This window comes from Hoplias malabaricus, chromosome 5, assembly GCF_029633855.1.
Source record: "Hoplias malabaricus isolate fHopMal1 chromosome 5, fHopMal1.hap1, whole genome shotgun sequence".
Taxonomy (NCBI): domain Eukaryota; kingdom Metazoa; phylum Chordata; class Actinopteri; order Characiformes; family Erythrinidae; genus Hoplias; species Hoplias malabaricus.
The window spans coordinates 40,638,238-40,762,409 of NC_089804.1; the positions used below are offsets into that span (position 1 = coordinate 40,638,238).

The 124,172-nt window shown below is 41.2% G+C and overlaps 9 protein-coding genes across 12 annotated transcripts; 1 reads left to right on the plus strand and 8 right to left on the minus strand.

Moving 5' to 3' along the window:
- Nucleotides 1-28,278: 28,278 nt before the first annotated feature.
- LOC136697384 (zinc finger and SCAN domain-containing protein 5C-like) lies at nucleotides 28,279-30,667 on the minus strand. The gene is made up of 2 exons (XM_066672440.1): nucleotides 30,313-30,667; nucleotides 28,279-29,777 (listed from the first exon to the last, which is right to left on the minus strand). The coding sequence occupies exons 1-2, from the start codon at nucleotides 30,500-30,502 to the stop codon at nucleotides 28,963-28,965; spliced, it is 1,005 nt and encodes a 334-aa protein (XP_066528537.1). The 5' UTR covers nucleotides 30,503-30,667; the 3' UTR covers nucleotides 28,279-28,962.
- A 7,182-nt stretch (nucleotides 30,668-37,849) lies between these two features.
- LOC136697680 (uncharacterized) lies at nucleotides 37,850-40,928 on the minus strand. Its single transcript, XM_066672891.1, has 3 exons — nucleotides 40,610-40,928; nucleotides 39,846-40,028; nucleotides 37,850-38,923 (listed from the first exon to the last, which is right to left on the minus strand). The coding sequence occupies exons 1-3, from the start codon at nucleotides 40,818-40,820 to the stop codon at nucleotides 38,061-38,063; spliced, it is 1,257 nt and encodes a 418-aa protein (XP_066528988.1). The 5' UTR covers nucleotides 40,821-40,928; the 3' UTR covers nucleotides 37,850-38,060.
- Nucleotides 40,929-41,443: 515 nt separating this feature from the next.
- Nucleotides 41,444-43,669, plus strand: LOC136696020 (uncharacterized). The gene is made up of 8 exons (XM_066670092.1): nucleotides 41,444-41,652; nucleotides 42,226-42,275; nucleotides 42,353-42,421; nucleotides 42,544-42,621; nucleotides 42,735-42,833; nucleotides 43,118-43,174; nucleotides 43,278-43,361; nucleotides 43,467-43,669. The coding sequence occupies exons 1-8, from the start codon at nucleotides 41,496-41,498 to the stop codon at nucleotides 43,614-43,616; spliced, it is 744 nt and encodes a 247-aa protein (XP_066526189.1). The 5' UTR covers nucleotides 41,444-41,495; the 3' UTR covers nucleotides 43,617-43,669.
- A 2,819-nt stretch (nucleotides 43,670-46,488) lies between these two features.
- LOC136696322 (uncharacterized) lies at nucleotides 46,489-51,556 on the minus strand. 4 transcript variants are annotated; one of them, XM_066670603.1, is made up of 5 exons: nucleotides 51,503-51,556; nucleotides 48,695-50,373; nucleotides 47,461-47,582; nucleotides 47,275-47,334; nucleotides 47,019-47,145 (listed from the first exon to the last, which is right to left on the minus strand). In XM_066670603.1, the coding sequence occupies exons 2-4, from the start codon at nucleotides 50,370-50,372 to the stop codon at nucleotides 47,293-47,295; spliced, it is 1,842 nt and encodes a 613-aa protein (XP_066526700.1). In that variant the 5' UTR covers nucleotide 50,373; nucleotides 51,503-51,556; the 3' UTR covers nucleotides 47,019-47,145; nucleotides 47,275-47,292. The 4 variants fall into 4 exon arrangements, with proteins under 4 accessions (XP_066526698.1, XP_066526699.1, XP_066526700.1 ...); XM_066670602.1 differs by lacking the exon at nucleotides 47,275-47,334 and having other exon boundaries at nucleotides 46,828-47,145; XM_066670601.1 differs by lacking the exons at nucleotides 47,275-47,334; nucleotides 47,461-47,582 and having other exon boundaries at nucleotides 46,489-47,145.
- A 1,891-nt stretch (nucleotides 51,557-53,447) lies between these two features.
- On the minus strand, nucleotides 53,448-68,420 carry LOC136696324 (extracellular sulfatase Sulf-2-like). The gene is made up of 12 exons (XM_066670606.1): nucleotides 68,395-68,420; nucleotides 64,190-64,385; nucleotides 63,294-63,519; nucleotides 63,009-63,105; nucleotides 62,801-62,895; nucleotides 61,754-61,813; nucleotides 59,988-60,157; nucleotides 58,608-58,750; nucleotides 58,404-58,512; nucleotides 57,349-57,382; nucleotides 56,853-56,903; nucleotides 53,448-56,505 (listed from the first exon to the last, which is right to left on the minus strand). Exons 2-12 carry the CDS (start codon nucleotides 64,350-64,352, stop codon nucleotides 56,475-56,477), a joined length of 1,179 nt encoding a protein of 392 aa, XP_066526703.1. The 5' UTR covers nucleotides 64,353-64,385; nucleotides 68,395-68,420; the 3' UTR covers nucleotides 53,448-56,474.
- A 2,006-nt stretch (nucleotides 68,421-70,426) lies between these two features.
- LOC136696323 (extracellular sulfatase Sulf-2-like) lies at nucleotides 70,427-86,810 on the minus strand. The gene is made up of 9 exons (XM_066670605.1): nucleotides 86,696-86,810; nucleotides 78,811-79,046; nucleotides 78,166-78,405; nucleotides 77,880-78,031; nucleotides 77,288-77,457; nucleotides 74,819-74,969; nucleotides 71,950-72,125; nucleotides 71,692-71,820; nucleotides 70,427-70,487 (listed from the first exon to the last, which is right to left on the minus strand). Exons 2-9 carry the CDS (start codon nucleotides 78,998-79,000, stop codon nucleotides 70,427-70,429), a joined length of 1,269 nt encoding a protein of 422 aa, XP_066526702.1. The 5' UTR covers nucleotides 79,001-79,046; nucleotides 86,696-86,810.
- Nucleotides 86,811-95,646: 8,836 nt separating this feature from the next.
- Nucleotides 95,647-104,449, minus strand: timm17a (translocase of inner mitochondrial membrane 17 homolog A (yeast)). Its single transcript, XM_066671736.1, has 6 exons — nucleotides 104,245-104,449; nucleotides 100,944-101,043; nucleotides 100,290-100,353; nucleotides 99,694-99,822; nucleotides 97,336-97,446; nucleotides 95,647-97,248 (listed from the first exon to the last, which is right to left on the minus strand). Exons 1-6 carry the CDS (start codon nucleotides 104,268-104,270, stop codon nucleotides 97,178-97,180), a joined length of 501 nt encoding a protein of 166 aa, XP_066527833.1. The 5' UTR covers nucleotides 104,271-104,449; the 3' UTR covers nucleotides 95,647-97,177.
- A 1,492-nt stretch (nucleotides 104,450-105,941) lies between these two features.
- Nucleotides 105,942-112,914, minus strand: lmod1b (leiomodin 1b (smooth muscle)). The gene is made up of 3 exons (XM_066672394.1): nucleotides 112,518-112,914; nucleotides 110,024-111,790; nucleotides 105,942-109,406 (listed from the first exon to the last, which is right to left on the minus strand). The coding sequence occupies exons 1-3, from the start codon at nucleotides 112,785-112,787 to the stop codon at nucleotides 109,380-109,382; spliced, it is 2,064 nt and encodes a 687-aa protein (XP_066528491.1). The 5' UTR covers nucleotides 112,788-112,914; the 3' UTR covers nucleotides 105,942-109,379.
- Nucleotides 112,915-113,611: 697 nt separating this feature from the next.
- shisa4 (shisa family member 4) lies at nucleotides 113,612-122,781 on the minus strand. Its single transcript, XM_066672395.1, has 5 exons — nucleotides 122,523-122,781; nucleotides 121,000-121,177; nucleotides 118,882-119,018; nucleotides 116,420-116,611; nucleotides 113,612-116,121 (listed from the first exon to the last, which is right to left on the minus strand). The coding sequence occupies exons 1-5, from the start codon at nucleotides 122,578-122,580 to the stop codon at nucleotides 116,081-116,083; spliced, it is 606 nt and encodes a 201-aa protein (XP_066528492.1). The 5' UTR covers nucleotides 122,581-122,781; the 3' UTR covers nucleotides 113,612-116,080.
- Nucleotides 122,782-124,172: the final 1,391 nt, after the last annotated feature.

Here is a 124,172-nt window from a genome sequence, read left to right on the forward strand (position 1 = left end):
ATTGTTTTAGCCAATGCGACTAGCGAAGAGAGAGAGCGGAATTGCACCATATACGGCAGTGGCTGGAATTAGGGGACGGCCGGAGTTAGGGGAAAGACTGAGAGCTGTCTCCCGAGTTTGGAGACATTTCCACCTTAAGTGAGCCAAAACAGCAAAAATATGCAAATATTACCCACGTATGGAGCAGTAATAGAGCAATATTCTCATATCATTTTGCCACGAGCAGAGAGACAGAGGATGATTAGCATACCAGTCGGAGACAGTTTATTTTTTTCATTCATTTACAGACACTGGGGCTTCGTAAACACATTAGACCAGTTTAGAGCACACAAACAGACTGGAGAGCTAGCACGCTGTGAGGAAACATCTTCTAAATTTCATAAAAAGTGTTTTTTGATTACAATCACAAACTACACCTTTAAATGTTCAACCCATTTAATAGAACCTTGTACCCCTCTCCAATTACAAGTGGGTATTTCGCACCCTCACAGGTTTTGGGGGGAGCATTTTTTCAAGAAACATATTACCAGGATCTGTATGCTTTATTGTACAATCATCCAGCTGAAATTAGGTCATCATTTTAAACATTGGGAAGGTCTCTCCACTCGTCTCACAACCCCTTAATTTTCTCAGTGAGCATCCACATACATTGAAGTGCAGACTTGGACTCTGCTATTGGTGCTAAACATGTCCAAACGATATATGTGGGGTTTGATGATTGATCAGATATTTAGGGTTGATTATCTCTGTTTGTGTTTTTTTTTTCTAGGGCCCAACAGACTCTGTCTGAGCTTTGAAATATGCTTGGTAATGAAAAAGAATTAAAAGCCTGGGGGTATGGGTCAAAAACGTGTTCTCTGGAATGCTGTATATGTATAGAATTGGACACAAGGTACCCATGAACATGTCAGTTCCTGTTGAGTAAACTGTATTAATCAATCAGCCTTAATCAACATTTAATAGGTTTCGCTCTCGTTCCTTTCCATTCTCAGGGACCAGAAGTTACTTCTATGCTTCTGAAAACAGAGAATTCTTCCTGCATTACTTTTCTCCCCTGACCTGGAAACTGAGGGCCAGCGCTAATGTCCAGTGACTGGACACTTGTTTGTATAATTACGTTTGTCATGCACCTCAAACCTGAAACTGCATTACACGCCCTGCCGCAGGGGAATAATGACAAGCTCTGGGCATGAACCCAAACCTATTACACAAACGACTACGTCCAATTCTCACTGGCATTCAGAATCCTCTAATGATGCCATCTCACTAATATTACTGACTAACTAACTGCAGAAATCAGGTGCAAACAAATAAATCTTCATATCACCTGAAATGAACCGAACATGTCAGGTCTTTTTTTTGTATCCACTATAGCAAACAGTTTTAAAAATCCCATCCAAGTCCATCAGAGCACAAGTCCCAGTCTCCATCCATAGAATGGCCCTCGCACTCCACAATTACACACGTACAATATTAGCCAACCTGGAATTCTTTTACTTGGAATAACAGAAATGAGCAGTTAACGTTCTTGTACAAACATGTTGCACTACAGCAGTTGGATAAAGAAGCAGGGCTTGGTTTCAGAGGAAGTGTGCATTGACCTTCACCCTGGGGAGAATACTGGGTAAATAAAATATCCAATTTTTTAACAGCTAAAGACATGTCACTGATGTCAATCACTATAGCTTTTGGAGAAGTCCATAAATGCGAGGGTGTGAGTGAGGGAGTATATGAGAAATTGTGCCCCTTGTGGTGAGTATGCATCTGAGTGAGTAAGTTACAAGCACGGTCCAATGAGTGGATTTGCACCTAAAAAAATCAACCTACTCAAACAGTATGCCTCAAAAGTATTACATACATACATCTTAAAGCCTATACATTTTCTAACACTCTTTTATGGTATATGTTGTGTAGTATTGAAAATTACGGTGGTGCAGTAGGTAGCGTCGCAGCCACACTGCTCCAGGGGCCTGGAGGTTGTGGGTTTGAGACCTGCTACGGGTGACTGTCTGTGAGGAGTGTGGTGTGTTCTCCCTGTGTCTGAGTGGGTTTCCTCCGGGTGACTGTCTGTGAGGAGTGTGGTGTGTTCTCCCCATGTCCGCATGGGTTTCCTCCGGGTGACTGTATGTGAGGAGTGTGGTGTGTTCTCTCTGTGTCTGTGTGGGTTTCCTCCTGGTGACTATCTGTGAGGAGTGTGGTGTGTTCTCCCTGTGTCTGGGTGGGTTTCCTCCGGGTGACTGTCTGTGAGGAGTGTGATGTGTTCTCTCTGTGTCTGCGTGGGTTTCCTCCGGGTGACTGTCTGTGAGGAGTGTGGTGTGTTCTCCCCATGTCCGCATGGGTTTCCTCCGGGTGACTGTATGTGAGGAGTGTGGTGTGTTCTCCCTGTGTCTGAGTGGGTTTCCTCCGGGTGACTGTCTGTGAGGAGTGTGGTGTGTTCTCCCCATGTCCGCGTGGGTTTCCTCCGGGTGACTGTCTGTGAGGAGTGTGGTGTGTTCTCTCTGTGTCTGTGTGGGTTTCATCCTGGTGACTATCTGTGAGGAGTGTGGTGTGTTCTCCCTGTGTCTGCGTGGGTTTCCTCCGGGTGACTGTCTGTGAGGAGTGTGGTGTGTTCTCTCTGTGTCTGAGTGGGTTTCCTCCGGGTGACTGTCTGTGAGAAGTGTGGTGTGTTCTCCCCATGTCCGCATGGGTTTCCTCTGGGTGACTGTATGTGAGGAGTGTGGTGTGTTCTCTCTGTGTCTGTGTGGGTTTCCTCCGGGTGACTGTCTGTGAGGAGTGTGGTGTGTTCTCCCTGTGTCTGAGTGGGTTTCCTCTGGGTGACTGTCTGTGAGGAGTGTGGTGTGTTCTCCCCATGTCCGCATGGGTTTCCTCCGGGTGACTGTCTGTGAGGAGTGTGGTGTGTTCTCCCTGTGTCTGGGTGGGTTTCCTCCGGGTGACTGTCTGTGAGGAGTGTGGTCTGTTCTCTCTGTGTCTGAGTGGGTTTCCTCCGGGTGACTGTCTGTGAGGAGTGTGGTGTGTTCTCCTCATGTCCGCATGGGTTTCCTCCGGGTGACTGTCTGTGAGGAGTGTGGTGTGTTCTCTCTGTGTCTGTGTGGGTTTCCTCCTGGTGACTATCTGTGAGGAGTGTGGTGTGTTCTCCCTGTGTCTGCGTGGGCTTCCTCCGGGTGACTGTCTGTGAGGAGTGTGGTGTGTTCTCTCTGTGCCTGTGTGGGTTTCCTCCGGGTGACTGTCTGTGAGGAGTGTGGTGTGTTCTCTCTGTGTCTGAGTAGGTTTCCTCCGGGTGACTGTCTGTGAGGAGTGTGGTGTGTTCTCCCTGTGTCTGGGTGGGTTTCCTCCGGGTGACTGTCTGTGAGGAGTGTGGTCTGTTCTCTCTGTGTCTGAGTGGGTTTCCTCCGGGTGACTGTCTGTGAGGAGTGTGGTGTGTTCTCCTCATGTCCGCATGGGTTTCCTCCGGGTGACTGTCTGTGAGGAGTGTGGTGTGTTCTCTCTGTGTCTGTGTGGGTTTCCTCCTGGTGACTATCTGTGAGGAGTGTGGTGTGTTCTCCCTGTGTCTGCGTGGGCTTCCTCCTGGTGACTATCTGTGAGGAGTGTGGTGTGTTCTCTCTGTGCCTGTGTGGGTTTCCTCCGGGTGACTGTCTGTGAGGAGTGTGGTGTGTTCTCTCTGTGTCTGAGTAGGTTTCCTCCGGGTGACTGTCTGTGAGGAGTGTGGTGTGTTCTCTCTGTGTCTGTGTGGGTTTCCTCCGGGTGACTGTCTGTGAGGAGTGTGGTGTGTTCTCCCTGTGTCTGCGTGGGTTTCCTCTGGGTGACTGTCTGTGAGGAGTGTGGTGTGTTCTCTCTGTGTCTGCGTGGGTTTCCTCCGGGTGCTCCAGTTTCCTCCCACAGTCCAAAAACACACAGTGGTAGGTGGATTGGTGACTCAAAAGTGTCCATAGGTGTGAGTGAATGTGTGAGTGTGTGCCACCTCCAGGGTGTTCCCACCTTGCTCCGAATGATTCCGGGTAGGTTTCAGACCCACAGCAACCCTGAACTAGAAAAGCTCTTACAGACAATAAATGAATTAATTAATAATATACTTCCTTCAAGGGCAAAATCTTTAAATCGTCTAAACAAAAACATGTACCTTTGGATACTATATTATTTCCAAGAAAAGAAAAAAGCACTTTTTCCTTGATGGGACTCAACAAATGCAGTGACTAGGCCAGAAGAACAAGGAAGTTGTGTGTGCTCCGTTGTTAGTGTTTCAATGTTGCTGGACTGACCTGGAAGCACATTGACCTAAATAAAACAACATTGGATTCCATTCATGGGAACCATCCATTATTTTTGTCCCCCTCATGTCCCGTCCAGGGCGCCATACAAATGTGTGCCATTATTCGCTTCATCAGGATTTTTGTGACTGTTCTATAAAACTAATAGCCTTGCGTCTGACCTCCTTGTGAGTGGAGCATGGATTGGTCAGTTATTATATATGAGTTTCTACAAAATACGATGCAAATAGATTCTGTGAATTCCAAGCTTTAATAAAATTGATGCCTCCGTTTCTGTAACAAACCAAACCCAAGGCGGTTTCTCTCCCACTGCATCTTGCAGTTTGCAGTGAGCAAATATTGGACCATTCTGAAGACAAATAGGTCTTTTTGCCATTCAATTTGGTGTAAAGTGGTCGGTTGCCTTGATCTCCACACACCGGGGAGGGTTTATCGGGGTGGCTGAGGGGCTGGCTGGAGTCCTGTTTGTTCTGGGGATCCAAAAAAAAAAAAAAAAAAAGCAGTAAATCAAAGTAGATCAACAAGAAAAGCAGTAAATCAAAGCGCCTCTTATGAAGCCCTGTGATCTCAACCTGTCACTGGCTGTGTGTGCTTTGATTAACATTTACAAAGCAAACATGTGTGAAACATTTATTATAATACTGAGCCATTTTATTCTCCTGTGACATACTTGATCATCATCAAGGATGGGCGGAACGCCTCTGAGAATCCTCAGCTGGTTTCAGGTTATTAATCCAGCCTGCCATATTTCTAAATGTTCAATGTTCTCAGTGGCAACTGCTTGAATTCAACCACTTATTAAAGGAACACTAGGTAGTATTTTTGCCTTAAATTTACAGCTTCAAAATGAATGTGAAGCCCGGTAATAGGAAGAGCAGGGCCCCTGTCATTGCTGCTTCGGGCTCAGCACTGAAGAAAGTGCACTATGTATCTTTTGGAGGAGGGTTGGAAACCACAAGTTCGTTAAAGGTATTATAAAGACACAGTAAAAAAATTCTTGTAAATTTTACAGTAAAATAGTGGCAGCAGAGTTCCCAGACATTAACTGTATTTTTACAGGAACACTACTGTATTTCAAATTTACAGCATATCACTGTAATTGAATAATACAATAATTTACTGTAAATACTGCAATTTACAGTAAAATACTGGCAGCAGAGTTCCCAGCCATTTACCGTATTTTTACAGGAACACTACTGTATTTCAAATTTACAGCATATTACTGTAATTGAGTATTACAATAAAATAAACTCTTTTAATACCCGTAATTTCTGAAGAATCTTTCTCTGATTTCTCTTATCAGTCAGCCACTCTTCCTCTGGCAGCACACTTTAGCCAGGAACGAGCCAATGACCTGTAATTCTACGTCCGAAAACAAAGAATGTCATGCTCTTTTTTGCAAAAAGAAGTGGACACAGTGTGGCTTTTTTCCTGTAAATATCAAAAAGTGTTTACACTGACATATTAGAATCAAAAGAGGTCAGCAAGTGTCATTTAGGCCAGACAGGCTCAACTGGGCACACTGTGTCCTGCAACAATAACTGCAGTAACATCATCAAAACTCTCTGAACCACTCCGTACTTTGGCTTAATTGGGGTTATGAGGTTTATGTGTTGTGTGTTTGTCTAAATATATCTTTCTGATATTCTGCTACAGCAATAGCACAGCAAGGTGAAATTCTCCAGGGGAATTGTACACCCCTCACACCAACACTTGGCATTGAACATGGTGATCTTCCACCCAAGAGCAGCTTCTCCATGTGTGTCATGTTGTGAGAAAACCACAGCAACACAGAGACTCTTTTAATTCCCAGTATCTGTCTTCAGATGTATACCATGAAATGTGCTCAGTCTGTTGTATCTTTATATCCATATGACTTTAGATTTAAAAAATGTACTGAATATACAGTACCCATCAAATAGCGCTGTTTTCTGTATAGAACTGTGTACCAGCCCCTACCTCTGCACAACCCAAGTTATGGTCTCAGACACAGTAAGAAAGCGAGAGTAATTCTACAAATTGACTCTCGATGAGGCCACAGCTGTTCACTGAAAACCGTTCCAGGTGACGACCTCATGAAGCCGACTGGGAGAACGGCGAGAGCAAAGCTGTCATCAAAGAAAAAGGGGGGCTACTTTGAAGAATGTAAAGTATAAAACATATTCTGGTTTAACACTTTTTGTTTACTACATAATTTCATGTGTCCCTTCATAGTTTCAATGTCTTTCACATTCATTTACGATGTAGAAAAAAAAAAAGAAAAAAGAAAAGTCATTGAATAAAAGGATGCCCAAACTTCTGACTGGTACTGTGTATTCACAACATGTGGAAAGTGACCCAAAACAAAAGCAAAGTTTGGAGTGGGTGTGTCCAAACTTTTGATGGGTACTGTAACGTAATCAAACCCTCATAGCACTATTTCTGATTTTTCTATTCATCCATCCATTATCTGTAACCCTTATCCAATTCAGGGTCACGGTGTGTCCAGAGCCTACCTGGAATCATTGGGTGCAAGGTGGGAATACACCCTGGCGGGGGCGCCAGTCCTTCACAGGGCAACACACACACTCACACACATTCACACACACACTGTCACTTTTGAGTCGCCAATCCACCTACCAACGTGTGTTTTTGGACTGTGGGAGGAAAAGGGAGCACCCGGAGGAAACCCACACAGACACAGAGAGAACACACCAACTCCTCACAGACAGTCACCCGGAGGAAACCCACACAGACACAGAGAGAACAGACCAACTCCTCACAGACAGCAGACAGTCACCTGGAGGAAACCCACGCAGACACAGGGAGAACACACCACACTTCTCACAGACAGTCACCCAGAGGAAATCCACACAGACACAGAGAGAACACACCAACTCCTCACAGACAGTCACCCGGAGGAAACCCACGCAGACACAGGGAGAACACACCACACTCCTCACAGACAGGCACCCGGAGCAGGAATCGAACCCACAACCTCCAGGTCCCTGGAGCTGTGTGACTGCGACACCGTGCCGCCTGATTTTTTTACTCCGTTACAAATAGCAGCTTCACTTTACATGGTGCGTTTCTTTTATTTTTTCTTTTCTGTTTTTAACTTGCTTTTTATTAAAGATTTCAAATTAAACATACAACCGTTGTATGGGAAAAGATGGAAGAAAAAAGAAATAAAAATAAGCAGGAAAAAAATTCAAAGTTACAGTCCTTGTTACATATTCCAGGATTTACACTTCAACACCGATGTCTCTAATAGTGTCTCTATCGTGGAAGCTCTCCTCTTACAGAGTTTATTGAGAATATGAAAATCCCACAGATTAAAAACCTTTAAGAACCACCTCCTGGTCTTTCAGCTCCTTAAAGAGTATAAGCTTTAAAAACGATTGAATACAGTAAAGCTGAGCTCATTTCAGAAAGGTACAGGGTAATACAAGTGTGTGCAGACTGATAGGGCGCAGCTATCAGGGAGTGGTTGCTATGCTAGGTATGAACTCCTCCTGGAAGACTGATCTGACAGCTTGAGGTGAAATCTCTGGAACGAATGCAAACCATATGGTACTGCTCTCTCCGTGCTTCCACTGAGCATTACAGATGTTTATTAACTCTGAAGCTGAACAGACTGGTTTCTGATTGGTGGGAATGTTCACTATAAAAGAGATGCTTCATTGAACTCTCAATAACATCATCCAGGACAACTGCTCGTGGATGCCACCCACTGTGCATCATTGTGAGGTTTGGAAAAGGACTGTGCCAGGAAAGGGATGCCAAATCTTTGGCATGGTGGGGTATTCAGGTGCTACATCTGTTTACTACACCAAAAAAAAACACATTATTGCACTGAGCTGTGTAACAGGAACAGGAACCGTTCCCACTTTGTGTTAGAACAACTCTCCCATATTAAAGTCTGAAAGGGTCCTCCTCTACTCTCAGCCAGTGAATGCTATTGTCAGATGGAGCACCATGTATTATCATAAACAATTTGAAAGCATCGGCAAAGCTAAGCCAATTATGGCATCCATTTCGAGGACTGTGCTGTTGGGCAGCGAGCAATGGAGAAACGAGAATGACTGATTTATCATGTCATTAATGAAGGTCCGGATGCCACACCATCTGCCGCCTGCCTCTGGCAAACGCCAGGAGCGAACAGGCACCACTGACATGGTAGAGGATGACAGAGACAAAGTGTCATATCAAAAGTTACTGAGATAATCAATGAGCAGCGCTTGAAACTGCCATGAATAATATCTAACATCTTTAGAGGGTTTGTTTCAACGTCGGAGCGCATACAGCAATAAAAATGAAACGTGTCTTTGTAAATACAGAGTCTGGCCGAATGTAGAATTGTAGCCGACATGTGGGATTTCTGCTACTTTACTGTCAATCCATTGTGGACACACACACACATTGGAGCAGCTGCACATGAGGCTATGGCCACCATTTCTAACCATACGCTAGGAATTCATGAAGTGGATTTCAAATCAGTTTCAAATGGACTATCTTTGAGTAAACATCTCTCATAGCCTTGGTTCTTAAAAGCTTTTCTGAATTAAACACCACGTTAAGTGTGAGGGTGGTTCAAATGTTTCTTGCTAATTTGTATTCATTTTTTTCTTTTTACAGTGGCATTCTGTGACATTCAGTTCCCACTCAAAGTTACTTTTTTTTTAAACAGTACTCACATATAATTATGGAGATTTACTGCTGTGAATAAAATACACCATGCACTGGTGAAAAAAGAGGGCCATACAGAATGGGGGAACCCAGCCACAAAAGTTATTAACATTTCACCCTTACACTGGTTGTGCAGATTGCTTTCGCCTGATTGGTCAGCGTGGAATGGCGGCCACATGTAATTTGCATGAATTTTAAATCAGATCCCACCATGGGGCAAAATTCTCTGTGGAGAGGTATAAAGCTTGCAGGGCATCACACACTCACCCAATCACATACACAATCATAACTGCGGATGCATAGCAACCTCAGTGACCCAAGGCCAGGATCAAATCCAGAACCCCAAGATCCTGGAGCATATCTGGAATCTGGACACAATCACCCATTCAAATGTCACTAACTTTGTATTTCTACAAATATAAGCTTTTGCAGTGCTTACCGTGCATTAACACACCACAGCGACTGAATTTTCAGCTTATTCCCCACCCACCATACGCTCAAGACCATTTTCGATAATACAAGTGCCTGAATGTGTAAAATGCCTCACCCACACTGCATAATTCAGTGAATGTGATGTGGGGAATGCAGCTCTCTAGATGTGTTCATTCTCATTCCTGTCATGGCCGTCCAGGACCAATGCAAGCGGAGAAACTTGTGCTTCGCTGCTTCTCTGTGGCCTTCCCTCAGAGAAATGAGCGAGGCGGGGGAAACGTGTCCAATTCATGCAACACTAATTTCAACAGTTCTATTTACCAGACTTCTGTTTATTCATTTAATCAGCCAGAGCTTCGCATACCCCCCGGGTCGAATTTAAACCCATTAAGCTATACCGTAGCCATTTAACTACCAAACAGATTAGTGCAACTTTTGTTTTTTCAACAAATGGAACGGTTGAGCGATAATGTGGAGGCAATGACAGCCCAGCATTTCCTATGTGTAGGACTGGGACCGTGGCACAGAATTACCTATGAGTGCATAATGGTTATTTATGGACTTCACTGTAGTGGAATATGTTTGATCGCTCTGCCATTAAATACACCCTCGAGTGGTTTTATTTTTTTTACCTTGTTGACAAGTCTGTGTGGGGTCATTGTACACATCAATATATAATCACAAGCCATCTGCGCCATGGCTGAGCATTTCTGCTTTGAAAATGCAGTGTTCCAAAGACCATCTCCAATGAGCAAATTCAAACAGCATGGGTTTCTGAGGTCATAAACCTAAGGAACCAATCCTGTCAACTTGTGGAGTGAGGCTTATGAGCTGCAGGCGAGTGGCTGTGTGAGTGCAAGCCGAGGCATTGACTAATTGCATATTCACTGATAAGATCATACTGGAAGATGCCAAGATGGTGTTGAAACAAACTTGGTCTTGTACTTTTCAGAAACTAAAGTATTATTTTAGACACATGTCATTTCAGTTCAGATTTATATATTGAATGGATGTGGAATTTCTGAAAGGCAGAGGGGAAACCTCAGGGCCTTCTAAGACTCCTGAAAATGCTTCATGATTTTAATGCCTGCAATTTTTAGGTTCTTTTTACCAAAAAAGTCTGTGTTTATACTTCACTACTCTTGTTTCACAGATAAGCTATGGTCATAAATAAAAAGTTAAAACAACACTAGGAAATGGTATTTGGTATTTTTCCTCCTGGCCTCCTCCTGCAGAGTATAATTCACTTTTACAGCACTGTCCTAAAATCAAAGGGAGGGAAGTTGTTTCTAGACCTCCTCCAAACCTACACAGGGCAGTTGTGTAACTTCAGTGCTAAGCACAGAGCAGCAATGAGAGTCTCTATTCTCTATATTACAGGTCACCAAAGAATCAGAGTAAGTTTGAAGCTTTAATTTTAAGGTAAAAATCCTACGTAGTGTTCCTTTAAAATCCTAAACTGCCCAAGAACTACAGCAGTTGGACACTGAAACTGAAACACCTGTCATTTTAGTGTGGGAGGTTTCATGGCTAAATTGGAGCAGTCTGGTGGCCGATCTTCATTAACTGTACATTGCACCAGTAAGAGCAGAGTGTGAAGGGTTAATTAGCAGAGGGTAAGAGCACAGTTTTGCTCAAAATATTGCAACGCACACAACATTATGGGTGACACACCAGAGTTCAAAAGATTGTTGGTGCACGTCTTGCTGGCGCATCTGTGACCAAGACAGCAAGTCTTTGTGATGTATCAAGAGCCAGGGTATCCAGGGTAACATCAGCATACCACCAAGAAGGACTTGGTGGAAACACATCCAACAGGATTCACTGTGGACGCAAGAGGACGCTGTCTGAAAGGGATGTTCGGGTGTTGACAAAGATTGTATCCAAAAAACATAAAACCACGACTTCCCAAATTTGCACCAATACACACAGCAAGACTGGTGAAAGATTGGTTTGATGAACATGAAAGTGAAGTTGAACATCTCCCATGCACAGTCACCAGATCTAAATATTATTGAGCCACTTTGGGGTGTTTTGGAGGAGCTAGTCAGGAAACGTTTTCCTCCACCAGCATCACGTAGTGACCTGGCCACTATCCTGCAAGAAGAATGGCTTAAAATCCCTCTGACCACTGTGCAGGACTTGTATATGTCATTCCCAAGACGAACTGACGCTGTATTGGCCGCAAAAGGAGGCCCTACACCATACTAATAAATTATTGTGGTCTAAAACCAGGTGTTTCATTTTCATTGTCCAACCCCTGTACAGTATTTTGTTCTATAATTGCTCTGCATCTTTAGGGTGAGTTGGAGTTGTGTTTGAGATCCAGAACTCAGCCAGCATCAGCACCTGACCTCTAGTGACCTCAACACCAACTGTAAAGCCTTCTCAGAGGCCAGACTCCTGATTTTTATTTGCACCAACACTGCCCACTATCCAAAAGGATAGCACCATAGTGTGCATATCATTGTAGATACTGGAGAGGTCGATGGATTGATGCATGGTCTCCTACTTTACAAGAATCTTTGTTGTACAAGGCCTTTGGGGAAAGTCACTGCCAGATCAGTAATTCAAGCTGCCTTAGGGTTCTTGATTTGTCAGAGCCACAGTGCATCATAACATGGCCCTGTCTGCTCCACTTCACCTGAGAGCCCTATTCAGTAAATCTGAGGCAGGAGCAGGCAGCAAAGATTAGCCGACATGCAAGCCATCCCACTGAGATCCCATAAATCCACATTAATTGAAGGAGGTGGAAGTCAAGTCCAACTCCTGTAGAGAGATTACAGTGTTATCTGCACAACAAATCATTTCAGTGATTTCAATAGCCTTGCCATACACCAGCTGATTCCCACTTTGGCACTGATTACTCACTGTGAAGGCAGTCTCACTGCTCTGAGGCCCAGTACAGTCAGTTACAGGCAATGTAAGGGTTCAGCAGCAAGGTTTACTTGATCAGAATGTAGTTGATCAGAATGTATTAAATGTTACCCAATGCCAACAGTGGCCTAGAGGGGTATAAACAACCACTGCACTCTGTTTCTTGGAGTAAGGGAACTCCATGCATTTGGGATGAGCTGGAGTGGTGTTTGTAATACAGAAGTACCTGACCTCGTTAATATCTCCATTCAATCAGATCTTCACAGCAATCTTTCAATATATAGTGTTAATCTAGAAAACAACTATTTATAACCTAAAACCTCTTTGAACATTAACATTTACACTTGCATTTGTGGCCTTTGGAAAATGCACTCATAGCAAGTGACTTATAATTATTATCATGTTGGCTTATGTAAGGTTAGGAATGTACATTCCAACGCCAGATACCTACAATACTTGGCTCTGCTCGACTCTACTCACTGTTTGGTGCTGGGTACCTGGTTCAAAGCTCTTTGGAAATAGCAGAGGTAGTGTTAAGTGTTGTTCACTCATCACGGACTCGTGTGTTGTTTTTGTTTTTGTGACTGAACACAACATAGCCATGCATTCATTCACACAGATCAATAGAGATTTCTCATTCCTTGTTGCACTGTCCAGCTATCACTGGATGTTTTCATCGGCCACCGATCCAATGAAGGTTTGTATCTCTTGAAAAGGCCACAGCGTAATTTTACCAGCTGCTGTTGTGAGTCGGATAAAACGATTGTGATCACTACTGTAGTTTGGAGATTGTACAAACTGCTAGTCTGTGCTGGATGTCTGTATTGAGTCACATATCAGGAACCAAGTTTGCTTAAGGGAAAAGTAAAAGAAGCCAAACACAGTCCAGTGTAGCTACCATGCAGTGGATTAGTAATTAGTTTAGCATGGCGTTCCTGTCTGAGCTTGAGAATCAAACCCGGGTTTACTGTGTGGAAAGCAGTGGTGATACCTACTACACTACACCAACCGATTGAGTGAAACATGTCCAGTTTGTAGGGTGGCACGGTGGCGCAGCAGGTAGGTGTCACACAGGTCCAGGAATCTGGAAGTTGTGGGTTCGATTCCCGCTCTGGGTGACTGTCTGTGAGGAGTATGGTGTGTTCTCCCTGTGTCTGTGTGGGTTTCCTCCGGGTGACTGTCTGTGAGGAGTGTGGTGTGTTCTCCCTGTGTCTGTGTGGGTTTCCTCCGGGTTCTCCTGTTTCCTCCCACAGTCCAAAAACACATGTTGGTAGGTGGATTGGCGACTCAAAAGTGTCCGTAGGTGTGAGTGTGTGAGTGAATGTGTGAGTGTGTGTGTTGCCCTGTGAAGGACTGGCGCCCCCTCCACGGTGTATACCCACCTTGTGCCCAGTGATTCCAGGTAGGCTCTCGACCCACCGCGACCCTGAACTGGATAATGAACAGATAATGAATGTATGTCCAGTTTGTAGCTATCATTGCCCTCAGTTTCAGAACGTTTCATTCAGTGCTATTTCTGACTTGTCCTTGTCCAGTTGTCCACTTAAATGAAGGGAATCCCCTACACCACCTTAAGAGCTGTGTCATTACTTTACTAGCTCTGCCCTCAGTAGAACAAGGGACCAAGTGAACACAAGTATCAACATAAGCAGCAGAACTTACAACTTACCTAGCAATTACAACCCATTCCTGGTGTGCTGGAGCAATATTTCATACCTTGAGGATGGGTTGGAGTGGAGTTTCTGATCCAGACTTGTGTCTGACCCCACTCCTGCATGGCTAGATACACCCATTGAGTGTAAAGTCTATCCAGAACACAACAATCAATTTAATTTAACCAAACGTCTGTTGGCTCTTTTTCATATTCAGTAATAAACTGAAACAGAGCTAGTATTAATGATTATATGCTGTGGGCTGGGGAGTGAAGTAATAAAGCAGATCTTTCCTAGGACCCTGACATTACTTCACAGCGCTATTCCACAAACTGGTCCAGCAGCTGGGAGAATGTACTGTACGTTCATCCTCCCCCTCCCAGAGGACGCCCAGCCTATCAGACCATAATCCTGGAAACAGCACTGGAATAGCAGTGTTGTCTTTACGTGACATCACACAGAGCTGCAGCATTATGATGGTTTAGGCTTTAAATTCTTTTGGGTACGAATACTGTGTAATTTAAAAATAACAACAATACTCTTTTATTTTACTTCATTTTTCTACATCACTTGGAACGCCAGGGACATTGCTGCCACACAGCTCCACAGCCTGAGGGTCTCGGTTTCAACCCACATCTAGAGTCAATTTCTGTGTGGAGTTTGGTGTGTTATCTCGTCTCTGTCTCTCCACCTGCAGGGGGTTGCACAGGGGTCAGTTTGTCCCAGTGCCATTCCTAAGCCTGGGCTGAAATGGGAGGGTTGTGCCAGGAAGGGCATCTGACATAAGAACCTACGCCAGTTTGACTGTGAGGATCAACTGGTCCAATGTAGGGAAGCCTCATGGGACCAGGCGATAATTGATCGAGCAACCACAACTTGAAACACACACAGCAGCTGTTTTTAATAATGCATGGAAACTGTCTGATAAATGGACCACGAGGAATTCACCAAAATTATAATTCATCTGAAATTATTGGAATAAATATGGAGTTTGTGCTCCAGTCTCCGGATTTGATGACATTAATGAGGTCAATTACTGACAACAAAAGCCACTCCGAAGCATCTCTATGGATGTCATTTCAAATATTACATGAACAACTGGTTGTTGGTGTCCACAGTGGGTAAACATTTCTTAATTCATACAACACAACAACTGTAAAATGCACCATACACTATATGAAGGCTAAAAAGACAAGACAAAATGAAACCTTTATTTGGGTTCCCAGGCAATATCTTTAACAGCAGTGTGGCTGAGGTTTACTTCATCTGCCTGAGTATTCAGTAGCCCTCAGCTGGGGACTCATCAGAGAGCGCGAGGCTCTAAAATGCTGCCAACTGCCTGCATGGTCAAGGTCAGTGGTTAAATGAACAGAGCAAGTCTCCCACAGCATGGATGTTCTAAGAGAAAGTCAAATAATCTTTAGACCTCAATCAGGAAGAAAGCCACTACAGTGTCAAGGCTTTTATAGATTATTTTTCAATTTCAAAATGGTATGTTATGAAAAGATTCCTCTTGGGAAAGTGAATGAAACAAACATTTATTGTGTATCCCATTTTTATGGATTATTTTTTTAAAGCCATACCTTATTTTCTTGTGTCATCTTTCCCCTTTGAAGGTGTAGTAGTAAAATCTTCCTCTATGACAACCGTTTAAGAGCCTCGTATATCATCAGAACACAACTAAAAAAGAACAGTGCTTCATTCGCAGGCGATTAGCAGGGCTCTGTAGGCAGCTCTGCCAGTCCGCAGTGATATCAGAGGAGCACTGTTGGATTTTACTTAAATTTAGAGCATTTTGTCTTCAGAAGTGTTCCACAGTCATATATTATCACCAAATCCTACCTTTTCTGTCATATGAAACTGAATTCATCTTCTAATTCAGAGGCTTCTTGTTTGAACCTTCCAGTTCCACCTTAAATTTTGGAGCAGAGCCAGACACCAGAATGTACTGGCTTTAGCATTTAAGGTGGACACAGAGAGAACACACCACACTCCTCACAGACAGTCACCCGGAGGAAACCCACGCAGACACAGGGAGAACACACCACACTCCTCACAGACAGTCACCCGGAGGAAACCCACGGGGACACAGGGAGAACACACCCCACTCCTCACAGACAGTCACCTGGAGGAAACCCACGCAGACACAGGGAGAACACACCACACTCCTCACAGACAGTCACCCGGAGGAAACCCACACCGACACAGGGAGAACACACCACACTCCTCACAGACAGTCTCCCGGAGCGAGAATCAAACCCACAACCTCCAGGTCCCTGGAGCTGTGTGACTGCGACACTACTTGCTGCACCACCCTGCCGCCCCCAAACAAGAATTGAGACACGTTAGCCGTAGGGAAAACAGAGGAGTGGGGCTAAGTGGTAGAGGCAAGGAATTAAATTTGATTCACCTTTAATGTCCACAAATTGTCCTTGACTTTTGCTGAGGAAACTGCTTACACACTTCTCAGAGGGCTTTAAAATAGATATTGGAGTGTAGCTGGATCACAAATCGTCACTTCAAATGTATTAGATGCACTCCAGAGTATGCAGATGTGCTGTTGTAAGTCCAGTGCTGTGGTACTTTATGGGTATAAAGCACATTCTACTACATTGGCATTGAGCATTGTGTCCCTAAGGCCAGGTGTGTGGCTGTTCTAAACATTTGATTGGGCTCTTATTTATTTATTTTTTAATTTTAGTAATATTATATCCAGCATTTCATTCACTTTATTTCACATATTTTCCAACGTTGAATATTGATTTAGCAGTTCCAGCAGGCAAACTTGTGAAGTGGTAATGGCACAAAGTTCTTGTTTCTACAGCAATAGCACCTAGGCATTTTTCATTATGGCCATCAACACTGAGTAATATCTCACCACAGACATAATACATTTCTGTCTATGTTTCCAACAACTACTAGAACAGCAGAATCCCACATTAAATAAATCCCAGTTCTCTGAAGGAAGCAGCCCAGACATAATACTGACACTGTCTCAGCAGGAAGAGGATTGGAACTGGGTTATAGATGTTGTCTTGTTTGACAGCCCACATTCCTTCAGGGTGGATGATAACATCCTCCTGCCTGTTTTTCTGACCACAGGTGACCCAGCAGCCCCTTCAAACTGAATTACTTAACATCACAACCACCGCATGAAGAGAGTGATGCAATGAAAATGTAATTATTTAAGGCGGTGGTGCCTGTTGAACAAAGATGAGTCTGCTTTGATTTACTCTGCAGCACCAGCCCTGTCAATAACAACACGATTACATCTCAGCCTGTTGTCAAGGAGAAATACACGCAAAACAGCAAATATAGCACTCTTTACCTTTACATATGATGCCTACATTGGTAAAGACTTCTTTATCTGTATGATTTTTGCCTAAGGTCAATGCCAAATGTCAGCTGGATGTGTCAAATTCAGTTTTAATTGTTTTCCCATTGTCATTCAATGAAACAAACGAAGAAGTAAATATTTAGTCTAGGTCATGTGTGCATTGTCAGAAACATATGTGTGGAAAACTACTACTCAAAATGGTTAATTTTTTATTGTAGACGTAAATCTGAATTTTTTGGAAGCATTGCAAAGATTCCAGTATTTTATTTATTTATTTATTATTTTTAATGAAGGCTAATGTAACTGCCCGTGAGGAAGCTGCAGAATGTAATAATGCTCTGCTGCCTGTGAGGCAGATTCGTAAGATGTACTTTGCTGCACATTTGAGTTACGACTACTGCCTCACAAGAAGCTTGTTATGAAAGTTATACAATAAAGTTCTGCTGCCTCTGCTGCTTCTTAAGAAGTGCATAGCTCCTTCAGAGGCAGCAATCGTAACTCAAATGTGTAGAAAATTACTTCTTCACAATCTGTCTCAGAGGCAGCAGAGCATCAAACATTTCTGTAGTTTCCTTAGAGGCAGTGAGTTACATTAACCTTCATTAAAGTAAAACAAAATGCTGAGATGGGCGGCACAGTGGCGTAGCAGGTGGTGTCGCAGTCACACAGCTCCAGGGGCCTGGAGGTTGTGGATTTGATTCCCGATCCAGGTGACTGTCTGTGAGGCGTGTAGTGTGTTCTCCCTGTGCTGCGTGGGTTTCCTCCGAGTGACTGTCTGTGAGGAGTCTGGTGTGTTCTCCCTGTGTCTGTGTGGGTTTCCTCCGGGTGACTGCCTGTGAGGAGTGTGGTGTGTTCTCCCTGTGTCTGTGTGGGTTTCCTCCGGGTGACTGTCTGTGAGGAGTGTGGTGTGTTCTCCCTGTGTCTGTGTGGGTTTCCTCCGGGTGACTGTCTGTGAGGAGTGTGGTGTGTTCTCCCTGTGTCTGCGTAGGTTTCCTCCGGGTGACTGTCTGTGAGGAGTGTGATGTGTTCTCTCTGTGTCTGTGTGGGTTTCCTCCGGGTGCTCTGGTTTCCTCCCACAGTCCAAAAACACACGTTGGTGGGTGGACTGGAGACTCAAAAAGTGAGTGAAGTGAGATGGGCAGCACAGTGGCGCAGCAGGTGATATCGCAGTCACACAGCTCCAGGGTCCTGGAGGTTGTGGGTTTGATTCCCGATCCAGGTGACTGTCTGTGAGGAGTGTGGTGTGTTCTCCCTGTGTTTGCGTGGGTTTCCTCCGGGTGAATGTCTGTGAGGAGTGTGATGTGTTCTCTTTGTGTCCGTTTGGGTTTCCTCCGGGTGATTGTCTGTGAGGAGTGTGATATGTTCTCTCTGTGTCCGTTTGGGTTTCCTCCGGGTGACTGTCTGTGAGGAGTGTGATGTGTTCTCTCTGTGTCTGCGTGGGTTTCCTCCGGGTGACTGTCTGTGAGGAGTGTGATGTGTTCTCTCTGTGTCTGTGTGGGTTTCCTCCGGGTGACTGTCTGTGAGGAGTGTGATGTGTTCTCTCTGTGTCTGTGTGGGTTTCCTTCGGGTGACTGTCTGTGAGGAGTGTGGTGTGTTCTCTCTGTGTCTGTGTGGGTTTCCTCCGGGTGCTCTGGTTTCCTCCCACAGTCCAAAAACACACGTTGGTGGGTGGACTGGTGACTCAAAAAGTGAGTGAATGTGTGTGTTGCCCTGTGAAGGACTGGCGCCCCCTCCAGGGTGTGTTCCCGCCTTCCGCCCAATGATTCCAGGTAGGCTCTGGACCCACCGCGACCCTGAACTGGATAAGGGTTACAGATAATGAATGAATAAATGAAAATGCTGAGATTTTTGAAAAGCTACATTTCCGATTTCTCCCTTATTTCTATGAGTGGAAAACATTTCACATCAAATTGCACAGCGAAGGGTTAAATGTGCACTAGGATACGAAGGACATGTCTTGCCCGAGCGGAGGCTTGGTGTCAGCATTTTAAGAGTGTGACAGTGTCACCGTGCCTTTCAGTGACATCGTTAGAGTGCCTCCGCTCCCAGAAGACACTGCAGGCTCAGTGCCCAGAATCCTCCAGGCTTGTGGAGGGACGGCACGTCCGATCCTGAGCGATCACACCCTGCTGTCAATGAGCCTTGTTTCACTGACCGCACTGAACAGAGTGTCTTTGCAAAGAAAACCTCCACAATGCAATACACTAGATTTTGGAACATCGCTGTGAGGGTTTGATGGTATTCAGCCATGAGAACATTAGAGTGAATGAGTAGTACTGAATTACAAACACCACTCCGACTTCTCAGTGGTGCAGTGCTCTTTCGCTCCGGAGATTCAAAGACATTGTTTTTATTATATTTAATAACCTCATCATCAACCAAAATCACATTCTCATAACCCCGTCTACCTCTCAAGTCTATGTCTACAGACTTTACAGGGTCTTCAGGATAAACAGAGCCAGGAATTTATTTATATTCATATCCCAAAAAATAACAACAATGCTAGGGTTATTCATATTCATATTCAGTGTCATAACACTCACTGTGAGAACTGACCAGATTCATATCAAATGTACACTGCTCAGCCACAACATTCATTCCAAATTCTTGTTTCTACATTGTCTATTTTATCAGCTCCACTGAGCATAAACATGCACTTTGACTGGGGTCCATCTGTTGCTCTGCATACCTTGTTGACTCCTTTCACCCTGTTCTTGAATTCTCAGGAGCCCCACAGGTCAGGTGTGATGTGGGTGGTGGTTCACTCTCAGAGCTGTACTGACACTGACGTGGTGGTGGTGTGTTAGCGTGTGTTGCGCTTCTATGCGTGGATCAGACACAGCAGTGCTGCTGGATTTTTGTTTTAGGACCTTGCTCAGTTATTTACACCCAAAGTATCACTTCACAGTTACAGAAGAAGTGTAGCTTTGCATAAAACCTGATATGTTCAATGTTTTGATTAAAACAAAGCAGAGCAGAAATGCAGCAACTGGGAATAAAAGCAATGTTCTTCACCGAGCTAATCCCCCTCAAGCACTTCAAGTCAACCTTGTTTACAGCATGTACCTTAATGGCCGCCTCAGAGGGACAGGCGTGGACATTCAGTTGCTGTTCTTGGTCACGTTCCCTTTGTGTTAGGTGGCTTCTTTTGTATCAAAGCCATATGCTGTTTGTGCCCTTGTCCCCAGCCCCTGTTCTAATGAGGCTCGGTCAGTCAACCATTTGTTCTGACCTACTGTTCCCCTTCACCTCCTTTTCCCACACACTCTCTCTCACTCTCTTTCCTCTATAGATAATTCTTGCCCTGTGCTTCAGTTACAATCAGCCTCCACTCTTCCTCCTGTTTCTTTGTTGTCTTTCCAGCTTAAGGGAGCAGGCGTGGAGTGCTTGTGTGGATCTGATGAAAATACCATCTGTGCACATTTGGCACATCTTACTGGTGTTCACAGCTGTACAGGCTTGAGTGATTCACACTTGGTGTTTTATTTACATTAATGTTTTAAAAGATATATAGGAGAGGCACGGTGGTGCAGCAGGTAGTGTCTCTGTCACACAGCTCCAGGGACCTGGAGGTTGTGGGTTTGAGTCCCGCTCCGGGTGACTGTGAGGAGTGTGGTGTGTTCTCCCTGTGTCTGCGTGGGTTTCCTCCGGGTGACTGTCTGTGACGAGTGTAGTGTGTTCTCCCTGTGTCTGCGTGGGTTACCTCCGGGTGACTGTCTGTGAGGAGTGTGGTGTGTTCTCCCTGTGTCTGTGTGGGTTTCCTCCGGGTGACTGTCTGTGAGGAGTGTGGTGTGTTCTCCCTGTGTCTACGTGGGTTTCCTCCAGGTGACTGTCTGTGAGCAGTGTGGTGTGTTCTCCCTGTGTCTGGGTGGGTTTCCTCCGGGTGACTGTCTGTGAGGAGTGTGGTGTGTTCTCCCTGTGTCTGTGTGGGTTTCCTCCGGGTGACTGTCTGTGAGCAGTGTGGTGTGTTCTCCCTGTGTCTGTGTGGGTTTCATCCTGGTGACTATCTGTGAGGAGTGTGGTGTGTTCTCCCTGTGTCTGGGTGGGTTTCCTCCAGGTGACTGTCTGTGAGGAGTGTGGTGTGTTCTCTCTGTGTCTGAGTGGGTTTCCTCCGGGTGACTGTCTGTGAGACCGTCTGTGGGACGGTGTGGGTTCTAGTACCCCTGGGTGACTGTCTGTGAGGAGTGTGGTGTGTTCTCCCTGTTTCTACGTGGGTTTCCTCCGGGTGACTGTCTGTGAGCAGTGTGGTGTGTTCTCCCTGTGTCTGCGTGGGTTTCCTCCGGGTGTTCCGGTTTCCTCCCATGGTCCAAAAGCACACGTTGGTAGGTGGATTGGTCATTCCAGGTAGGCTTTTGGATGGTGGGAGGAAACCGGAACACCTGGAGGAAACCCACGCAGACACAGGGAGAACACACCACACTGCTCACAGACAGTCACCCGGAGGAAACCCACGTAGAAACAGGGAGAACACACCACACTCCTCACAGACAGTCACCCAGGGGTACTAGAACCCACACCGTCCAGGTCCCTGGAGCTGTGACAGAGACACTACCTGCTGTAATAAATGTGAAACCATTCATTTGTTTTCCGCTTATAATTGATCATGGGTTGAAGTGTCCAACACAGAATCATTGGATAGGAACAGAACTGCCTCAGTGTGTGGCTCTGGTTTAAGATCCAAACTTTATCTCCTGGGTTCTGGCTTCTTTTAAGACAAGTCATGTGGCAAAGCTTTAGCAGGCCTCCTAAATCTGGCCTCTGGGGCCCAGGGCCACATAAAGCATTGTCATTGTCAATCATGTATCATTTTTTGGAATGGTACAACTGGGAAATAGACCTGAATCTACTGACGCCACAATCATATTGAAGTAATTATGTAAATATTATGTAAATGTTAACAGTAAAAGACTTTTAAATCGGTGAATGAATTAACATTATTATCAACCTTGAATTACTGTCTGTGATTGAGTGTGTTCACCTCTGGGTTTGTACTGGGATCATTTTTAGAATTAGAACACAGCCTTTATTTTATGCCAGTTCTGTTCACCAGCTGTGTAGTGTTTAAAGGCTGAGGCCCTGACCTTCACACTGACCTCTGTGTCTGTGTGGAGTGTTTGGTCTCTGCAGGCTCAGTATGGAGCCAGCTGCAGGGTCGTATTTTCCAAGAAAGCATTTCCCTTCTCCCTGAGCTTAGTCTCCTTTTAGACGCATGAATGATCTTCACATTTCCTCTGAATATTTCGCTGCACTGGGAGGTGCTGATAATATAGGCACTATTCCTTTTCAGCATCAGGGCATGAGGTATAAGGTTTAATTACGTAAAAAAACATATCCAGACACCTCTTCTAATCAGTGACATCAAATACTTGTCAACAAAGCCACACAAACAGCTGGCACATCTCTACAGAAAAGCACTGGCAACAGAATGGGACTCTCAAGACCCCCCCAGCATTTGGTTTTAACTTTGGAAGTGTAGAGTGGCGGAGCATCATCTGTGCTCTTGGGATGAGTTTAATTGGCATTAAGGATCCAGAACTAAGCATCCAACATCAGTACCTGCCCTCACTAATGTTCTCGAATGCAATCAGGGTGAAAAGCCTTCTGTCCTTGCAGCAAAGGAGAGGCAAATCTGACCAACTCTGTTAATCTGGCAACCCTCATAATCATTTTTGCAAGATTGCAAGCTGTTCCAAGGTGATTGAGCACATCCGTACAAGAAAAATGTGTGAAATTAAAGGCTCTCGGGGGCCCACACTGCAGTGAGAATTGCTTGCAAAGTTCTATCCCTGCATACACTGTCTTGCTACCTGAATTCAGACTGAAAGCCAGCTCCACAGTAAATAAGACTCCTTAATGCTACACTGAATTAGATGAGGCATGGTGGTGCAGCAGGTAGTGTCGCAGTCACACAGCTCCAGGGGCCTGGAGGTTGTGGGTTTGATTCCCGCTCCGGGTGACTGTCTGTGAGGAGTGTGGTGTGTTCTCCCTGTGTCTGCGTGGGTTTCCTCCAGGTGACTGTCTGTGAGGAGTGTGGTGCTCCGGTTTCCTCCCACAGTCCAAAAACACATGTTGGTAGGTGGATTGGCGACTCGAAAGTGTCCATAGGTGTGAGTGAATGTGTGTGTCTGTGTTGCCCTGTGAAGGACTGGTGCCCCCTCCAGGGTGTATTCCCGCCTTGCGCCCAAAGATTCCAGGTAGGCTCTGGACCCACCGCGACCCTGAACTGAATAAGGGTTACAGATAAAGAATGAATGAATGAATTAGATGAGGAGTATGTCATATGGATGTAGAAGTACAGGTCCAAAATGAATGCTGGTGGGTCAAAAGGGAAGCATTATTTTTGGTGTCAAATTGGGAAAGACTGAACCCAAAGGTTATGAAGTCAGTTACTTATGGAGGAGGAAGTTTCATGGTTTGAGAATGTTTTCTTCATATGGCTTTGGGTTTTTTACACAGATGGATGTCAAGGGGAATGCTGATGTGTATCAGAAACTCCTTTGGCAAGTCACAGTTCCTTCCCTGTATAAATTTATAACAGGATTCTAACCCTGACAGGACAACAAACAGCATTACAGAGTCCGTACGGTTTTAAATCTGCAGCTGAGGCCTTGTGGAGCCATTTACTGATTCCATTATTCACTAACCAGACAAATAAATTAAGACACGTAGTGCCTGGCTTAAAGTGGAGCCTGAAGGTGGAGATTGACTCTTAGAATCTAATGCTGTGGTGCTTTAATCTCAATTGGTGACAGCAAGAGCACCTTTACTTTCTTCCTCTTTGGCGTTAGGGACGTCTGATGTGTGGCTCTGCAAACTCTGGCGGCCATTTGTAAGAGTTATACCGGAAATGATTTGGGGTGAAAAATAATTTTCTATTAAAAGACAATTACACTGTGGCGAGGGGGGCTTTAGAAGGAATGCCCAAGGCTTGCCAGAGCCTGATTGAACAGGATTCATAAAACAATCTCATACTATTTGGTTGGTGGAGGATGCATGGTGTTCTAGAGTCTACACCATCAATAAAGGCTAATTGTCAATTAATAAGGCTGACCCAGCCTTAGCATGACCCCAGGCCTAGACACAGCTTCATTACACTTTTATCAATGATACAAGTGGTGTCCAGCTCTTTATGTTTGTCCTACTCTTACACACATACATTTGGGTGGTGGACCATTCCCAACACTCCAGTGACACTGACTTTGTGTTAATATGTGAGATAGCAGCTAACTTTTTTGCTGCACCGTTTGTCATCATCCTGTCCTTTGGTCACAGATCACTGCCCACAGGAAGCTTTTAGCTGGATATATTTGGTTGCTGGACCAGCACAACACACTAATACACCACCAGCATATACACCACATACAGGTCTATGTCGTTTTGTCAGTATAAACACTTGTATGGTCAGTGGTCAAATCCCAACACTGAACTGACTGAACTGGACTGATTGGAGGAATATTGTTTCGTTTCAGTGTGTACTGCACACACTATATATGGCTAAAATAACAATTAAAAAGACAATTAACTAGACTTGAACACAAATAATCCCTGTGGGAAAAGCCTTGGAAAACATGCAGATAAGATATAGAATCAACATGCCAAGACAGTCTACACAAAGGAAAAAACAGCTTGCCAAATACTTTCATGACTCCTACAGTTACGTCTCAAAGTGAGTTACAGTTTTCCCAGAAATACGTAATGTTTGTCTTCAGAATGTAAACAGTTGTTTTTTTTAAGGGTGACATATAATGTGTACAGTCACTTTTCATTGGAAACCAATGGATGAAATAACTTATCTTGATCTAGCTGCATTTCCACATGTTCTCTGAGAACGTTCAGTGCTGCATTTCAGTCCCATTGTGGAAACATTAGACTGAGTGGGTAAAGGGTGATGAACTGGTGGGGAATGTTTTTTTTTTTTGGTTTTTAAATAATTGGGATGTCCATTCTCTTGCCAAAGAAAACGGTCATTGCAGTATATTTGGTGTAGACCTCCTCTGTATTCAATGTTGTGCACTGGCTGTGTAGATCAGGCCTGGTTCTACCAGTGGAAAAGACAAACATTATCGTGGCCAATCTGGACATCAGTGCAATCACTGAGGAGCACCTACTGTATATATGAGGAAGGTACTCTGGAAACCAGTGTAAATTTAATGAACCTATTTTTCTCAAATAGACATTTAGATTAGACTTAATCTAATTCCAAACATTTGCCTAGTGGACCAGACAGTTTAATACAAGGCATTAAGGGGGGGGGGGGGGTATTGAGTTTGCCTGACGTAAACAAGAACTACCTACGTGCAGACTGACGAATTAAATGTTTACAGAGAAGGTTATCGACCAATAATGATAGCTCTACAGTCAGACCGTCCAATCAGAAGATTTTAGGCTACTTCACCACGCCCCCTTCTCACTCAAGCGAACCAATCGGAGTAGGGGAGGGCGGGACTAGTTTGTGAACGAAACTTCTCGAAGTTCTATGTAAGCGCTAGAAAAACAAAATCCCGGACATTTTTTTAAGTCAAAAAACGAGGACATGTCCGGGTAAAAGAGGACATCTGGTCACCCTAGTTAATGTTAACAACTGCCTTTCTAGCTTCAACAGCCAGACGTAGCTAAAAGAGCTAAGCTAAAATCAGAGAGGCAGGAAAATAAATGGTTTTCTCAAATACAAACCTCACACAAACATTATACTTTACCTAGTGGAACTATTCAAATCTTGCACAACCCAAATTGCTAAGCTAACTTTGAAATCAATAATAAAAAAAAAACGGCTTAGCAGACTAACATTAAAACAGACTCCTTCTGCCATACAAGGCTTCGTTTCCATGGCCTGATGCCACTCAATTAATGGTGACGTTATGAAAGACCATTCCCATTAATATAACAGCGCGTCATGAGTCTGTCAGGGGCAGGGGGGATAAATTACAAATTACAAGAAAGCCTTCATTTGAAAAAAAAAAAAAACAAACACGGCCCTAGCCACCTCATATTCCCTCGTTGCTGTCCACCAGGAATTAGAGTTGATTTATGTGATATTCATAAGGAAGGGAAAGCATTTCAAGCAGTGATTTGTTTTCTGCCTGAGTGAAGGACATTTTTATGAGGACACAGATATGAAATTCAAAGTTGATTAATCTTACGAACCACCAAAATTAAGGGTCATGGAGATGCTTCTCAAGAGATGGTGTTGTGGGGAATAGAAAACATGCCAACATTAATGAAGCATTAAGTCATTTTTACCTCTAGAAAGTGGCAAATACTATTTATAAAAGTGATTATTTATTTTTATTTTATTTTTTTAACATGGGAACATATGTCTGATTGCTCCTTTAAGGTGATATTCAGTGAAATGCAGGGGCTTTCTTTTTTTTTATTTTATTTTATTTTATTTTATTGCTATGGAAAGGTGCTTATATTTCCTTATTTCCTCAATCTTAGAACATGGCTGGTGCCTCTCAAGATAAACTGCTTGAACATCATCTTTATCACTCAGTGGATTCCTTGGAAATGATAAACACCAGAGAGAATTCACACATCCCACAAGTTACTGAACTCTATTATATTGTGGGCATGAGGAGATAAGGTTGTCCAGAAGAGTTTACAACCACACACTTTGTTCATATCTGGCATGGTTTATGGAACCCACGCAGCCTTTTACACAGTCTGCCCCTCAACCCCCACACAGCCACTGAATATACTTTACTTTTTCATATATATGACACATAAAAGGCATCTGAAGTTGAATAATGAGTTTACACAGTACATTTTCCTTTTTAAAGTTTCTCAAGGCACTTTCACCCGAGTGCCTGTCTGTGTTGTTGTAGTTCTCCCTATTCGCCTGAGCTCACACACCCTGAATCCTGGCCAATGCATTAGACCTCCAGCTTCCAACCAGGGAAACCACAACACAGACAGGCAGTCGGGGGCAGAGTGCAGTTATTCAGACTGATTCTGTAACGCACAGGCTGCACTTCTCCTGATGTGTTTGCTAAAATAAATATACTATACTTTTATTCATATTTTACACCTATGTATTAGTTAGAAAATAAAATAAAATTGCAAAGTGCACTATTAAAGGAACACTATGCAATATTTTACTTTAAAATTACAGCTTCAAAATCATTGTAATGGTACAATGACCTATAGTAGGGAGAACGGGGCCTCTGTTTTTGCTAGTCTTGGCTCAGAACTGCAGAATCTGCACTGTGTAACTTTTGAAGGAGGGTAGGAAGCCAGCCCTTCACTCCCCATTGATGTCAGTACAATGCTGTAAAAATTAATTACATTAGGGGTAGTCCCAGGAGAGAGAGAGAGAGAGAGAGAGAGAGAGAGAGATATGGTGGATTGGTGACTCGAAAGTGTCCGTAGGTGTGAGTGAATGTGTGTGTGTGTCTTTGTTGCCCTGTGAAGGACTGGCGTCCCCTCCAGGGTGTATTCCCGCCTTGCGCCCGATGATTCCAGGTAGGCTCTGGACCCCCCGCGACCCTAAATTGGATAAGCGGTTACATATATATATATATATATATATATATATATATATATATATATATATATATATTTTTTTTTTTTTTTTTTTTTTTTTTTTTTTTAACTAATTAAAAAAACTTACCTAGTGTTCCTTTAAAACCATGGAAACGTTTCAGGCATCTCATAACAGAGGCTCATCTGAGGTAGTTGTACCAAACTTCCCATTAGCATAGCTGATGCTATTTACAATTAGCTGTGTGGCACATTACATTTATTAATCATCTTGATTGCAATCTTGAGGATCACAAATGGCACAACACGGCAGAACCGTCTCTGAGCTAGAGCTGCATCTTAATCACCTGAGTCATTATTTTACCTGCCAGTTAATGAGATCCTACGAGTAAGGAATGGGGGATTTTAATGCTGTTATTATTCCTTTCTTAAGCAAATTACACATGCACAACACAACACGAGAGAGAGAGAGAGAGAGATTGAAAACTCTGCTGCCCTCTAGTGTTTCATATAGGAACTTTCGGAGATTAGTGCCTAACGTCTCAAATAAAAGTATAAAAGTTTAAGAAAAAACTACAGGTTTCTTTCTTTGTTTAATATATATATAAATTAAATTAAATCAACACATCATATACAGTGAACACACAAACACTGGCTTTCTAGTGCACAACTTCCATGTATGGGGTGAGTTTAACGTGGCGAAACAATAATAAAACATTAATCATAAATGAACCATACATTTTCCAATGTCAATAAAGTATATAAATGTAACTAATGCACTGTTCAAAAGTCAGAGGCCACCCTTCAATGAACTGACAAAACAGCTATTAACTACAGCAGACATTAACATTTCTTCATTGTTTCCACACTTATTTATCTTGCTAATTTCTTAATGCTAATCATTTTTTATTTATTTATTTATTTAATTTAAAGAGACCATTGATTCGTTTTTAATGGCCCTCCTTGACTGGAAATTAAATAAATCGATTCTCTGACTTTTCAAATCTGGATATTTACGACCCCTAACTCATCAGATCTTTCAGATACACTTCTTCTCCCAATATTTTTTCATCAACATATCAGCTGCTGCACAATTGCCTCATGTGAGTTTTACAGCAGGAGTTCAGAAATAGGAAAAACTACATTAAGCCATAAATAAAAAGGTAAAATTCCCACAGGATATATTTTCCTTCTCGAATGCAGTTAAATCAAAGTGAATTTCAAAGAAATAAAAGTTGAAACTAAACGTCTTTTATGTCGGTCGTTTCCGTTGATTTATCTCGGACAAATCTTTGATCATGTAAGAATGAGTGTGAATGTGAGACATTAACTGACTCCTTTGCACAAAACACTTCTGGCATATCGGGCAGGGGAATGGCCTTTCTCCCGTGTGAATTCTCTCGTGGTCTTTCACGTGGCTTCTCTGACCGAAGCCCTTTCCGCAGTACTGGCAGCAGTACGGTCTTTCTCTCGTGTGATTGTTTATGTGACTCTCCAGCGTCTGGGCGAGTCTGAATCGCTTGCCGCAGACGTTGCAGACGTGCCGCTCCTCGTTGGTGTGGTTCGCCATGTGTTTCTCCAGCCATAAGTAGGTTTTGAAAGGTTTGTTGCAAATCTTACAGTAAAACAGACCGTCCGTGAGCTCGTTTTGTGAAGGCAGCTCAGGCAAGGCATTAAAAAGTATGTGACATGAACGTGAGCCTGGGTCATCCTCGTCTATTTCAAAGTAATCAGAGCTTTCCTGTTCCCTCTGGGCTGCAGATGAATCAGAGCTCTCTGAGCAGGCTCGGCGGGAGTCACAAAGCTCAGCTTTAACTGGGACTGGATCCACCCCCACACTGCTGTCTTTCTCCTCTGTATCCATAGCTTTATCTTGGACACAGGAAAGTGGATCCTGGGTGAGGTCTGTGTCCATATGAGCAGTTGTGCATTGTCCAACAGTTGATGGCTGTTGTGGCTCCGTTTCTTGCTGGACAGTGCAAACCTCCAGCTTCACTTGAATCATAGGTTCGGAGGGTGGTGGCTCCTGATTGGTCTCTCGATCCTCTGCAGGACTTGGCAGTACATCTGTAGAAATAAATGAAGAGGTCAAAAGTAGCACAAATAAATGTAAGGTTTTCAACCAGAACAGCATTATGTTCTGTTATATTTTACTGTGTTAATTCCAAGTATCAACGCTGCTGTGAAGGTACAGCTTGTAAAATCTCCATGGAAATGTGTGAAATAAAATGGGACATGTGCATATGAGCTTAATGTCTCACTTTAAAACTCATCTCCATTCATCAAAATGACATACTACGACAAAATACTCAAATGCCTAATGCCTTAAAGTGACTTTGAAGAAATCCCAGCCATAGCATTGACTGCTTATTTGGAGCGTTATATGTCTGTAAAGCTCCTGCTGCTCTTTCTGGAGTAATGAAGTAATCATCCAGAACCTTTGGGATTAGTGATACTTGTGATCAAGGTCTATACCACATCAGTGCCATCAAATCTTTACAGAAACGTTCAGACATCTAGTGTAAACCTTTCTCGGGATAGTAGCAGCTGGTACTCCAGCAAAAGGAGGACAAGCAGGTGTCCAAATGGTCAAGAGTGTTACCTCGGAGTTGTCCTCCTGTGTGGCTGATGCTCACCAGCAGCATGTCCCTAAGGCGGCGGTTCTCTTTGTTTGCTCGATCTATTTCTTCTTCATATTCTGAAATGGTGTCTTTCACGACCTGGAAAATCTCCCCAGCTGCTGCTATTAAGCGCTCAGTGAAAAAGCTGTTCAGAAACTCCAGTTTAGCCATAGCGATACCGTTCAGTTCACCTGTAAATAACGTTAATTCTTTGGACTAAAATAGGCATCTACAACATTTATTCAAAACCACAAATTAATTCGTGACGCAAATGTTTCTTTAGAAAGAAATAAACTCCACCAAAAGCAATGTCAACAAGCCAGTCCAACAGGGTGAAGGACTTCCGTTTGTGCACTTCAAAATAAAAGTCCACCCTTAATGTTATCCGCCGATCACGACTTCAAAAAGCTGTTATTTGGAATTTGAAAAATAAAATGTATGTATTCCTGTGACGTGGGGAATTTAAATAATAATTATATATTATCATTTTAATTTATTGTAATTAAATAATATTTGAATATATCAATTTATGAAAAGAAAAACAAATTACTAGAGGAAAGTATCAAATCCAGGTAGTTTTCCACATCTTTTACAAAATTTCGAGGCACCTCATACCTTTACATAATACTGGTCTGGTCAAGTTACTTTAGGTGTATTCAAGATTATTTCTTTAATAATGAATTTACAATAAAGTTTAACTTAACTGAAAGATGTGATATGTGGTATGTAAACAGAACTATCACAAATATCACCCTTCAAATTTACATAACTTGTGCATCTCAACATTCCCTCAGGGGAGGCCATGTCAGAACATACCTTTGGGGGTCAATATAAATTTACATTCATTCATTATCTGTAACCCTTATCCAGTTCAGTGTCGCGGTGGGTCCAGAGCCTACCTGGAATCATTGGGCGCAAGGCGGGAATACACCCTGGAGGGGGCGCCAGTCCTTCACAGGGCAACACACACTCACATCTACGGACACTTTTGAGTCGCCAATCCACCTAGCAACATGTGTTTTTGGACTCTGGGAGGAAACCCACACAGACACAGGGAGAACATACCAACTCCTCACAGACAGTCACCCAGAGGAAATCTACGCAGACACAGGGAGAACACACCACACTCCTCTCAGACACCCGGAGCGGGAATCGAACCAACAACCTCCAAGTCCCTGGAGCTGTGTGACTACGACACTATAATTTTGACTCCCCTATAAATTTACAGTTGTTTTATTTCTTAAATTTACAGATTACATGTAACCCAGTTAAAAAATATGTTGTTTCAGAACATTGATCTTCTCACATTTTGTTGTATTTTCATTTTAATTTGTGTGCTTTTAGCTCTATATTAAGGTAAATAATAACAATATAATAATGATAATGTGTTCAATTTATATAAGCACCTTTCACAAACCAAAGGATTCTGAAGATATGAAATATGCAGAGTTCAGTAAATATTTTAAGGGCTGGACTGAGTCTGAATGCGCTGTACTATAGGATCAGAAGTTAAATACAATGGTGATAAACTAAATATGAATTAAGCCAAGCCCTGGACTAAACCCATGTAAGAATTATTCGAGGAAATTGTAATAAAATATAATACATAAAATATTTTTTTATTGTTTTCTATACTCCTAGTCCTTTTGGGCCTCAATCCAACCAAACCACTGTGCCTTGGCTGCACAAGAGCCACTTTTAGTTACCAATCAAAATGTTTAGGTTAAGCAATCAGAACACATTTTACACAACCAAAAAATAAACATATAATAATAATAACAATAATAGTAAACAAGAGAAATCACTAATAAAAAAGGCAATCTTAACAACAGTGAAAAACAGGTCTCTTTAATTAAATGTGTACAACGAACATGTTCGTGTCCAAATGAGAGCAAAAAAACAAAAAGAGATGTAAAAAATAACTTGCTCATGACCTGAATCAGTGGCAGTTTCATTTGTCACACCCTGTTACCAATTTCACAGTGAAAACATATTATACTTTATATTATATTTTATTATTATAAAACATTATATAAACATAGTGCTTTACAGGAGTTCACCGGACTTCATTTGAATGATGGTTGCGAACATGTACCTTGACGTGATTGTACTGAGTGAAGCGTTTCCCACATATTGAGCAGCTGAACGGCTTTTCACCAGTATGGATCCTTTCATGCTCTTTCAGGTGACCTTTTTGATTGAACCCCTTATTGCAAAAATTGCAACGGAAGGGCCTTAATTTCTGGTGCACAATCATATGGTTCTTCCAGGTTACACGATGTTTAAAATTCTTGCCACAGATCTCACAATGGAAAGGGTCCTTCACCGTACTGTGGCTTTCCAAGTGTGTTGCTAGCTCAAGGAAGTCATTGAAAGATGAGTTACAGTAAGGACAGGTATTGAGATCTTCCTCTTTGAAATCTTCTACACTATCAGCACTTACAGCCTGATTTCTTACTACACCCGAGTTCAGACTCCCAGAGCGGAGCTGGGCGTCACAATGCACCAGATCCACTGAGATATAGGAATTCATCTTTATAACTTCATTCTCTTTTATTTGTGAAGGCAAGCTCTGAGTACTCTTTCGGACATTAGTTGCCTGCGTGGAGGAAGAGCTGCTGTTCTGTAACTGTGGCTCCTCATCATTCTGAACAGCACAGACCTCCAGTTTCACTTGAATTACTGAAGGCTCTGGGTTCAGAGGTTGCTTTTGGGATTTCTGCTGTTCAAGAGAAGGTCTTTCTGGATGACTGCTCTGAGCATCTGAACAAAAGGAAAAAGAAAGACAAAATAGCAAAAAAAATTAGAACCACCATGGACAAGCATCAAAAACACCAAACATCTTCTAGCCATATTTTTTGGCCAAACTTGGCTGCAACCTGGTGGTGTTTATTTGATATTGTTTACTCAATTCATAAGACGCATATGACGTTGTTCCAACCGGACCTGGTTATCCACTAGAATTAATTATATATAAATTAGCAATAATTCGTTTGTTTGTTTTTTTAATTGGGGGATAATTTATGCCTTTATTCCAAACAGGTTAAGCTTATTTAATTATGTGGAAACATGGAATATTCCGTGAAATTCCAATGTAAGCAAATGGTATGTGCAGGAATACTCCTGTCAATGGCTTGGCCAACAAAGTAGTCTACAAAAGAACTCCCTACACCGTATTTTCAAATCTGCACTTTTCTGTTTTCAAAAAGAGCAATAAACTTAACATATATTAAAAATAATGGTGTAGTTGTGATTTAATAATATCACAAAGTTTCCAATAAAATAAAAGATGTATTTTTCAAATGCAGGTACTTCCTAATGTCCTGTTGCTTCTTGAATATGACTGTCCTTTAAAGCAACACTATGTAAGAATTGGTATTTTTGCCCCTGGGCTCCCCCTACACCTTCCATCCATCCATTATCTGTAACCGCTTATCCAATTCAGGGTCACGGTGGGTCCAGAGCCTACCTGGAATCATTGGGTGCAAGGTGGGAATACACCCTGGAGGGGGTGCCAGTTCTTTGCAGGGCAACACGCACTCACACCTACGGTCACTTTTGAGTTGCCAATCCACCTACCAACGCGTGTTTTTGGACTGTGGGAGGAAACCCACACGGACACGCCAACTCCTCACAGACAGTCACCCGGGAAGCAAACCCACAACCTCCAGGTCCCTGGAGCTGTGTGACTGCAACACTACCTGTAAATACACCTGCAGAGTGTTATTTACTTTTCCAGCACGGTCTTGAAAGCTTAGAGTAGCAATGACATAGATGTTGATCTCCCTATTACAATTCACTACATGATCGCAATGATTTGAAGCTGTCATTTTGAGATAAAGATGTTACATAGTGGGCGGCACGGTGGCGCAGCAGGTAGTGTCACACAGCTCCAGGGGCCTGGAGGTTGTGGGTTCGATTCCCGCTGCAGGTGACTGTCTGTGAGGAGTTGGTGTGTTCTCAAGGTGTCCGCGTGGGTTTCCTCCCACAGTCCAAAAACACATGTTGCAGGTGGATTGGCGACTTGAAAGTGTCTGTAGGTGTGAATGTGTGTGTGTCTGTGTTGCCCTGTAAAGGACTGGCGTCCCCTCCAGGGTGTATTCCCGCCTTGCGCCCGATGATTCCAGGTAGGCTCTGGACCCCCCGCGACCCTAAATTGGATAAGCGGTTACAGATAATGAATGGATGGATGTTACATAGTATAGCTTTAAACGGTTTTTTTTTTTTTTTTTTTCATTTTAAAGGCTGTATTCAACAGCAAGGCATTTATTGTTCACGTATACAGTGAAATACACAAAAAAGCGTACAATGACTTTACCGCAATATGTTACTAACATATCACAAGTAAATAAAAGTGTACCCTACAATGTGACGTCATAATTGTTTCCGCAAAGCAGAACCGCAGCACCGACAGCTTCAAACAAACAAACAAAAAGCATGTTTCGTATTTTATAGTTTAATTGTACTATAAGAAAATAAATAAAATAATTCGCGTAGCGTACGTTTAATATTTAATGAATTTAACCCACTGTTTTTTCCGGTTGGTGTAACATTACAATTACTAAAGAGCACTGCCGCTATTCTGAGGTAAATATGTAAAATAAGACAAAAACAACACTCTAACCGTAGTCTCCAAAACACTACATTTCACCTGTTCCATTTTCGAGCCTGGTTTCTTCCAGAACTCTCCTTAGGACGTAAATTTCCTCTTTGGCCCGTTTTATTTCTTCCTGTTGTTCTAAAACGATATCCTGGACAGCGTGAAATATTTCTTCAGCCACGACGATGAAGCGCTCCCTCAGAAATAAATTAAACGCGTCTAATTTGGTCATTTTTCACCGTGTGTGCTTTAACTCTCAGGCAGACTCCGCCTTCCCTTCTCTCTACTCTCGTTTGTAAACATGGCGCTGTCATTCTGAGGACATTCACAGGAGAACGAGTGCCTCCCAGCGGCGGGAGTGTGTTTCCCGCCTCAAAAAGGATACTACACCCACGTCCCTATGTTTCTGCTTTGTTTTAGCTCTTGTGTAGGGTGACCAGATCTGAGATGGTGAAAAAGAAGACACGACTCCAGGGTGAGGGGGGCCGGTGTTGTGCCGAAAACAGACTCCCCGCCAGAATCCGACTCCCCTTTGCGTGCACGCGCCTGGCGCAGCAGTATATGGGCGTAAAGCGCAAATTAGAGTCGATTTTTTTCTGTTTATGCTTGATTTTTTTCCATTCATTGGGATATTTCATTGAACAATCTGACGTCCTTATTTTAAATAGTTTTTATATCTTTTAAGATCTTACCAAACGAATTGGCACAATTGGTACCGCACGGTGGTGCAGCAGGTAGTGTCGCAGTCACACAGCTACAGGGACCTTGAGTTTGTGGGTTCGATTCCCGCTCCGGGTGACTGTCTGTGAGGAGTGTGGTGTGCTGTCCGCGTGGGTTTCCTCCGGGTACTCCGGTTTCCTCCCACAGTCCAAAAACACACGTTGGTAGGTGGATTGGCGACTCAAAAGTGTCCATAGGACCCACCGTGACCCCGAATTGGATAAGCAGTTACAGATCAATGGATGGACTCCGGGGGGTGAAGACTGACCAATTAAATGTTTACAGAGAAGGTTGGTTGTCGACCAATAACGGTAGCGCTACAGTCAGACCGTCCAATCAGAAGATTTTAGGCTACTTTACCACGCCCCCTTCTCACTCAAGCGAACCAATCGGAGTACGGGAGGGCGGGACTAGTTTGTGAACGAAACGCTTCTCAAAATTCTGAGCTCTCTAGAAAAACAAAATCCCGGACGTTTGTGAAATTCCGCCCAGACTTTTTTTTAAGTCTAAAAAAGAGGACATGTAAAAGAGGACGTCTGGTCACCCTACCCTTGTGTTATATTCTGAAATTCACTAATACGCAAGACTTTTTTTTAAATTTGCAATGTCTTGCTTAAATTTCATTACTATTTTTAAGCAGATTTTTAGAGCATTTTTATTGTTCGTCATAACACAACAAACAATACTGAAACAGGTGTCAATCAGCCATAACAAAACATTTATTCATTCATTGTCTGTAACCGCTTACCTAGTTCAGGGTCTTGGTGTGTCCAGAACCTACCTGGAATCACTGGGTGCAAGGCAGGATCATACCCTGGAGGGGGCACCAGTCCATCACAGGGCAACACACACACACACACACACACCTATGGACATTCTGAGTCATCAATCCACGTACTAATGCATGTTTTTTGGCCGTGGGAGGAAACCAGAACACCCAGAGGAAAGCAGACACAGAGAGAACACACCACACTCCTCACAGACAGTCACCCGGAGGAAACCCACACAGACACAGGGAGAACACACCACACTCCTCATAGACAGTCACCCGGAGCGGGAAGCGAGGTTGTGGGTTTGATTCCCGCTCCGGGTGACTGTCTGTGAGGAGTTGGTGTGTTCTCCCTGTGTCTGTGTGGGTTTCCTCCGGTTTCCACCCACAGTCCAAAAACACACGTTGGTAGGTGGATCGGCGACTCGAAAGTGTCCGTAGGTGTGAATGTGTGTGTGTGTCTGTGTTGCCCTGTGAAGGACTCAGGGTGTATTCCCGCCTTGCGCCCAATGATTCCAGGAAGGCTCTGGAACCACCACGACCCTGAACTGGATAAGGGTTACAGATAATGAATGAATGTCTATTTTGTTCAACTCCACATACCAAATATGTTCACTGTTTAGTTTTATGTCCACTGAACTGATTCAAGTGGATGAGACACAGCAGCGCTGCTTGATTATTTAAACCCTGTCCACTCTATCAGAAACAGCTACGTTGTTCATCTTCATCCAACTGATCTGTGTATATACCAATCAACCAAAACATTAAGATGACTTCTGTGTTTCTGCATTTATTAGAAACAAACTGAAACATGGACTCCAAACCAACTACCAATCCCATGTAGTTATATTTATCACTGTAGCATGTTACTTTCGTGCCATCTGAAGGACAGAAGGACACAATTTTAAAACTGATGTCAAGCCTTAACCTAAATGGACTGGTATTCCTCTGGATCTCCTGAATCATTTCACAATATTAAGACCAAACTCCTTTGCAATTTTACACTGAAAAATATTGTTTGAACTCTTATTCTGTCCATTCCAACATTTCTGGAGTGTGCTGCAGGTATAAAATTCTGTGATTATATGAACATAAACACAATGAAGATGGGATCTTTGTACACGTGTCAGCTAAATGAAGTTTCAGGATAATTAAAAATCACAGATTCTTGTTCTTGTTGCATTTTACAAATTGTTTCAGCTTTTTTCTAAAGAGCAGCAAAAGTATAGGACCCCGTCACATCAAACCACTGAATAATTTACATCTCAATGGAAGGGCAACAACTGAGATGATAAATCATCTACAAAAATGTGACATAAGGTAGTAAATTAGGATGAATCAGTGCTTAAATATATTTATTTAGGAATGATTTTACAAGGCTTTCTTGGAAATCTATAAAAACTATTTATATTAATTTATGATTAGCTCATATATAAAAAAAGAAAACGATAAATAAAATATTTTACACACATTCAGAATTATTTTCAGAACTGTAGATGATACAGCAACTTATAAATATAAAGTAATAAGCTTTTTAAGTCCCAATTTTGAGAAGAAAGTTTTCCAAAGGAAAATGTTCCAAAGAAATTTCTTGAGAAACTGAGACTACACCATCTTTGTCAACTGCAGATTTATATTATTCATTTCTTAATGACGGAAGCCAGCTGACCACGGTGGTGATTTTGAATATGCACTTTGACTTGATTTGTCCAAATGAAACACATTCCACACGCGGAGCAGCTGTAGCGCTTATCTCCTGTGTGTATTCTCTCGTGGTCTTTCAAATGGCTCTTCTTCTTGTACCTTTTTCTACAGTAACTGCACTGAAAGGGTCTGTCTGGGTTATGAGTTCTGAGGTGGAGGCTGAGCTTGTGTGAACCACTGTAGTTTTTTCCACACAGGTTACAGCAATACAGCTTTTCTAATTGACATGTGACCATGTGTCTCCTCAATACCAAGGAATTTCTAAAAGGCTTACCACATTGGTCACAGTTAAACACTTTCTCAGTTAAGTGGCCTGGGGAGTGTGCTGCAGCGTTGGGTAGGTCTTCACACACTTGATTAAAATTAGGACTGGGCCAGAGGCCAGAATCATATTCAATGGGACCGAGGTGATTTCCAATTTGGATTAGAGCTGTGGATGAGTGTTGCACTTCAGAGGGCTCTGACTTGATCGGGGTAAATTTCCCATGTTCAGCAATCCCACTTTTTCTCTCCGTGTCCACAGCATTAAACAAAATGTACTGTGTGGGCTTAAGAACTGGAGCCTGTTTTTCAGTGTCCAACTGTTCTTTTTTCCCCTCTATGTCCAAAGCATTACCCAGAATGTTCCGAGTTGCCCTCTGGGCATGGGCATGTTTTTCTGTGCTCATCTGACTTTGAGGCCCTTTTTCTTCATTTATGGTTGCAAGCTCAAGCTTCACTTTTACTAGTGAAATTTCTGGGTCTTGAGCTTCATGGCTGATGCTTTGCTGTGTTCCGTCTCTTTGGCTTGTCAATGTGTCTGAAGGGAACATGTGGATAGACAAAATAATAGAAACATGAAATTAAAAACAATGCTGTAGTCTGTAGAAAGCAATAAGCAAAACAAATTATTTAAACAGAATTTAAAACTAGTTTTCATAGTGTGAATAAACATATGCTCAAATACACCATTCATTATCTGTAACCCTTATCCAGTTCAGGGTTGCAGTGGGTCCAGAGCCTACCTGGAATCATTGGGCGCAAGGTGGGAATACACCCTGGAGGGGGTGCCAGTCCTTCACAGGGCAACACAGACACACACATTCACTCACACCTACCAACGTGTTTTTGGACTGTAGGAGGAAACCCACACAGACACAGGGAAAACACACCACACTCCTCACAGACAGTCACCAGAAGGAAACCCACACAGACACAGGGAGAAAACACCACAGACAGTCACCCGGAGCGGGAATCGAACCCACAACCCCTGTAGCTGTGTGACTGCGACACTACCTGCTGCGCCACTGTTACCCCATTACACCAACAGCTTCTAAGAAGATAATCTTAAACATTTTCACTTTCTGAAAACTGCTTTCTTCTCATTTCAAATCACAGGATTTTTTTTATTTAATCGGCTCTGCTTATTTATTTTGTGTGTATATATATATATATATATCTTTAAGCCACAATATAAATTTCCTCACAATAGCACATTATTTAGTTTGTCAACTAAAACTGTATATTTTTTGGGCCCGTTTTTCCAAGACCTACAACAAGCAATACTTACAATTAAACACACAAGTCCTGTGTGATTCTGTCTATGCTGTGTAAGATATGACACGTCACCACATGTTTCTCGACAAAGAGGACACACATAGGGGACTTGTATTTTCATTTGCCATAAGATACCTACTTGGGCCACAAACAATGAAACTGACAAACACCTATAACTTACTCACCACAGGCACTCTTTGCACAAGAAGAAATGCTTGAAGATGCATCTTTCATCTGAAATTGTAGGTCTGTTTCTTGCTGTACAGTAGCAAGCTCCAATTTGAGCTGGAACACTGAGGGATCTGAGTCTGGTGGTCTGTTGGAGTCTTGTTTAACTGGAGCAGCTTCAGCAGGACTGGGTGGAGCATCTTAAGATGAACATAAAATAAGGTATGAGTAAGGATTTAAAAAAAAAAAAAAAAAAAAAAAGGTACACCAATATTTCGACCAATCAATTCAGAAATTAATACTAATGACAATCTGGTCCTGATGTGCTAGAGGACTGATTATTTATTCCTGAAATCTATACCATAATATGACTTTAGCAATACATTGCATTCCTCAACTACACTGCGGTTGTGTCCGCCATATTTTACACGCAGCACAATATTCTGACTTTATTCTCGGAATTATTCTGACTTTTTTCTCAGAAACATTCCGACTTAATTCTCAGAATTCTGACTTCATTCTCAGATTTTTTTTTAAACGCCGTCGTCCTAAAACTCAGTCTTAGAACTCATATAACAACAGTTTGCTAGTTTTTTTTCCTTAGGGTTAACATTATCCTGTAAACCTCAAGTCAAAATCTCAAGTCAAGGATCTTCTTAGGCTTCGCGCAAAAAGCTTTCACAAAGTTGCGAAGAGTCCTAAAGCATTCAGTTAAAAATTAAAGTCAGCATTTATATTCAATCTATACGTTCATGAAACTTTCAGGTTTGCAGTTAACCACCGTTAATTGTAGTTGTTGTTGTTTGTCTGTCGCCGTCAGCACAAAGGCGAATCTCGCTTAGGAGTCCTTTCAAGCGGCGGTTCTCTTGCTTAGTTTGCTCCATCTCCTCCTGATACTCGGAAACTGTGTCTTTAACCACTTCAAATATCTCTCCAGCGAACGACATGAACCGCTCAATAAGGAACGAGTTGAAGGACTCCATTTTAGCCATTTTAGGAGACGGGAAGATGTAAATAGTAGCGAATAAAGTTAGTCAGTGTTCATAAAGCGGTTCTCTTCCTCAGTGAGTTTTAAACGGAGGTGGGGCAAGTTTCAGACACATACTGCCATCTACTGGTATTGTACAGCGGCGCTGTAGGTCCACTGCGTTGGTAAAAACACCCAGATACATAAAAAAAATACCTAAAAATAGATTCGGAGAATAACAAAAACAACAAAGTTGGACTATTTCACAGCTTACATTAAAAATAATTCAGAATAGTTCGGTAAATACAGTCCAAAAAAATCAGAAAAAAATCTGAATCATCCAGAGAACGTCAGAATATTTAATTGCAAGTAGATTAATACAGACACATTTTAATAAGACATATTCCGAATTTATTCTCGGAATTCTTCTGTATTCTTATTCGATATTTAGGCTTCAATTTCTGAATCTATTTTGATCAAAGCAGTGGCCTAAAACACGGCCGTATCGGACACATTTTGAGTGTAAACAGGTTGGGACTCAGACTTCATCTCTCAGGCCGAAGGAAGCTGTAGTAGAACCTTGGTGTGTTCCATTTGGTGTGTACTTTTAAAGTTAATATTATTTAAATTTCAGTCGTTCACCGACTTTCTCAGAGACAGACGCACACTGTTCTACTCTCGAGACTCTGCGCTTTCTAAGATGGACTTTCCACTTTTTCCTCGTGGGCTCAGTCTGCGTCCAGTGCTGTACTTCACTGGATTCACCACTGCAGCTGTAACTGCCTGTGCTTTTCTTCACAGGAGGCTCAGATCGAAGCGGCTAGCTGAAGTTGTTCTGAAAACGGACCACTTGGAGGGTAAGTATATTTTCTCCCAAAACTAAGTAATTATACTTAGCAAAATACTTTTAAAATGACAGCTCCCTGTGGGCTTGTGTCTTGTTTAACCATTTGATAGCGTTAGTGTGATTACGGAGCTGTAATGGCGCGCATCGACCAGTTAGCGGCACTGCTAACCTCTTGAATGCAATTTTCCGAGGGTTTGTTGGACTTCTAAAGTCAAAAGTAGATGCGGCTGTGGACTAAATAATTTATCATATTTTGTTTAGTGTTTTATTGCTTCAAAATGTCAAAACATTATGTGTTTTAGCATTTTAGTTATTTGTTGTCATGGCAACGCGACGCCCTGTGATTGGAGTACGTGTCGATACCCAGATATCCAGTGTCGACTCTTCGAATCAGTTCAAATGCTTTGGCAATGGTGTAGTCTTCTTAGTCTTCTCTCTCTCTCTCTCTCTCTCTCTCTCTCTCTCTCGGTATATATATATAGATAGATAGATTACACAGAACCTGAAATGCTACAATTTACATGTTGCTAGTTCATGTTGTAATGATGAACGTGTTTATTCTGTTGTTTTAATCTGACCACAGAACTACAGGAGCTGGCTGTTACTTTGCCAGTGGCTGAACAAAGCTATGAGGTAAAATCACATTACAAACCATTCATAGATTTCAGACAACATAGTACTAGTTGCTCTGAATATATTTTCGTATTCAGGACCTCATTGCACCAGATGCCCAGGGGCCCTCCAGCCGGCTGTGGATCATACCACGATTGACACTGAAGGTGAGAAATACAGCCTGTCCGCTGTTAAGACAAAATTATTATTCTTTAGTTTCTCAAGCTTTTAATCAGAAGTCTTCTGGTTGTCCATAAAGTTTTGATTTTTCTTTGTTCTGGTCCAACAGGAGAGCTGTGGGTATGTTCTGCGTGTCCACAGGATGCAGGCCACAACTATCTCTCAGAGGTTTACTAATGGTGAAAAGGTTTGTACTTATTTATGGATTAAGAGTGGACATCTAAGAACAGAGTGATAATACCATAGTTATTATTCTTTCTCCATGGGTCATTACTGTTCATTACCTCTCAATGTTCACAGCAAGTGGAGGTGACAATGCAGCACAAGTCTGTGTATAGAGGCCTGGAAAGTGAACATTGGTGGGTGCTCACCAATGACTTCTACCACCTGTTTCCAGAGGTAATGTTATAGAAATGAATGGAAAGTGTTTTTACGATGTTCATCAGTTTGTCAATGCTTTTATAGTTTAAAGATAATAACTCATGACTTGATAAACTTTCTTTAATGGCTTTACATCTGCTTAATAAATAAAGCATTGTTTTCTAGGTCTGTGTGCTAGTGCTAGCTTTGTGCTAATCAAACAGCTGAATGGAAAATTAGCTGTCTGCTAACCTCAGCAGCACTGAGGAAAATCTGTCTATTGTTTGTGCAGTGTGAAAATAGAAGGTCTATCTCTTTTTCAGGACTCACAGCTCCCTCCCCTGTACTTTGCCACTGTGAAGGCTGTGGCCTACATCAAGGTAAAGCTAGTACCAGTTTCAATAGTGGAGCTTTTCACCAAACTGATCAGTGGCAAAATGATTGTGGAGTAATTGTGATGAAACACTTCTTCTGCTCTTTCAGTGCGTTGGACGCCAGATTTCTGTGCTGACTGCCAACCTCAGCACAGAGTCGAGCATCACCTCTGTGACCCGCTCACAGTTTCTTGTAAGAGTTTCCTGATGATGTACTCTCACTAAATAAGCAATTACTCTTGACATTCTGACTTCCTGTACCTTATTTATTCATTGTTTTTCTGTGTGTTTTTTCCAGCAAACCAAAGTGTCCAAGACGTACAGAGGAGTCACTACTGAGGATGGGTGCTTTCATTCTTCTGAGTCCAGCAGCACCCATATCCTTGAGACTCCAGTGGTTCCACAGCTAGCTTCCAGACCTCTTGGACCACCACCTGGGTTCCACTGAACCACATTTTTACTATATCCTTTAATGCATCTTTCATTATACTTACTTTTTAGTTAGTGTATAGTGTAGCATACAGTTTACTCTGTGACAGCTGTTCTTATTCTGCTTTAGTCATTTTACTTGTAAACAACTGTTATTTTACATGTTTATTAAAATGTGTTTTTTTTTTACAGGTGTCACAGACATTCCACCATCATCTCTCTCTCTCTCTCTCTCTCTCTCTCTCTCTCTCTCTCTCTCTCTCTTTCCCTCTCTGTCTCTCTCTCTCTCTCTCTCTTTCCCTCTCTGTCTCTCTCTCTCTCTCTCACTCCCTCTCTCTTTCTCTCACTCCCTCTCTCTCTCTCTACTCTCTACTCTCTACTCTCTACTCTCTACTCTCTACTCTCTAACTCTGCTTTTAAAATACTATTTGGTTAGTCTTCAGGATTCTGAAAAAGTAATAAGTAAAAAACCTAAATTACATTAGAAATTAAATTACATAAGCTACATTAGACTCTGATAAACTAGACCTACCAAATAGGAAGTGATTTTATTGTACTGCTTTAAAGTAATTAAAAGCCAAATATAATTTAATAATTAACAGGTTTTTAGCACATTATAAAATTGTAGTTTCTAGTAAGTAGTTCACAAAACTCGTAGAAACCATTGTTCATTTGTTTTCTCCATTGACTATTGGTGGATTTAGTAGATTTACAATTAAAGACTTTTGCTTTGCACACTGTTAGCCCCCTTTTACCCTGTACTTCAATGGGCAGGACCCCACAGGATGACCACATTATCAGGTATTATTCTCAGAGCTGCGAGGACATTGATGTGGTGGTGGTGTGTTAGTGTGTGTTTCACTGGTATGAGTGGATCAGACATAGCAGTGCTGCTGGAGTTTTCAAAACGTACCCAGGCATTGTTCACAGTTTGTGTTAGTGATCCTCTGGTCTTTTGGTCACGGGAGGCTGTTGGTTAATAAACTGTTCCCAGTCCAGCAGTGACACTGAGGGGTTTAAAATCTCAAGAAGCACGGCTGTGTCTGAGCCACTCACCACTACCATGACCACACACACTGTCCTGGGGGGATCCTGACCTTTGACCAACAGGTTGAAAAATGGCTAGGTATGCAGGACAACATCCTGTGGGGTTTAAAAACTACAGTGGCACTGCTATGTCCACTCATACCAGCACATCACATACTATCAGACCACCACCAAGTCAGTGAGAACGACCCATCACATGTAATATCTGGTGTGGGGTTTTACACTGGGAAGTCCCAGACACTAAAGAACATGGAGTGGAGCAACACGACTGCAGTCTGTGTGTGTAGAACTACAGAATGCACATATACAGCCAGTGAAAGTGGGCAAACAAAGTATGCAGAGCAACAAGTGGATTATATTCTGTAGTTGTAGAACTACAACGGGCACCCATGTGGTCAGTGGAGCTGCTCAAATGGACAATGAGTGTAAACCTAGAGATAATTTTAATGTAAAAGCTGATTGTAGTATATTAGTTTGCAAAAAGTATGTTGAAGTGATTAAATTTCTGTGTTTTAAGTAATTGACAGCCAATAGAAATAAACAATAATAATAATAATAATAATAATTAAGCACTTTTGATATCACAAGCAGATTAACAGCACTTATTAGGTTATATATTGCTATGCATAAATTATTCAAAAACATGTTTAACTTTAACAGTAGCTTCATTAATTAGGTTAGTAGATGAATCCTCTATATAATCCAATGTGCAGTAACAAAAATAAATCTCCTGGTTAAAGTATTAAATAAAACCTTTATAAACTCAGTATCTTGTCTGTCTTTCATTTACCAGTGTGCTCTTTACTTGTTAGCGTTATGATCATGTTATATTAGTTAAATACAGATCAAGAGAATGAACAAATCACATATTTAATTTACAAGAAGTACCACCTTTTCTGGAAATGAGGTTTATTTCATTCATTACAGAAGTTTTTTGCGAGACACACTACATGTCAGTTACGATTGTATGTTGTGTGAAATTGTGTTTATTTCTTTGACCACGTAGAAGACATTAGATGTAGAAGTGCAGACAAAAGAGGAACCTGTGATTTGTTCACTGTCTTGAACTTTTATTTAACTGACAGATTTCCAGTGTTTTCAAATATCAACTTGACTGTATTTTATAAACATTAACAAATTTCATATCTGCAACACACTCAAAAAATAAGTAAATACATTGGGACAGGGTAAAATAAGAGCGAAAATCTTTAAAGTTTTCAAGAGGTTCTGCGTTGTTAGATCTTTGTGGCGTTTTGACAAGAGCATATAACATTTCATTAAGACCCCAGAACTGTGTTAAAGAAACAGTATGTATGATCTGGGTTTTTGGCTTCTTAGTCTCCCCTTAGTACTATTTTATTCCAGCACTGTACTGGGGAAGGAGTAAGTACATAGTGTACTCTCTGCAGTGCTGAACACAGAAAAAGCAAAAACAGAGGCTCTGTTCTCCATTTTACAGCTCTGAGGAGCATTACAATGAATTTGAAGCTGTAATTGTGAGGTAAAAATATTACGTAGTGTTCCTTTAACTTATAGAAAAGGTGTAGAATATGTCTCTTATCAGCTAAAACATCCTTGTAGGGAGTGCTTCTGCTCTGTGTTTTCTTTTCCCCCCCGTCTGTGAGAGTTACTCAACACAACTAGCCACTGTGGTCTACTATTAGATCCACTATTGCTGTAAAATATATATATACTATAAAATATACGCGTAAATTAGATTTTTTGAACCTGTTAAAAAAAATTTACCTCAAAGTTTTTAAATGTCAACTTTACTATAATTAAAGACTGTACATTAGATTAAAATGAAAAATAAAAATAATTTATAAACAAGAAAAATAAACAACAAATTTAATATTCAAACTAGTTATACAAATTATTCATTCATCCTTTCATTCATTATCTGTAACCCTTATCCAGTTCAGGGTCGCGGTGGGTCCAGAGCCTACCTGGAATCATTGGGCGCAAGGTGGGAATACACCCTGGAGGGGGCGCCAGTCCTTCACAGGGCAACACACACACACACACACATTCACTCACACCTACGGACACTTTGGAGTCGCCAATCCACCTACCAGCGTGTGTTTTTGGACTGTGGGAGGAAACCAGAGCACCCGGAGAACACACTACACTCCTCACAGAAAGTCACCTGGAGGAAACCCACGCGGACACAGAGAGAACACACCATACTCCTCACAGACAGTCACCCGGAGCGGGAATCGAACCCACAACCTCCAGGCCCCTGGGGCTGTGTGACTGCGACACTACCTGCTGCGCCACCGTGCCGCCTTTACATAAATTATATTGGGATTTATAACCTAAAGAGGACATGATGCGGGCACGGATCTTCCGACACCGAAGACACTCAAATTCTTCCTCTTCGGAGTGGTTCCACTGTTCACAGCTGCAGTGGAACCACCCCTCACACAAGGGACAGTACACCCATGACACAACGTTGGAGTCATCCCCTGGTGGATTAGCAGCTCCACACCTGCCACAAAGACCTGACACAAAAGAAACATTGTCTTACCCTCACACTTGTAAATTAAGATAATTTGTTCACTGTAAACACATTTAATTTGCAATCAATCTTTAAATGACTTTAAGAGCTCTTCTATTTACTGGCTATCTACCTTGGGTTTGTGCATCTCTCATCTCGTCTGGCTGCCTAGCCTTTCTAGCCTTCTTTCTGCCTGTAAGAAATAACCTTTAGATCCTGAAAACCTCTAGATCATAGAAAAAAATCTACCTAATTAAAAAGGTAAGATACAAACTTAATGCCCTTAACAATTGAATCTCTAACTGAATGTTTAAGTCACCTGTCTGAGCGTTTTTTCTCTCTTGCTCTCGTGGGACGCGGTCGCATTTTCTCCCTCTCCGCTCCTTATCTCTCCTGCTTGCTTCTCTGGTCTTGTCCTGTCTACCCCGGGTCTCTCTAATGCTGCTCTTCGAATTACAAATCAGAAATGGAATTGATCAGCTGGTCTCTCAACGCTATTGACACCATCTTCTCAAGGAGAAGTTTGGGCACGGGGAGCCCTCCTGTCCTGATGGAACGACGCTGGCTGAATATGCCATGGATGGATGGGGGAAGTGGCGCGGGGTGTGTCTGGCGCCTCTTTCCATTGAGGACATCGAAGATGTATACCTATTTGGATTTATGATCGCGGGGGTTTCTGCTGATTGGATTTGGCAGTGCCCTGATTTATCGGAAAATTAGAAGAGTTGAGTCAGTTGTAAACAGCCCAAAGAAACTGACCAACATGATTGATGGGATGGGCAGAGCCGTTGGCGCACAGACTGGGACTGTGAGTAGAAGCTTGGATTCCATCAAGGAGCAACTAACGGCTTTGAACACCAAGATTGAACGTCTGGATGACCAGTGCAAAATTGGAACTTTGAATCAGAGGGACTATTAGCTCAAATTTCAGCTCAGGTCTCTGATTCTAACAAGCTGAACTTTATCTGTTTTGGCTGCCCCTGCTATCGGTGGCCTTGGCTGCTGATAGTTTCAACTCCTCCAGAAGGAACGGTCATCATGGAGATCTGCTGCACCTCCCATGTCTGAGCTGGGGCTCAAGGACATGTGACCTCTACTACATCTGGACATTTTCACGAACTGAACCTCCTACTGCTTTTTGTCTACGTCACTGAAACTATTTGTATGTATTGCTTTGTGTGCTAAAGGTGTTGTTTTTTCAAGATCACACACTGTGCTTCTTGGGCACAGTCTGGGACCTTCATTTTTTTACCACCACTTCCCCGATGTTAATCTAGCTGTTTCTTCTAACTGTACAATGGCGCGGGTAACCTGCTGCGGTTGCATCTGTTGCACACACCTAACCCCTGTTTATGTGAGTGTACAGACGGAAGCTAATTTCGCTGCAATGTTGTACTTTTATAACTTTGTATGTGACAATAAAGATCTATCTATCTATCTATCTCTTTTCACCTGTAGATTAATAACATTTAAATAATCATTAATTTCACATTTTATTCAATTCACCTTTGAATTTTTTTGGAACGCAGATGAATTTATAGTTAGCTCATTACCTCTTGTTTCTGCTGCTAGGCGTGAGGAGGAAGAGGACGATGAGGGGGAGGCACTGGCAGAGGTGGAGGGAGTACTGTCACAGTTTGTGCAGCTGGGGGTTGTCCCGGAGGCCGTGGCGGGGTCAGAGCATGTGTTTGCTGCTCCAGCAGTGGGGCCCTTGGTGGCCTGGGTGCTCTTCCATTGTGCCCCCTGCTCCTTTGCCTCTTCAGCCACCCAGGGTGAGTCCTCCTTCTGTCGCAGGAGTCTCTCATACTCCTCTCCAGTGATGACCTGGGCCTCAACAGGGTTGCGTTGAATAATTTTTTTCCTGTAGTCGACCCGGGTCAGGACCTCTGCAAGGTCAGGCTGGATCAATCCTGCTGCCACCAGGGGATGATCCAGAGGAGCTGAAGGTTGCGGTGTGGGTGGTTGGGTGGATGGTAAGGCGGATGGGTGGCTTGCAGAGGCCATCACCGGAGAAGAGGCTGATGGTGTTGCTGGCTCTTGTGTGGTGGTGCTGCTCCTGGGTCCGGTGGACGGCATGAGACGGCTTGAATCCACAGCATGTGGATTCAGAGGAAAGATTCCGCACTTTCTGAATCCCTCCACCACAATGTCCCGGTCTTTCAGCTGCTGGTATGGGTGGCAGAAAACTTTGGCAAACACTGTTTTATTAACAATATATGAATTTTTAAAATGGCAGAGGTTGCTAGCCATCTTGGCAAATTCTGCCTTCAAAGGGCCAAAGAATCCCACGTCCAGTGGTTGTAAGACATGGGAACAATGTGGTGGAAGGCACAAAAGCACAACATCTTCCCTCTTAGCAGCCTCGATGACTTCTGGCGCAAGGTGTGATTTGTGGCCGTCGAAGATCAGGAGCAGAGGGCGCTCCTTCCGGGCGTGTCTGAGGAAGTGCTCAAACCACCGCTGGAACAAGTCCCTGTCGATGTGCCCCGCCGGAGATTTGCCATAGAGAGCATTGGGGGGTCCTCCTTGAGTATACGGGCCTCCGGGAAAATGCTTGGCAAAGATAATAAAAGGTGGAATGTCCTCCCCAGCTGCGTTGAAGCAGGCCAGTACAGAAACGTGGTCTTGGGTACCGGGGGCCTGTTGGTAAATATGTTTGGCCCCCCGGGGGGACAGTACTTTAAACCTGGTTCCATCCATCTGGAAACTGGTTTCATCACAGGTATAAATTTGGGATGGCTTCTCCATTAGACCATACGTTTCCAGATTGGATGTCAGCAGGTTAAAGTACTGACCCACCATCCTCTGCCTGGCACACGCTGCCCTCCCACGGTCGATGGTATCCGGGGTCCTCATGCTGAGTTCTGCCGCATGCCTCCTCCTGAAACAGTGCCACCACTTTTTCCCAAGTGGTGGCACATCTTCCCTGGGGCTCCTCTTCCTCCTCACAGCATTGGCGTACGCCATCAGCCGTTCCTTGGTGAGTGGGAACCCATGCCGCGCGCAGTAGATGCAGTACTGCACCAGAGCCCACTCATCCTCTGGTGCCAATAACTGCTTTGGGCCTGCGCGACAGCCATGAGTTACTCGCCCACTAACTCGGTTCCCCAAGGTGTTACGGGGGACATTGAATGTTCTGGCTGCATGCCGTACCGCCATGCCTGCAGAAACCTCTTCAAGTGCCCGCACCATGTCCTCATCTTTCCAAGTTTTTTTTGTTCTCATTGCCATTCTGTGAAAATAAAATTTGCATTTCTATCGTGTGATTTAATTTTTTTTTAGCTTTATATTCTTCTTTTTATTAACCAGCACTATCATTTTCAGTATTATTTCATTATTAATAAAAACAAACAAGTATTTATTATTATACTAGCAGTAGTAGTAGTATTAAAAATAATAAAATGCTATAATTATGCTGATAGTACTACTACACTAATAATAATGATATGTATAATAGTTATTGTTCGTAATTGTGTGTGAATATGCAAACTGTTTTTGAATGTTTGACTTGGTTTATTAACCCTGGTCTTCAATGTCCACTGCCCTGCGGTTTTTGGTGTTATCTTTGCTCCCAACACATCTGATCTATCTAATTAGCTGATTAACAGTCCATTGTTGAGTTAAATTTAATGTATTAAACAGAAAAACACCAAAATGTGAATGGCAGTGTGCATCCAGGACCAGAGTTGAAAAACGTGTTCCAAGATCTCCTGAGAAAAACGAATTTCCGCGAAGATATTTTTTATGTATTTAACGAGTATTTGCACTTTTAAAACCCTCCCTGTGCTGTTAACAACCCACCCTTTGCATTAAACAGTTGTTCTATAATGTTTTTCAGCTGGAACTGCATGTGATATCCTACCAGTTTCTTTAATAGAGTCATTCCTAAACTGTGTTATGAACAATACATGTACATGTACCTACATATTCCCTCAATATCCGCGATAAAGCGGCCATAAGCCCCCTTGAAAAATCCCGCTAAGTATCGAATCCGCGAAAGATGAACCGCGAAGTAGCGAGGGATTACTGTACACTGTTTGCTGGTGACAGTCAAACAACACTGTGCATACCACATTCAGTGGTTTACAATGAGATTACAGAATTTGTCCTGTGTTGTCATCCGTACTATCTACACCCAAGGATACAAGGACGGTAGATTTTCCCCTCAGAGAGAAGGGAGCTAACTGGAAAACTAACTTTTACACAGAGAGATACTCGTCGCGAAATGGAAATGTGGTATGTTCTACATGCAGTTTTTCACACGCAAAATTACAACGTTGTTAGAGATACTTAAATATAGTTTAGATATGTGATTTTTTGCAAGAATGATGTTTAAATGCCCTTCTGAGGCGGGAACTTACGTTGTGTTGCTTTACCTACTGCGATTGGCGAAGAAAGAGAGCGGAAGTGCACCATATACGACAGTGGCCGGAAATAGGGGGAGGACTGATATGTGTTTTAGCATTTTTGTTATTTGTTTCCATGGCAACGGATACCTGGATATCCAATGTCGATTCTTTGAATCAGTTCAAATGCTCTGACGCCACATAAAATAATGCAGTATCTCTCTCTCACACACACACCATATATATATATATATATATATATATATATATATGAATTGTTTCCTCCGGGTGACTGTCTGTGAGGAGTGTGGTGTGTTCTCCCCGTGTCTGCGTGGGTTTCCTCTGGGTGCTCTGGTTTCCTCCCACAGTCCAAAAACACACGTTGATAGGTGGATTGTGAGTGAATGTGTGTGTGTGTGTCTGTGTTGCCCTGTGAAGGACTGGCGCCCCCTCCAGGGTGTATTCCCGCCTTGCGCCCAATGATTCCAGGTAGGCTCCGGACCTACCGCGACCCTGAACTGGATAAGCGCTTACAGATAATGAGGAATGAGGAGTCTTCAGGATATTTAGGAAGACTTAGCAAACATAGTGGGAAGATAGGAGAATTAGAGGGATAATTTGAGATACAGGATTTTTTTTTAGGACATGTAGGAAAACCTAGCAGACACAGTGGGAAGATAGGAGATGTAAAGGCAAGATAAAAGAAGTTAGGTTTTAGGGTTAGTTGGTGTCATCTGTGGTCTCTCACAGATGGATAAATATCTGTGGATTAGTTCCTGATTTACAAGAGTTCCTTTAAATGTGTTTGTTTTGTATGAAACAAGTTATAAAATGTGCACAAACGCGTGTAACAACAGGGCGCTGAGTAAACACACGAGACTACACTGTGATTGTGTAAAGTTACAGTGCGTAAAGTATAACACAGCTTAAAACTCCTTGGATGATGACTGGATGATTTAGAGCTAAAATGTATTCAAAATTGACGTTTTTAATGTTCCAAATGCGGACAGTTTTTTTTTTTTTTACAAAGAATGGATCTCTGTAGTTAACTGACCACCGAGACATCAGTCAGCTAATAATCCATAAACCTGTATCATATCCAAAGACGTTAAAGTTCTCTGCACAAAGCTGTTTGTTATATCCAGCATCAGCCATTTACACAGGTTACATACTTTAAACCCTTATATATTGCAGTTATCTACAGGGGTTGGACAATGAAACTGAAACACCTGTCATTGTAGTGTGGGAGGAGTCATGGCTAAATTGGAGCAGCCTGGTGGCCAATCTTCATTAACTGCACATTGCACCAGTAAGACCATGTGCATCCAATGGTTCAAACATTGTGTCCTGAAGGCGGTGGCATGTATCAGGACGACAATGCACCAATACACACAGCAAGACTGGTGAAAGACTGGTTTGATGAACATGAACGTGAAGTTGAACATCTCCCATGGCCTGCACAGTCACCAGATCTAAATATTATTGAGCCACTTTGGGGTGTTTTGGAGGAGCGAGTCAGGAAACGTTTTCCTCCAACAGCATCACATAGAGACCTTGCCACTATCCTGCAAGAAGAATGGCTTCAAATCCCTCCGACCACTGTGCAGGACTTGTATATGTCATTCCCAAGACGAACTGACGCTGTATTGGCCGCAAAAGGAGGCCCTACACCATACTAATAAATTACTGTGGTCTAAAACCAGGTGTTTCACTTTCATTGTCCAACCCCTGTACATTAAGTAGCTGTCTGAGTAACAAAATGATTTAGCAAACTTTATTTGTAGCTATGGGACATTGCTCTGAATCACAGGTTGTATTAGAAAGTGAACTGTTTTGTGATATTTTGTTTGATTTATTTATTAATCATTTCTTTACTACGTGCAGTTTAATTATTTTAAATAACTTTTATTTTAAGTTCAGTCATGTCAGACGATACTTTCAGCATCATTCGGACACTACGCACACTTTATGCATTTTCAGGAGCAGGTGTAAATTTCATTCGTACAGAACCCGGATATTTACAAAAAAAAGTGATTTACAAAAGATTTACATGCAAATTTATACTGCTCACATTTCATAAATGAGGCCCAGCATGTCAAAGTTTGGAGACATCATTTACATTCAGAAACCTTATTTTGCAGCTATTGCTAAAAGAGTATTCTACAGCACACATAAAATCTATTTAGTTTACATTGAAAACATTGTGTAAATAAATATACACTCCATATCAACTGCAAAGGATGAACATGTTCAATATGCTGTGTCGACTAGAGGGGAAATAACCCACACTAAGCAAGGGATTGTGGCTTTCTGCATTGAGCAAACACCATCCAGTACAACTGAAATTGACATGAGTTGGATTGGTAGTGTCGCAGTCACACAGCTCCAGGGACCTTGAGGTTGTGGGTTCGATTCCCGCTCCGGGTGACTGTCTGTGAGGAGTGTGGTGTGTTATCCCTGTGTCTGCGTGGGTTTCCTCCGGGTGACTGTCTGTGAGGAGTGTGGTGTGTTCTCCCTGTATCCGTGTGGGTTTCCTCCCACAGTCCAAAAACACACGTTGGTAGGTGGATTGGCGACTCAAAAGTGTCCGTAGGTGTGAATGTGTGTGTGTCTGTGTTGCCCTGTGAAGAACTGGCGCCCCCTCCAGGGTGTATTCCCACCTTGCGCCCAATGATTCCAGGTAGGCTCTGGACCCACCTCTCATCAATGTTTGGCCATGTTGCCATAGAGACAGTAGGAAATACACAAGTACCCTATAAGTACTCTTGTTTTCAGATGAATCATTGGATGAGCAAGTCTCCATAAACCTCTCGACAAACAGTATAATAGTAAAATAATCAGAGTGTCTGACTGAGTTTTATAATAAATCTCTGAAATTATTCATGTTCCACCATGTGAAACAGCAACATTGTAAGAATTAAGAATGAAAACAAATTAATGTGTACAACACATGCTGAATAGGCTTTTGTATTAAAGAAATAAGTGATAATTAACTGGTAGCTTGGGGAGTGGGTAAACCTGGAGAATTTTAGAACCCAATATAGTATAATATAGGGCAGCATGGTGGCTTAGTGGTTAGCATGTTCACCTCTCAGCGCTGGGATCTTGGATGATACCATCCTCGTGTCTGTGTGGTTTTCCTCCGGGGTCTCCCTTGTTCATCACGGAGGTTGGGTGAATTCGCTTCTCTAATAACTGTCCTGGTGCGTGAGTGAATGATATGCCCAAATATGGATTGGCGCTCCATCCTGGGGGAAACCCTAGTGCCGATGCAGTCCTCCAGGTGGACGGTCATTCCTAGTCGAGAGTACGCTGTGTGCGTTTGGCTGACACTTCTCTCCAGTGTGTGTGTGGACTGAATGTTGAGCATTGATTTTAAAGCGTACTTAGGTTTCAAAAAGTGTAACATATAATAGGGATCAAAATTTGATAACAACTTACATTACATTTTCCTAAATTATGATGTCACAGTTCATTCCACTTTAAAGCATACATATTTTATATCATGATTTAAATAAAACTGCAAGGGAATGTTTGAAAAAGGAGATCTCAGTCAAGGAAAAAGGAACAGAGAATAGAGCTTACCATTATTTTTTACAGTTTTCAAAAGTTAGTTGTAGTGTTGTAAACTAAATCATACCTGCTCTTTGGTGGTCCTGTATATACAGGAGGTCCTCGGGTTACGTCAGTCCCGAGTTACGATGTTTCGTGGTTACGACACATCTCCCATTTACTGTATAAAGATTGTTTCGACTTAAGTGGTTTTGCGTCGTAAACGTCGTAATGTGAACTTCGTGTTTGGTGTGTGCGGCGCGACGGAAGAATACATGGTTACGCTGCTCGGGACCGAGGAGGATAGGTGTGAGGATAGGATAAGTGCTTACAGTATGTTATTTACGTACAGTATATACGTATGTTCCGACTTACACCGAAATTCGGTTTACGACGCGACGTAGGAACGGATCAACGTCGTAAGTCGAGGACGCCTTGTGTACATTTATAGAATGGTAAATATAAAATAATACCCTAACCTCAGCGTAGACAAAGTTCTTCTCTTTGTGGAGGAAACTCCAGGTGCTTGAAATACTGGTCCAGAGCTGAATAACGGAGGTAGACGCAGCTGAGCTCCAACAACTGCGATACTTTCTGCTTATATTCATCTCTCTGATGGTAGCGCTGTAGTTAGTAGGTAGTTCATGAGTAAAATCAACCTTCCTGAAAACGTTACAAGTTTACAGATTGAAGTATGTTGCATTAAAATAATTAAAAAAATTAAAACATTTTTAATAACATTTAATGACTTTTCTCATAATTAATTACTTTTTAAAATGGAGTCATGTCAGATGATACTTTCATCATCTTTTGGACATTGTGCAAATTTTACACGTTTATTACAGCAGGTGTCAGTTTAGTTCTTAAGCACAAACACCGAGATTACAAACATTATGATGTATCTGAATATTTACCAAAATAAAAGGGTTTTAATAATTATTAATTATAATCAGATATATTTTATTCAGGTTAAAATTTAGGAGAAATGAGTAAGTTGTTCTCAAGTTAGAATTAGAATAATTTTATTTGGCCATTAGGATTTTTTTCTCTGCCTTTAACCCAATCCGTGCAGTGAAACACACATTTACACACACACTAGTGAACACATGTGCCCCAAGCAGTGAGCAGCCCTAGCCACGACACCCTGGCAGCAGTTGGTAGTTAGGTGCCTTGCTCAAGGATACTTCAGTCATGACTTGCCAGCTCTGGGGTTCAAACCAACAACTTTCTGCTTACAAGCACCAGGCCACAGCTGACCCAACAATGTGGATCTCTACTCTGTTTACATCAGTGTCACTGTGATATGGCTTCCATGTCTTCTACATTTTTGTTGAAATAGTGTTTGGGGTTGAAAGCATGTATTTTTCACCAGGTTCCCAGGTTTTTACATTGTTTTCATTAGTTTTTCCTTCCTGGGCTGCAGCCTGGGGCAAAATTAGCCCACCCAGCCTTCCCAGATCTGTCCCCTGATTAAAGAAGAGAAATAAAACAGAAGAGTAATCAAAATTACCTTTGAAATTTGGTTTAATAATATCTTTATCCATGAATCAATTAAGTTAACCTAAATGGCATTTGAATGTAGTGGCAGTAAAAGATAATGAAAGAAAAATGACATGACAATGAAAGAAATATTATGACAATGACCCTACACTCTTCAGTACGGTACTAACACTGCTGAATGTTGACGAGTGCAGCTAAAAGGAGGCCATGAAAATGACACTGCAGGTGCTCCCATTAAAATCATGTGACACAAAGCAGGACACTAAATGAAAAAAATGGGATTTGGAACAGATGCAATATATAGAAAACTCACACTGATTTGGAGGAAGATTTCTTCACTTTTGGACTCTTTCGATGAAGGATCCTAAAGCAGGCAGAATATACATACACACACACACAATGCAGCCAGAAACATATATTTGAGGCATACACATGTAACTGTCCCTTACCCATTAAAATGCAAAGCAAGGGTCTGAAATTTTTAAAAACTTCAACTAGCAGACTCAAGCCTCAGTAAGTGCTCATTCTGAGCTCTGCAGCATTCTGTCACATTTATCTTAAGTATACAATCCTTTCGAACCACCATTTTACTGTATATAGAAAAAGAAATAGCATTCAAATATGTATATAGAAGTGGCTAAAGTATCCACCTATTATCTTCTACCATTTATGTGTTTTCAATGAACAAATTTTGTGATATTTCAAGAGAAATGCATCAAAAGCTTCTGTACAACATTTCATTATTTTGTTTCAATTCTTGCCAAGTTGATGCAGAAAAGAACATGAGGACGTGCAAAATAATGTCATACCTGAAATCACTGGCAAGGTTTCGTACTTTTGGACCTGCAGAATATGAAGAATATTGGTTATCGCAAATAAGAGTTATTAAAAAACTAGTCACATGCCTTTGGCACAAGACTGTACCCTCGGACAAATGAGAATAATAATAATAATAAGGCGGCCTGGAGGTTGTGGGTTCGATTCCTGCTCCAGGTGACTGTCTGTGAGGAGTGTGGTTTGTTCTCCCTGTGTCTGCGTGGGTTTCCTCCAGGTGACTGTCTGTGAGGAGTGTGGTGTGTTCTCCCTGTGTCTGCGTGGGTTTCCTCCAGGTGCTCTGGTTTCCTCACACAGTCCAAAAACACATGTTGGTAGGTGGATTGGCGACTCAAAAGTGTCCATAAGTGTGAGTGTGTGTGTGTGTGTGTGTGTGTGTGTTGCCCTGTGAAGGACTGGTGCCCCCTCCAGGGTGTATTCCCGCCTTGCGCCCAATGATTCCAGGTAGGCTCTGGACCCACCGTGAATTGGATAAGCGCTTACAGATAATAAATGAATGAATGATGAATTATTGTTATTGTTGCAATATTGAACTTTTAGCTGATATTTCAACTGATAACTGTGCAGAAACAGAGAGAACACACCACACTCCTCACAGACAGTCACCCGGAGGAAACCCACAGACACAGGGAGAACACACCACACTCCTCACAGCAGTCACCCGGAGGAAACCCATGCAGACACGGAGAATACACACCACACTCCTCACAGACAGTCACCAGGAGCGGGAATTGAACCCACAACCTCCAGGTCCCTGGAGCTGTGCAACACTACCTGCTGCACCACCATGCCGCCCCAATACATAATTCATTACTCATCTACATACTCTCTCTTTAATATGGACACTTATTCTTTTTAAAAATGGAAAATTTTATTTCCCTTTTTTATTTGTTTTCCTGTATTATAATTATTTATTAGTGTGTTAAAAAGTTGCAGTCAGCTGTGAATGTAGGTAGTACACTGGCACCATAAGCATGTGCATTTTGCATATTATTTTTGAAACACATGTTCAGGAACGATGAAGTCTAACCTGTCTCAGGGCTACACTGCTTGTGACCTTTGCAGCTGCGCATCTTCATGAGTTGCAGGTGCAAGTGGTTGCGTGCATTGCGATCCAGTCTACTAACTGTATTTGTCAGCTGCACAAAGTACACAAAAACATAAAAGATTACATCATTTGTGTTAAAAGAATAAAACATCATGGACTGGATCTGGTTAATCATGTTATATTTACCTGATAAGGGTCTGTGTTTAGGTCAAAATACTCCAAGAATCCAGTGGCAAACTCACAAAACAGGAAGTTGTGTGTGTCATTGATAGTCCTCAAACACCAGTAGGTGTTGTTGTTGGCACTGGTACAAGCACAGAATGGCCCCACTTGTAACATAACAAAACAGATGTAATATTCCAATAAATAAAAAATATATATATTCACACCATTGCCTGACATGTGATGTCCTGTCTTGTTCTAATCAATCATCCTGCATCTTTGTTACTAATGTTAATATTCAAAAAATAATTATTTAGTTGCACTTTATACACATGACGATAAAGAGTTTTGATTTTTGATTCTGACTGGTAACCTAAAATAAACAAGTTCAGGGTTCTCCTTAAATGATCCTTAAATACAATTCTGAAATAAATGATAAATAGTAGAGACTTTTTAAAACACTTGAGGGCTATGTTGTTTTGCTATGTATGTATATTTATTGTAATTGGGTTTTTTTTTAAAGTTTAGGGCTTTTTTTGTAAATAATAGTATGTACAAACCCCATTTCAAAAAAGTTGGGACACTGCAAAATGAAATAAAAATGCTGTGCAAGCCCTTTATTAAAGACAACAATTCTGTAACTGAGAAAGTTTTTTTTTTTTTTTTATTTCATCATTTTGAATTTGAAAGTGTCGTGTTTGCTACTGTGTTGCACCTACGCATCTTTTAAAAATGTTGTTAGAAGGCACTGTAAACTGTAAGACACACTAAACATTTGGGATCTGAGCAGAACAAGTTCACAAGTGGTAAAGGGTCTGGAATATTTTAGCTCCTAGGTACCTTCCTACTAAGGAGCAACACTGTTATAAGCTATGAAAAATGTGGATTGGCCTTGTTACAGAAATAAAATGAAAACGTCTGTCTGGATGAATGTTTGTTTCTCCAAAACCTGTATATATCATTCAGCATTAACAGTGCCTTTACTGATATGCCATGTGCAATAATGCACCCCCATAGCATCATGAATGGTCATGGTCCCTTGCTATTTAACCCACAGAACATGGCATCTATGATTTCCAAAAATAATTTGGAAATGAAGAACGATGATAATCTTCATTTGTCAGATCAAAGGATGCTTTTTCAGATACAGGGTATATATGATTTGTTATTTTCATGATAGTTTTAACCTACATTTGTATATGCAGTGATGAACCATGTTCACAGACATTGGTTTTGGGAATTGTTTCTAAGCCTATGCAGTGATTTCCATTTCCTTTTGCAGAATTTGTAATGTGCTGAAGAGCTATCATACTGATATTCATATTATTGTGGAAGCAGAGGTATAAAGAGAATAAACACTCTCATTTAGCTCATTTCTAACAGATCAAGATTGTGGTTCCTTACTTGTCCAGAAGGGCGCTGTCTGCCAGTGTCTGTTGTCATGAGTGAAACATGTAAGCCCAGGCATGCTGCAGGTGTTATTGTTTTGAAGACGTTTCAGTAGCTTCCGCAGCTTCTTCCTGCGTTTCTGTTTCTTCAGAAGCCATTGCTTCTTATTTTTAGACGCCACTAAACTGACAAAACAAAGTCAATAAAAGAAGTGCTTAGTTGACATTAAAATTTATGTTTGGAATGAATTGATGGTGAACCCTTGGCCATTTATATGATGATAATGTACAATTAAACTCAAATGGACAATGTGTTCTTATGTACATTGATAATTGGTCTACACTGCATTCCACATCTTTAAATTCTAAATTAAAACATAACACAAAATTTGAATTTCAATTTTTAATAACATTCTCCGAAGAAGGTAGATAACTTGCTGATAACTTTCAGATTTTTCAGGTTTTTTACTTCCAACTGAACACTATAACAGAGCACTTGCAAACATTTTTCCTTCATTGTTAGACAATAAGGCACTAGATGTGGGTCTGGAGCCTACTCAGGATCACTGGGTGCAAGTTGGGACATCGGTCCCAACCCTTCCATTTTACAGCCGAGCCATACTCAGCCTCTATCCTTACAGTTCAGTCTTTTTTTTTTCAGGTGTCCCAGCCCCATCCTCCTGCTGCTGCAGTGCTCCCACTTTCCAGCTTTCCACCTTGTGCTCTCTCTCTCTCTTCAGGTGGTGCTGTGAACCTTCAAACCCTCACCCACTTCACTTTTGGCTGCTGCACTATTCCCAGTCTTGGACTTTCCAGCTTATCCTCTTTTCAGCCCGTACCCTGCCACTTCTTTTAGAGCCCATCCACTTTCATGCTATAGACCATTGTTCTTATCCCCTCCAATTTGCTGTCTTGCCAAATCATGCCCGTTCCTTTACAGCCCACCCTCCCTTGTGCTGTGGACCCTCAGCCCGACTCCTAGCTTTGTGGCTCATGTTTTCAAATTTGCAGCTTGTGCCCTCTCCTCAGAAGCTGTTGTGGACCTTTTTCCTTATGCGCTTCCCTTCACAAACACACAGAGCCCTGCATCTACTGTACAGCTCATGCTTTCTCCTGCTGTGGATCTTGTTCCTACCTCTCTGCTTCACAACTACATTGCTTCCAACCCTAGCTTTGCAGCTCACGCTTTCTCCTACCACAGACATTCAACCAAACTGCTGTCCATTGCTGCTACTCTGCTCCCAGGCTCTAATTTTACAGCCCTCACTCTGCTCTCAGCTCCATTTGGATTCTGTCTCTTTTAGGGTTTCCACCAACCAAAACCATCCAGCCAAGAGTATCCTATGGACCAGCATCCAAGGACCACTTATGAAGGACTACAGGACAAGCAAAACAAAGGGGCACCCAGCATGGACTAGTGTGAAAACCAGCAATTCCACCCTCCTCCCACCGCAGTACCCATCCAAAGTTGTTTAACAATAATATGATTTTAAAAAATTATTATTATAATAAATTCCAAATCTAATGGCAAGAAAACACATCAGTGTTCCAAAATGAAGTCGCAAGGGTGCTGTGAGCAGGAGTTAAGGGGACAATTTACCCCTCTCTTAAGTCTGAACCACCTGCCCCACCCATCCCCAAAAAAACCTACGGCTATGGTTGAGTAAAGATTGTGTAAAAACAAAACAAAAAAACACAAAAAAACCAAAAAAAAAAAAACTTAATACACAGTGATTAGAACTACCTATGTTTCATTTCTCCAATTTTATACTTTTGACTTACCTTGGAGAATACATTTGACCCAACTTGAGCCTGAGGTGTTCTCGGTTCTTGTTCTGGAAACTTAAACACAGAGGAATGCACCGTATTAAAAAAAATCAGATCAAAACTGAAAAATGTGGGATTACTGTATGAAGAACAATTGTTCAGTGAGATTTATGGCCCCTCCCATAAATGTACTTTATCTTTTTTCTTTGGTAAAATTGAGCACTAGGTAGAATTTTACCTTAAAATTACAGCTTTCAAATTATTGTCAATATTCACTGACTAGTAATAACGAGAATAGAGTCTCTGCTTATGCTGTTCTGAGCTCAGCACTGAAGAAAAGGCAATGTTTGAAGGATGGTAGGAACACACAAGGAAATCACAAGCATGCTGTGAGCAGGGAGACATTTAACCCTCCACCCCATTGATTACAGGACAGTGTTAACAATTATTTACACCCTACAAATGTAGGGGAGCCTAGCAGCAAAAATACCAAATCTAACCCTAGTGTTATATTAAAAAAATATTATAGAACATTTCACAATTCTGTAAAATGTGTTTTTTAAAAATATATTTTGCATTGTGTGTTTTAACCTAGAAAGGTATCTTATGTGAAGGAAGGTTAAGTTTCTGAGCAGTGATTACATCACTCAAGAGAGCACTCGGAGAACGATATTAAGAGCGTAAAGTCCATGTTCATAGGTGCTGAGGTATTTGTTTTTCTGCAATACCCTAAAACACATTGTAGTCGCAATATGATACATTAGCTCCAATTAGGTGAGAATGCAATCTGACATCTCACAATGCTGGCTTGGGCAAATGTATATAATAAATTTAATCACATTCTGCTGTGATGCAGAAATTTTATAAAAATCTGAACATTTGCATGTTTTTAAGACAAAACAGCAGAGACTATATTTTACAGTATCACAAATTAAACATAAATGTGTAGCAATGTAAAAGAAGATATATGCAGATTTGTTTACATCTCCTCGAATTTGTTACACAGAGACATTTTGCTTTAGCAGAAGCTACATTATCTTTGCAAATAAACTGTATACTCACATACTGTGGTTGCATTCACACTCTCTGGGCCGAACCTTTTTCAAGTGACTTTTAACCTCTCTCAGGTTCTTTACCTTGGTTTGTAGTGTCTCAATCTATTTATGGAGAAAGCGTGGTTAAACAAGTACAGACGTTGTATTTCTTATGAAAATAAATGTAATGTTTAGTATTTTGTGAGGTAAATTTAAGGGGTGGGGTGGAACTTAACCTCATGCTCAATATGTAGTTTATGGTCTTTCCAGGCCTGCAGAGATTTATACAGTCCACCATCGCATTTCACAGTGTCATTCGTTAATATCAAACACCTGAAATGAGTCTTTATGTTGAAATTCTAAACACACTGATCTACAATATTGCATTGTTTCCTTCTATCTGAGCTGTAGCAACAAGATAACACAATACAGTATAAATAATAAAAGCACTTATATAGAAAATGCAGTTATGCACTCCAACTAGTTTTCAATTCATCAATAAATAAAGATATGTGTCTAACCTGTAGGTAACTTTAAGGGCTGCTGATGGTATGAAGTCTGTAGGTTCCATTCCACTGAACTCTTCATTTCCTCGATAAATCATTTTGCCCAGTGTCTGATGAAAATTTTTTGGGGTGATGGGCTGGTAGCCCTCCTCTAGATCCAATGTGTAAACATTAGTGTCCAGATGAGGTGGGAGTGATCGAGCCCAGCGATTCTGGGACATACCTTTCTTTGGTTTTAGCTCTGAGAATTTAGGAACAATGAAATGCAGACCCAAAGTCACAACAAAATCAGAAGGAAAGTTTCTGAGATCTAGCAGCTTGTGCGGTGGGAGTCTTGACTTCAAGAGAATTGAACACTGGTCAATTTAACATAACATTTACAGAAATTAGTTGATATAGTAAAGGTACAAAGAAACATGAAATAGCTAAATATATATATATATATGTGTGGTCAAAAAAAGACAAATTAGAGAGACATGCTTAAAATTAATGCATTAACACACAATAAATATCCTGATCTTGGCTTGTGCTTTTAAATGTTTAGTGATCTCCCCACTGTCTAAAGAACTCCAGATACCTTTTCTCTGCCACAGAGACAGTGAGCAGAGAGAGGAAACTTAGCATTTAATAGCTTAGCATATATATATATATATATATATAGCTCAGAATAAAGACACTTTGGTTTTTTTTTTAGCCATTTACTGACATGTGGGCTTTGTAAACACATTAGAACTCAATCGATATTTCCTCCCCAAAAAATCTTATTTTTGGTTAATTACTACAAATAAACCTTGCAATTGCTGATCACATTGCTCACTTGGTGCTAGGGCCCTGAATTGTCTGCTACTTTGTGACAATAGTTGAGAAAAACATAACTTTAAATAAAACTACAATATTAAATTTAAACATACTTCTCTTCATGGGCGTCTTCATCCTCCTGAATGGCACAACTGGCTCACAGTTACAATGCTGCAGAGCTGATCCAGACTTGTACAGCTGAGTGTTACTGGCTATTACGCCCTCAGCATGGGAGGCATACAGACCTGCCATGCCCTTACATTTATACAGCCTCATCGTGCCTGAGGGATTCTCAACACATTGCCATTTCTGCAGAGAGACCGAATGAAAGAGAGAAAGAGGGCATGAAAAAGTTCACTTGTTATAAACAAACAAAAAAAAAAAAAACGTTTGCCTGTGTAATATATATACATATATACTTGCAAGAAACAGTAATTCAAATGTTGTGGTTAGTAGTTGTCCAATGATTCATGTAACAGGACAGATGTGAATTGGCTTTGTAGTTTGTAAAACTCTTAATGTATGAGGATTATTGTGAATTTTTGAAATATGTGGAACTACTTGTTTTTGTAATGTGGCAGCTCACCCAGGGGTGAATTGAAACAGGGCAAGCCACCAACAGAACACTAGAGAAATAGGCCTCAAGGTCAAAGACACACAAACAACCCCTCTGGAAGTTAGGAACACCGAGACAAAATGAAACACGTGAGGAAAAATTAAGATGTCAGGGGAAAACTGATCAGCTCAGAATTGAGCAAAAGAAAACAAAGGCAAGAGAGCTTCCCAAAACAAAAGGGAGGGACAAGATGAGACAAAAAGAAATTAAAGCGAACACAACTTATTTCTAATTAAATTTAATTAAATTTATTTATATTAAAAAATGGTAAAGAAAAGAAAACATTGAATCCCAAGAGAAAAACCAGAGGGAAAGCTCTGGTGGAAACCCAGGAGAAAACTCAAGAGCCTTTACCAAATTACCGGCTAGACTTGCATGGCACTCTGAAAAGAGAAACCCAAGACTGAGCACTGAGGTGTGTGTTGGCTTCCCTTAAGTAGGAGTAGCCCAGGTGGAACCAATTGCCCCAAATTAAGAGTGCCTCTGTCTCCCTCTAGTGACTGGGGGTGGCTTAGAAGGCAGCCTCACCCCAGCCCCAGGCAGACCTCTTACAAGACCCCCTCTCCTAGGAACGGCACCTGACGTTCCCAAACCTGCAGCACGATCACGTCTGAAGTCAAGACAAGGCACCGGAGGGTACGTTCTAGGTCTTGATTGACCCTTTCTGTTTGGCCGTTAGACTGCGGATGAAAACCCGATGATAGACTCACCGAGGCTCCTAGTAGCTGGCAAAAGGCCTTCCAGAACTTGCTAGCAAACTGGGGGCCCCAATCAGAGGGGAACCCATGGACCCTGACCACGTGCTGTAGAAGAAGTTTGGCAGTTTCCTTGGCTGATGGGAGCTTGGGGAGTGCCACAAATTTACAGGCCTTAGAGAACCTGTCGACTATGACTAACATCACAGTGTTGCCCCGGGATTTGGGCAAACCTGTGATAAAGTCCAAGGAGAGGTGGGACCATGGACGTGAAGGTATAGAAGTGGGTGGAGTAAGCCTGTCTGTCATGTTCTGGGCTCTTTATTTCGGGCACACGACTGACAGGCGGCCACATAGGACTGGACATCTCGTTCCATGTTAGGCCACCAAAATCGTCTCTGCAAAAACTTCAGGGTACGGATAACCCCTGGATGTGCAGTAAAAGGAGACGTATGTCCCCATTGTAGAACCTCCGGCCGGACTGAAGTGGAGACATAGAGCCGCTCTGCCCCCCCCCCCCCCCCCCCACACCTGGATCTGGTTCATTCTGGAGGGCAATTTTGTATAGCTGTCTCCAGTCCCTAGCATAGGGGAGCAATGATGCGAGTCTCAGGGATCATTGGTTCAGTTGGTGGGACAGTGGATGGAGGAGCCCACTGGTGAGAGAGAGCATCAGGCTTAGTGTTTTTAGAACCTGGTCGAAATGACAAAACAAAATCAAATCTGGCAAAAAAAACAATGTCCATCTGGCCTGACAGGAATTCAGATGCTTGGCTTGTTGGATGTAGGCCAAGTTTTTGTGATCTGTCCAGACTAGAAATTGATGCTTTGCTCCCTCCAGCCAATGCCTCCATTCCTCCAAGGCCAACTTCACAGCCAAGAGTTCCCTGTCACCCACAGCATAATTCTGCTCAGCAGGCATAAGGCGATGAGAAAAGAATGTGCAAGGGTGCAGTTTTTGGTCAGCTCCAGAATGCTGTGATAACACTGCCCCAACTCCTATATCCGAAGCATCTACTTTAACCAAAAAAGGGAGATCAGGATCTGGTAGTTGTAATACTGGAGCAGTGACCAGGTGATGTTTAAGCTCCTCAAAAGCCTTCTGTGCTGCTTCAGTCCATAGATACCTCCCTATGTCTTTTCTTGTTAGGGAGGTTAATGGAGCAGCCACAGTGCTAAAATTTCTGATGAAGCGGCGAAAGAAATTAGTGAAGGCCAGAAAGCACTGAACTTGTTTTAGAGAAGTGGGGCGTGGCCATTCAGCAATTGCTTTGATCTTAGCTGGATCCATGCGTAGTTGGCCCTTGGATACAACAAATCCAAGGAAGGACACAGATGAAGCATGGAACAGAGACTTCGAGTTTTACATAGAGATGGTTCTCTGGGAGTAGCTGAAGGACTCTTCTCACATGAAGTATGTGTTCTTCCATAGATTGGCTATAGATGAGAATGTCATCCAGATACACAAAAGCATAGTGGTCTAATGCCTCCCTCAAGACCTCATTGATATAGTGTTGGAAGACAGCCTGAGCATTCATCAATCCAAACGGCATAACAAGGTACTTGTAGTGGCCTGATGGAGTGATGAAAGCCGTTTTCCACTCATCACCTTCTCTAATGCGGATGAGGTTGTAGGCACTGCGCGAATCCAGTTTAGTAAAACTGAGGCTTGTTGGAGTGCTTCAAAAGCAGAGGTCATGAGGGGCAAGGGGTAGCGGTCTTTCACCATAATTTTGTTGAGACCCCAGTAGTCTATACAGGGATGAAGACCCCCATCTTTTATTTGCCACAAAGAAGAACCCAGCCCCTGCTGGGGAGGTGGAAGGCCGGATGAAGCCTAAAGCTAGCCCCGTTGAAGAGGAACCCAGGTTTCTCGTCTCCGCCGATGCTCTCACAACCGGTTATCTAATTTGAGGGCTACCTCAATGAGACTCTCCAGAGAGGTATGGAGATCTCTTGGTGCCAACTCATCTTTGAGTTGCTCACTCAGCCCCTGCAAAAAGGCCGCTGTTAATGCTGAAGTATTCCAGCCATTTTCAGCAGCAAGAGTACGGAACTCAATTGCATAAATCGGCCACGGATCTCTTTCCCTGACTTAAGCGTAGAAGACGGGGACCAGCTTCACCCCCACAGACAGGGTGATCAAAAACGTTACACATAGTTGTTGTGAACTCCTTTATGGAGGCACACACAGTAGGACAATTCTCCCATATGGGAGTGGCCCAAGCAAGAGCCCCATCTGTTAACAGTGAAATGATAAATGCCACCTTAGACTTCTCTGTGGGGAAGAGAGAGGGTTGCTGCTCAAAGGCAAGAGAACACTGAAGCAGAAAACCTCTGCAACGGCCTGGATCCCCATTATACCTTTCAGGTGGTGGCAGGTGGGGCTCACTCTGTGAAATGGGTGTTGGGTTTGGGACTGGAGGGGGGCAGGTGCAGCCCTTGTGGCCACAGATGGTTCAGCCTGAAGGACTGCAATAAGACCCTGCAGCTAAGACAGAATTTGTTGAAGGGTCTGTTCATGTCTACCAATGGCAACACCCTGACTCATCAAAGCAGTTTTGAGCTGCTCTATGTCGGGTGACTCGGATGGTTATGGCTCAGTCTTGCTGTAATGTGGCAGCTCACCCAGGGGTGGATTGAAACAGGGCAAGCCACCAACAAAGCACTAGAGAAATAGGCCTCAAGTGCAGAGAAACACAAACAACCCCTCTGGAAGTTAGGAACACCGAGACAAAATGAAACACGTGACGAAAACTTAAGATGTCAGGGGAAAACTGATCAGCTCAGAATTGAGCAAAAGAAAACAAAGGCAAGAGAGCTTCCCAAAACAAAAGGGAGGGACAAGAACAGACAAAAGAAATTAAAGAGAACATAACTTATTTCTAATTATTTATTTATACTACAAAATGGTAAAGAAAAGAAAATATTGAATCCCAAGAGAAAAACCAGAGGGAACGCTCTGGTGGAAACCCAGGAGAAAACTCAAGAGCCTTTACCAAATTACCGGCCAGACTTGCACGGCAGTGCAAGAGAAACCCAAGACTGAGCACTGAAATGTGTGTTGGCTTCCCTTAAGTAGGAGTAGCCCAGGTGGAACCAATTGCCCCAAATTAAGAGTGCCTCTGTCTCCCTCTAGTGACTGGGGGTGGCTTAGCAGGCAGCCTCGCCCCAGCCCCAGGCAGACCTCTTGCATGTTTTCATGTTTGTTTGTTTGTTTTTGTTTACTTAGTACTTTTAGTTTTCATGCAAGGAGGGAGACTGTTATCCTCCGGCATTTATCTTGTGATAAATGTGATAAATCTTGTGTTTTTTCTTTAAAAGGTTACTTCAGATCATTCTGGAAAAATACTGTTACAGCAACCCCTCTTTGGCCCTCTAATAGTGGTGACCTCCCTCAAAAGACACTGTGACCTCCGACAAAGCTCTGAGTATGCGAAATGGCAGATTCCAGTACTACGCTTTCAGGACAACACAATGATCCACATGTTCCTAAACAGAGAAAAACATCAAAAACAATCTCTAACAAAGAATGAGACAGGACGAGAATCACCACTGATCTGAGCTTTCCAACATGACGAACGCTAAGTGTGGCTGAAAGTCTCCAACCAGTTTGAGTTCTGAGTTCCTCCTCCACTGCTGATGTGAGGGCAGATAGTGAAATGGTCTGTGTACATTTTATTAGTTTGATTTTTAGACTGAATGTAGAATGGAAGAAATGAAAAACCGGCTCACTCATTTGTTTTCCATTTGAACACATGGACACGGAAATGAGAATTCAGTCTGTGGTTTTTGTTTTTGTTTCTGTTTCTAAAACAAATATATGGTTAATTATTTTGATTGGGAATGTGAGTGGGATTAAAGCAATACTTCCACTTCAATGGTCACTCTGAACAATCACCTGTTTTTTTAGCAGCTCCCCACAGTTAAAATAAAAGACCCAGACCCTTAGATATCACTGTGTGCTGTGTTGAGCAACTCTCCACTTTTAAAATAAAAGTCTCAAACCCTTAGACATCAGTGTCGCAGTCACACAGCTCCAGGGGCCTGGAGGTTGTGGGTTCGATTCCAGCTCCGGGTGACTGTCTGTGAGTAGTTGGTGTGTTCTCCCCGTGTCCGCGTGGGTTTCCTCCGGGTGCTCCGGTTTCCTCCCACAGTCCAAAAACACACGTTGCAGGTGGATTGGCGACTCGAAAGTGTCCGTAGGTGTGTGTGTGTCTGTGTTGCCCTGTGAAGGACTGGCGTCCCCTCCAGGGTGTATTCCCGCCTTGCGCCCGATGATTCCAGGTAGGCTCTGGACCACCCACGACCCTAAATTGGACACTTTTGAGTCGCCAATCCACCTACCAACGTGTGTCTTTGGACTGTGGGAGGAAACCGGAGCACCCGGAGGAAACCCACGCAGACACAGGGAGAACACACCACACTCCTCACAGACAGTCACTCGGAGTGGGAATCGAACCCACAACCTCCAGGCCCCTGGAGCTGTGTGACTGCGACACTAACCTGCTGCGCCACTGTGCCACCCACAAGGGGAATCATAAGCTTTCATTTGACACCTCAAATTATTTGTGGGGCAAATACTGGCGGAAGTTGTCTGAACAATGAAAACGTGTGGATAAACGTGGTTACAAGGGACCTGTATAGGCAAATGTGGGCTCAGTTGCTGACCTTGAATCAGGTAACACTAGGCAAGCCATAAATCCACAAATTTGGACATCATAGCATTCAATAATCAAGCCAGATGGGTCCATCATGGGCAGCTCAAATGGGGCCATTTTTTAAGCCATGTTAGCTTGTTAGCTGGGTATAGTCATATACCTGTCCTGGCTGCTTGCACGGGGTCTGATACTCTGCTTTCTGGCAGAGATGTTTAACTTGCTGGTACTTTGGCAGAGAGTTCTCCCTCGTCTCCTTTTTTCTATCTGTTTGCTTTTGCAGAGGTTTCCTAGGATGTTACAAGGGGGAAAGGTTAAACCAAACCCACAGTTACCATACTAAGAAAATAGAGCATAGGCCTGGAGCCCAATTCTAAATACTCACCCTCTCTCTACCAAGAAAGAATCTCTCCAAGCTTTGGCTTTCTTGTTAAAATGAAACCTTGAAACATACAAAAAGAACACCATTTGAAACAAATCTACTTATAGAGCATGTTTGGATATATATATATTTTTATTTGCAGTTCCAGTTTCCCTTTACCACTCATATTCAGACAGAATATTATTAACTTTCTGTTAATAAGTTAATGGAACATTCATAATTTAGAAATGTTATTCTTATATCTGAGTTAAGCACTGCTTAAATACTGTGTACATATATATGAAATTAATATTGAAAACATGAATACAGAATAATTGCTATCCATTCAATAATGTATTATGATATTAAATAATGTATGTGTAGAGCAGAACTACTTTTATGTCTTTTGCATAAGAATTTAACAGAATTCAACACATTTCAATAAGGGTACATAATTTATGATAGTTTAGACAGTAATACATCTTAATAAACGGTTAAGTAATGTTACGATGGAATGATAATTAATACGAACTTGAATTAAGTAGTATTCATTCATTCATTCATTATCTGTAACCATTATCCAGTTCAGGGTCGCGATGGGTCCAGAGCCTACCTGGAATCATTGGGCACAAGGTGGGAATACACCCTGGAGGAGGTGCCAGTCCTTCACAGGGAAACACAGACACACACACACATACATTCACTCACACCTACGGACACTTTTTGAGTCTCCAATCCACCTACCAACGCGTGTTTTTGGGCTGTGGGAGGAAACCGGAGCACCCGGAGGAAACCCACACAGACACAGGGAGAACACACCACAATTCTTCACAGACAGTCACCCGGAGGAAACCCACGCAGACACAGGGAGAACACACCAAATTCCTCACAGACAGTCACCCGGAGAAAACCCACGCAGACACAGGGAGAACACACCACACTCCTCACAGACAGTCACATGGAGGAAACCCACGCAGACACAGGGAGAACACACCACACTCCTCACAGACAGTCACCCGGAGGAAACCCACGCAGACACAGGGAGAATACACCACACTCCTCACAGACAGTCACCCGGAGCGGGAATCGAACCCACAACCTCCAAGTCCCTGGAGCTGTGTGACTGCGACACCGACCTGCTGTTATTGTGACTATTAAATTGTGACTTACCCATATTGTAGTGTTTCAGAACTTACTATATAATTTACTGACAACACTAGAACAAATACACTGCATTTTAATTAAAATATATAAATAAACAAACATTTTTAAGCATAAGCTTTACCTGTTCATTGGTCTATAAGTGTCCAACAGTTTCAGAATGGATTTTCCATCCATGTCTACTGGAATGTCTACTCCAGCAATATCAAGTAGTGTGGGTGCTATGTCAATATTGAGAACTATATGAGGGTTACTGAAAAAGAAAACAGACAATTACCAACCCGAGTGAGAAAGAAAATATCTATTTGCATCTTGCAAACATTTCAAATTTAATTATTAAATAGCATCTTATTTTCATGAACTATCTTTGATCAGTACTCACATGGCACCTGCCTCCACATTGGGGCCTCGAATATAAAAAGGCACACGAATGTCAAACTCATAAGGCATGGACTTCCCCTTAACAAGGCCAAACTGGCCAATATGGTAGCCATGATCAGACATGTAAATGAGGTAGGTGTTGTCCAGTTCTGCCATCTCCACCAGCATATTGTACACCTTTGGATTAAAGTGAAACATAAAGCATGTATAAAAGTATATGAAATAAAGACAATACCTTTCTTGTAGAGTAACATCACTGCTAGGTTTATTTATGCTCTACAAACAGATGCATACTGTTGTGTGGTTAAACAAATTGTACAAAATGATGTCCAACCTGACGAATTTTGTTTTGCAATCAAATTCACACCATTTGTTTCCAGACAAAAGCAACACAATCCACCACAGTAGCATCACTATTAAATGTCATATAGTTGTTAATGGGCGTTTTTGGTTTGTTTCTGATTTTTTTTTTTTTTTTTTTTCATTTTGGGGAATTATTGAGTAAAAAACACAGCTTCTAATATTTTCAGCAAATCCTTAACTTCATTTAAATTTCAGAGCTTCAAAATATTTTATATTAAATGTATTATACAAATACCAACATATCTTAGTATTGTACAGTGCCAGCACATATATTATTTTCATAGACGTGTCATAAGTTGGAAAGTTACCAGTGAATATTGTTACTGGACTATTTGGAGACATACTAAAGCTTTCTAAAGGCCCCCATAGTCCCCTGACCTAAACTGTATAGACCTTAAACAAGTCATGCATGTTAGATGACTGAAGAATATCTTAGAACAGGGGTCGGCAACCTTTACCACTCAAAGAGCCATTTGGACCCGTTTCACACAGTAAAGAAAACACTGGAAGCCACAAAATCCTTTTGAAATTTTACATGAAATAACACTGCGCATAACAGGGTTTTTTTTTTTTTTGCCTTTGTGCTATGTATAAACAAACTATACTGTGTTACATTTATGAAATTAATGAACGACTGCAGAAAAATGAAATAAAATTTCTGCATGCAACAAAATATTTTTAACTCCGAAAAAAAGACGTTGTGTTGACGGTTAAGTAAAATACTCAATGTCTATTTGAGTCCTTGTAGTAATGGGGAAAAAAACGCCGAACTTAAATTTTCCACTGGCAGCAAACAAAAATGCTGTCCTCTCTCTGCGTGCCGTCATTATTTCACTGGCGCCGTGCAGTCAGCGGTCAAAAAGTTCAAGAAACCTCACACTGCCGGGTGTCGCACATTGGAAGTTGTGACGTGTATTAAGAGCGACAAAAATATTTTAAATATTAAATATTCAAATATTTTAGATGTTACAAGATCACCATAATCTTCATAGAATTACATTTTGAAAATGAACGAACTAAAATAAAATACATTTTAATTAAATACTCATTAATTATTTTCAAAAGCTGAGCGGCATCAGAGGGATCAAAGAGCCGCGGGTTGCCGACCCCTGTCCTAGAACAAGAGGCATTCTGCAAAGATGAGTGGAAAAACAAATCCAACTACAAGACTTGACTATATATTTGTCTGGCTACATCAAGTTATGAATTATGTAAAAGTGAGTGTTACTAACTCCATAAAATGTTCAAAGTTTGGTACAGGCCAATCAATCAATCAATCAATCAACCAATCAACCAATGATCAGTCAAGCCCTTTTTTTGTTGGGTTACTCAAAATTGTATGAGTATTGCATTGGTTCACTGTATGAAGGAACCTGTGAATAATAAAATACAATATAAAGTAATAAGCATGATAATACATCATAAAAGGCCACAGCAACACTAGTGAGTAAATGTTGCTAGTTGTAGCTGCTGCTGATCGGATCATAAATAGCCACAGCAACCTTAGTGTTGAGGTGTAGGAGTCAACAGAAATTTGGTGGCTGCAGGTAGAAAGAGAGAGTGGTGGGCCTTATATGAAGCTGTAATGGGTTGGCTCAGGATAGTTGACATATTGTGTATGATTATAATTAAAAATTAATGCTAATTTAAACAAAAAATCAAAAGCAAATATTTTATAAGCAAATGCCCCCAATATCATTTAATATAGAGGGGTTGGACAATGAAAGTGAAACACCTGGTTTTAGACCACAATAATTTCAGTATGGTGTAGGGCCTCCTTTTGCGGCCGATACAGCGTCAATTCGTCTTGGGAATGACATATACAAGTCCTGCACAGTGGTCAGAGGGATTTGAAGCCATTCTTCTTGCAGGATAGTGGCCAGGTCACTATGTGATGCTGGTGGAGGAAAACGTTTCCTGACTCGCTCCTCCAAAACACCCCAAAGTGGCTCAATAATATTTAGATCTGGTGACTGTGCAGGCCATGGGAGATGTTCAACTTCACTTTCATGTTCATCAAACCAATCTTTCACCAGCCTTGCTGTGTGTATTGGTGCATTGCCGTCCTGATACATGGCACCGCCTTCAGGACACAATGTTTGAACCATTGGATGCACATGGTCTTACTGGTGCAATGTGCAATTAATGAAGATTGGCCACCAGGCTGCTCCAATTTAGCCATGACTCCTCCCACACTAAAGTGACATGTGTTTCAGTTTCATTGTCCAAACCCTGTACATAATTATTTTGTATAATATCTGTCTGTGATGCATCTTTAGGAGCTCTTAAGATCCCTTGTCAGGCCTCACACATCTGTTTTTTAATCACTGTGAATAATTCTGACTCAAATAATTCTCATCAAATCTGAATGTTTGCTTACATATTAATGAGGCATTAATCCAACTTTGACATGTTACACTTCAGTGCTATGGACTCATTAATAATGGACTGTAATAAATATTACAATTATCATATGTAGAATGTAATAAAGGTGGAAGATTTCATACCTTTTCTACGCTGTCATCAACTGACAGCAGCGTCTGTAGCCTTCTCCTTTGAAGCAAGTTGGTGAACTGCATGTGAACAGGCTTCATAGGGCCAGTGTAACGCAAAATCCAGTGCTTGTCTGGGTTGGGGGCATAATTATAGCTTGGGGTGCTGGAGGCACAATTAGCAAATACAATGAGTTATTAAAGCACAATCTTGTGAAAAGCTGATCATATTTACCATTAAATTTCCATGAGTTTATTTCATAATTTAAACCCCTAGTGCAGAATCTGCCTCTTGTTTTTAATTAAAATTAATTAGTTGAATAGCTTCAAATGTTCTTATCACACAGTAAACACCAAACACCAAAGATATTTAACAAGTAATCTAATCCATCTACATTTACACAGATTTTTAGCCATCAACACTCAACCATTCTCCAGAAACCCCAAACCCACCCTGCCAGGTGTTTTGAGTTTTTATTCATGGTGCACGACACCCTTTAAATCACAGCATTTTAAATTATTATGAACATGAAAGATTACGTCTTTTAAAAAAATCACTGACAGTTATAGGACAGATACAGCACTGGTGAAAAATAAATGTCCGTATCCATTTGCTCACCACGACACAATAAACATGGCTTTATATTCTACATAATGTTAACACAGAATTCCAGAGTTCCAGGCAATGGAAAGTTTTTACGTAAAGTCTTTGTGAATTCAACACTTTTGGTTTTCCAGTGTTACTTTGACATGTGAGCTGTAGTGGGCTTTGATTGGTGATCTGAGGTCCTTTTAGACAGGGAATAGTGCACTGCAAGATGCCACTCCTCAGGGATTCACTTACAGCCCTTAGCTGGCAGATCAGAAGTGATTGACATCAGACAGACAAGGATAAACTCATTGGGCCTGGATAGGGGAGGGAACACCTGTAAACATGCAGAAATGCTCCAGGTAAGTCCCAATAGTGCACCCTAGCATCCTTCATTTGCATGCGCCCACCTAAGCGTGCAAGGCTTTAGGACGTCTCAGTTATTGTATCTTATTCATCAAAGATGCTCATAAGCACCCCAATGCACATGTTATGCATCCCTCCCTTAAGTCTGCAGCAGATGACTATGTTCAAAATGGCATGATGTAGTGTGCTAGGGTTAACCCTAACCCTAGTTTCACATGGTTTAAATGGTGTAAAAATAATTCCAAGTGGACAATTAGAAATGAATTATAATTATATGTTTAAAATGGCAATTTAATCATTAATCCCCAGCATCTCAGCTCTCATATATTGTGTGTGTGCCATTTGGTTAGGAATTGTGTAAAGCATTATGTTAAGTCTGAAAGACATTGTTTTGTTTTAACATATGATCTTTTATATTGCATATTAATTATTCATTCATTCATTCATTATCTGTAACCCTTATCCAGTTCAGGGTCGCAGTGGGTCCAGAGCCTACCTGAAATCATTGGGCACAAGGCGGGAATACACCCTGGAGGGGACGCCAGTCCTTCACAGGGCAACACAGACACACACACATTCATTCACACACACACACCTACGAACACTTTTGAGTCACCAATCCACCTACCAACCTGTGTTTTTGGACTGTGGGAGGAAACCGGAGCACCCAGAGGAAACCAACGCAGACACAGGGAGAACACACCACACTCCTCACAGACAGTCACCCGGAGAAAATCCACACAGACACAGGGAGAACACACCACACTCCTCACAGACAGTCACCCAGAGGAAACCCACGCAGACACAGGGAGAACACACCACACTCCTCACAGACAGTCACCCGGAGGAAACCCACACAGACACAGGGAGAACACACCACACTCCTCACAGACAGTCACCCGGAGGAAACCCACGCAGACACAGGGAGAACACACCACACTCCTCACAGACAGTCACCCGGAGGAAACCCACGCAGACAAAGGGAGAACACACCACACTCCTCACAGACAGTCACCCGGAGGAAACCCACGCAGACACAGGCCAATCAATGTTTTGCATAACTGTTTTAACAGTACAGTATGATTAATAGATTAATATGCCATCTATGATTTTAAACAAAGTTAAATTATATTAGCACTTCAAAATAAGAATAAAAAAATAACAAAATATGAACATATACCTTTTAAAGGTAAAAATACCAGAGGAGCACTATCAGATGCAAAAAATGTATATTATAATAAACAGCCATTAATAATTTTGCACAGGTTATTCTGGCAACATGAAGTATGTCATTACTGACTCATGTGTAATTACATATTTGCCAGTAATAATTAAGTGCACAACATAATATTTTTCACTCCACTATGCTAAAAATAGAAACTCAAATTCTAAAAGCATGTGTATTATATATATATTATCACTCTATTATGCGGTAACTCAAAGTATTTATTTTAAATAAAAAAGCACCTTGTAAATTGTTTCCTAAACTCTGAATTGACATATCAAGAGATCATATGGTGTATGCTCACATGTGCTGGGAGGAATTTGAGAAAGCTGTGCTGTATTGAGGAGCTGCGTCTTCTGGTCCATGAGGAGCAACATGGCTCAGAACCATCATCACAGGCCGGTGGGGGTAGAGTCTCTTTGACATCCGAAAGTAGTTAATGCTGTCATTTGTGATAATGTCAGTGAGGTAGTCCTGTAATTTGAGATTAGACATGGATATTAGACCTTGGTGTTTTGGTTTATACAAAATTGGCAATTTTTTTCAAAAAACAAAAAACCTTCAACATTTAAATATTGTTGTTGTATAATCTTAAATTAAATATATAGCTTAAATTATTTGCACATCATTGCAACCCGTTCTTATTTACATTTACACAGAGTATCAACATTTTTTTTTAAATGGGGATTGTAGTTAAACATTTGTTTTTATTTTCTCTGGAAGTATTTCAGCTTTGTGGGGACAACCTCAAAAGAGAGGCACAGCAGTGATAGCATAAAAGAAACTAATGGTTAGGTCTCTGTTCACTCATTTTAAGAAATTATTGAGTGTTTTATCCATAAACGTAAATGCTTTAATTATATTCTGTAGAATATTTAAAGGACTTAGTGTAGAACCTTGGGGTACTCCATGCCATGCTTCTCCCGAACCCCATTCCTGCATAAAGTATAGTTGTAGAAGCGTGAGTTCTTCACAAGTGCTACCCATTCTTTCCAGCCAGGTGGCACATAAGAGCCATTGTACTCATTCAGATATTTTCCAAAGAAAGCTGTAAAAAAGAGTAATAATATTTGGGAGTAATTATCAAGGAAATGACAGGAAGCTAAGCACTGTGGGATTTAATTTAAATTATTTGTTTTGTGACTACATAATCTGTTAGTGTATAAAATACTGAAAACTGACCAGTTCTGTAGCCTGAATTGTTGAGGTGTACAGCAAAGCTGTGAGGCTCGTGGTGGGCCTGCCATGAAGGAGATGAACAGTTCTCATTGTTGGTGTAGGTGTGGTGGTTGTGCACATATTTTCCAGTCAGAATGGAGGACCGAGATGGGCAACACATAGGTGTTGTTGAAAATGCATTGGAGAAGTGAGTACCCTCCTGCATCATTATACGTTTAGTTTTGTTCATGGCTAGCATGGAGCCTGAAAGAGTTGGATACAGAGAAAGTGAGTGAGAGAGGGTAGAGTAAAATACAGGGAGACAGAGACAGAAATAGGTTTACAAAAAACAAGAGAACTATTTAAATTATTCCCTGAGTCTTGTCAGATTTCCCCATATGTAGGGGATGCTTGACAATAAATATCAACCCCAAAGAGTCTGAAAGAGTGAAAGAAGCTGGACAAAAACAAGAAGCATAGCCCTTACTTTGCAAGTCCAGTAATGTAAATGACCAAGGGTCTAACACTGAAGAAATACAACGAATTTTGGACATTAAACAAAGTCCACTGGATGTCTTACATCACTGAATGTAATTGGTATGGTGCAGTTTCCAAACTGGGCCAATTTTAGTGAATTTCATAATCTATCAAACCCCTTATATAGCTCACCAAGCTCTATGTCCTGGTCATCTGTAAGAAATAGAATGATGTTTGGGCGAATATCACGCCGGCTCTTCTGCAAACGTGATCTTTCTCGCTGGCCAGAAAGGTACATGGACCCATCAGAAACTAACAGAAAAAGGAGGAGGGTGACTGGTCTCCAACGTGACATTATTCTGCTAAAATGGCACCTCCACATTCCTTAACTTCAATACAGTGAAGGGATTGTTTTGTTGGCAGTGTATCTGTAAATAAAACATAGAATATCAGAAATTAATGATAGGGTATCTTTTGTTTTCAATTTGCCAATTTAAAAGCATCAGGTCACAGATAAAACATACTCATCTCAAATACATATTTACTGATCAAACAAACATCAAAATTTTGTGAAGCACTTTGATAGCTATATATAAAATATAAGAAGCTCTATATATTAAATATATGAATATACAAAATATGTGAATAAAGGACAAATATGCAATTAAAACTGCCAAATTTGGTTCATTCAGACTATTACACTGCCCTAAACAGAAAATAAATATATATATAACAAATGAATTTATAAATAAAGAAAATAAAAACAACCAAAACACTCAATCTTAAGCATGAATAAGGTAAAAGGGGGCTACCAAATATGCAGAACAATAGGTGGACTGTGTGACCTATGTGTACTTTTATGTAACTGGAGCTGGTAAAATGAACAATGAGTATAGAAACATTCATTCATTCATTGTCTGTAACCTCTTATCCAGCTCAGGGTGATGGTGGGTCCAGAGTATACCCAGAATCATTGGGCACAAGGCAGGAACAAACCCTGAAGGGGGCTGTCATTCACACCTATGGGCACTTTTGAGTCACCAGTCCACCTACCAACATGTGATTTTGAACTATGGGAGGAAACAGGAGCGGGAGAGGAAACCAATGCAGACACAGGGAGAACACACCAAACTCCTCACAGACAGTCACCCGGAGGAAACCCACGCAGACACAGGGAGAACACACCACACTCCTCACAGACAGTCACCCGGAGGAAACCCACGCAAACACAGGGAGTAAACACCACACTCCTCACAGACAGTCACCCGGAGGAAACCCACACAGACACAGGGAGAACACACCACACTTCTCACAGACAGTCACCCGGAGGAAACCCACGCAAACACAGGGAGTAAACACACTCCTCACAGACAGTCACCCGGAGGAAACCCACGCAGACACAGGGGGAACACACCAAACTCCTCACAGACAGTCACCCGGAGGAAACCCACGCAGACACAGGGAGAACACACCACACTCCTCACAGACAGTCACCCGGAGGAAACCCACGCAGACACAGGGAAAACACACCACACTCCTCACAGACAGTCACCTGGAGGAAACCCACGCAGACACAGGGAGAACACACCACACTTCTCACAGACAGTCACCAGGAGGAAACCCACGCAGACACAGGGAGAACACACCACACTCCTCACAGACAGTCACCCAGAGAAAACCCACGCAGACACAGGGAGAAAACACCACACTCCTCACAGACAGTCACCCGGAGGAAACCCACGCAGACACAGGGAGAACACACCACACTCCTCACAGACAGTCACCCAGAGAAAACCCACGCAGACACAGGGAGAAAACACCACACTCCTCACAGACAGTCACCCAGAGGAAACCCACGCAGACACAGGGAGAACACACCACACTCCTCACAGACAGTCACCCGGAGGAAATCCACACAGACACAGAGAGAACACACAACACTCCTCACAGACAGTCACCCGGAGGAAACCCATGCAGACACAGGGAGAACACACCACATTTCTCACAGACAGTCACCCGGAGGAAACCCACGCAGACACAGGGAGAACACACCATACTCCTCACAGACAGTCACCCGGAGGAAACCCACGCAGACACAGGGAGAACACACCACACTTCTCACAGACTGTCACCAGGAGGAAACCCATGCAGACACAGGGAGAAAACACACCACACTCCTCACAGACAGTCACCCGGAGAAAATCCACGCAGACACAGGGAGAACACACCAAACTCCTCACAGACAGTCACCTGGAGGAAACCCACGCAGACACAGAGAGAACACACCTCACAGACAGTCACCCGGAGCATGAATTGATCCCACAACACCAGGACCATGGAGCTGTGCAACTATGACATTACCTACTATGTCATCGTGCCCTGCATTATCTTGAGTAATGTTATATTTACTTATTCTTGCAACACTAAACAAAAAGAATAATTTAACTTGTTTACCTAATATTAACTTATACAAACAATGCAACTAATGCAAAGTCATAAAATATGCAAAGAAACAAAAACAAAAATCTATGAGTTTATAAATCTCTTAAATATTTAATTGAGAAAAAAGCTAAAGAAATTATTTGACCATGTGAGTAACTATGGGAAGAGTGTGTGTGAAAATATAGTTTTATACAAGGAGAAATCCAAAATCCAGAGCATGATACAAGTGAAAATACAGCAACACAGGAATACATGTTTAAACAAAGACTAAACTAAGGTTCAGAAAACTGGTCAAATACCAAGCAAAACCATAGAAACCATAGCAAAATGCAATACATGAAAGTAGCATTACTATGTAATGTGATCAAGGAAGAATGGGATTTAAATAGTGTCTCCAACAGGTGTAACACATTAGTGTAAACGTACCTTTACAATTACAACTGTGGTTTTAAATTCCAGTTTTTTGTTCACTAAAGGTACATTACATTCACTTCTCCAGAAGGAGAGGTTAATATATGTTATCTTCTCTTACAGATCTGTGTAATATAAAAGTAAATTATAAGTGCAGCAGAGAAAAGTGATATATAAAATCAACAAAACTTTAAAATGTACAATTATAACAGAATAAGTTACAGTTGTGTTCCCTAATTAAAGGTACAAAATATGCACCGTTGAGGGTGCCACCACAGTGAAGGTTTTTCTAAAAATGTATGTAAGGAGCACTTGCCAAAAGCTCAGATTTTATAACTTATTGCTTATCACTTCATGCCAAACTTTATAATAGAATTGTTGCATAGCTGAAGTTCAAAATTTTTAATTCAAGATTGAAAGAATTTATTATCTAATTTACATTATAATAAGAAATTATATCCACCATCCACGTACAGAAACAGGCTTTACCTCTCAGAATATTTACACCCCTACTGTCCTGCAAGAACCCTAATAGTCCTGCAAGTGTCCTCTAATAGTAGTTCCCAATTAATAGTAGTAGACTAATAGTAGTCAGTACCCAATTTCCAGCTACTGTTTTTGTAGATCACTGTCTCAGTCTCAACCTCTCTTTCTCTCTCTCTCTGTCTGTCTTCACAGGTAAAGCTATCTTGGGTATTAGAAATGTGCTATAAATGCAAATTATTATTATTATTATTATTATTATTATTATTATTATTACTATTATTGTTATGCCTTGCAAAAGACTGGCGCCTGGTACAGGGTGTGTTCCTGCCATGCACCCAGTGATTCCGGGTAGGCTTCAGACCCACCACCACCGAATAGCCTTTAATTATATCATTATCTGAGTACTCAACTATTACTTTGCAATTTATCTTCAAGTGTGCCTGGAGTTTATCATTTTTGAGGAAATCTAATCAATATTCAAGGAGGAGTTCAAATGAGTTTGCAAAAAACATGAAAAATGAACAAAATTCAATATGATTTGCTGTTGGGCAGAGATAATACACGCATGTGTGACATGTTCATAGCAATGTTCTGACAAAAATGTATGAAGATTTGATGAAGGTTTTGGCAACAGCTAAATAAACTGTTTAGGATAAAAACTCATTTAGCCACAAACCAGAAAAACATAAAAATATCTTTAATAGGTTGTAAGTCATTAATGTGTGTGGCACTCTGCAGTCCAGTGTTGTCCGGCATTCCAGAGTCAAACATGCATTAAAAGGTGACATTCATGATTATAATTAAAAAAAAACTTTTTTATAAAATGCAAATGTTGTTTCCTCGCCATTTGCTAGCTCTCCAGTGTCTTTGTGTGCTGGAAACTGGTGTAATGTGTTTACGAAACCCCAGTGCCTGTAAATTAGTGAAAAAAAAAAAACAGTCTCAGTCCAGTATGCTAGGCTTTCTCTCTCTCTGCTCATGAGATAGAAAGGGTATCTGTCAATTTTTAGACAACTGAGAGAACGCTAAACCTTCAATGAACCGAGGTGAGGATTTTGTGCTATTCCTGCTCCATAGGTGGCTAATCTCATACAAATCCATAACATAATTGATTGAGAAAACCATTATGCCTTCACAGTTTATCAGCAGCGTCTTAGAGTCTGTGGTTAGTGGTTAAACGTTTTTGGAGGGGTAATATTAATATGTATTCAACTACAGAATACAAGACATATGCCCTAAAACGTATTTTGTAACTCTTCCAAATACACCAGAATACTTCAACATTCTTGTTCTTCAATATTCAATATTCTTGCAAGGAATATTTAATTAAACTAAACTAATAACAAACAAGCATGGAGTCAAGAATAAAAACTAGAACTTAGTAGAACATAACTAGGAAAGGAACATAACGGTGAACTGGTGGCAATGTGTAAGAAAACGGACAAAGAAACACATTTACACACACAAGAACCGACCAGGGAACACTGAAACTAAGGGACTATATATACACAGAGCACTGACAAGGAACACCTGGGGACAATAACGAGAGGGCAGGACTACAAAGGAGACTCTGATGAGAAGGCGGAGTTAAGGCGGGACTAGGGCGGAGACAGGAAGAATAAACAGAGCCATGTGCTAAATGAACACATGGTGAGGAAAACAAAAACAGGACGTGACAATTCTCTTTTAAAACAATGCGCCATTAACACAGCATATTAAAAAGATGATCCTGTTTATTTCTTATACTGTAGCAACTTCCTGAATCTATATATTTACTCTAAATGAGTGAAGAATGTAAGAGCATTTACACACTCATTTTCAATTGGTTTGCCTGGTTAAATCAAAACACACACAAATACCCCATGACTATTTCCACAGTCAAAACTGTTTTATTTTTCAATTTTGCATAGTATTTACGGTTACTACACCAAATATTATTAGCACTTAATTTAGTTAAGTGCATATTGTGTGGCAACAAATCCTATAAATGCAGCACCAACCCGCATTTTCATTTCTATACATTATAAGAACCATGTTTATTTTCAATAGCCCCTAAAGCCCAAAGGATATGTGTTTGAACATAAAATATAGTTAAGTCCCTCTCTTATTCCCAGACATACAAATAGCTCCAGCACAGAAACCCCAAATAGCTCCAACACAGAAATCAGGAAATTGAGATCAAATCCCTGTATTTCTGTCACAGAGAAATCCCAGATGATATTGTTCGTGCTGCTCCACACTATGTAATGAACTACTTCTGCAAATCTTTGGAAAAACTTTGGGAAAATGGTGAAACTTTTTGTTGGGTAGGTTGATGAGGGGGGAGTGATGACGAATTGGTGGATTTTTGAAAGAATTAATATGCAAAGTAATTATTACTGAACCTTCCCACTTTGTGTGTGTGTGTGTTTTTGTCTGTCTCTGTAATGGGCTCTGTAATACTTCAGGCAAACATTGTCAATTAATACAGTCTCTTGCTACATCAAGAAACTCTGTAATACTAGGAGAAAGTCATACAGCAAAAACACTGCCAAAACCTCTTGGTTCAGTTTCATATCTGATGTTCTGACAGACAGTGGAAACATGATGTAGTCAGATTCAGAGAAAATAACAGCCCACTGATGAAAGATTGTCGGCTGGGTTCTCCTACGGTTCACAACAGACCAGCTGCTCACCTCCATCTAATTCTGCCAGCCTTGGACCCCTTGCCATTAACCACCACCATCTACACCATTACCCACCTCCATCTACTTCTGCCAACCTCTGGCCCCTCACCATTACCCACCACGCTCAATTACACAATTACAACACACTGACTGATGCTTCCAGCACTTTTATTGTGATCACAGATTGATGCCACTATAACCATTATTAACATTGTTATTAACTTTATTATTATTGTATTAATCCCCGTTACTTCCATCACACTTACATCAGTACTCTAATAACCACACTATAGCATAATGACAGACTGAACTGCTGATACTGTTCATTTCTATCAATAGTTTGATCAGAGGAGGATGGGTCACCCTTGTGCATCTTGATTCCTCCCAAGGTTTCTTCCTCCATCCTTGAGGGAAGCCACTTCGCCTTTGACCTGCTCGCATGGGGCTTTCTGATTTGCATTGATACCTGTTCTGATACTAATCCTGTAAAGCTGCTTTGTGACAATGTCATTTGTAAAAAAAAAAGCGCTATATAAATAAATTTTGATTTGATTTTATATGTCCATATATCAGACTGTTCTCACAAACATAGATGGTCACATCTGTCATGGCATGGGGTGTATGCCATGTGTACCCTGTTGTATAAGTGTACAACCGATATAGGGATTCTAGAGAATTATATGCTGCCACCAAGGTAACACCTGTTTCTGGGAAGTCCAAGGTTATTCTAGCAAGACTATTCCAGCCCTGATTGATGGTTTGAAGATACAAAGTGTGTGTGAATGATTGGCCTACACACAGCCTTTGAAACATCATGAGGAGAAGAATCAGACAATGCTGTTCATGGACTGTTGAGCAGCTGAAGTCTTATATCAAACAAGAATAGACAAAAATTCACTTGAAAAATCCTGAGTACCAATACAATTATCAAGCGTATGTAGAAAGATATATGATGTAACATAGTGGTAAATGTGCCTTGAAACTTGTCAGTTACAAAGGAATGTTTTTTCTTTGAACTTCCTCAAGAGAATTAACAAAGAAAATTCTTGTTTATATTCCAGTCTGTTCCTGTGATTCCGATTATGCTCCAGCCCCACTCTGACTCTGATCAGAAAAAATTAATGAACAAACCCTATTAAATCTATAAAACAAACTATTTCATTACATATTACAAAATACCAGTGTTTTTCACAAAATGGGTTTATAAATGATGTTCTGGATGTAAATACACTGCAGGATCCATCAGAGTGTAAAGAGATCAGGTGAAATGTGACTGAGAGGAGGCAGAGTGCAGAGTAAATAATGAACGAAACAGGCACAAATCTTACAATATTCACTACCTCTGCAATTACACAATGATAAACATTTCACACTCATTACATATTCACTTTTAGTGACCTACTTTACCCTTAAGATAATGCTGACCTCATGGGATTAAACACACACACACACACACACCCTGCTCTGAGTTCCGAATGACATGATGAACCTACGGTAAATAATTTCAACATGTTTTAAACTCTGACATCCAAGCACCACTAGCTACATATTAAAATAATGAGTAAATATAACTCTATTCAATCATGTGACCCATACTTTAAAGGGTATGCCCACAAAACAAACATATATATATATATATGACATGACATATGATACGACATATAAAATCTAAATAATATCTACATGATGTACAGTTACTACATTTTCAAAAGATTTAATTTTTAAATGTAGCAAATGAAATATATCAATGTTAATATTTTGAATGTATAAATAGTCTGCAAATTCTATATATTATAGAAATAAACATTCTTTATGGAATTGTTTTTATTAAGATATTTTATCCAATGAAATAAGATGTATCTAAATTGACCAGAGCAATGTTACAGGTTAATAGCTGTCAGACATAAATAGTCCAAAATTTATATTGTTTTGCAATGGTCACTGATTTGTTGCATCAGATATATTCAGTACAACATTCTAACACCACACCACATAATGATAAAGGAGTATGACATCAGTCCTTTGTGCTACTCACAAAACCATGTAGCGTAAAGTAGGGCAGATTTACCTACCACATATCTGGCATCCCTGGAACCTGAAGATCCTTTCTTAGAATCACAGCTGTAGTGGAGCCTGTCTCAGGCCTTGGTGTTCTCTCTGCTTGCCATGTGAGAGGGAACTCTTGCACAGCTCACTGATATAGACATAGGAGGCGTGGTTGCATAGAAGATAAATTAAATAGGCAGATAAAAAGGGAGGGTGGAAGAAGTCTCAATTTTTCACACCCTTTTCAGCTCTCTCTCTCTCTCTCTCTCTCTCTCTCTCTCTGAATCACACACACACACACACAGGTGACACACTTCCATACATATTAATTGAACATATTTTAATTTTTTGAATCCAATCCTAATCTGCTATGTTTAAAGGATATAGATCTGATGCTTTTCATTTTTAAAAAATACAGCAGAAGCTCATGTATAAATGCTTTAACATGAGCACTTCCCCTTTGTTTTCTGTTGTGTACGTCTAAAGACAATGGATTTACTGTTTCTTTCTAGTTCGACAGAAACTAAGAAATGACTGTATTAGCTGCAGTAATACCCCAAAACTGTAGTAAATACCTGCAACTATATTCATTTTATTCTTAGTGTTTCTTTAACATTAACTCACTCAAATTCCTTTTGCACTTTCTCAGATGTGCCCCCCACCCCCCCACCCCCAACGCTTTCTGGGCTATCTCTGTGCCTGCATTCATGTAGTGGCAATGTGACTGAATCAGGCCAGTTTTTGGCCATCTGTTGAAGCCTCTGTGCTTCACCCCATTCAAGAGGCTTCTAAAGCTCCTGGGCCAGGCAAAGAGGAAAGAAAGGAAGGGGTGGAGATGAGGGATCAATCTTAGAGCAGAAGGGTGGGAGAGCCTGAGCATTGGGCATAGAGGCTGTATTTATTGGGTTGGCACTTACCACACATTCTGGGAGCACAGGGCTGTTAACGGGAGATGTGACAACTACAAAGTTGAAACACTTCACAAAAAAAAGGAACGCTCAAATTTGTCAAGTAGCTACAAAATACAAACTACCCCCCCACCCCACCCCACTCAACCACCCACAAACACACACACACACACACATTGACAGATACACTTAAAGGGTATGTCTATCCTTGTTGGGAAACCCTGTTAGTTTTTGTGTCTTTTAAAGGTCTTCCTGTTGTCTAAAAAACTCCAGTTGCCTTTTCTTTGCCAGAGAGAGAAGGCCTAGTACATGTGAGCAAGATATTTTTTTGCCATTTACATTTAAACAGAGCTTGTTAAATGCTTCTTAAATGTTTATATTAAAATATATATTTTTTTAAAATGACATTCATTCATTATCTGTAACCCTTATCCAGTTCAGGGTCACTGTGGGTCCAGAGTCTACCTGGAATCATTGGGCGCAAGGCGGGAATACACTCTGGAGGGGGCGCCAGTCCTTCACAGGTCAAGACAGACACACACACACACATTCACTCACACACTCACACCTACGGACACTTTTGAGTCGCCAATCCTCCTACCAATGTGTGTTTTTGGACTGTGGGAGGAAACCGGAGCACAGGGAGAGCACACCACACTCCTCACAGACAGTCACTCAGAGGAAACCCATGCAGACACAGGGAGAACACACCACACTCCTCACAGACAGTCACCCGGAGGAAACCCACACAGACACAGGGAGAACACACCACACTCCTCACAGACAGTCACCCAGAGGAAACCCACACAGACACAGGGAGAACACACCACACTCCTCACAGACAGTCACCCGGAGGAAACCCACGCAGACACGGGGAGAACACACCACACTCCTCACAGACAGTCACCCGGAGGAAACCCACGCAGACACAGGGAGAACACACCACACTCCTCACAGACAGTCACCCGGAGGAAACCCACGCAGACACGGGGAGAACACACCACACTCCTCACAGACAGTCACCTGGAGGAAACCCACGCAGACACGGGGAGAACACACCACACTCCTCACAGACAGTCACCCGGAGGAAACCCACGCAGACACGGGGAGAACACACCACATTCCTCACAGACAGTCCCCCGGAGGAAACCCACGCAGACACAGGGAGAACACACCACACTCCTCACAGACAGTCACCCGGAGGAAACCCATACAGACACAGGGAGAACACACCACACTCCTCACAGACAGTCACCCGGAGGAAACCCACGCAGACACAGGGAGAACACACCACACTCCTCACAGACAGTCACCTGGAGGAAACCCACGCAGTCACAGGGAGAACACACCACACTCCTCACAGACAGTCACCCGAAGGAAACCCACGCAGACACAGGGAGAACACACCACACTCCTCACAGACAGTCACGCGGGGGAAAACCACGCAGACACAGGGAGAACACACCACACTCCTCACCGACAGTCACCCGGAGCGGGAATAGAACCCACAACCTCCAGGTCCCTGGAGCTGTGTGACTGTGACAACTACCTGCTGCTCCACCATGCCGGCCTTTTTAAATTGACAGAGAAATAAAATAATAATGTTTATTTAATTTAAAATAACATTTATTTTAAGTCTCTGTTCAGGGCTATGGAACAGGCAACAGTTGCACAGCCCTTTAACCCTTTGTCACCTTTTCTCTTGTTAATGTTTCGTTTGAAAACCTCAGCTCTTGCAACAGAAACACTTATGTTTATTTGTGTTAATATTTTAAACCTATAACATCATGTGGTGTCCTCTAGAATGAAGCTGTGACAAAATAATTTCTTCCTTTTTATGCAGTGATTTTTTTTACAATTGAGCAGCTGCATGGTCTACCATCTTTATATCTATATTTATTTCTTCAGCAGCCATCAAAAATGTAACCCAATATAGAAATAGAAAGATAGAAGATCTCTCTTTGTCTATCTCTGCTACTGAGGCACTGATTAGTTTGTGCCTTCTGATTGGATGACTGCTAAAAAACAATCTGATGTGAAAAAGTCTTCTGAGTGGGTGCAAGGTAATGAGCTATCTGACAGGAGGAAATAGAAGGGGGGGGGGGTACTCCACAAGCCTTGTGCACACAATTTGTCCAGTTTACTGTCTTGATTGAAAAGATAGCACACCTGAAAACATGTTCTCACTTATTGTCTCATTATTGAAGTTATGTGATAACATGGTTCTGGGAGTAGGACCGTGCCCAACCTCCTCCACTCACACCATTTCCATGTTGGACAAACTTTCCACTGGACAGACCTCGACTGCATCCCAATATTCATTTCTGATGATCCTCTTTTCAGGTGCTGCTGTGGACCTTCATCCCTTATTTCCTGCCTCTCTGTTGTCCTCCTTTTGGCAGCCAGTTTCTAACTTTCCAGCTAATGCCACTGTTCATATCTCTCATCTAGCCACCCAACCACATCCTGCCTCCTATGATATAGTTTGCACAGTCTCCTCCGGGTTCTATGGGCCTTTTGCAGCCACACTGCTCCCAGCCCCTAATTTCCAGCATTGCCTTGGATTAGCCCCCCTGCCTGTCACTTCCGGCACCCGACGCCACCTCTTTCATGGATGTCTTCCTCTAAATTGATTGGTGCCTCTTATCTGGCACCTAATTTTCGCCATCTAGACATCTCTGACATCTCCCTGTCTCACTGTTCCTGCGGTGCTGATCATCAGTTACAATTTTCAGGCTTCATGTTTTGCCTCACCTGTCATGCCTCTAGATTACCCATCCATTTCTCACTTTCTCTTTGTTTCCCTCTGTGACAGTGGAACGGCAACATCACAACATACCTGTCAACTAAGAACATCTCAGTTCATTAATGCTGCCCCTTTGTAGTATTCCATGACTTTCAGGGCAGCTACTAATCCACTAATCCACCGATGATCTTAGCTGTTTTATCAACTCTGATGACTATCGCATTGCACAAAACATGTATTAGGTTTTCATAGAATAACATATTATTACGTGAAAATGAATATATTTGTTTAAATTTACATAGTATATTTTTGTAAATCTGAATTTTATTAAAAAGGTATTAAAAAAATGTTGAAACGCCATTTGTGGATCAAGTTAATCGCCTGTTTTCATTCATTCATTATCTGTAAGCGCTAATCCAGTTCAGGGTCGCGGTGGGTCCAGAGCCTACCTGGAATCATTGGGCGCAAGGCGGGAACACACCCTGGAGGGGGCGCCAGTCCTTCGCAAGGCAACACAGACACACACACATTCACTCACACACACACTCAAGGACACTTTTGAGTTGCCAATCCACCTACCAACGTGTTTTTGGACTGTGGGAGGAAACCGGAGTACCCGGAGGAAACCCACGCAGACACAGGGAGAACACACCACACTCCTCACAGACAGTCACCCGGAGGAAACCCACACAGACACAGGGAGAACACACCACACTCCTCACAGACAGTCACCCGGAGGAAACCCACACAGACACAGGGAGAACACACCACACTCTTCACAGACAGTCACCCAGAGGAAACCCACACAGACACAGGGAGAACACACCACACTCCTCACAGACAGTCACCCGGAGGAAACCCACACAGACACAGGGAGAACACACCACACTCTTCACAGACAGTCACCCTGAGGAAACCCACACAGACACAGGGAGAACACACCACACTCCTCACAGACAGTCACCCAGAGGAAACACACACAGACACAGGGAGAACACACCACACTCCTCACAGACAGTCACCCAGAGGAAACCCACGCAGACACAGGGAGAACACACCACACTCCTCACAGACAGTCACCCAGAGGAAACCCACGCAGACACAGGGAGAACACACCACACTCCTCACAGACAGTCACCCAGAGGAAACCCACGCAGACACAGGGAGAACACACCACACTCTTCACAGACAGTCACCCTGAGGAAACCCACACAGACACAGGGAGAACACACCACACTCCTCACAGACAGTCACCCAGAGGAAACACACACAGACACAGGGAGAACACACCACACTCCTCACAGACAGTCACCCAGAGGAAACCCACGCAGACACAGGGAGAACACACCACACTCCTCACAGACAGTCACCCAGAGGAAACCCACGCAGACACAGGGAGAACACACCACACTCCTCACAGACAGTCACCCAGAGGAAACCCACGCAGACACAGGGAGAACACACCACACTCTTCACAGACAGTCACCCGGAGGAAACCCACACAGACACAGAGAGAACACACCACACTCCTCACAGACAGTCATCCAGAGGAAACCCACGCAGACACAGGGAGAACACACAACACTCCTCACAGACAGTCACCCGGAGGAAACCCACGCAGACACAGGGAGAACACACCACACTCTTCACAGACAGTCACCCAGAGGAAACCCACACAGACACAGAGAGAACACACCACATTCCTCACAGACAGTCACCCGGAGGAAACCCACGCAGACACAGGCAGAACACACCACACTCCTCACAGATAGTCACCCGGAGCGAGAATTGAACCCACAACCTCCAGGGCCCTGGAGCTGTGTGACTGCGCCACCGTGCTGCCCCACTTGCCTGTTATCCATGATGTATTTTTGTTTATTCCCTTTTGTGACTTTATGTCCGCATTTCACCCAATCCACATACAAATATATCCAATCACATCCATATCCTCATCAAATGTTACCAGCAGGTGAACAAGCTACCTCAGAGGGCACTGTTTTGAGACACTTGTTTCTGTGATAAGACACATAGGTGGTACTTTTGGTTTGGTAATGGGTGGTACTTGGTCTATAACGTTTGGGAATCACTGCTATACAGCTTAAAGATGCAAGAAAACCAGCAGCACTTGTTGACTGGATATATATATATATATATATATATATATATATATATATATATATATATATATATATATATATATATATATATAATAATTTTGTTATGTATTACATCAACACGTTTCAACATCTGGACATTCATCTGTGTTAAAAAGTCAAAAATAACACCATCCCATTTTATATACATGATGAAGCAGGAAAACAAACAATGATGCTGAAAGACTTTTGATGGAAAACTGCATGAAAGTAAACACTCAAGTTACAAAAATAACAGCTAGTTACAGATGGGTTTCTGTGGTAGTTCAGTGAATAAAAACTTACAGACAAGTTAACCTTCAGTCATATACAAAATAGTCAAACACACCAATCCAGCTTAAAAGATGTGGAGCTTCTTAATGCAAAGAAACCAGACAGAAAAGCGTTTCCCCACAATTTTTTCCTTAAAATCATTTCCAGTTTTCCAGAATTTTGCATGAGCTGTAGCTTTGGCAAAGGCCGCATTCCCTCCATGTCTGTTTTAGTAACGCTAACATCTTTATTAGCATCAGAATTAGCTGCTGTATGACATTATTTTTCTTTTACAACTTCTGCTAAAAAAATACTGATTAAAGGTCATAGCTTTATTTTATATATGGATCCCATACTGCTGCTTAGGTGACACATTCCTCTTTTGGAGAAATAATTGCAGAATGTAATTCAATTTTACAGCACAGTCCTGAAATTAAGGGGGAGGGCGGAACACGGAGGGATGGTTTCCTGCCTTATTCTCCCTATTACAGGTCAGGGGAACATAACAATCATTTAGAAGTTGTAATTTTATGGTAAAAATATTATCTCGTGTTCCTTTAACTGGCTGTGTGCTAGTTTTTTATGCTGTTTTTAATCAAACTTGTCAAATTCCTGCCTGCCATTTGCTTATTTTATAATAAAAAAATAATAATAATAATAAAAACATTGATTTGCAAAATCCTAACATGGAACCGGCATAATCCGTAAACATGGCATTGGCAAAATAGATAAGTGATAAATCGACTAGGTCCAGCGTAGGTTGGGCCTGGCTGAAGACGAAGTTGTTGTCTGAGTATTGCTCTTGTTGCTTGGCCTGCTTCAGAAGCTCAATATTTAGAATTCCGCCATTCACTTCCTTTGTGATGGGCTTTTCAAAGGTAGCCATGGTGACTGGATGGAGGTGGGGTTGGGGGTTGGTGGGAGCTGGGACACATCAACCAATACAGAAACACACTTTGAACAGTTTGGAAGAAAAAGAAAGACAGTGGGGGTGCAGTTTTGAGGAGGCAGTTCAGGATGATGGAGGGGGGATTCAAGTCTTGAACAAAATAAACCCAAGCAGGGAGAAAAGAGTGCTTTCAGAGATAGAGAGGGGTCAGTCTAATTTGCACAAAAGCCCTCTGCCTCTCAAACTGTGTCTGACAGCAGACGTATTTATAAGTGGAGAACACATTTTGGGCTGTGTGTGTTTGTGTGTGTGTGGGGGGGGGGGTTACGTTTTCATTTGAAATGCAAAATCCAAGCTAAGAACAATGGCGCAGCAGGATGGAACACAGGCGTCTTTTTGTCAATTCAGAATAAACATTGCTCTTCCTTATTTATTTGCAGAGTGAACAGTGCCCAAAGGAACTAAACACGAATCTGAGATGAACACCAGCAGAGATGCTTAATATAGGCACGACCAATTCTTCACAAGGTTCTTGACCTACTGTCTCTCAGTCACTTAAACAATTGAAACACCCTTGTTTTTCTATTGTTCTTATCTTTCCACCCATTAATTTTTTTTGCTGTGACACACATAAAAGTGATAAACTGATAAAAGTGGTAAGAGTTATTATTATTAATTAACATTATTTTTGACAGCTTTCTCAATCAGAACATTTATTTACAAATTTACATGAACGGCATAATAGGTGTCAGTCAGTCTTTAATATAGATATTGTAATATAACTCAAGCAGTGTTGTGGGTCGTGATATCAAGATTACAGCATACGTTACGCTACACTTTCATTTAACCAGTTGAGAGTTGTGTTACTGTATAAAAAACGTCTGTTTCTACATCATGAAGGGCCAGGAGCAGAGTACAAAAGAATAACTGCATAGTGAGTGTCCACTAATCTTGCAAATGTACAGGATGAACAGCATTCAAAGTGCAAGGTGCTAGTGTATTAGGAGGTGGGGTGTGGGGAGCGATGTGGTTAAGGGTGTAAGGGGCATGGAATGGGAATCAATGGGGTGTTATGGAGACCACAAACCTTTGGAAAGAGGCTGTTTCTCAGTCTGCAGATAGCCCTGTACCGCTTTCCAGATGGCAGCACATTGAAGAGGTAGTGACCAGGCTTCTACATCACGAGCTTCATTACTCAGGAATGAATTGTTCATTATTGTGTTATAATTGAAGCAAAAATGATCCAAAAACACACAGTGGTAGGTGAATTGGTTACTTCAAATTGTCCATAGGCGAGAGAGTGTGAGTGAATGTGTGGCACTCAGGGATTCCAATTTATAACGTGTATATAGTAATGTATATATATAAGTATATGGGAATACAATTGTAATACACTATGTATTGATACTGATTGTTTGCTAAAGCGTGTAATTGGCTACTTTCATGTGATTGTATGACATGTGAAGAACGCTTTTACTGTGGGTTGTGCCTATTTATATAATCATTATAAATACGTTCCATATCCCACAGCCATGAACGGAGAACAGGGGGCTGAACTGGATCAGATCAAACTTCTCCAGGGGTAGTCCCTCATTTAAAATATAGTATTCCTAAATTATTTCAACATAAGTGTATTCAAAATATAAAAAACACAAACCGCTGCAGGATACAGCGAATACAATTTACTGCAGATACTTCAATCTCTCTTAAAATCTCCGGTTCTCACTGTCAAACTTTTTTTTCTTGCAGCCATCACCAAACGTCATTCTGTGGTCCAGAGAAATGAATGGTGTTCATTAACACAGTGGTGCGATATCCTATACATTAGTGCACCAAGTGCCAGCGGGCCCCTAATGATGTATTCTTAAAAGTGAGGTCGTGAGCCAATTAAAATCTTACAGCGGGCCACAATTGGCCTGGGAGCCGGACTTTGGACACCACAAGTTTTAGAAACAGAACAGAGCAGGCAACTAAGCAGGCAACAGCTCTATGTCTTAGTGATTGAGAAATTTAATCCCTTAGCCTGAGACTGTGAGCTGCCAACATTCATTACTACAGTAATAATTACTGTTGCCAGAGAAAGCATCTCTCTCTTTCTCTCTTCTCCTCTTCACCCCTTACTTATTTCTGAAAAGCATATTTCCTGTTCATTGTAGCCAGGTTTGCACCGCTAATGAATCCCAAGTAAAATTCTGCAATAGATTTTCATGCATGACGATCAAACCCCTTGTTTTTTGCAGATAAAAAAAACCTTGTCACAAAACACACAGCCTGATATAATTTCTATTACAACAGAGCATCAACATTAGAAACAAATGTAAGTTTATTTCTGAGGCTGATGGAGGGCCCCCTGGTGGGGAGGCAGGTCCACCATTATCCATAGTCTTACACTCCAGCTGTGAATCCGACTGTGTGTTCGTGTGGAAGAGTTAGAAAGGAGTGTGCACTACGCGGGGCTGCGTGGGCAGGAAAGACGTGGATGATTTTGGTGGGAGTATTTGTGCCAAAATTGAAAGGCAATCACTGTCTAATCACAGTTCTCTACAGAATGTGGGGTGTGGTTCTTCAAGGGTTCTAGACTGTGGTTCATGGACGCCAGGGGCATATCTAATGTGATTTTATGTATAAAACATTACTTTGATTTTTAAAGTCAGCGAGCTTTATTGTCATCCCAGATGTGTTTAGGGAGAACGGAATTCTCCAGGACACGGTGCTAACATTAGTTCTGTTTCAAAGCATCCCTGGGTGGGGCTAGGCTATAACACACACAAATTCATGCAACAATTTTGGTCATGTTCTTAGGGTTTTGTTTGTTTGTAGGGTCTGACCTTTTTGTTTCTACCTCACACTGGGTACGAGACAAAGGGCTTTGTGTTTTGCAATGTCACCAATTAGACCAATCAGTGTCATTTTTGTTGCCCACCAAGATTCACCCAAACTACATCTACCCTCCAATTCTGGTGTCTACACACTCTACGGGCTCTTTCACATGACAAGTTTTCCATGAATCAAAACCATAAAAAAAGAAGGAAAAAAAGCCCTTACACACGCAATAGATGCACTGAATACTTTGTTTCCCTTGTTCTAAATGGAGCTCAGCTTACCAAATAATAACTAGAACTCATGTGCTTAAAGAATAAAAAAAAAGTGGACTGCTAGTCAAGAATACAACTGGGAAACACTGGTCTGTCTAATATATACAGTAAATAAAATAATTTGTGTTTACTTGATGCCAGCAGAAATAAAGCAACCATACTGACATTTCAAAGACACACTACTTCATTTACCTCTTTAGTAAAGGATATATTTTTTTTTAAATAAGTTGATTTACAAACAGAACATGAGGCTGAATACAACAATAAGGCATACTGCAGATGACCAGTGAAAAAAGTCAAGGGGTTTGAGCCTTTCTTTCTCTGTCAAAAGTCCACACTCGTGTTGCATTGGTGTATGCTCATTCACTCATTCAATGAGAGACCGTTTCACAGATGCTGAAGTGTAATTCTGGCACCCCTGGTGAGTTAATGGAATATTGAAAGGCCTCAAGGGTGATAGACCTCTCACTGGTATTGTCTGTAGTCCCCGAAGGAAGGAGCGGGCATGGGGGCAGGTTCCTCTGCAAACTGTGGACCTGAGGATAACAGTAGCATTCGTTAGAAAAATGACAGGTCATAGTTTTGGGAAGAAAAAAAAAAGTATTATTATTCTGCACACTCACCCGTGGGGAACTGTGAGGAAGCAAACCTTGTGAGAAGTATTCCAGCACCTTCTATTAAGGCTAAAAGTATGCCTCCCATAGCAGCAGAACCAACCATGGCTACAGGGCCATCTATAGACAGAAAATATGAATCAACACTGAACAGGCACCAATAAAAAATGTGGTCAACACATGAGAGCATTCTGTCTCAATCACACGTTACCACTAGATGGTATAGGATACAACTATAATGGAGAATGTAGGCAAGGTTGTGAAATGTGTTTGTAGTAAAAACTAAGATTATAACATAATTATCATATAGCTTTTTACCATGACTAAAATATACAATAATGACTACTAAACATAATGACAGTTAAAAAGTCACTCTTGGTGCAGTTCATTTGGGCAAGTGTGAAACAAACAATCACACAGAGATGCAGACAAAAAAAAAAAAAAAAGAATCAAGACAGCCGAGAAGTGGTGGTCTCGGTCTGGTCCTAAATGAACTCTGGTGCGGTTCATTTCTGTTGAGAATGGCTCTCGTAGCCAGGGCTGTTTTGTGTATTGCACAGAGCAGAGCAGGTAAACAGAGAACTGGTTTAGCTGCTTATCAGACAAACAGAACAGAAATGTGCATTAGTCCTGAACACAGGACCTACTTTCTTGCTCCCACTAGTGTTGCACACTATACCGATACTAGAAGATTATCTCAATACTTTGTCATTAAAAACGGTGCAATACCCCCCATATAATAAGTACCAGTACTTTAAAGGCTAAGCACCAGCTCTATGAAAGTGTCAAACAAATAAATACAGTGGAATTTGAGTTCCTAACTTGTGTTTATTGATAGTCAGAAAACATGTTATTTACTAATTCAAGGAATAAGGTTTAAAAGACTGTTGGTCCCCCCTGTGACGTAGATGGTGGACAACAACTCTAGAAGCTGCACTTAATTTAATGCAAAATGACGAAAAGGTATGTTGTTTTTGGCTGCAATCATTCAATGTACAGTGGGACATCTGTGCACAAATGGCCCAAAGATCCGAAAAAATACAGAAAATGGACTAAATTTGTCAACTTTAAACGGGCACTTTGGAAAGGACCATCCGCTCACTCCGTTATCTGTAGCTCATTTCACTGGCGCTTTTCCAACAATATGGGCATGTAAGGACACCAACGAAAGGTGTTCAAGAGCCTCTGTAACATGGAGGTAAACAGGGTAAGGACACTTACTTCGCCTGTTTTAGTTGGGTTTTAGTTAACGTTAGCTTGACTTGCTAAACTCGGTGGCTCAGATTATACTCGGCTACGTAGCTGCATTACGGAGGTTTATAGTGTCGGATGAATTTGAGTTCGACTTCGATCACATTTACAAGAATAACGGTACCTCTAAATATGAGTTTAGCTTATTGTTTTACTGCGGCGTTGTTCAGCTGTTGTCCACCAGTGACGTCACAGTTGCGTTCAAGAATTTCCGTAGCGAGCTCGGGTTTTTCCGTCAATTTAATAAAATTGTCAGTTTTAAAGCAAATTAAGCTGCTATTTTCATTTTAATTCATACTTATATATGTCAGTAACTAAAGTAATGTGAAATATTCATGGAGGTCCATTAAGTGGTGCTTAGCCTTTAAGAATAATATGATAAGAGCGTCAGGGGGGCAGTGTGTGCCCGTTGATCTTTGCCTCCTCTCCCTCTCTTCATGATTTTGCCACTAGTTTTAGCGACTTTTCAGACCTTCTATCGAGTTATTTATCTCCTAGCGATCTATTTAAGCAGCACATACAGTCCGTACAGCAGCTCACACAGATCAGAATGAGTTGCGAATGTGCAAAAAATGCTGCCAAAGACACGTTTGCTTCCTTCAATGTAGAAGTTATTCCTTTTTCTGAACTCCTGAACCGAGATCCCATAATTAATTGAGGCATTCAGTAAACAAGTCTTATTAATGTATGACACAGGGCCAAAGACACGATTGGACCCAGAAATGGCAAAACGTCACGTGTGGCATCACATTTAACAAAAAGCTACCAGCGATTTTGAGGAATGCACTGAGCTTGTACAGAAAGTACATTACTTTTCCTGATGCTTTAGGTTTTTGCGATGGTATCTGTATCGAAATATTTAGGCAGGTATTGTATCGAAAGTCGTAATTTTGGTATCGTGACAACAATAGCTCCCACCTGTCAGGTCTGACGAATCGACTGTAAGATTATTCTCAAATAGTTTTTGGTGACATGTTTTGGTGTGCTCAGATTTTTCCATGTGTGAAGTCCAACCAAACCAAGGGGAACATTCTCAAGATTGTGAACTCCATAAACAACAAACTACAGGTGTGAAGATGCCCCAAGTCTGAAACACTGATGCAACTCTTAACTCACTTCTCGCAGCAAGAATTGCGCCCGTCATGGCTCCGCTTGTTATTGAGTTCCAGGGATCCTCTTTACCCCGCAATTTCACTAGCCCACAGTCAATCATTGAGAAGAGTCCACCCCATACAGCAAAACTTCCTATAACATACAGAAATCTCTGTTAAGAAATTGAGTGGTGACTTCAAAAAATGTGCTTAAAAAGGATATATTCTAAACACAATGTGACATTGAATATTACTGTAAATATACACAATGCTTAAGGCAAGTAGAATATGTTCCACTCAATTTCATGTTTGTTGTCACTGTGGATAAAGCCTGTATGATGATACTAAAACTGTTAAATAGTTACCATTACAAATATGAATCATTATTACAATGATACATCTTGATAAAGCAGATTTATTAGCACATAGATAGACACATCCAATAGGATTTATGTGCATTTGTTGCTATGTAATTTTTTTAATCTTTCTTTTATTTTCCTCTGTATTTAAAAATTCAATTCAATTTCTAATAAATAAATAAAATAATTAAATGACGCAGACAGCCATATGATTCATAAATGCCATAATACTGCTCTGTGAAGCAATTTATGAAACACTTACCCCCCAACTGTGGGGCTCTGGTCCTAATAGCTGTCATACTCCCCCTCAGTCTGTGGTTCATTCCCTGAAGAGAAAAATGTGAATGTAAAACAAAATCATTATATAGTTTAATCAGCAAATAGAGAGCTTGATGAACAACAGCAAATACCAATATCATTTAATTCAGACGAATCACAAACTGTTCTCCAAACAAACACATTGGCATTCATGTTCACCTTAACTTAAAAGTACCTTCTGGAATTACTGAACCCTTGGTGAAAATGAGCTTTTATTGTCTGCCTTTGTTCTGTGTAACTTGAAAATATTAAAGAAATATGAATTCTAATTAAAGTCCATTTGTTCCAAATATAAAACAAATAATTACTGGCAGTGAACATTTAAGAAAATCGTATTGACATTTTAAAATTGTTATTGTAGTCTTGTAATTTATCTCTAATCACACTAGGAAATCTGATCCTGAAAAAGTAGTCTTCATTTTTAAAGAGTTGGTGTCTCACAAGAAGAGGTGAGAAATATGTCACACATCAGGGGAATCTATATTTACCGTCTTCATTCACACAACAAGTTACAATAATTTGAATTATTAAAGAATATGTCAGTAAGTATATTAATTACAGTAATGAAACTTCTACCAAAAAAAGCAGATGAACTTACAACAGGTGAATTTCTAAAGCCTTTGACAGCCTGGAATATCCCTCCACCTATTGCTCCCATTGTAAATGCACCGCCACAGTCGTCCACTATCCTCCATGGGCTGAAATAGAACAGTGAAGGTAAATTCAGGCAAAATAACCACAACCATCCATCCACCATTTATTTTACAATAGACAGGGAAGAAAAGAGTAGCCCAAACCCACGGGTATTTTATACACAACCACACAACAACATAACATACATTTAAAACCCATCTAAAACAACACAACTGTCCAGTCAGAAATTGTGCTGAGGAACGTATATAACTACAGTGTCTTAAATAATCTAGCATTCATGAACATAGAAGTGACAATGTTCAGGCTGTTTTCTTATCGAAACACATTTGGTCTATAATTAAACGTTCAAAGGTGTGATCAATAACAAATCTCAAAGTGTAGAAATGCTGCCACAATACAGTAACCATATGTTAATCAAATTTGAACACTTCAGGAAGCTTTCAGCTGAAACAGCAGTTTGTACTTGATTTATATGATTTGAGATCTCACCACAATAAATTACATTCTAATAACTGCACCTTTTACAAAAGGGTTCTGTGTGGCACCAAAAAGGGTTCTTGAATTATTAATATATCAAAATTGTTACAATAGAAGAACCCTTCTCTAAAAGGTGCTATATAGAACCATCTAAAATAGAGAATGCCTTCATGATGCAAAGAACTATTTAATCATGGAAAAGTCTCTTAGAGTCTTCAGGGTTCTATAGAGAAACTTTATTATTATTATTTTTACTAAATAACCATTGAAAATTATAATTTTTTAATATGTAGATTTGCATTTCCTGAAAGAAATACACAGTGCTTCAAAGAGCATGTGTGTGTGCATGTGTGTGAAGAGGTGTGTACGTGTGGTACGCATGTTTAAAAACCTTTTGGAAAGCCATAAAAAGATGAAGTTAAGAGAACATTTTGTGGAAAAAATCTAATTGCGATTTTTCTGACAGAAACTGTGAATGCGATTTATGTCAAGCTTCAGTTCACTATTTACTGTATAACAGATCATTCATTCACCATCTGTAAGTCTTATCCAGTTTAGGGTCGCGGTTGGTCCAGAGCCTACCTGGAATCATTGGGCGCAAGGGGAGAATACACCCTGGAGGGGGCGCCAGTCCTTCACAGGGTGACACACACTCACACATTCGCTCACACTCTCACACCTACGGACATTTTGAGTCGCCAATCCACCTACCAACATGTGTTTTTGGTGCGTGGGAGGATACCGAAGCACCCAGAAGAAACCCACGCAGACACAGGGAGAACACACCACACTCCTCACAGACAGTCACCCAGAGGAAACCCACACATACACAGGGAGAACACGCCACACTCCTCACAGACAGTCACCCAGAGGAAACCCACGCAGACACAGAGAGAACATACCACACTCCTCACAGACAGTCACCCGGAGCAGGACTCGAACCCACAACCTCAAGGACCCTGAAGCTGTGACAGAGACACTACCTGCTGCGTATACCAGATCATTGCTGTCCAATTAAAACGCATCTCCCACTTTTTTAATTTCAATGGAAGTGAGTGTAAAAATATTTTTTCCATGTTATTTTGGAGCATTTATATTGGTTCATTCATCGTGAAAACTTACATGATATAAAGCTAAGATGTTCACCATAACTTATTTTGTTGTATAACTGTTGTCTCAAACCCGTAGTATTTGCATATTACCAAGATGATTTTTTTTTTATTGTTTTGTTCTGTTTTTTTGGGACCTAACTGCCCAGTGTTCATATGGCTTAGTGGATGACACCAGCCACTCTGTTTGTGCAAGTTTGGGACTTTTATTTTAACTGTTTAAGTACTCTAATGAATATGTTATCACTTAGATTGACCAATAAGGGCCAAAGCTTTGAGACTGATCACACTTCTCCAGCAAAAGGACAAATTATATATATATATATATATATATATATATATATATATATATATATATATATATATATTCATGATCCATTCATTCAAATATCAAAACTACTAAAATGTACACGAGCTATTGTGTAACTGGTGCTACTCTTGGCATCTCTGGCCATTCCTGTAAAGAGGCCAATTCCTTTAACTTCCAGCCGCCAAAAAAAGGTTTTGGCCATATTCCTGAATCATGCTGTCAGTCATATATTTTTACTACTTAAATAAAATCACTGTAAATGAAACAATAATGAACAATGACAAAAATAAAAATGACCAACACAGTCACTGTTTTACTCAGAAGACAGACCCTAGTGAAAGGCATTGGTAAGTGTCACACAATAGGTTATCTATCGATGGCAAGTGCCTCCACATGTAATTCCTAGGTGTCATAGCTGCCACTTCCTGCTGCCAGTTGCCAAAAGGAATAAAAGCCTTCACTATATATTTCTGAAGTGTTTACATTTTCTACCACGTGAAACAGCAGATTAATTACATTCACATACTTCAATATCAATTGCATCTAAGTAATTAGAATTAGAAGTGTGGAAAAGACAATAAGCTTTCCAATAATACTTTATATATACTGTCAGAAAAGTAGTGGTACCTTCAACGGTTCATATTCTGTACTTTTAATTAGGAAACACAATTGTAATTCTGTCTTTACAATTTTTGAATTCTGTCTTTGACATTTTTGACTTTATTAATAACGTCCTTCCCGAATTATATTGCATGTTTTTATTTTACACAGTTATGGAAGACTACATACACGCGCGCGCACGCGCACGCGCACACACACACACACACACACACACATACATACATACATACATACATATATATATACACACACCTCTCCTTGTCGAGAAGAGAATATGATGTGCTTCTACGGAACAAACTGGCCTTTACTCCACAATTTACATTGTTTGAACCTTTAGTGACAATAATGTACCTGTCCAATACCTTTCTGTTCTAGCTGAGAGTGTACAGCGCAAACTGGCTACATGAGGTTTAGTCGGCATTTTAGACTAAACGAAATAAATTACACAAGTTTCATACATCTAAAACTGTCCCTAGGTATAAACATTACACACATAATTAGTCACAACAGACAAAACAGAGAAAACAGACCAAGGTCACCCAGCTTGTGTTAGTTAACGTTAGCAGCGCATCGTGGTAGAAATAACAAGCGTAATTCCACATGATACTGGTGTAAGATTAATTCACAAAACACCTCGTACTATCATCTATATTTCAGAGTGTGTGTGCTGTTGGTTAAAACGGAATTCTAAATTAAAAGACGTTATTTTATAGTTTAAACCGGCTTACCACGGCTCCCTCGCGTACTCCTCCATTTTGTTCTTTTCCTGCTCCGTGGGACGCAATCTGGACTGGAGGACTCAGCTGACCCGTTGCTGACTTTAGGATCAGTCTGTTTAATAATGCCATCTAGTGTACAAAGTGTAGAACTGCTGGACAAAGCGAAACTGCTACTGAAACGTTTTTGACTCTCTGGATCAGTCACTGAGCACACCCAAGCAATAATATGCCACGTAAATATGTAATATCTTAGTCATATTTATTCATTCAGAACTGATGAATTTAGTGTAACCAATTAAATGTTTACAGAGAAGGTTATCGACCAATAACGGTAGCTCTACAGTCAGACCGTCCAATCCGAAGATTTTAGGCTACTTCACCACTCCCCCTTCTCACTCAAGCGAACCAATCGGAGTAGAGGAGAGCAATTTTCTCGAAAATTCTATGTAAGCTCTAGAAAAACAAAATCCCGGACGTTTGTGAAATTCCGCCGGGACATTTATTTGTCTAAAAATGGGGACATGTCCGGGTAAAAGAGGACGTCTGGTCACCCTATGTCAATTATATGTAATAAGGTTACATATGTTGAACAAATGGTTATATTCCTCCTGTTTTTCTCTTATCCCACCAATACATATTTCAGGAGCTTCATTTCCATTTTTGAGGACTGAGGAGTGAATGTTTTAGTTTAGGCTATATCAACTCTGCACTGAATACAGTATAATACAGTTTATTGTAATTAGGTGTAGGATTATGTTGTTTTCAAGAATAAAATGGCAGCTGGAAACTATACTGTATATATCAAGAGGAATCTCCTCAAGAAGTAGACAATGCTCTCTCTCTCTCTCTCTCTTCCGTAAGTGAATGTATTTTTAACCAGCTAGGCAAGCACAATGATTCTAGCTTTCTCTCTCTCTCTCTCTCTCTCTCTCTCTCTCTCTCTCTCTCTCTCTCTCCCCCCCTCTCTCTCTCAGCTTAGATACTGGCAATCTTCCCTTTATTAGAAAGGAGAAAGGAATGAGTCTCCATTAAGAATAACCAAATATAGGCATTTCATGGATGCAGAGGGTGAGGCAAGGGCAAATGAAATACAAGCTGGTCTGCTGTTGTTAAAACTCCCACTTAAATTTCCAGCAGGTCTTTACTGATGAATAAAGTACTGATCACAACAAAGGGGATGTTACTTTCATGTTAGACCTGGCGTTGGTTTCCACAAGAATGGACCACCACTGGTTTGAGGGGCCCAGAGTTTATCTGGATGTGTGCTTTCGCTAATCAGAAGTTGGTAGACATTGTTTAAACTCAATAACTTGTGGGGGCCATATAATAATGAATGTGTTTTTTCTGTGGACCACTATGGATCATATGAGCAGACCAGCTGAGTATAGTTTTATCCACAGGCCGGAACAATGTATGGATGTCCTCCGTTGTGATGGGTTGGGATATTAAGCACAGCCCACATGAAAACAAAACATCTAAATTATGACAACCCACTTGCACTCATGGAGACATTACATTTATCCAAAATTGGCAGCCAACCTGGTTCTCACTAATAAAATATTTATCAGCTAATGAGCATTAAGTTCATAAGATGTTAAGTAATGGATTCCAGATTTTATCAGCGGTTAATTTTATAGATGTAAATATCTCATGGCATGTAAAAAAAAACAAAAACTATTCAGTGGATTTTCATTTGAGAAGTCTTTTAATATTAATTTGATTAGTTACACGTTTTCTGCCAGTAGCAGATCAAATCAATTGAAATATGAATTTGTATTCACACATCAGGATGAGCAAAGCACACCATTAAGGTGAAAGTTATGTGTGTGTAACCTGAAGCAAATATTGTCTGCACTGAGCATCCCAGCAAAGTGATTCATGAGCACATGGGATATTTTAGGCTTTATAGATTTAATATCCTATCAAAAGCTCATTTGTCTTTACAAAACTAGCATATACCTGTTCATTGTCATGTTATGACCAACCAAAGAGCATTTATATTTGTTTTGCTGGAATTTCCCCTGAATATCCTTTCTGTAAAAGACATGTGTATGTTAAGAGAATATTGCGTGATAACCAAGACATATAATGGAAATTTATATTTACTGTATATATCAATTAATCAAACCAATTATCATTATCGCGCCCCAGATAGCAGACACATTTGTGCATAATCTGTGCCACTTTTGGCACATGTGGGCCAGAGCTGAGCCAGATGTTGCTGTGGTCTACAACACATCTGACATACGGCTCTATAATATGGAACTGTGCCTAAGATGAAGTAGCCAGAATTACCCTGAGTCAGCATTGCCGTTTGGACCGTACATTTGGACCGAACATTCTGTGCTATCTTTGGAAAGCATTGCTACTCAAAAAACATTCATTCATTCATTATCTGTAACCCTTATCCAGTTCAGGATCGCGGTGGGTCCAGAGCCTACCTGGAATCATTGGGCGCAAAGCGGGAATACACCCTGGAGTAGTCCTTCACAGGGCAACACACACACACACACACACACACACACCCCTACAGACACTTTTTTTTGAGTCGCCAATCCACCTACCAACGTGTGTATTTGGACTGTAGGAGGAAACCGGAGCACCCGGAGGAAACCCACGCAGACACAGGGAGAACACCCCACACTCCTCACAGACAGTCACCCGGAGGAAACGCACGCATACACAGGGAGAACACACCACACTCCTCACAGACAGTCACCCGGAGGAAACCCACGCAGACACTGGGAGAACACACCACACTCCTCACAGACAGTCACCTGGAGGAAACCCACGCAGACACAGGGAGAACACACCAACTCCTCACAGACAGTCACCTGGAGGAAACCCACGCAGACACAGGGAGAACACACCAACTCCTCACAGACAGTCACCTGAAGGAAACCCACGCAGACACAGGGAGAACACACCAACTAGTCACAGAAAGTCACTCAGAGGAAACCCACGTAGACACAGGGAGAACACTCCAAGTCCTCACAGACAGTCACCCGGAGGAAACCCACGCAGACACAGGGAGAACAAACCCACACTCCTGGAGCTGTGTGACTGCGACACTACCTGCTGCGCCACCGTGCCGCCCACTCAAAAAACAGACTTAAGGAAAGTTTTAGTGAATTCTCCCAGTTAAGAAGCAACATTTCCTTAATATTCACTGACAGAGAACTTCTTTTGCAAAAATGACATATTGAACATAACATGAAACAAAAAGAAAAGACAGCTCTTGAATTGGTTCTGGGACCATACAAAGTAATGACTCTAAAATCTCAAAAAATGGAGTAACTTAAATATAAATATTTAACTCTTTTACTCACAAAAATGCGTAGACGTTTTAAGATTCATTCATTCATTCATTCATTATCTGTAAGTGCTTATGCAGTTCAAGGTCACGGTGGATCCGGAGCCTACCCAGAATCACTGGGTGCAAGGCAAAACTTTATAGACAAACATTATTATGATTTGGAAATGCTCAGGTAGGTATAAATTAATAAATGCTTTACTGAAGTAGATTTACTTCTCTAAATGTAACTAAAAATAATCTTCATATTTAAATAAAATGAAAAATTCAGGGTCTTATTCTTTGGTCTGTTAACAAAAGACAAATGACTGTGGTAATTTATGACAAACAAAAAGATAAGATCATTTGTTTTGCCTCAGCCAAGGAATGTATTCAATGTATATAATTTGTTTATGAGTGAACAAAAAAAAAAAACTAAAATTCAGCCCTTTTAATACAACAACTTACATGGGCCTAGGTCTGATCCTCAATTCGGTCACTGTCTGTGTGGAGTTCAGTGTGTTCTTACTGCATCTGCTACAAAGCCAATGGGTTTGCACTATTATGCTTTTAATGGCATTTTCAAACCTGTGTATAATGTTACGGTTGCATCCGGAAGGACATCTGATGTAAAAATTGCAACCAAATTGTATGTGTCAGTCATCAAAGTGACGGTGGGTGACCTGTACAGCAACATCTTGTGGTACCAGTCAAATGTGTCACAGAGAAATTTTAATGAGACCACTTGTGCCTTCATCAGAGATATTAATTAAATGACATGCTAACATTTTTCATATAATTATATGTCCACCTGCAAAGCTGATAACTAATGTGTAAGAATTGTGGCACACAAAAATGTGGCAGTACACAGTGTTGTTAATATTGGAAAGCATTCAGTTCTGCATAAAGTCTCATCTGGAAAGACTGTCATTCTCTAATTAACCCAAGGCAATGTGATTTTTGAGTTATGTAATATTATACATTTGTTGTCGTCACAAGGTCACACATTTGTAAAGAAATAATTTTCATCCTGAGTCATGTAAAAAGATTTGTCTTATGATTCTACAATGAAATATTGTACTATCCAAGCTACCATTGTCTTTATTTTACAGAAACGTTTGGACTCTAACATCAAAGAGATTCATTTTATTGTAGTTTCTTAAAATTAAAGGTCCTTAGTTTTAGAAGAAATCCTAAACTGGCATAAATTCTTAGTTTAGGTGGACTTTAAATATATATATTTCACTTTAAAATCTCATTTACTTTAAAGAACCATCTACTGAAAAGTTTATTAGAAAAAAAAAGTGGTTGTTTTAAGTCAATTCTCTGTTTAAAGTGTGAAAACTATAGCATAAACCAGACTTGTAATATTTCATTAAATTCCCCTTTCATTCCCTGATTATTTAGAAATGCATTAAACTGATAACAATTCCAAACAAATACAATTTCCTGTTTATCATCAGCAAAGTCAAATGTTGGGATATCATTCAAATGTACCTCCACTTTTCCAGGCGTCCATACAGACTCATACACACACACACACAAATACCACCACACACATTCGCCAACACACCAAATAAATTGTGCCCCTTAGTGCAAACAACAAGCAAGGCATCAATGAAGGCTTCAGCTTCTAAGTACTATAGCTTCACTAGGCTTCCATTCCTCTCCATTGTCCAATGTACTGAGAGCAATTAATACAATATTCAAACCCTTGTCTGCCTTTCACAGTACGGGGCAGTAGTACACTCTGTACACCGACGCCAAGTGCTGATCTCCTCATGGTCTTTGAGATGTCTGGTCTCTTTCTCTTTTCCTTCATTTTCATCTGTTTTCACTCTTTTATCTCTACTTACTGCAGTAGTTTCGGTAATGCAACCTTTGTGGGGAAAAGGAAAAACAAAACACAATGTCATTGATGCAAAGCTTTACCTCACATCTGCAAAAATCTATATTGAGATGTTTGTTTAAGCTAAAATGGAAGTCACCTGTACATAGTGTGAAGGTTCAAGGAAGATACTGGTTCCCCAAAGTTATGTTAATGTTCTCTCATTAGCTTTAATGACCCATTAGCCACATTAGCATTATATGGGTTCTTTTAGGCTTTAAATACCATTGCTCTCCAAAGACAATCACAAATCTGATTTGTCAAATTGTAATATACATTCATTCAAACACAGTCCTTCACATTGTGAATGGACCAATAGACATGCTCCTTAATTACTCAGGATGATTTCCTTTTCATTGATTTCCTTTGACAGTTTAGAAGATCTTTTCTCTTCTATTATAAAGTTACTATTTTGAGAAACATGTTTTTCTTTGGTGTAGATGTTTACTATTTTTACATCTATAACATCTGAGCAGAGCAGGAGGAGTATTAAGAGTTTTGGATGGATTGGTTTTACTTCCAAAGCAAGAATGAAACCCTAGCCATGTGGGTGTCATCAGTGTTGACCATGCTGTACTAGTGAAATGGTAGGATATATACTTCCTTGCCTTTTTGAGCTGTTTCTTGTTGGCATCCCTTATAGAAGCCAGAAGCTGGTCCCTAGAATTTAAACTTGAACCTCTGCCTCTGCTTTTGTCTTCAAGCTTTCTCTTAGACACGGGTGTCAGGGAGTTCTTCAGGAAGTCACCATCCAAATTTGGGGGTGGTGGTGGTGGTGGCGGTAAGCACCCAGGTGGTGGGGGTGGAGGCACTGAACCAACAATCCCCTTCCTGGGAGTGAGCTTTGGGGATGGTACAGGAGATGGAGTGGGAGATGGCTTTGGTGAGCTCCTTGGAGAACTTTTGCTGAAGCCAGGCTTTGGGACCTCGAGCGAGTCTTTCTTGTCTCGATTTCCTTGGGCTTGAGCCTGCTTCTGCTCTTGCAGCCGCTTCTGCCGCTGTCGGTCCATGTTGCGGCTGAGAATGTTGGTCATGGTCATACGTGGTCCAGCTAACTCAAAGTGGTAGCCCAGTTTTAGCAGGGTTGTGTTCTCTTTCAAAATCTTTGTCATTTCCATCTCTGTCTTGCCTCCACATATGTGCCGCTGATTGTGGAAACGGAGTTCTGTGAGGGTGGAGTTGTGCTGGAGGGCTTGGATCAGTGCCATGATGCCTTTGCTGGTGAGAAGGTTTGAATCCAGGTTGATGCTAGTGATGGATTTGTTGTTGCGTAAGGTTTCTGCTATAGCGAAAGCCACATGGTCATCTGCTCTGCAGTTAGCAAGGGCAAAGGTCTTAATCTGAGTGTTATTTTTAAGAGCTTCAGCAAACTGAATGAGGGTTTTGACTTTGATGACCTCAGAGTTGTTGACGTTGATTTCACTCATGCCAGGATCATTCCGACGAACCTTTTCCAGGTCTTCAGCAAACATGCTAGCAGATTCCTCATCGTCCTCCTCTTCTTTGCTCTTCATTTTCACATTTGTTTCTGCAACACAGTTTCCAGCTTCCTCAGTGGGCTCAGGAACTTCATTTTGCCTTTTAGCCTCCTTTTTTTCCTTGTCGACAGAACTTGTCTTTAGCTCCTCGTATGCATTAAGCAATTCTTTACCTTTCCTCTCTTTCTCTTTCTCTTTATTGGTAATTTCAGTGTCTTTTCGAACATCCTTTTCTGCTGACTCTTTATCATTTTCACTGGACTTCACAAACTCTGGCTGTTTGTTTATCTTCTCTTTCTCTCCTTTCTCTCCTTTCCTTCTTTCATTGCTTTTGCTTTCTGCAACCTGATTTTGTTTTTCTTCTAACTTGCCAAAAATGCCTTTTTTCTTACTCTCTTCCCTTTTCCTCACTTCTTCTCTTCTCTCTTGTTCCTTCCTGTCCTCCTTCTCTTGCAATTTGGAGATGAGGTTTTTCATCTTGCCATCCACCGATTCCTTCTTCCTGCTCTCCTCTCTTCTATCTTTCTCTTTAGTATCCTCCTTTCTTTCTTGAAGCTTTGATATCAACTCTTTCGTCTTGCTGCTGCCTTCTTTTGTGTCTCGTCTCTCTTTGAGTTTACAATCGTTGTTCATTTCTATCTCTTTAACCTCAGTTTTATTTGTGCTCTGTTCCTCCCTTCTGAATTGTCCCGCTCTGATATACTGGGATTCCTCTGAGGGCCTTGTGGTCATACTGTCTCTTTTCTTTTCTTGCATACAAGGTACACTGGGTGTGGAAACACTTGTTTGTCTCTGAAGTCCTCTGTCCCTGGTGTCAGTCCTGGGGTCATTCTTCTCCTGACTCAGTCCCATTTTCCTCAGATACTCCTGTTTCCGGCTTTCCCTTCTGTGTTCGCCCTGAAAGAGAACATAACAGCAGGCAATATTACAGATATGCAGCTGATCTTTGAGTGGAACTCTGTGGTCTATCAGGAAAAGTCCTAATAACTTTTGAGCTTTTCGTACTGGCCTAAATCATGCTCAAAATAAAACCTCCACACACTGTTATTCTCTGTGCTTAAACAGCCCTATACGCCGTTAATTACCTAACGTTACTTCATGTTTACATTATGCATGGCCTGCTATTTACAGAGAAGACATAAATCTACACAGTGGCTGAGTGTTTGATTTGTGAGCCACAGTGTTTGGCTGTGCAAAGCCTCCAGCCTTGGCAGACATATCCTTAAAAGGCAGTGCGCAAAGGAGTAATCAACCAAGAAATCCCATCAGGCCTGGCCTTCACAACCAGCACATACTTGAAAGACTTCACATATCCCATAAAGTTTATTCCACCATCTGCTGTAAATTCAGCTTGTTCTCTGTCAGAATTATTTGTGAATTTCTTATTAAAGATCACATGCATCAGTTTGGAAAAAGCGTACATAGTGTCTTTACAAAGTCAACACACAAAAGTGACCAAAATGAAGAACAAACCAAGCTGTGTTTCCCTTAAATGACTTAGGAATAGTACATGAAGGTGCACCGTCTTCAAACGTTTACATGACACTTGAAAAGACGGTTGTTTTCAAGAGGTTAGTAGTTGTTTAGAGGTTGTAGTTATTGAACATTGATATTATTTTCATACCTCAGTTGACAGGTTCCTTTGAAGACGCGCAGTGGTCTCATCATCACGACTGCTCAAACTGGACTCCTTTCTTTTAGCCGTGCCTTGTTTTAAGTCCGTTTGGTCCACGATAATTATTTCGCTCGGATCGGGGTCTGGTACAGTGGAAACCTCCTTCTGCAGCTCCTCCATCTCTTCAGGTGACAGGTTTGACAGCAGGTTGTCAAGATCCGGGTCCTCGCTTACCTGCCGCCCAGTTCGTGTCAGTCCTCTTACCTTTCTCCTGGACATGACTGCACACCTGTGTACAAGATGAACTAACAAAAACAACTGTGTGTGTATGACAGTGGTTATTTCAGTCCCTTGTATACTCCCATAAAGCAAAAGTGAGATGTTTAAGAGAGGCTGTAAAGTCCGTTCAGAGGTGCACTACCAGCGGCTTCATGACTGCTCTGGTCTGCTTGGACATTCCTTGAAATCCATCGCAACTACAAGCCCATATTTAGCCGGTGGTGCAAACTCCTTTAAAGGCAATAGGGGCTGTGGTTTACTAAATCTCCAAAGTATCCTAGATACTAACTTCCTATTGGTTATGCTGATGTCTGAATATATCCCTTATGTACACTCTTCATGTTAATTCTATAGATTTTTACAGTGTTACAACCACCCCAATACAGTTTAAAACACTTCAAATCTCTGTAAACATCAGTCATATCTCATTGTTATTCAGAACAGATCAGCAGACTAATAGTTATTGAAATGATAATAAAATTACTGCTCAGACCTTTTCAGAAACAGATGCAGATATATTAGCAAAACACTAATAAGGAATTTCTCACATGCCATACGTTGCTTGACTGATCATACGACTAAACTGGGTTCTGTGTATGTGTGTGTGTGTCTGGACTGACTGGACAGAGCTATTTGAACTGTTGTATCTTCACCAAAGAGAAGTGAGAGATCTTGTTGAATCTGGAGGCAACAGGAATCCTGTGCCCTGAACAATGTCCAATAACTCTCAGGTATTTGTCTAACTCTGAGCTTCTTCACTGACCTAGTCTTATACATTCTTGTACACAACAAAATTAAGGAGGCATGTAAGTACAAGACCATTTTATTGTAAAAAGTGAATTATACAATATAGTACTTCCAGTTAATATTTAGATTACAACTCTTTTATAATGCGTAGGGTTTAATTTCTAACTCAAGTTTTGCATTCTGTCGTGAAAACATTATGTTATGTAAAAAGTACACAGTTTTTTTCTATTGTAGCTATATAGAATCAGTTTTCACTTCACATTCCAACGGGATAAATAAACATTAACTTAACAATTAGACAAAAAAACACTGTTGACATTGTGCCATGTAATATTTGCATTTAAGTGTAATTAATTTAAAATCTCAAACCCACACAAATAAATCCCATTGTTATACACTGTTTGACAGAAGCTAAATCCAATGGAACACTACAAATGAGCTCCAGTTTAGTTGGTATTTATGGCATTAATGTGTGGAGGTAGAAACCTTTACTTAAACCACAGCTGATATAAATGCTTTTTAAAATATTTCTGGTGAAGTTTCCGCTTTCCGCAAACTCTCAGTGATCTCAGTAAACACTTCCTCCAATATATTACTATGTTTTTACTAGAAATCGTATCCCCAGCCTCTATCTATCGTTTTATAATGGACAATGGAAAGTTGTATTTATCGTAAGATGAACTCACTGGTCACGTTATTATTTACACCAACACTACATGGCCAAATGTATTTGGACACCATTTATTTATTTAAATTCAGGTGTTTCAGGCTGCTATTAGCTTTAAAAAACCAAGCACAAAGCCATACAACCTTCACAGACAACATTTCTGAAGAATGCTAAAGCTCAGAGACTATACTGTGGCACTGCCATAGACGGCTGCTTTTGCCACAAGTCAGTTTTTCACAGTTCCTAGTTGATGGTTCTAGAATGGAAGGTCCAATGGCTGTATGTTAGATGGCTGTATTGGTCAAATCCACACACCATTTGCCATCAATTGTAGTTCCTATTTAAACTTATGGTCTAGTCTGAGCTTTAAAAAAACTGCTATATGTGATTCAGGGTATACAATGTGTGCCCACACATCCACAAACGAATCTAACTGTCGAGTGGACCTGTTAAAATGGACCTGTTAAATGTGTAAAAACAAGATTGTGCCTTATAAAGTGAGTATGTATAAAGATCTGTGGTTAAAACCAACAAACAAATGTAATATGGGCTTTGGTGAGCTGCATGGTAACACTATTATGATGAAATTGAAAATCTGTGAGTTTTACATAACATATTTTTATATTTATATTTGATTTGTATATGATATATATATTTGAAGAGGTTGATATTATTACTACCTGTGTAAGTCAAAACAGCTTGATAAGGAAGCACAAACTACAACTTAACCAAAGGTTTGAAGCCTGGACAGAATTTATATTTCAAAACTGACATTAATAAATATGACTCAAACATGAATAAACAAAACCAATGTAAAAAAATAATAATAATAATAACTGGGTGGTAAAATGGTACACAAATGTAAATGCTGTCTGACGTATGTAACGTAGACTACAGTGTAATAATGTATAATAAATACATAGATGAGACACTGATTAAGGATTCGAAACAAATATCCCAGCAGCATATGAAACAGACGCTGTCCATCAAACTTCCGCACTGATCGATCACTGGATTAGGAAAATCTACCTTGTAACAACACGCATTGTCCATTTTATCAGCTACAATTACAGACTGTAGTCCACATGTTTATTATTTTTATGCCCATTTCACTCTGCTTTTCACTGTGTTCACCAGTGTGTTTGTGGACTGAATGTTGTACAGTGTTGATTGTAAAGTGTCCTTGAAAGGTGCTGTATAAGTGTAACATTAAATGGTTAGGATCCCCACAGGACCCCCACAGAGCAGATGTGATGTGGTGGTGGATCATTCTCAATGCTGCAGTGACACTGACGTGGTGGTGGTGTGGATCAGACACAGCAGTGCTGCTCGAGTTTTAAAGTTTGTGTCCACTCACTGACCACTCTGTCAGGCGCACCTACCTCATTGGTCCACCTTGTAGAAGTCAGAGACCGGTGCTGATTTGTTCCTGCACAGTGTGTGTCAATAGTCCTCTAGCCCTTCTTTAGTGGACACAAGACGCCGCCATAATTGTAGAACTACAAATCAGTGGAGCTGATAATATGGACAATGAGTGTAGCCATAAATATAACACTGGAACTATGAATGTCCTTTCGGTGAAGGTTTAGTAGAAATTAATGTGCCAGGATTATAGCCAGGAAATAAAAGAAAAGTTCTGCATGATTAGATGTCAGAGCATCTGTCAATTGGTGGGTGAATTATGTGCTTCAGGGAAAGCAGTCAGTGAAATGGGATTCACTCCAGTACCAGACAAAATCAGGCCATTCATGCTGCACTCCCAAAGACGTTTCAGAAAGGACAAAAAATTATTTTTTCAAAAAGTGCCACAGTCTAATCAAAGAACTCCCTAAGAGCAGAGTCTGTGTTGTGCTGTCTTCAGTGGAGGATTCCCAGTTTCTCAGTGGCCAGGATACTGTGGAGGGGTGTAAGGAGGAGGAGCTGAAAAACAGAACCACAAAAGATAAGTTCACCAAATTGTAGAGTTACCAAATTTTTACAATGCATACAAAGCATTTTCCAATTAAAAAATGTCTTTATAACAGTTAAAAAGGTACACTTTCACTCTGGATGCTTAAAATTATGAATAGGAGGTCTAATTTACACAGATACTATAAAGTAATTGGATATAATTCCTTATTTTCCATCTCTGAATTTTGTGACCCATAATGAAAATACAAATAAAAATTCTAAAAATTACTAACAAACTTGCTCTGTGGATTTTTAAAATGTTACTTGCCTCCTTGAGAGTACCCTGGATCAACAGGGGGATATGGTGGGTAAGGCCCCTGTGGCATCATGGGATAATGAGGAGGCATACCAGGGTAATGTGGAGCCAAAGGATAGCCAGGATTCTCTGGGTTTCCAATGGGTTTGCCATAAGCATCATACATGGGTTCAACAGGATAGCTGGACATTGGAATCTGCTGAGCTGAAAGTTAAGATTCATGTAACTAATGCACACAAGTATCCACACTGACAGCAGGTCAAAACGATATAATTTTGTGACCTTAACTTTAACATTTTAACCCATAAGAGCCCAGGCTCAGTTCACCAGGAAGCCAAATTATGAGTAAAATAAAACGAACCAAAAAACAACATGGAACACTTTTTTAACATTTCGTGCTGCATTCTGTAATTTTTTTATTTTTTGCTAATATCCCAATGTAACACAAACATCACAATAATTTTGTAACTTGGATTTCAATATTTTTTTAATATTCTTTAAATGTAATATGCAACACAGGACGGTTTACTACTGCATTGGAATGGTTAAAAAAGTTGGAACACACCTTTTAGAAACAAAAATTTGGTTTTAAAATAAACATTTTTATGGCCACTATGTCCACACCATCATCCTGTAACTGAGGTCACACACACATTCACACGTTGTCATCTGACTGCATCCAGGACGTTCAGTAAATGTCACTTAGGGACGTCATGATTGAAAATGAAAAATAAAAGTGTGTGTGGAACTTTCCAGACCTTACGGGTCACCATGTCCACCATGGGTTCTTAAGGGGTAATAAAGAATAACAGTTATGTAAATAGCCCTTAGTAACCAGCCCTTTTAAGGAGTTGAACGAGGTGGAGTCTCTGAAAATACTGTTGAAATAGCATTAGAAAATATAAATAAAAAAACAACAACACAAGAAGTGTGGTTGGCACTTTCTCTGTGCAGATCATCATATACACTATATTGCCAAAAGTAGTTACTAACCCATACAAATCATTAAATTCAGGTGTTCCGGTCACTTCCATGGCCACAGGTGAATAAAACCCAGCCCAGGCATGCAGACTTGTGAAAGAATGGGTCCCTCTCAGGAGCTCAGTGAAGTGGGATTGTAAAAGTCCAGTTTTGACATTTCCATGCAACTAAATGTTCCACAGTTAACTGTCAGTGGTGTCATAACAAAGTGGAGGTGATAGCGACTCTGCCACGAAGTGGTAGGCCTCATAAAATATCAGAGCGGTGTCAGTGGATGCTAAGGTGCATAGTTCACAGAGGTCACTAAATTTTCTGCATCGCTACAGACCTCCAACCAACAGTGCATAGAGAGCTTCCATGTCCGAGCAGCTGCACCCAAGCTTTACATCACCAAGCAATACAAAGTGTTGGATGCAAAGAACGGTACTTGTCTGATGGTATAAAGTTTGGTGGAGGGGGGGTTATGATGTTGGGTTGTTTTTCAGGAGTTGGGCTTGGCCCCTTAGTTCCAGTGAAAGAAACTCTTAATGCTTCAGCACATCAAGAGATTTCGGACAATTTCATGCTCCCAACTTTGTGGGAACAGTTTGGGGACGGCCCCTTCCTGTTCCACCACGACTGTGCACCTGTGCACAAAGCAAGGTCCGTAAATGGATGAGCAAGTTTGGTGTGGAAGGACTTGACTGACATGCAAGAAAAGTCCAAAATTCCCGTAAACACACACTCCTAAACCTTGTGGAAAGCCTTCCCAGAAGAGTCATAGCTGCAAAGGGTGGGCAGACATTATATTAAACCCTATGGATTAGGAATGGGATGTCACTCAATTCATATGTGTGTGAATACAGATGAGCAAAACTTTTGACGATATAGTGTACAATAATGACACTGTTCCAGGGCCTCTGCAATACCAAGACATTAAAATTCAGGTATGTACACTGAAATAAATGACTGGATACTTTGCATCTAGACTCATTGTCCACCATTATATCAGCTCCACTGACCATACAGGACCTCTTTGGAGTTTTAGACTATAGTCCATCTGTTTCTGTGCATACTTTCCTGACCATTGAAGAGTAGTGTGAAATAGGGATAAGAAAGTATGCAGAGAAACAGATGGACTACATTCTTTGAATTACAAAGTGCTCCTGTGTGGTCAGTGGAGCTGATAAAATGGAAACTCGTCTCATTTGCCTCATATACATTTTTATTTGCTCTTCATTTTCCAGAGGAGGTCTAGTAATTAGTAATTAAGTGATAGGACATACAAACTGAAGTCTTTACGCTAACTTACCCAGCAGAGCATGAGTTAAAACCTCGTAGCCTTGAGATTAATTTCAGTTTAAAGAGTTAAATTGGCAGATTGTAAATACTTTGCTACAAAATTAAAATCACAAAACCTGTTAATGACCAATCAGATTACAGCACCTTCCCAGGTAAAATTAATCAGACTCTAAAACAAGATTTAGAATGTCTCTGTGTATAGTGGGTTGTACCTTCATAACTTGTCCTCCCTCGTTGTTGGTGGCGCTGGTAAAGATAGCAGCAAGAGCACATGAAGCAACAGACCATGGTGGCAATGGCAGCCACGAAAAGCAGAATAGATGAAGCAATGCCTGCTATGGTGGAAGGACTGAAATAAAAAACATTGATCATTCAAATTTCCAGTACATTCCTGAACCATGTAGGTTACAAAGAAAAAAACACAACCCTCTGCCCCATATGTGAAACATTAAGATGTTGGCTAATTTACATTATACCAGGTCACAGCTCAAGAATTTAATTAAAAGAAACGTTAATGTAACACAGTAGTCAACATGCCACTGTGTAAAATATTTGAATTGTGAAGCAGGCGTCACATTCTTAATGTGTGTTTATTTACATAGTACAATCAGTGAAAACATTGGAATATTTTTTCTTTTCTTTGTGTTTTTGTCAGTTACATAAACCTGCAAAAGAAATGAGCAAATCATAATGTTTTTACTGCATTTTACAAAATTTATCAACTTTTCCATAAATATTGTTTGTAGATCATCGTTGTAAACCATTTCAAGCGGAAATGAGTATGAATGACTAAGATGAATCTAGGTTTTTCACAATCTACAGTCCACAATATCATGAAAAGATTTATGGCGTCATGAGAGATGTCTGTGCAAAAAGGTCAAGTTGCTCAATACAGTCCGCTGTTGCATCAAGAAATGCAACCTGAATTATCCAATACACTTTAGAAAGGTGTTCTGAGTCAACATTTCAGAATTTTTTTTTTTTTTACAGCATTTATAAAATGTAAAATACTATTTTAAGGCAATACTTGCGAATTTCTTAAGATATTTGGAGAACATTCCTATGAACCTCTTAGCGTTTATCTTAAGATACTTCATTGGCTTTTTCTTAGGAAAGCTTTAGTGAATCAGACTTGCTTCCTATTGAAAACGTATGGCGCATCTTTGAGAGAAGAATCAGAAAATGGCCACCACAGATGGTTGAGTCTTGTATACAGCAAGAACCGACAAAAATTAGTTTTGCAAATATGCAACAATTACTACCTTTAATTCTCCAACAAGTTAGAGGTACAAATAAATGAAAATGTAATGTGACCCACTGGTAAACATCACTGTCACAAATATATTTATTTTAGTGTTTTCAGACATCAATTTCAAAATTTGTTAATGCTTAAAATAATTATGAAGACGAATTATGGTCATCACTGAAAACAATTTTCAAAAACATTTTTTTATATTTTTTTTTGGTTAAATATGTGTTCCATTTTTATTTCATTTTTAAAAAGTAGCCACTTTCCTAGAAATGGGGTTTTTACATTCATGCCTTTAAACTGTGTTCTAGATATTCTTTAAAAAAAACACTCCTCTCAAAACCTTATGACACTAGGTGATTGTCTGTGAGGAGTGTGGTGTGTTCTCCCTGTGTCTGCGTGGGTTTCCGCCGGGTGACTGTCTGTGAGGAGTGTGGTGTGTTCTCCCTGTGTCTGCATGGGTTTCCTCCGGGTGACTGTCTGTGAGGAGTGTGGTGTGTTCTCCCTGTGTCTGCATGGGTTTCCTCCGGGTGACTGTCTGTGAGGAGTGTGGTGTGTTCTCTCTGTGTCTGCGTGGGTTTCCTCTGGGTGACTGTCTGTGAGGAGTGTGGTGTGTTCTCTCTGTGTCTGCGTGGGTTTCCTCTGGGTGACTGTCTGTGAGGAGTGTGGTGTGTTCTCCCTGAGTCTGCGTGGGTTTTCTCCGGGTGCTCTGGTTTCCTCCTACAGTCCAAAAACACACGTTGGTAGGTGGATTGGCGACTCAAAAGTGTCCGTAGGTGTGAGTGTGTGAGTGAATGTGTGTGTGTGTGTGTGTGTGTATGTGTCTGTGTTGCCCTGTGAAGGACTGGCGCCCCCTCCAGGGTGTATTCCCACCTTGCGCCCACCACGACCCTGAAATGGATAAGCGGTTACAGATAATGATAATGAAAAAAGTTAATTTAATTTTTAAAAAGTGGCCAGACGTTTCTGGAAATGGGGTTTTTACATTCCTGCCTTTAAACAGTGTTCTAGATATTCTTTAAAAAAAAAAACACTCCTCTCAAAACCTTATGACACTATATTAGTGATACATGTGCTGTACCTGAGATGAAAGACCATACAGCGTTTCTGGCCCCCCTCTGTGATCATCTTGAAGCCATCCAAGCAGCAGTAACGTCGGTGGCAGTTCCCACAGCAGAAGGAGAGGAGTGGGCAGTCAAAGCCATTGTGCCAGGTGCCATTCTTGTCCACATACCACAGACAGTCCTCATTTGCACTCACTGTATGCAACAAAGCAATACACAGCTAATTTCAAAAATTCAAAAAAAGTGTGAAGAAAAATGTTTTATCTTATATTTATTTTACATTTTCTTACAGGTTGAGTAGGAACTCTTCTGCCATGGAGCCATCTCTATGTAATTTTCAATGTTAACTTACACCACTATACTTTCTTTACATGGGTTCTAACTAACTCTTATAACATGTCATGATATAAATTCAAACAGTGGTCATAGGCTATCAGTGACTCTGTTCATATTCTGACTCTGACAGGTTTCGTATCGTTGGGTGATGTCTACAGTTCTGCACTTTTTAAGCTTTATTTCATTCTATGTTTACTACTTATGTTCTGACCCGTTTCTCTGCATACTTTCTCATCCCCATTTCACTGCTCTTCAAAGGTCAGGACCTCAGACAGCAGGTGTGGTTTGGGGGGGTGGATCTTGGTGCTACTGTGACTCTGAAGTGGATGTGCTGGATCAGACACAGCAGTGCTGCTGGAGATTTTAAACACCTCAGGGTCTGGACTGAGAACAGTCCACCGACCAAAAACATCCAGCCGACAGAGTCCTGTGTCACTGATGGAGGACTAGAGGACGACCGACACACACTGTGCAGCGACAGATGAGCTACTGTCTCTGACTCTACATCTACAAGGTGGACCAACGAGGGAGGAGTGTCTCACAGAGTGGACAGAGAGTGGACACAGGGTTTAAAAACTCCAGCAGCACTGCTGTGTCTGATCCACTCTACACCAGCACAACACACTAACACATTCATGATGAAGGACTAGAGGACGACCGACACACACTGTGCAGCGACAGATGAGCTACTGTTTCTGAGATAAATTGAGTGATATCTCCCTCTATTTCAGCTGGAAAAATATGCAGTTAATTGAAATAAAAGAATCTGAGGTATTTCTCACAAATGAGAATCAGAATGTTCCGTATTTAATGTGAATGTTTGGGTCACACCTGTGATCAGTTTATTTACAAATAATAAATCTCGAGCGGTTCCGTTGTTTGTCGGTGTAGGAGAGAGATGTAGCCCAGATTAACGCAGAGGGATAGAAACAGTACTACAGGACTAGCATTGACAGATGAAAAGACTCTACAGGCAAAATATTTATAGAGACTTAATATTTATATTATATTTACGAGATTTAATCTGTTATAAAAATGAATACATTCCCTCTGAACATATACAATCACCGAGAACCACCACATTATTTTAAGACGGTAGTAACGGGCGTGGCCATGATGTAGCCTTATTTATCACATTCACGTGATGAGTGTTGTCTCGTGCCTCACGGTGAGGCCTGTGCAGAGAGAGCCGTCAGCGCCTTACCGTCACACGCAGACAACACAGCACACATCACCGCTACAGCCAACGCGGACAGCGCCATCTCCACTCCGGCGAGGTAACGGGGTCCTTTAAGCTGAAACAGTGAGGAAACGTGGAAGAGCTCACATTAACACAGAATGGAGTGCCGCTTTAAACGCAGAAAAGCAGCATCGCCAGCGCCGTCGCGAGAGCACCATCAGCAGCCCGCACTTGTGTAGTTTCACACACAGCGCGTGACGCTGCGGCGGACAGCAACGTCGCCGAGAACTCAACACCTCCACCCTCCGTTCGAGGCTGATCTTTCCGCTAGAGCTACGACAAATAACCACAAATGTCGCATATGGAGCCCGTTGTAGCATTTAAGCCACCATTTTGGTGTATTAAAAATATATAAATTAATTAAAATATGAAAATAGGACACCGAGTCAAAATTCAGTTATGGCAGAAAATTTTAAAGACATTTATTTTCCATCTTACTGATTTATCCCAAAGACCCTAAAACATTCATGTGTGTGTTATGTGGTTGAATTGACAATAGAGGAATTTTAAACAGAAGTCCTTTAAAGGCCAATCACCACTTACTGACATATATGAGTATGAATTAAAATGAAAATAGCAGCTTAATTTACTTTAAAACTGACAATTTTATTAAATTGACGGAAAAACCCGAGCTCGCTACGGAAATTCTTGAACGCAACCGTGACGTCACTGGTGGACAACAGCTGAACAACGCCGCGGTAAAACACCGTTATGACTGACTGTTATGACAGTATCTAGCTAAATAACCAACATTATTCATGACAATAGCCTAGCAATAAGCTAAACTCAAATTTAGAGGTACCGTTATTCTGTAAATGTGATCGAAGTCGAACTCGAAGGGGGGACGGTCTTTTAAACCTTATTCCTTGAATTAGTAAGAAATAACATGTTTTCTGACTATCAATAAACACAAGTTAGGAACTCATATTCCACTGTATTTATCTGTTTGACACTTTCATAGAGCTGCTGCTTAGCCTTTAAAGTGTGCAGGAAGATGCTGGTGATCTACCAGTCTGTTGTTGGACGTGTGGAATTGCTGCAGTCTGCTGAGGAAGCAGCCTCCAAATATGGGATGCAAACAAGCTCAACAAACTGATTCAGAAAACGGTCCGAGTCTTGAGCTACTCTCTGGAAGGCTTTGAGGTGGTGGAGGAAAAGAAAACTCTGAAACGTTGAAAACAGCAGTGAGGTTATTCACTCCCTCTATGAGCTACTGGTCAGTCAGACAAAAAAGAGGTTCTTTTAGACCCTTTATACACCTTTATAAGTGTTGTCTTACACCAGTCCAGGAGGCAGATACTCAACATGTCATTGACGCTGTAAACAGATTGGTTATTGCTTTGTGACCTTCACTGTAACACAGTTACACTAAGTTACATTAACTACATCATAGTGTGTGTGCTCCCAACACTGTCTCAGTTCTTAGACCCCATAAATATACTGCCTACTGAGGTACCTTAATCTGCCCAGATATTGGGAGCAAATTGTTCCTTAGACATCAAGGCAATCCCATGATGTGACAAAAGCACAACTCCCGTCTATTTCTCAAACGGGAAGAACAGAAGGCACCATGCTGACATGCCAAGGTGACACTAGCAGCTTAGGAAAGTAAAC

What these genes read in the sequence shown, in the direction of transcription:
- timm17a (XM_066671736.1), bottom strand. Translation starts at nt 104,270, where the DNA reads ATGGAGGAGTACGCGAGGGAGCCGTG. An exon ending in GAGTACGCGAGGGAGCCGTG is followed by an intron (nt 101,044 to 104,244) that starts GTAAGCCGGTTT and finishes GTTCTATTTCAG; the next exon opens with CCCATGGAGGATAGTGGACG. An exon ending in CAGAGCCCCACAGTTGGGGG is followed by an intron (nt 99,823 to 100,289) that starts GTAAGTGTTTCA and finishes TGTATGTTATAG; the next exon opens with GAAGTTTTGCTGTATGGGGT.
- lmod1b (XM_066672394.1), bottom strand. Translation starts at nt 112,787, where the DNA reads ATGTCCAGGAGAAAGGTAAGAGGACTGACACGAACTGGGCGGCAGGTA. An exon ending in AAAGGAACCTGTCAACTGAG is followed by an intron (nt 111,791 to 112,517) that starts GTATGAAAATAA and finishes GTTCTCTTTCAG; the next exon opens with GGCGAACACAGAAGGGAAAG. An exon ending in ACAAGAAACAGCTCAAAAAG is followed by an intron (nt 109,407 to 110,023) that starts GCAAGGAAGTAT and finishes TTCCCCACAAAG; the next exon opens with GTTGCATTACCGAAACTACT.
- LOC136696020 (XM_066670092.1), top strand. Translation starts at nt 41,496, where the DNA reads ATGGACTTTCCACTTTTTCCTCGTGGGCTCAGTCTGCGTCCAGTGCTG. An exon ending in TACCACGATTGACACTGAAG is followed by an intron (nt 42,422 to 42,543) that starts GTGAGAAATACA and finishes CTGGTCCAACAG; the next exon opens with GAGAGCTGTGGGTATGTTCT. An exon ending in TCTACCACCTGTTTCCAGAG is followed by an intron (nt 42,834 to 43,117) that starts GTAATGTTATAG and finishes TCTCTTTTTCAG; the next exon opens with GACTCACAGCTCCCTCCCCT.
- LOC136697680 (XM_066672891.1), bottom strand. Translation starts at nt 40,820, where the DNA reads ATGGCTAAAATGGAGTCCTTCAACTCGTTCCTTATTGAGCGGTTCATG. An exon ending in AACAACAACTACAATTAACG is followed by an intron (nt 40,029 to 40,609) that starts GTGGTTAACTGC and finishes GTTCATCTTAAG; the next exon opens with ATGCTCCACCCAGTCCTGCT. An exon ending in TTGTGCAAAGAGTGCCTGTG is followed by an intron (nt 38,924 to 39,845) that starts GTGAGTAAGTTA and finishes TGTTCCCTTCAG; the next exon opens with ACACATTGACAAGCCAAAGA.
- LOC136696323 (XM_066670605.1), bottom strand. Translation starts at nt 79,000, where the DNA reads ATGTGGAGGTGCCATTTTAGCAGAATAATGTCACGTTGGAGACCAGTC. An exon ending in TGACCAGGACATAGAGCTTG is followed by an intron (nt 78,406 to 78,810) that starts GTGAGCTATATA and finishes CAACTCTTTCAG; the next exon opens with GCTCCATGCTAGCCATGAAC. An exon ending in TCAAATTCCTCCCAGCACAT is followed by an intron (nt 74,970 to 77,287) that starts GTGAGCATACAC and finishes TTGTGCCTCCAG; the next exon opens with CACCCCAAGCTATAATTATG.
- LOC136696324 (XM_066670606.1), bottom strand. Translation starts at nt 64,352, where the DNA reads ATGAGGCTGTATAAATGTAAGGGCATGGCAGGTCTGTATGCCTCCCAT. An exon ending in GCCCTTAAAGTTACCTACAG is followed by an intron (nt 63,106 to 63,293) that starts GTTAGACACATA and finishes GACTCATTTCAG; the next exon opens with GTGTTTGATATTAACGAATG. An exon ending in AAATCTTCCTCCAAATCAGT is followed by an intron (nt 56,506 to 56,852) that starts GTGAGTTTTCTA and finishes TTCTTTAATCAG; the next exon opens with GGGACAGATCTGGGAAGGCT.
- LOC136696322 (XM_066670601.1), bottom strand. Translation starts at nt 50,372, where the DNA reads ATGGCAATGAGAACAAAAAAAACTTGGAAAGATGAGGACATGGTGCGG. An exon ending in CCTAGCAGCAGAAACAAGAG is followed by an intron (nt 47,146 to 48,694) that starts GTAATGAGCTAA and finishes CTTTTGTGTCAG; the next exon opens with GTCTTTGTGGCAGGTGTGGA.
- shisa4 (XM_066672395.1), bottom strand. Translation starts at nt 122,580, where the DNA reads ATGGCGCTGTCCGCGTTGGCTGTAGCGGTGATGTGTGCTGTGTTGTCT. An exon ending in TGTGTTGTCTGCGTGTGACG is followed by an intron (nt 121,178 to 122,522) that starts GTAAGGCGCTGA and finishes TGTTGCATACAG; the next exon opens with TGAGTGCAAATGAGGACTGT. An exon ending in AGGGAGGACAAGTTATGAAG is followed by an intron (nt 116,612 to 118,881) that starts GTACAACCCACT and finishes CTTAACTTTCAG; the next exon opens with CTCAGCAGATTCCAATGTCC.
- LOC136697384 (XM_066672440.1), bottom strand. Translation starts at nt 30,502, where the DNA reads ATGGCTAAACTGGAGTTTCTGAACAGCTTTTTCACTGAGCGCTTAATA. An exon ending in CACAGGAGGACAACTCCGAG is followed by an intron (nt 29,778 to 30,312) that starts GTAACACTCTTG and finishes TTATTTCTACAG; the next exon opens with ATGTACTGCCAAGTCCTGCA.